The 144,179-nt window shown below is 43.6% G+C and overlaps 1 protein-coding gene across 1 annotated transcript; it reads left to right on the forward strand.

Annotated features, from left to right (window-relative positions):
- Nucleotides 1-10,167: 10,167 nt before the first annotated feature.
- On the forward strand, nucleotides 10,168-96,760 carry LOC147458360 (pentatricopeptide (PPR) repeat-containing protein). The gene is made up of 10 exons (XM_086513019.1): nucleotides 10,168-11,117; nucleotides 53,168-53,295; nucleotides 53,499-53,639; nucleotides 63,805-63,891; nucleotides 64,030-64,183; nucleotides 64,311-64,370; nucleotides 79,354-79,782; nucleotides 79,870-80,165; nucleotides 80,313-80,442; nucleotides 96,163-96,760. The coding sequence occupies exons 1-10, from the start codon at nucleotides 10,239-10,241 to the stop codon at nucleotides 96,583-96,585; spliced, it is 2,727 nt and encodes a 908-aa protein (XP_086369145.1). The 5' UTR covers nucleotides 10,168-10,238; the 3' UTR covers nucleotides 96,586-96,760.
- Nucleotides 96,761-144,179: the final 47,419 nt, after the last annotated feature.

Genomic DNA, 144,179 nt, shown 5'->3' on the forward strand with positions numbered 1-144,179 from the left:
AATATACATTTGATTGCCTTATCATCAAGCTTCCCACGTAACTGCTGAGGGATGTGAGCATAAGCAAGACAACCAAAAACACGAAGATAACTGACTGAAGGTTTTTTGTCATACCAAGCTTCATATGCAGTAATGGTCTTCAAGGCACGAGTAGGACACCTGTTTAAAACATGTGCTGCACAAGCAACTGCCTCCATCCATAGTTTATGAGGCAAACTCTTAGCCTTGAGCATACATCTAGCCGTCTCCATTAAAGACCTGTTCTTCCTTTCTGCAACACCATTCTGTTGTGGTGTGTATGGCATAGTGCATTGGTGTTTAATGCCTTTCTTTCCCAAAAAATCCTTAAATGCACCTGACATGTATTCACCTCCTCGATCGGTACGAAGAGTCTGTACTTTGCAACCTGTTTCATTTTCAACCATGGCGACATAATGTTGAAAAACTACAAACACATCTGACTTTGCTTTGAGTGGATACACCCAACAAAACCTGGAAAAGTCATCAATGAAGGTCACAAAATAAAGGCTGTTTCCTATAGATGGCGTCCTCATAGGACCACATACATCACTGTGTACAAGCTGCAACTTTCGTGTCGCTCTAACTGAACCATCCTGCGAAAATGCAAATCTGTGCATCTTTCCAAGAACGCAACCTTCACATACATGTCTTGGTGGCATCTCCAATAAAGACAAATCATGCACCATATTATGACGTTGTAAAGTCATCAAACTGCCATAACCAACATGCCCAAATCTAGCATGCCACAACTCAGCATCCTGCATGGCCTGAGTCTTTGTTTCTGCAATACATACCTGAATCTGCTTTTCATAACGATCTAGCACAAATAGTCCATTTTCCAGCGTAACTGTAGTGATAAGAGAATAACCATTCTCTCGATCTCGTACAACACATCTGTCATCCTCAAAAATGACCCGAAGACCATTTTTTGCAAGAGAGGATACAGACAACAAATTCTTCTTGATCCCTGGAACATATAAGACATCTGGCAAGCATAAATCTGAACCATCTGAAATGGTAATCAAAATCTTACCAACGCCTTTGATTGGATAAGAAGCATTATTTGCACATGTCACCTTCTTTCCTGCTGGAGCTGCATCCAATGAACAAAACAAATCCTTCCTTGAAGTAATATGCCTGGATGCACCACTATCAAAGTACCAAATCATTTGTGTCTTGTCAACACTGTAAGCAGAAAAATTTGAACATACTACAAAAGCATAAGAATCCTGCACAAAGTTTGCAGACTCTTCTTTAGCTGTAGAAGAATCACCAGAAGCTGAAACAACCAAACTTGACTCTTTCTTCTTTTCTTTAGCAATTCGCTTTTTACACTCACTAATGTAGTGACCAGGTTTCTTGCAGTAGTGACATTTACCTTTCTTCTTGGACTTGTCGGAATCACCTTTAGACTTCTCTGAAGATTGTCCTGCACTAGACTTGGAGTAATGAGCACTCTCTTTACCCCTGTTTTTGTTTTGTACAACAAGAGCATGATCCATACCATCCACCTGTAAAGACTTGTTCTTACGTGATTGATCCTCCTGCAATAGCAAAGCCACTAACTCTTCAAAATGAAGAGGGTCAGGATTAGCTCGCAAAGACAGAGTCAAAGAAGTCTGAAAAGTCAAATAAGATGGTGGTAGTGAATTGAGTGTTTTGGAAACCAAGTCCTTCTCTGGAATCACTTCATCAATGCTAAGCAATTGCTCTTTAAGATCCCTGATTTTTGTAAGATGCTCGACAATATTGTCACCTTCGTCCATCTGTATTTTGTCAAGTTGTTTCTTCAAAAACTCTATTCTGGCAGCGTTTCTTCCTCCAAACATAGCTTGCAGAGTGTTCCAAGCATCCTCAGAAGTTCTGCAAGATCTGATATGTGGTGTGATTGTCCTCTTTATGGTTAAGGCAATCACAGCCATAGCCTGTGCATCTTTAGTATCCCATCTCTTTTGCTCTGGAGTGACTTGTGAGGGTCCTGCACCAACAGCTGCACCACGACCAGGCGTGGCAGGTGCAATGCTACCTGGACGAACTTCATCTCCAGATACATAATCCCACAATCCTTTACCAACCAAAACATTTTTGGCCATAAAAGACCAAAGAGAATAGTTGGTACCATCCAATTTGTCTTCGGATGTAAACGCACCAAAAATCTCTTTCTCCGTAGATTGAGCCATACTGTAGATGCACACAAGAGAGCAAAAGAACCTCCAAGAGATTCACAAATTTCCTCTCCAATCCAAGCAAAACTCTACACAAAATCTCAGCACAAAGCTAAGACAAGCTGCTTCCCAAAAGAACTGTTTACCTGAAGAAAATCTGTCAAAAAGCACACCCTCTTGATCTAAACGCCTCCGAAAAGTAACTTCTGCTACGCTGCTCAGAACAAAATTCTGAGGGCTCGAACGGCTTCGAAAGGGGGGTAAAACACCAGGTCGCCTGATCAGAATACTCCCGGAACGTCGAGGATGCTCCCGCGAACAAATTTTCTGAAAACTGTCTGAAAACTGCGATTGCGCGCGCGGACGCGAAAACGCAAGTAGAAGCTCTGGAAATCACCTTGCTCTGATACCAATTGTTGAAGATGATGAAACAGGAAACAGAAGGAAGACAGCAACTCAGAGTAGGAAGAAGATGGAGAAGGAGAAGACACAGAGCTTGTGTACGAGATCTCTGTAGTCTCTCTCTCTGTATTGTAATAATAATTGTTATACAAACTCAGAGCTACAAAGCTTATATGAAACCCTAAGAGATAAGGTGTCCTTTCACACCAGATGTCCAGGGGGAAAAACCCAGTGGGAGAAAAGTGCCCCTGGTGAAGCGCGTATACACCCTAACACTACTACATGTCTACAAGAAAAAGTCAGTACACTTTACTTGTGTACTGTTAGCACGCAACCTTCAGCTTGTGCAGCAACTACAGAAGTTGACAGTGCGGTGTGGCACTACCGACTTGGGCATATGAGTGCCAAAGGAATGCAAATCCTTCAAACAAAGAAGCTTCTACCAGGTTTGAAAGAAGTGGACTTAGAGTTCTGTGAAGATTGTGTTTATGGTAAACAAAAGAGGGTAAAATTTCAAAAATCAGGAAATGAAAGAAAAAATAAAAAACTTGAGTTGGTTCATTCTGATGTTTGGGGTCTTGCAAGTACACCATCACTTGGTGGCTCATTGTACTATGTAACATTCATAGACGATGCGACTAGAAAAACATGGGTTTATGTCATGAAGAATAAATCCGATGTATTTTCCATATTTCAAAGGTGGAAAGCCTTTGTGGAGAATGAAACAGGTACCAAGGTTAAATGCCTCAGATCTGACAAGAAGGCGAATATTATAGCCAAGCTTTTGAAAGCTTTTGTGCTAGCAATGGCATTCGGAGGCAAAGGACAACCCCAAGGACACCTCAGCAAAATGGTATTTCGGAAAGGATGAACAGGACAATCATGGAGCGAGAACAAAGCATGCGGCTACATGCAGGCCTACGGCTTGAGCTTTGGGCGGAAGCTATAAGTACGTCTGTGTACTTAATCAATCGGTCACCCTCAACGGCATTGGATGGGGGAGTTCCAGAAGAGGCATGGACAGGTAAACCGGTGAATTATGCATTTCTCAAAGTGTTTGGGTGTGAGGCTTTCATGCACATAGATAGAAGCCTAAGATCAAAGCTAGATGCAAAGTCCAAAAAGTGTTTCTTCATTGGCTATGGAGAAGGTGACTTTGGGTATCGCCTATGGAATCCTGAAGATGGTAAAATCTTAAGGAGTAGGGATGTAATTTTTAACGAGCAAAATATGTACAAAGATTACTTGGAAAGAAAACAAACAAAAGAAACAGGTGATGAGTACATGGAGCTTGAGGACGGTCAAGACTCAAGGACTGCAAACGGTGACAATGTGCAACAACGTCAACCAAATGAGGAGCCTCAATCTATTCCTCGAAGATCTATAAGAGCAAGTAGACCTCCAGAAAGGTTTGTTCCTTCCTTCAACCATCTCTTGATCTCAGATTCTGGAGAGCCGGAATCATACGAAGAAGCTATGCAACATGAATCCAAAGAAGAATGGACAAAGAGCATGCAAGTGGAGATGGACTCACTACATCGCAACCAAACATGGGAGTTGGTTGAGTTGCCTAAAGGTAAGCGGGCACTTCAAAACAAATGGGTGTACAAGCTGAAGGAAGAAGAAGGTGGGAAGAAAAGGTACAAGTCTAGGCTTGTGGTAAAAGGGTTTTCTCAAAAGAAAGGTATTGACTTCAATGAAATATTTTCTCCTGTTGTAAAAATGAACTCAATTAGGCTTGTCTTAAGCCTTGTGGCTGCTCATGATCTAAATCTCGAGCAAATGGATGTAAATACGGCATTCCCTCACGGTGACTTAGAGGAGGAAATCTACATGCTTCAACCAAAGGGGTATGAAGTAAAAGGTAAGGAGAAAATGGTTTGCAGATTAAAGAAGAGCTTGTATGGTTTAGAACAAGCATCAAGACTATGGTACTTGAAGTTTGATCGATGGATGTTGGCTCATGGATTCACAAGATGCAACTCGGATCACTGCGTCTACACGAAGAATTTGGGAGATGGGAAATTCATCATCCTAATGTTGTATGTTGATGACATGTTGATTGCAAGTGCTAACATGCAGGACATCAAAGACCTAAAAGAGGAGCTGTCTAAATCTTTTTCAATGAAAGATTTAGGTGCTGCAAAGAGGATACTTGGTATGAAAATATCAAGGGACAGGACGAAGAAGACAATAAAACTATCTCAAGCAGATTACATCAAGAAGGTACTAGAAAGGTTTGCAATGCAAAATGCAAAACCAATTTCTACACCTTTGGCTGGTCATTTTAAACTAACGAAGGATATGTGTCCAAAGACACAAGAGGAGATAGCCTATATGTCTAAAGTTCCATATGCTACAACAGTAGGTTCTCTAATGTATGCTATGGTCTGGACAAGGCCAGACATTGCACATGCAGTGGGAGTTATGAGTAGGTTCATGGACAACCCAGGTAAAGAGCATTGTCAAGCTGTGAAGTGGATACTTAGGTATCTAAAAGGGACAACAACAAATGCTTTGTGTTTTGGAGGAACTGATATTTTTCTAGAAGGGTATGTTGATGCAAATATGGCAGGTGACAAAGATACTCGAAGGAGCACTATTGGCTATGTGTTCACGGTTGGAGGCACAACAGTAAGCTGGGCTTCAAAGCTGCAGAAAGTGGTTTCACTTTCTACCACGGAAGCAGAGTATGTAGCAATGACGGAGGCAAGCAAAGAAATTTTGTGGCTTCACAGATTCTTAGAAGATCTTGGATTCAAACAAGACAATTGTGTCTTGTACAGTGATAGCCAAAGCGCTATCCATCTTGCGAAGAACTCAGCCTTTCATTCAAGGACAAAGCACATTGAGGTGAGATATCACTTCATACGCACTCTTTTGGAAGAGGGACATCTAAAGCTAGGAAAGGTGCATACAAGTGAAAATCCTGCAGACATGTTTACAAAGGTGGTCAACAAGGAGAAGTTGAGCTTTTGCTCATCTTCAATCGGCATTCAAGGATAAGAAGCCAGGATGGAAAGCAGTCACAGGTTTGGTTTGGAGATCAGTCTCCAAGTGGGAGATTGTTAAGTATGGAGCCTGATTTACCCTTGTAATTTTGTGTGGTAAAGCGCACATTTGTAAGGCCCCCATTATGAGGAGAAGCCATTGTGTGTAAAGGAAAATCACTCGTCGAAAACCAAAATTTTCACGGCCAAAAATCAGGGGCAACTTTAGGGGCCTCGGGGGCGGAAGCCCCCGAGACTTTTTTTCCCTCACCGGAATATTCCTTTTCGTCGGAATATTATGGCCGGCCGGCGGCCGGAAAGTGGTCGGAAAACAACCGTTGGTTGGCCGGTGGCCGGTGGCCGGTGGTCCGAAGTCAATGGCCGGTGGCCGAATTCAAAAGAGGACTTGTCTTCTCAAGGGCGGCCACACATGGGCGGATTGGAGGGTCCGATTTGGACTTATCTACACAAGGGCGGCTACACATGGCTGCCTCTCATGAGAGAGGGCAGCCCTTTTGGCCTATAAAAGGAGGCCATTTCTACACACATTTTATAGTGTGAAGTTGATGCAACAAGGTGAGTGTGAGGTGGTGAGAGTAAAGCAAGGCGGGAGCTCCATTAAGGGTATAATCCCTTTGTAAACTACTTCTTGTTTTGAAGTACTAAAGCCATTGAGTGGCTGCTTTCCCGTGGACGTAGCCCACATTGGGTGAACCACGTATATCGTGTGTACTCTCTCTCTCTCTCTCTACTCTATAATCTCGTGTATGTAAATCTGTCTCTCTCCATTAAGTAATCTACTCAATTATCTATTTAGCTACGTCTTATTTCCTAACACTTTTCTTCTCATAACTAGAACACAACTTATCCCATACATCTCTAGCAGTCCTTTCTCCAACTATAGTAAAGTACACAAATTCGGCCAAATGCTAACGGAGGGTAGATTTGGCCTTAGCATCAAGTCTCTCCCACTCAACATCTGTATAATCACCCTCTGGGCGCTTCATGATAGGATCCAGCTGGCCTTTTTGTATAAGAACATCTTGAATCTGCTCTTTCGAGATGGCAAAATTCGTCCCATCAAATTTCCAAATATGTAAATATCCTTTTCACCACTAGATGACATGGCTGTAAGCTAAAGATAATATGGCGATAAATACTGGTAATTTGAAAAAATTCGACTGAGTTTCCCCAGAAAAACTGACAGAATCTCAATCCAAAACCGTCACAAGAGATCAGTACCGCATCAAAAGTAATGCTCTCAAAGCATAAGACAGGCGCATCAACCACTAATTGTGTATATAAAGTCAAAAGCTGACCCAAGACTACCAACACGGCGTCAAATGCACCTAGCCCTCTCTATACATGTCCTATGGCGAGGCCACGAAAAAAGGGGTACTCCTGCAACCTGTATCACCGAAAGGATCTCAACATTCGAGAATCCCCCAACTCAAGAAAACCTCACGCTATCGACCCTCACAAAAGGTTATGCACAAGAAACTAGCCCAATCTCAGAAAGGGCCTCCGAACCGAGTCTCAGAAACGGTCGAGACTGCCAGAAACAAGCCAAATCGGCTCCACAAAAGGTACATATGGCAGTTTTTGCAACTCAATGTACATGCAGTGTCAAAAATACTGCAAGGTGTAGTATACGCGCTCAAACAGGCGCCAAACAAAATGTGCAAGCAGTAAACAAATCTCTGCGGGGAGTAAAACCGCTCTTAAAAGAGCTCAAGCACTATCAAAAGTGCCAAAACAATGCATATGCGCATCAAGTAGTCCCACTGAAATTTGTTCTGATGCTAAACACTACAACTTGCAAGAAACCTGTCCTGTATGTATGCAAGAACCTGTGAGGAGATGGATGCCTGAAAAACCCGAGACAATGTTGATGTCGAAAAGTGCTCCTAATCAACCCATAAACACCGTCTCAATAGCACATAATAGCCATAAAACTGCTATATACAATCCCAAAATAGTCTCTGAACAACCTGCACCTATGTCCTATACCTGTACCTGTACCTCTAGCAAAAGTGGAGTGGAGCATAGCTGGGATGAAGCTTTCGACTGCATGAACAACTTTGAAAGGGGGGTAAAACCCAAGAACGCCTACTGGAAACGCTCTCGGAACGCTGAATTTGCCGATGCCGAAATCGAAAACCTGTTTCACTTTTGAAAGTGCGCGCGCGCAGACGCGAAAACGTCAAGCACAAACCTCGCTCTGATACCAGTTGAAAGTGCCACAAGAAGCGTGTGTTAGTGCAAGTGCGAGAGTAGAGAGAGAGAGAGAGACCTGCTTTGGGTGGAGCGCACAACAACCTTATGATAAACACTGGCTGACGACTGGTTGTTGATGTTGTCTTACTTCAAGACACCGCATCTTTGAACTATCCCATTCCCATCCAGAGATACTAGCAGGATGAGCGACCTCGTCCCATTACGGGTGCTATAGAACTCGTGGCTTCGTTGTGCTCAATTTGATGATGATACATTTTGTGGTAGCATCCTTGTACATGTTGATTCGCTTTCCTCTAAAGCGGCTCTTTAATACAGTCCTTCGGTTCCCAATCCATGAGGGTGGAGTACTCCCCGCACGCCCTGCATCCAAAGCACAAACTGATGTTCTGATTTCACATGGGGGCTTCCTCGGTGAGCTCCACTTAGCTCAACTATTATGATGACCAAGGTTCCCAGGCCTAGGCCGATGAATTGCTTTGCTTCTCTTTCCTACCAGTGAATTCTTGAGCTGATGATGCCGTCCAAGCTTGTTTTCCATTCGGGTTCCCAAGCCCTCCTGGACAATCTGCACTTGCCGTCGATGTTTGTGTCAAGGATCACACTCCCTGTACATTCTTCATTGCATATACCATTTATGCTCTTGATGCTTTGATTGCATTTTCTAAAGGAGGGATAGCGTGTCACGCTGCCCGTGACCTTGCCACAGGGGTCTATGTGCATATGCTTTGCATTCTGATGATGAGCCACTATCACTATGACTCGTAGCCTGTGACACAGGTTTGAAGTGCCAATGCTAAATTCACCTCGTCATCCATGCTGTCTGCAGAGGCTGTATCTTTGATTGAGTCGGCCCCTTACCTTGAACCGCTTTGCCAAGCCATACCAATATGAGGTTGAAGCTCAATGGATGATGGTCACATTTGACTCCAGGTCCGCTTACCTCGTCACAAGGTACTTGACAACTCCTGACGAGCCTGATTGATGAGAAAGAGGGCCGATCCAATTGGTTCGCATGTTTGAAGGTGATCGATGAGGGGGACACTTAGCATTGTGCCTCCGATGATTGCCCGATGATTGGACGCTGATTTGCTTTCTTGATTCATGCTTGCTGATCATGGAGGGACTTTTCACCTAGAGCCCTTGCCGAAGAAAATTGGAGCCGACGTCTCTTGCCGACTGAGATACCCTTGTTGGGCATGTCTTCAATGTATTCCTTGAGCCACGAATGAGCATCTGCCGCCAGGCTTCCCACATTCCATTGAAGTCGTGTCACTTTGCAACCCTGGTCACATTCTTGGTGACCCAGTGCGTTTGCACTGCCAGCTCGTACCTTTCATAATTCATCTTGGCAGTAGATCTTGCGTACTTTGCTTATGATGTCCCGCCGTTGGCTGACGGGGATTTAGCTTTGATACCAAGTGTTACGGGTGTGCCCGGGACACTCAAGGTGACACCTTCACCAAGAGGCCGAGGGTCCGCAACTTAGAGTACGTGGGCTGGGAGGCTCGTGTGTAGCTGACTTGAGTCCCCTTTGGCAGCTCGTTGATGGGCTCATCCAGAAAACGGCTCGAGATCACGTATAGCTCGATGCGCGTGGGTGCCTTCTTGGCACCGTGCGTTTGAAGTTTAGTTTGAGAGCGAAAGTGTCTTTAGGATCATGTTGAGGGAACGAGGCTATTTGGGTCTTGACCGCATATCTAAGAGGTCCCTTAGGAACTCTCTCAAGCCACTTTGGGTGAACTTGAAAAATAGCCGAAAATGCCCTGGATCGCCTCGGGCCGCGGGCCAGGTTGAATCTGCCGACAGCTGTCAGTCATGAACGAGGAGCTTCTTGGACATGTATTCGTGAATGTGCATGGCTGATCTCGAAGAGGAAGTCAAGGCCTCTGCGTGGAGTACCTAAATGTCCAAAACGGACAACTCGTCCGCGTGTAGTGCCGAGCCGACGCTTACTGATTGAGACTCGCCGACGAAGAGCTGACAGCCCGAAAACGGGTCTATGGAGTCCCCAAGTGAGGCGGACTCCCCCGATACCTTCACTTTATGAAATGAAGGGGGACACTCGTGTTACCGGGCGCTCTCATACCCAATCACCGGTCCGTAGTAGCCAAACGGTGAGTTGAGGAGAAAATGAAGGTCAGGACTATGCCCTATCGTTCGTCGTCCCCATTTCGGATACATTTGTGTGCCCCCCGGCCCCGAGCTGTGGTTTGCCAAGATCGGGTTGGGTGGTCACGTCCCACCGTCACCCCGCACGAGCGGAGCTCAACAGTTGTATGTAGCCCCTGCAAGCGGTGTGTGGGACGGGGCTCTAAGAAAGCGACCCAAATGAAATTGGTTTTTCGAGATTTTTGCACAGCACGGTGGCAGCGTGCGACACTGCGACTCTTTTCTGCGAGCTCGTTGCCCTGTAACGGCGGCGATGCACGCACCTTTTTTATCTATTTCGGTCGGTCCTTCTCCTGCGTTGGACCCAACATTACTCTGCAATCTGCCCACAAGACTTGCTGCCCCCCTTTGTGCCGTGCTCGCTTCTGCAGATGGCGTCTCTTCTACCCCTATCAAAAACCCCCTCTCCTTCGTCACCACTGCCTCTCCAAACACGAAACAATGCAAGGACCAATGGCCTTCAGACAATGAAAGTGCCTTCGATTCTCCTCGCCGTCCAGAGCTCTTTGTAGATGTACCCGCACTGCGGCGCAAGAGAATTCCTTGCAGCTCACAAGCACAAACTCATGGCGGTGTTACTGCAGCACAAAGACTTATTTCTAAGTTTGATGATGAGGATAGTGACATAGAGGCGCCTCAAGCCTATATAGCTGATGCTCACAGCAGCATTTTAGAGACTGATGATGATACACCCTTGGAGCCAGAGCCTGGTAAGCTTTTTGTTGGAAACTTACCACCTCGCATACAAAGAAGTGTTATCGCAGAGTTTTTTCGCCAGTTTGGCCCTGTTAAGGATGTCATTTTGATAAAAAGCCAGACTGATCCCCAGAGGAACAAGGGTTACTGTTTCGTAATCTATGGGGGTCCCACTGCTGTGTCTGCGGCTTTAAAGGCTGCAGAGCTTGATGGGGTTGAGTTCCATAGCAAAAATCTGGTTGTGAAGCTGGATGATGGAAGGAGATTAAAACAGAGAAACGCCCTCAGAAAGCAATGGCTTGCAGATGGAAAAGAAAGTTACCCCTCCCAATGGCACGAGGAGCGGGAGGAGGCATCAAGAAGTTTCAGAAGATTGCTGGAAAGTAATCCATCTAATTGGCAGCATGTTTTAGTTGCCTTTGAAAACATTGATAAGGTAAAGATAAGGGCTTGTCTCTCTGACTTGCTATCTGTTTAATGTGCTTTTGTATAGACCCCTGCATGTGCCTGTTAAGCGGAAAAGAGAAAGTTGATATAAGTGAAACTTCAGGTGACTTTTGTCAAAGTGGCAGTGGAAGATGTGTGGGAAATGAAAACTGCTGGCCTAAACTGGTAATGTCTTTAATGGGAAGTCAGCACATAAAGCACACAAATATTAGGCCAGGCAGCCATCAACTGTTGCTGATGTCTAAGTGCAGTGGAAGGTGTGGTTATACTGAGCACGGTGGACGAAATGAAATGAAATGTTATATTAACGTCTTCAAAAGGCCAAAGTGACCTATGAGACCAGAAAGTTACAATGTGGTGGATCTGATACAAAGTCAGAGTAACAAGATGACAAAAATGAAATGACAAATGTCACAATAAAATACTATGGAATCCTAAACTGCTAGGTGTGAACTAAGCAGCTAGCTGGGATAGCTAGATCACAAGAGATCCAGCATCGGTCGCTGGCGGATCTCATCAATCTCCTCCATGGTGAGTAGTCTGATCGGGCGTCGTGCATGTCGAGCCAAAGTGATCCGAATCGTCTGATGCAGCCTCCGTCGATGCTGTGTAGTCCTCCACAATCGTGGGTGTCTGGATCTCCCCAGCTCAGTCGCTCGGTCGATCAGTGTGCCTCTGGTGTGAGGCGACGAGCTCTGTTGTGGTAGTAACTCCTCCGGGTGTCCAGTGGCAGCTCTAAAGAAATCTGTGATCTGTCTCTGAGATTGGCTAGCCTCTCCTCTCATCAGGTTCTCTCTGTGTCTGCGTAGCTCGAGCAAAACCCAAGCATCTCTGATCCTCGTACTGCATGACTCTAGAGAATGGTCCAAAGCCTTTCTGAACAAGCAATGGAAGCGGCCTCGTATCTCGTAGTAGACGGGGCAATGGCATGTCCTGGCCTCTGCTGGTACTCCGCTATAGAGAGAGAGAGAGAGAGAGAGAGAGAGAGAGAGAGAGAGAGAGAGAGAGAGAGAGAGAGAGAGAGAGAGAGAGGCCTTGCTAGGCAATCTCTATACTCGAGAGGATACGAGGCTCCACAAACTCTCCCAAAGTGGGGGTGCCCCCCCCCCCTCCCCGCCACCCCCCACCCCCCACTTAGGGGACCATACAAAATGCTGGACTCACCTACATAGATCCCGCGTCCCATTCAAAGAGGCTTACAATTGGCCAGACCGCATTAATTTTGAAAATCCGTGGTTCTGTCTAGAACCTAGAAAATCCTCACAAGACTTAGCACAACCACAAAAAGCTCCTTTTTGGAAACCTTAGGGGAGATGACCTCCAAAAGTCTTAACACCGTGGGTACACAACAAGATCACGGCTTTGGGTCCAAGAGTGAAGAAGGAATATAAAAAGTCCAATCCACTACTCCAGCAAGCACACCATCTCTCTACAGAAACATTGAAGGGCCTCAAGATAGACAATCGTGTCCATGAGGGACCACAAACCACCATCAGTCTGCCAGGCTCCGAAAGTATGTGCCATCTGTACATACTAGTAGTTGACCGCTCGTACACCATGCCGTGTGGGGCCTGGGCATGCTATCAATGGCTACAAGTTGTAGAAAAAGGTATAAAGGAGGCCGATCGAAACACTACTGGGGATGGGTTGAGCAAACATATTCCATAAGAAACATGCTCACAATGCCGGAAGCCAAAATTAGACAAATGTCTTGTGATCGAGGAGCACCAAGATCAACAATCCTTTGCCTTGTCCGCTTGCATCCACAGAGAGTTGAATAGGACCTTTAGCTTTGCCAATGAAGTTGAAGTGACTCTCAAGCTTGCTGAAAAGAGAAAACGAGAGGTCTATGTGCTAGAGTTTGTTACCTCTGTTGACCGGTCTTGGTTGAGCTGCAAGTGCCCAAGTACCTCCTAGGGGTTGATCATAGGGAGTGAGGTCTATTTTGTGGCTGTGTCACGTGCACATCTACTCCTATGTGCATGTGGACAAGCTGTAACTCCTATTTCTAGGGTTTAGGACAGCCTAGGAAGTGTTCTGGCAACCTTGTGAGCTTTTACGGAGGACATGCATGTCCAGGCACTCAGGGTAGCTGCATACCCTCTGATTGCGCAACCCATTATCACTAGCATGATAGCATCAGTACCCAGTACCCAACATAAGCATTTTTCACCGCATGAACCCTTTTCTGCTTATGAACCACCTCTTATAGTCAATTTATTAATTTTCAGTTCCAAGTTCGTGGGGGCACTCATGGACTGCTCGACCCAGCTGTCTGCACCTATATAAGGAGCCCATTGGGTGCTTGGAGAAGGCAGAAGACACAGAGGATCAGAAGCACCGGCAGCAGACTTGCAACACCCATCCTCTCTAGCGTTTTCTCACAGGACTAGCGTTTTTTGGCATCTGGGTTTTCAGCCAGCAACAGTGCTTGTCATTTCCAGTGTATTGCCGCAGGACCTCATCAGATCAGCCTTGCCTTGTGGCAGTCAATCTTCCCATCGCGGCCAAGGCAGTGTTTTCAGATTTCAGCTGTTAGGTGCAGCGGAATGATTGTTTGCGCTTTGCTCAAGATGAGTGCTCCGAACTGTGCTCAAGGTTCCTTTTGTTCTTATGGAAGGGAGAGCCTTCTGTTCTTAATGGAAAGTGCTATGATCACAAACAAAGTGAATGGACACTGTGCGTGCAAGTGTATGAGACTGAGAGATAGAGAGAGAAGAGAGATACGACCCCAGAGACGTTGCAAACCCTCCTCCGAAGGCCCCACTCTCGTCGGCGAGAGTGGTCTACTTATGATTGCACAATCTGGTACAAATGGAATGCATGCGACTGATGCAAGTCTAGGCTATGTCGACGATGGCGACGGTGATGACGAAGTCGACCTAAGGGCTGAAATCTGCAATCTTTCTACTGCTGTCCAAAAATGCTATGGGCTGAAATCTGCAAATCTTCTATCTGCTGAATTTTGACTCTATGTCGATGACGATGTCGATGGCGACGATGACGCGCTGAAAACGCAGATGCTGAAATCTGCGTTTTCCGGGCTGAAACTGTTAACCTTGCGGAAACTGACCGTGCGGCGAGGAACTGCTGCGGGAAGGTGAGATCTGCGAGGTTCGGGACTTGATTTGCGAAGTCTAACTGCTGAAAACTGAAAACGCTGGTCCTAGGGCTGATCTGTCGCGATAGATATGCAAAACGTTGAGGTTGCTGACAGATGCAAAAACGCTAGGGCTGAAAATGGTGTTTCTGTCGCCGGGATTCTGCAGATGCAAAAACACTAAGCTGATCTGCTGTGGTCTTGTCCAAAAACGCTAGCCAAGCTGCTGTAGAGCAAAAACGCTAGAAGTCCTGCTGAGAAGGTGCCTGTTGAGGGGTGCTCCTGCTGCCTCTTCTGCCATTGAGTGCTAACTTGGGTTTGCTTATACACAAACTTAGCAAAATTGCCCTACCTACTTTTGTTGGAAAGTCACTTAAAAATAATAAGTGAAAAATACCAAAAATAGGGTAAATAGGCTAAATGCATTGGGAAATTCCCCTAACTGATTCTAATGGATTCTGATGGGAATTTTGATGATCATGCTGTGTGCAACCAGAGGATATGCATCTACACTAAGTGACTGGGCATGCACGGTCTACGAATAGACTCACAAAAGTGCCAGATCACTTCTAATCTAGATTGACTGGATTGACTGAACCCTGATCATGCTGTAGCTTGTCCACGAACACATAGGGTTGGATGTGTCACGTGACATCAGCCGTCAGTTCAGCCAGCGTTTTTCAGCTTTCAGCCGTTGTTGTCGTCAACTACGTCAATTCAGCCTGGTAGCTTAGTCGCATGTGCAAGAACCCATTAGCATCCGTAGCGTTTTCAGATTTCAGCCCTTAGTCTCGACCTCGTCGTCGACATCATCATCGTTGTTGTCGAGTACCACAACATCTAGAACCATTGTACCAGACTTTGTGCAATCTAAAGCAAATACCTCTCTAGCAATAGAGAGGGGGGCCCTTGGAGGGGGGTTTGGGACCCCATATGGTGTCGTCTCCTCTCTCTCTCTCTCTCTCTCTCTCTCTCTCTATAGGACTCTCAACACTATTCTCTCATAGTCTCCACTCACTTTTGTTTTGGTCATTGCACATTCTCTCATTAAGCTAACGAAGGCTCTCCCTTCCTCTTAAGTAAAAGGAACCTTGAGCACTCATTGATCACTCATCCTGAGATACACCATCATTCACTTTCTTGCACATTACACTATGCCTAGCCTATTTGAGGTAATTTTCTCATTTTTAGACTCTTTTAGCTATTGTTTTGCCCACACTGTAACATTAGCGGCATAGTCACAAGAAACGTTGTTTCCTTCTTGAAGAAATGGACCAGCCATTTCCCACTGTTTTGTTTTTGGAGAAACGACTTCTGACCTTTTTTTTTTGGGAGTAAAAAATCTACATGTCACTTTTGATCCTCAAATCAATTATCTTCTAGCCTTAGTATTAGTTTTATGCACTTGAATTTCTTTGTACGTAGTCTCTGTGCTCTATGTATAAGGCTTTCCCTCTCTCCCCAAAGTTAACTGGGTGAGAGTGAGTCTTGTGGCTTCTTTACACACTTATTGTGGCTTGTAGGCATTTTGGGTGGCTTTGTGGATGGGTGTGCGTATGTTTAAGTCCTATGATAGTTTGGACACTACGTCAATATTTTAATTAAAATAAACGCCGTTTTTTGACGGCTTTGACCTCGGCCAAAACGCCAAAACTTTGGTTTTTTGTTTTTGTTTCTACTGTTTCCGTTTCTTGTTGTCACCATGGTTAGCTGTATCATATAGTTTACCTCTCAGTGACCTCAAGTCTCAAAGTACAACTCTTGAGGGTTCAACTCTCTCTGAGACTCTGTGTTCAAATGCTCTACAGAAGAGTGGCCTTGTGGGCACTTATAAACTTACAAGGGATGCCCAAAAGTAGAGCCTTCAAAGCATCAGATCCAAAAGCACTTATACCCAAAAGCATGTGCTCCAAAAGCTCCATGCAAAACTACCAACAGGTTTTTCGAAAATCTGCACAGACTGCCACACCAGCACTGTCGGTGCAAATCCGTACAATCTGCCATGTCAGCAATAAGCGTGTTTTACGGAAATCAGTCGAGACGTCAAGCTTTTGGTATTTAGGTTCTAGGCCCCTTGGTCGGTGCTCATAAGTTGGAGAGTTCATGGGGTAGGATTTTTATAAACCCTAACCCCTTTTTAGGCCCTCGGTTACTCTTGCAAGACAGTCAAAGGGCAGAAACTTTCTTCAGTAGACACTGACTCTATGCTCTATGTACCTATGCACTAGACTCCACCAATCCAGCACTACGACAAAGTCATCCGTCACTGATCAATCACATTTTTGTCGAGGGTCTCGAATACATCATTGTATTCTATTTAGCAATCACATCCACATTGTGCTGATCTTTTCACGGAACTAAATCTTGTTACTATCAGATGCATATCCTTTCTTTTCACATATCAATCAAGCAAACCATGCCCATAACCATCCCCACAAGACATTATATCCACATAGCATGGAGTTCACAAAATCACACACTAAGTTCACACTGAACACCGTGTTTCAATCGTTCAATCTAGCCATCTCATCTTGTCCAGAACTCTCGTGCAACTAGATTATTGTGCAACCATCTCATCCTTCCGGAACTCTTGATGCACTCACGACAATATCCATTCATCTCATCCAAATAGAAATCATGCACTAGAATCTCATTGAGTTCTCATTCATTTAGCCATTGAGATCTTGCTGATTTGTAACAAATGTCTAGATGCACTAAGTTCAAATCATTTATTAGACAAAATGCTGCAGACATTTCGTCTTCAACAATCCACGCATGAAAGAGCACACATCTTTATTTCAATCAAGGAAATTTCCAATTCAATGTACATATTTTCATAGTCATTCTGCAAAGTATTGTCAACCTGTCAGTATCCTAAAATCTCAAAGAGAAACTAGTGACTTTATTCAATCTAGGCAATCTCTTACGAAGGATTGGAGTGGCTCCTCTCTTGTGCAGTCCACCCGCACCAGATTCAACCTGCAAATTCATCGGTAACTTTTGGCATAAACAGTGCTAATAATCCAAAAGCTTCAAGGTACCGCTCTCTCTGAAGAGAATTTGCGATGTTTTCCTCCATCCACTTGCATCGAGGGCCAAAGAGTATCCTTGACCAAATTATCCGGTGGACCTAGCTTTACCTTTCTATTCTTCTTGTGCCGTGTGACTTTTTGGTAGCCCTGCATGGCCTCCCCTGTCCACTGGCACGTCAATCGTCAGAATTCTTTGATGAACCATTAGTAGATTCCCTTGCTTCGTCAGAATGCTTGGATGCACTATCATTTGATTTCCTTACCACTAGTCTTGTAATGGGCCACAAAAGTGGCTCTTGCCACTCTAGTGGTTCCTACCTAGATTCTAGTATTTTAAGCATAACTTTTGTATGTGACATAAAAACCTCATGAAACTTCGTGAGCATCTTGTTATGGTGGGCCTAAGACTCTGAGAGTTATTACATGGTAGTCCGTACGGATAATGATGTGGCAGGACAATACGGATTTTCCGCGTTTGCTGATGGTGCCATGTGTTAGGCTGTATGAATTTTCGCAAATTACGCTGGTTGCTTTTGGAGAGCCCAACGCTAGCTTTTGAGAGCAGAGGCTTTTGGGTTAATGTGCTTTTAGTACTGAAGCTTTTCAGGGCTCTGCTTATGGGCATCCCTTGTAAGTTAAAAAGAGCCCTTGGGCCTCACTCTGGAGAGCATGTGGATGCAGAGTCTGAGAGTAGAGGACCCTTGGGAGTTGTACTTTGTTGTGAGCAATAATAAAGAAATACTAAAAGGGGTACCAGCCTCTGGCGCGAGTGCTTCTGGGCGCGGAACTCTGCCGTGTTGTGCCAACTCTCTCTCTCTCTAGTCAAAGTTCAATGATTTTGTAGCTTCTGTTCGTGTGTTACTATTGATTTCTTGTTTGGAGTGTCCAAGCTTATAACAATGGTATCAGAGCTCAGAAAGATTCTTCTTCTACGGAGGATCCGATCCCTTCTGTAGCACACAGAAGTTTTGAGGAGAATTTGGTAGAGTAGTCAAGATTTTATTTGTGAAAGAATCCTTGTGTCCCTGCCCTTGACTTATTAGCCACTCCCACCCTTAGTCCATCGCACATCGGGCGCGCTCTCGTCTTCATCGCTCTGTCTTAAGGGGCATTAGCCATAAAGAACCCAAGAGCACACATGGGTTTTGGTGGAGAATCTGACAAGGATAACACCTCTCAGCGGGAAGGTGAAGAAAAGTTGAAATCTGGCGCGGGATTTGAAGGAAAGAATGAAAAATTGGGCAAATTTTGGGCAGGGAAGTGTCACAACTCAACACACACACACACACCCTCTGGCAAGGACTCCCGACTGCAAGTGATGACATGGCTGCCTTGTACTGATGTTGAAATGCTGACGTGGCAAGGCTGTACGGCAACCCTCGGGAAATGCGGAACTGTTGACACGTGGCAGGCTGTACGGACGTCTGCGATTTACGATGCTGCTCTTGGGCAGTTTTGTGTGGATTGCTTTTCTATGCAAAAGAGGGGAGAGAGAGAGAGAGTGTCACCAGCGTGTGACTACTATCTATCCTTTTTGTTGATTTCTTTCTTATTATCTATTTACTTTCACTTTTTGGAAACACCCCTCGGGAAATCTAACTGCCCTGCATTGCATAGTTAGTGTGGAACTGTCCAGAGGGAGTCCAGGCCTGAGGGCAAGAGAGCACTAAGGTTGGACAAGGACTATGGTTAGCCAAAGTGGGGTCATTGACTAGCCAAAGTGGAATCCTTTGCTACAGAGGCTACATTTCAATTCTCGGTGTGGCTGCAGTGTACAAAGGGGGTCAGATGACCTAGAAAGATATAATGGCAGCATCTCCTAAAATTTAGGGAACTGCTATTTTGGGACCTGAAAAAGTGTTTGCGTCATTACCTCCGGAATGACAAGGGGAACATTTCCTTACTCTGCCGTGAAGTCAACTGGGCAACCGGTTGGGAGATTTTTAGGCGGCAACCCCGAAACGGGAAAATGCTTGTAAATGCGCCAAGTGGCACATTCTAGTGCACTTTCCAATGCAAGGAGGAGTTGGCGCTGAATTTAGAGAAAAAAGGCTGAGTTTTCGGCTTCTGTCACAGAGGTTAAGAGCTATGGAGTGCTTCCTTTCCCTCCTATGTACAGTGCGGTGCCAGGAGTGATGCCCTGCACGCTACGCACTGCCCTCTCTCTCTCCCCTATGTCAGTATGTTATGCCCCTCTAGTTGGATTTTCATTTGACCAATGTACAGTTGTGTGGGTTCATGCGCGATTGCCGAGGCAAGAGCCTCTTGCACAGGTACTGGATTAGCTAGCGGCTAATCCCCCGCAGGTACAGGTGAATTCGGAGAGGTTTCACGCCAGAAATCTCCTCCGATTCAGAGGGCAAGTAACCCTACAGGTGCGGGAGCTCGAGGACTTGCTACGGATGCGAGTGGCACGCGAAACGGAGCTTGAAACAGTAAATTACAGCCTGCTGTGTATTTTTGCAGGTTTAGGGTTTTGGCCCTAAACGGTCCCTAATACCCCCAGGAGGTTCGGGGACGCGAGGGGACCGCTGTACAGATGATCTGGCGCATTTTCGGGGCTGAAAACAGAGAATTCAGCGTGCTGTAGATTCTCGCCAGGTTTTGCAAAGTGCCCGTATGCGTCGGGAAAGTCATTCGATGCGTGGGAATACTGATTGTGAAGTGTCCTAGTACAGTTATGTTGCCGAAATCGGGCCGGAACAGTTGAAATTCAGCCGAGTTTGTGCGGGGCAGCTTGTAGGGAACCACAACGCTTTTAAACAATAAAGAAATACCGAAAGGGGCGCCTAAGTTAGGGGCCAATCTGGTGTCGGTGTCGGTCTTCTCATACAGGTGCATTCTAGCAGCCTGCATCCCTCTTCCCTTCATTGTGTCTTGAAAGTACAGGTAAAGTGGGCGACAAATTAAATGGGTGTAAGCAAATAAGTTTTAAGTCTAAAGTTTACCGTTTGAAAGTACAGGCCGGTTTCATGGTTTCATTGCCGGGATTAAATCACTTTTTCCCATAGAAGTGAGCCTTGGTCAGTTTGGGCTTAGAGACACAGAGGATCATAGACTAGACACAGGAAATAGCAATTATGGCTGACAGACCAAATGATGTGACTGAAGAGGTTTCCTCTTCACAGGGTCAACAAACACATGAAGTGGGTGAGTCCTAAAGACCACCACAGACGGATGATGATATATTCAGGACCCAGTTGGCTACTGCTGTTCACACAAGTAATGCAGAACCCGAGGTTTTTAGCCTTTCTGCCACCTCCTCTTGCGTCTCAGCAAGTTGGGTCACTGGATCATATTCAAAAGCCTGTTAAGGCAGAGTCAATGGAAACACTTGTGCACTTAACGAAGAATATGCAGTCTCCACAACCTGTGCCTAAGGTGCAAGAACAGGTGGCTGAGATGCCAGTCTTTCAAGCTGTACCAGTTCAGCTAGCCACTTTTCAGCAGCCTATAGCTGGTTCTAATGGGTAGGGAAGCAACCTACAGGCTATGCAACAGGTCTTCCCACCACCTTCAGTACACCTTGGCTATTTTGGAGGTGGATCGGTATTCCAGAGCATGGCCGGTCATGCACCTGGAAATCAGTTTTACAGGCCAGGAACAGTGTTTGGGGGTGCTCAAACGATGATGCCTAACCCCATGTATGGTGTCACGGGCATGCTACAAGGGTTTCAGAGCACTCATGGCCAATTTGGGATGCCACAGGCAAATTTGGGTATGGTTGGAATTACAAATCAGCAGCCAAATATGGCATTTCCAGGTCAACTTAATTGCGGACAGGGAACACAAATGAACCCTAACAGTGTTCCCATGTTTTAGTCACTTCCATATGACAATTTAACGCCTCTGGAGAGGCCAACTCCATACAAAGAAGGTGGCAAAGGTGTGACTTTCACGACCTTTATAGGGTTTGATGACGGGAAGAAGGCTCTCTCATTCCTCCAGTAGTTTGACAAGGCCTATGCAGGGGGAAACTTTACAGAGGCTTCAAAGGTCCGCAAGGTAGCCACTTTCTTGACAGGGAATGCGGGACAATGGTGGACAACTTTATTGCTCCAAGGGCAAGCTTCGTCCACATGGATTTATTTCAAGCAGATTTTTGCAGCAGCATGGTTATCTGATGACTATGAAGCAAATGTCATGACAGAATGGCACCAGCTTAATGCTGCCACTTGCAAGATTCTGGATGACTACAATCGGAAGTTTTGGAAAGCTCTACTTCCAGTAACTTCCTATAGGTTTGTGCCATTGACAGAACAGATTGAAAAATACTGTTGTGGCCTACCCAAAGGATTGAGAAAGTACTGCACGAAGACAAAAGTCACTACTTTGACGCAGCTCATCGAGGTAGCAAACACTGGCAATGGTTTGCTCAAGGGAGAAGATTGTGAATTTAACACTGGCATCAAGGCAAGATCAAGCAAGAAAAATTCAGCGAAGAAGTATGTTCCCAATGAGGCTCCGAAAGGGACTCAGGAGTCAGCCAACGCAGGGAAAGACAAAGCTACGGCTGAATCAGAAAAAGGACCAGCGAAGAAATGGAAAAGACGTTTTCCTCGCAAGTCGAAAGACAAAGCTACGGCTGAATCAGAAAAGGGACCAGCGAAGAAATGGAAAAGACGTTTTCCTCGCAAGTCGGAAGAGCAAAAGAAGGTCCTGAGGTCAGAGAACAAATGCTTCATCTGTGAGCAGCCTGGCCACATTGCTTACAGCTGTCCTACAAAGAAAAGGCCAGCTGATTCTGAAGACAAGGAGGACAAGAAAGGAAAGAAGCCCATGGCTGGTCTAGTGCCAGATATGGTGGGCGACAAGCGAAATTCAGATGCAAGTGAGCTTTGTAGAGCATGGGGAAAGGTCAGGGATCAAACAGTGCTTATCTTCTTTGATCCAGGTGCCAAAGCCAACTTTATTTCCCCAGAATTGGCTTCAAAGTTGGGAATCAGACCTGAAGAGATGGGGTATACAGCAGAGGCAGGTTTGGCATGTCCTGGCCATACAGAGGCTGTGACACCCATCATTGGAAAGTTGCGTCTACATATCCAGTCCTATGTAGATGCTGAAGAATTTTACATCATGCCACTGGACGGATGTGATGTGTTGTTAGGTATTCCTTGGTTGTTTCGTGTACAGGGAATCATGGATGCCTACAACAAAAAGATCACTGTACAGAGCAAGGGAAAGACTCATATTCTGAATGTAAAGCTTAAAGGGGAGTCTATTCCTACTGTATCAGCTTCTGCTATTACTTCTGTAATGAAAAAGCATCTTTCTGCGTACTTGGTTTTTGCACGTGAAGTGTCAGATTGTGATGAATCAAATTTATCTATGCTAGATAAAGAAAGGTCAATGTTTTTACAACAGTATAATGACTGCTTTTCTGATTCATTACCGTCTCAATTACCGCCAGAGAGACCCGAGGACCATGCGATAGATTTGGTGCCAGGCAGTAGCCCACCAAATAAGCCTCCGTACAGGGTTAGTGCGGCTCAACAGAAAGAGATAATGGGCCAAGTACAGGAGCTGTTAGAAAAGGGGCTGATTCAGCCCAATTCATCTCCATTCTGTTCTCCATTGTTGTTGGTGCAGAAAAAGGATGGCTCATGGCGTATGTGCATCGACTACCGTGCACTGAACAAGAATACCATCAAGAATAGGTTCCCTATACCTAGAGTTGATGATATTATGGACAAATTAGAAGGAGCAGCTATGTTTAGCAGGATAGATCTAAAGAGTGGGTACCATCAGATCCGCATTAGATCAGAGGATGTGCACAAGACTGCTTTTACAACAACGTTTGGCCTTTACGAATTTTTAGTGATGCCCTTTGGTCTCTCAAATGCTCCTGCTACGTTCAATAGGATGATGGACAGAATTTTCCGTCCACACCAGCAGTTTGTTGGTACATTCTTTGATGACATGATAGTCTACTCAAAGAATGAAGAGGAGCATAGGCATCACTTGGCCATTGTGTTCAAAGAGCTACGCAGTCATAGGTTGCTCATCAATGCAAAGAAAAGTGAATTTTTTCTGGAAGAGATCCACTTTCTGGGACACATTGTCTCAAAGGATGGTGTCAGAATGGATCCTGCAAAAGTTGAAGCGATCAAGTCATGGCCAGATTTGAAGACGGTGCATGATGTTTGAAGCTTCTTGGGACTATGCTCTTATTACAAAAGGTTTATCCGAAATTTCGCTGAGATTGCTTCACCTTTACATGCTCTTCAGAAGAAGGCAGTCACCTTTAGATTGACACAGAAAGAGATTTCAGCTTTTAATCTCTTAAAGGAAAAGATGACTTCAGATCCAGTCATTGTGTTGCCAGATCTTAGGAAGTCATTTGTGGTCTAGTGTGATGCCTGTGGTAGTAGCATTGGTGCAGTGCTAATGCAAGATGGCAGGGTAGTAGCCTATGAGAGCAGAATTTTGCAAGGGCCAGAGATGACCATGCAAGTCCATGAGAAAGAGTTACTGGCTGTGATTCATGCGCTCTTAAGTTGGAAAAACTACCTGCTAGGTGTAGATTTCGTTGTCCAAACGGACCATCAGACCTTGCGATACTTCTTGACACAGACAAAGTTATCTGAGAAGCATATGCGATGGGCAAATATCTTGTCCATGTTCCATTTTCAGATTGTGCATGTGGAAGGCAAGAAGAACGTTGTGGCTGATGCCTTGTCAAGGAAGCCACAAATTTCAGCTGTGTCAATTCCTAATCATCATGAACTTGATGATATGAGGGAACAATATGAAAATGATGAAGATTTTGCAAGGGTCTTCGAACAACTAATGCATGGACAACGTCATGAACACTATCTTCTCAAAGATGGGTTCATGATGATGCATGGCAGATTGTGTGTCACAAAGCCATTGCGACGCAAAGTTATAGAAGAGAGTCATGTCCCACCGTATGCAGGGCATCGTGGTATCGATGCTACAATTAAAGCGGTTGAGACATTCTTCTATTGGCCTACATTGAGAAGGGATGTGGATGCCTTTGTGCGAGAATGCCTAGTTTGCCAGAAGGTCAAGTTTGACAGGCAAAAGGCACTAGGATTATTGCAACCACTACCTATTCCAGACAAACCATGGGAAAGTATTGCTATGGATTTTATCTTTGATCTTCCGAGAACGCAGACAAGAAACGATGGTATTTGGACCACTATTTGCAGATTCAGCAAGTAGGCTCATTTTATTCCTGTCAGGAAGAAGATAAAGCCAGATCAGATGGCATGCTTGTTTATGAGCAATATTTTCAAGTATCATGGCATGCCACAGTCGATTGTTAGCGACCGTGATCCACGCATGACAAGTTTGTTCTGGAGAGGCTTGTTTGAGAATATGGGCACAACGCTCAAATTCTCTTCGTCATTTCATCCTCAAACAAATGGGCAGTCAGAAGAGGCAAATTCTACTATCCTAGATCTGCTGAAGTGCTTTGTGTCAGAGCATAAAGGAAAGTGGGAGCAATATTTGCCATTGGTGGAGTATGCATACAATAATACAGTGCATTCATCAACTGGCAAGGCACCTTTTGAGATAGTTGAAGGTGGCAAGAAAGTTCCTCCCATACTGCATACAAAGGACAAGATATTTGAAGCAGATAAGTATGTTCATGACATGGATGAAATGTCCTAGAAGGTCAAAGTGGCCTTAGAAAAGACTCAAGCAAAGCAAAAGAAAGGAGCTGATCGTCACCGTCGTGAGGTGGTATATTCACTTGGTGATTGGGTGCTTTTGCTCTTTGAAAAGGCAAGGTTAAAGAAGATGAAGGGCAAGGAAAGACTGTTTCCAAAGCTCAACATGCGTTACTATGGGCCTTTTCAAGTCTGTGACATAATCAGTGATGTTGCATATAGGCTGAAATTGCCTGACAGTTGGAAGATTCACAATGCGTTTCATGTGAGTCTTCTCAGACCCTATGTGGGTGATGTGCCAGAAGATATGCCCGCTGAAGATCAGCCGGAAGTCGAGTCGAGGAACTTGAGGAGATCTTGGTCCCCGAACAGATTTTGGCACACAAAGAAAGGAAAGTGAAAGGCAAGGTTGCTAGGCGTTACTTGGTAAAGTTCACAAACTATCCACCAATGGATGCTAAGTGGATGGAAGAAGGTGAACTTGCAGAGTCACCAACTGTGTTATCACTTTACCTGGAAGCCTTCGAGTTGCAACCTACCTTGACCCCTTGAGTTTCAAAGCTACATGGATTGTCAGTGTGACAGTGGCTTATGAAACAAATGATGTACATGGTATTTAAAGTGAGCTCAAATGAAATACCTGTTACATGAATGTTAGAGCTGTACAGATTGTCAGTTTGGCAATTGCTCTTATGGAATGTCCAAAAGTTTGATTAGTGCTATAGAAGTGAGTATTTCTTGTCAGTTTGTCAAGGATACAGTAATTGCTTCTATTAAAGGGTACATGTGTAACTGCATTCTGAAACTGTCGATTTGGGTATGCTCGAAAGTGTTACGGGATCCAACGTGTACTATCAGACAGTGGCAAAATGTGGCTACCATTTTGTCATTGGAAAATTAGTGACTCAAAGCAATGGCAGAGTGCGAAGCTAGCACTATGTCATTGGGACAGGGTTCACACGCAGACAATACATGTGTCGACGAGGTGTTGAATACACCAGGGTTGACAATGAGCATGTATGTGTCGTACATGTGTCGACAGGTGTTGAATACATCAGTGTTGACTGTAAGCATGTACGACATAGATGCAAACGAGGACGTTTGATATTTCAAGAGGGGGGTATGTCACCAGCATGTGACTACTATCTATCCTTTTTGTTGATTTCTTTCTTATTATCTATTTACTTTCACTTTTTGGAAACACCCCTCGGGAAATCTAACTGCCCTGCATTGCATAGCTAGTGTGGAACTGTCCAGAGGGAGTCCAGGCCTGAGGGCAAGAGAGCACTAAGGTTGCACAAGGACTATGGTTAGCCAAAGTGGGGTCATTGACTAGCCAAAGTGGAATCCTTTGCTACAAAGGCTACATTTCAGTTCTCGGTGTGGCTGCAGTGTACAAAGGGGGTCAGATGACCTAGAAAGATATAATGGCAGCATCTCCTAAAATTTAGGGAACTGCTATTTTGGGACCTAAAAAAGTGTTTGCATCATTACCTCCGGATTGACAAGGGGAACATTTTCTTACTCTGCCGTGAAGTCAACTGGGCAACCGGTTGGGAGATTTTTAGGCGGCAACCCCGAAATGGGAAAATGCTTGTAAATGCGCCAAGTGGCACATTCTGGTGCACTTTCCAATGCAAGGAGGAGTTGGCGCTCAATTTAGAGAAAAAAGGCTGAGTTTTCAGCTTCTGTCACACAGGTTAAGAGCTATGGAGTGCTTCCTTTCCCTCCTATGTACAGTGCGGTGCCAGGAGTGATGCCCTGCACGCTACACACTGCCCTCTCTCTCCCCTATGGCAGTATGTTATGCCCCTCTAGTGGGATTTTCATTTGACCAATGTACAATTGTGTGGGTTCATGCGCGATTGCCGAGGCAAGAGCCTCTTGCACACGTACTGGATTAGCTAGCGGCTAATCCCCCGCAGGTACAGGTGAATTCGGAGAGGTTTCACGCCAGAAATCTCCTCCGATTCAGAGGGCAAGTAACCCTACAGGTGCGGGAGCTCGAGGACTTGCTACGGATGCGAGTGGCACGCGAAACGGAGCTTGAAACAGTAAATTACAGCCTGCTGTGTATTTTTGCAGGTTTAGGGTTTTGGCCCTAAACGGTCCCTAATACCCCCAGGAGGTTCGGGGACGCGAGGGGACCGCTGTACAGGTGATCTGGCGCATTTTCGGGGCTGAAAACAGAGAATTCAGCGTGCTGTAGATTCTCGCCAGGTTTTGCAAAGTGCCCGTATGCGTCGGGAAAGTCATTCAATGCATGGGAATATTGACTGTGAAGTGTCCTAGTACAGTTATGTTGCCGAAATCAGGCCGGAACAATTGAAATTCAGCTGAGTTTGTGCACGGCAGCTTGTAGGGAACCACAACGTTTATTCCCTCTTTTAAACAATAAAGAAATACCGAAAGGGGCGCCTAAGTTAGGGGCCAATCTGGTGTCGGTCTTCTCATACAGGTGCATTCTAGCAGCGTGTATCCCTCTCCCCTTTATTGTGTCTTGAAAGTACAGGTAAAGTGGGCGACAAATTAAATGGGTGAAAGCAAATAAGTTTTAAGTCTAAAGTCTACCGCCCTTTTTGAAAGTACAGGCCGGTTTCACAGGGGGGGGGGGGGGGGGGGAGAGAGAGAGAGAGAGAGAGAGAGAGAGAGAGAGAGAGAGAGAGAGAGAGAGAGAGAGCGAAAAGCTCTGCTTTATTTATTAAGAAAAGGGGGAGAGCTTGTGAGAGACAGAGAGCTTTTGCTTTATTTGGCAAGGCTTTTGATTTTTATCTTTTGGGGCTCTGCTATTGGCATCCCTTGTAAACCTTTAAATAAGTGGGCAGGCCTCCCACTTCTTAGAGTAGCTGGACGCAGTGTGTGAGAGTGAGAGCCTCTGACTCGCTTGTACTTTTGCAATAGATTAATACAGAAAGAAATACCGAAAAGGGCGCCAGTCTTTGGGGCCAACATCTCTAGCCACGGAACTCCGCTGGGCCAGTGTCGAATCAATCGTGAACTGTGAACTGTCTTGAAGTGATTTCTTGTGGTGTCGTGGTAGATTCTTGACTTGGAGTGTCCAAGTCTGTTACAGTGGTATCAGAGCACGGCCGATTTCTCTTCTACGGGAAATCCGATCCTTTTTACGCGGCACTTATGGCTTCAGACAGAGATCAGTCGACTTCCTCTGCACCCGGAGATGCGGGGGGAGACCACAACGAAGATTCACGCGAGGAGTACAGCCCGCCTTGGCCTACTCGTGCAAAAATCGAAGAGATGAAGCATCGACGATTGGTTGTCGATGCAACAAAGATGATGCTAAATTTTGCGAAGGACCGAAAATTTGTAAAATTTATGAGCCAGACCTCCTTTAACGAGGTGCATGCACAGTGGCGGTAGACCACAGAACCGACCCTCAAACCGGCACTGAAGAAACCTCCTACTCCAAGGATATACACAGAGCAAGAATTAGAAGAGGTGGTTGATGCACGAATTGCTCAACTTTTTGACACGCCGAACAAAGCAGAAAAGCACGACAAAAAGCAGAAGAAAGGTGCTGACTTCCCGAGGTATTTGGATCGTCAGTCTACATTTGCATCGGCAAGAAAACAAAAGAAGCGTGTTCGATTTGAAGGAGTACCCAATTCTTCTTCTTCTTCTGAGAGTTCTTCTAGCTTCTCTGACTCAAGCGAAGAGGACAGAAAGGGCAAAAAGCGAAGCAAAAAGCAACACTTCGGAAAGGGCAAGAAAAAGGCAAAGAAGCCTAAATCTTGGCCAGTTATTGACAGTTCTACAGAGGACTCGTCTTCGGATAGTTCGGACTCTGACGACAACAGCTTTTATGCTAAAAAGAAGAATTTTTATAAAGCCAACCAGTATGACTTTCTGGAAGATAAAAGCAAGAAAGTCGGAGAGTTTAAGGAAGGTGGACAGTCAATTAAATTTGACACGTTTTTTGGTTATAGAGATGCTTTGAAGACTTTGTCTTTTATACAGCAGTTTGAGATAGCTTTCTCAGGAGGGCGTTACTCAGAGCACTCCAAGATTCGGAGAGGTGCATCTTACTTCAAGGGTAATGCTCGAACTTGGTGGTCCACGCTTCTATTAAACAAGACAGGGCGAGTTAAATGACTGAAATTCGAAAGGCTTTTTATTTCTTCTTGGCTGACTCGAGAGTATGAACGTGACATACGAATTGCTTGGAACCATCTTCGGATAACCAAGAAGGATACAGTGGACGCTTATTGCGAGAGATTCTGGAGCTCTTTTCTACCCGCCTCTTCATTTAAGAAGATCTCGTTCAAAGAATAGATGAACGGTTTACCTTGGGTCTTCCTATAGAGATCCAAGATCACTGCTTAGAACTAAAGTCAGCTTCTATTTAGGAGTTGATGAGTCATGCGAAACGGGGTTTTTCCATTCACTCAGGCAGTTTGACCTACCCCATAGATGAAATCATGACACAAAGGGCCGAACAGACTTCGAAAAATGGAAGTAGAAAGAGGAAGAGCAACCCAGAAAAGAAAGAAAAGGATGCACGACCCAAACTCACTCCTCAACTCTGCATAAAGAAGGGGAAGTCCTTTGGATGCGGGGAAACTGTGCATATCTCCGCGAAGTGCCCTAATAAGGCACCGAAAGAACAGAACGACAAGGATGATGAAAGGTTTGAGAGTTCGAGAGTAGCTGAGGAACGTGGACGAAAAGGCAAGGCGAAAATAGGACTGGTTCCAGATTTCGTGGGTACTGACCCCAGCACGATGGACGAGAGTACAGAACTTTGCCGAGCTTGGGGCAAAGTAAAAGACCAAGAAGCCCTGATCTTCTTTGATGGAGGAGCCAAGGCCAATTTCATTTCACTTGAATTGGCGGCGCGGCTCGAGATCACACCCGATTGGATGGGACCACTAGTGAGGCAGTTCTAGCGGCACCCAGCACAGACGTAGCCATTACACCTATCATTGGCAAACTTCGGCTGCACTGTCAGGGGAATTTGGGCATGAGGACTTCTACATAATGTCTTTGGAAGGTTGTGATGTCCTTTTGGGAATTTCCTGGTACCACGAACAACGCCATGGTTGACTATCGGGCGAGAAAAGCGACTTTGACCACAGAGAAGGGCAGAACCATTGTACTAGATGTAAAAGTTAAGGGCGAGTCTATCCCTATTGTATCGGCTTCGGCCATTTCAAATTTAATGAAATCCAGTCTGATTGTTTACTTGATCTTCTTGAGACAGATGAATGATGAGAATAGGACAAATATGTTTGAACTTGATAAAGAACGCCAAGATTTTCTCCACACTCATGCCGATTGCTTCTTAGAGGGCCTGCCAAGCGAGTTACCACCCGCTCGTCTTGAAGATCATACTATTGATCTGATACCTGGAAGCACACCACCGAACCCGCCACCTTAAAGTGTGAGCCGAGCCAAGAAGGAAGAGATTATGAATGAAACCGGCCCCTGGGGCAGTAGGCTTTGGCTTTCATCCGAAATTCTTTATCTTACTCTAGACACATAGAGAAACTTCATGAGTAAGCGTGTGACTGGAATTCAACATTGCAAGACAAACCACGGCCTGGCAGCTACAGTGCTACCAAGTAAACAACGACACCCTGTTTGAAACCGGCCTGTTCAATCCAAAAAGGGCGGTAGACTTTACTTCAAACCTTGATTTAGCTTTCACCCATTATTAGTCGTCTATTTTACCTGTACTGTCAAGACACAACAAAGGGGAGAGGGATACAGGCTGCTAGATTGCACTTGTATGAGTAGACGGACACCAGATTGGCCCCTAACTTAGGCGCCCCTTTTGGTATTTCTTTATTGTTCAAAAGAGGGAATAAACGCTGTGGTTCCTACAAGCTGCCCCGCACAAACTCGGCTGAATTTCCACTGTTCCAGCTCGATTTCGGCAGCATAACTGTACTAGAACCCTTCACAGTCAGTATTCCCACGCATTGGCCGACTTTCCCGACGCATACGGGCACTTTGCAAAACCTGGCGAGAATCTGCAGCACGCTGAATTCTCTGTTTTCAGCCCTGAAAATGCTCCAGATCACCTGTACAGCGGTCCCCTTGCATCCCCGAACCTCCTGGGGGTATTAGGGTCCGTTTAGGGCCAAAACCCTAAACCTGCAAAAATACACAGCAGGCTGTAATTTACTGTTTCGGGCTCCGTTTCGCATGCCGGTCGCATCCGTAGCAAGTCCTCGAGCTCCCGCACCTGTAGGGCTACTTGCCCTTTGAATCGGACGAGATTTCTGGCGTGAAACCTCTCCGAATTCACCTGTACCTGCGGGGGATTAGCCGCTAGTTAATCCAATACCTGTGCAAGAGGCTCTTGCCTCGGCAATCGCGCATGAACCCACACAACTGTACATTGGTCAAATGAAGAGCCCACTAGAGGGGCATAACATACTGCCAAAGGGGAGAGAGAGGGCAGTGCGTAGTGTGCAGGGCATCACTCCTGGCACCGCACTGTGCATAAGAGGGAAAGCAAGCACTCCATAGCTCTTAACCTGTGACAAAAGCTGCAAATGAGCCTCTCCCAGCTTAAAATTCAGCGCCACTTCTTGTTGCATGAGGCAAGTGCACCAGAAGGTGCCACTTGGCACATTTATAAGCATTTTCCCGTTTCGGGGTTGCCGCCTAAAAATCTCCCAACCGGTTGCCTAGTTGACTTCACGGCAGAGTAAGAAAATGTTCCCCTTGTCATTCCGGAGGTAATGACGTCAACACATTTTCAGGTCCCAAAATAGCAGTTCCCTAAATTTTAGGAGATGCTGCCATTGTATCTTTCTAGGTCATCCGACCCTCTTTGTACACTGCGGCCACATCCATAACTAAAATGTAGCCTCTGTAGCAAAGGATTCCACTTTGGCTAGTCAATGACCCCACTTGGCTAACCATAGTCCTTGTCCAACCTTAGTGCTCTCTTGCCCTCAGGCCTGGACTCCCTTTGGACAGTTCCACACTAGCTATGCAATGCAGGGCAGTTAGATTTCCCGAGGGGTGTTTCCAAAAAGTGAAAGTAAATAGATAATAAGAAAGAAATCAACAAAAAGGATAGATAGAAGTCACACGCTGGTGACATACCCGATCCCTCCTGCTAAACATAGCTGCTCCTTCTAATTTGTCCATAATATCATCAATTCTAGGTATAGGAAACCTATTCTTGATGGTATTCTTGTTCAGTGCACGGTAGTCGATGCACATACGCCATGAGCCATCCTTTTTCTGCACCAACAACACTGGAGAACAGAATGGAGATGAACTGGGCTGAATCAGCCCCTTTTCTAACAGCTCCTGTACTTGGCCCATTATCTCTTTCTGCTGAGCTGCACTAACCCTGTACGGAGGCTTATTTGGTGGGCTACTGCCTGGCACCAAATCTATCGCATGGTCCTCGGGTCTCTCTGGCGGTAATTGAGACGGTAATGAATCAGAAAAGCAGTCATTATACTGTTGTAAAAACATTGACCTTTCTTTATCTAGCATAGATAAATTTGATTCATCACAATCTGACACTTCACGTGCAAAAACCAAGTACGCAGAAAGATGCTTTTTCATTACAGAAGTAATAGCAGAAGCTGATACAGTAGGAATAGACTCCCCTTTAAGCTTTACATTCAGAATATGAGTCTTTCCCTTGCTCTGTACAGTGATCTTTTTGTTGTAGGCATCCATGATTCCCTGTACACGAAACAACCAAGGAATACCTAACAACACATCACATCCGTCCAGTGGCATGATGTAAAATTCTTCAGCATCTACATAGGACTGGATATGTAGACGCAACTTTCCAATGATGGGTGTCACAGCCTCTGTATGGCCAGGACATGCCAAACCTGCCTCTGCTGTATACCCCATCTCTTCAGGTCTGATTCCCAACTTTGAAGCCAATTCTGGGGAAATAAAGTTGGCTTTGGCACCTGGATCAAAGAAGATAAGCACTGTTTGATCCCTGACCTTTCCCCATGCTCTGCAAAGCTCACTTGCATCTGAATTTGGCTTGTCGCCCACCATATCTGGCACTAGACCAGCCATGGGCTTCTTTCCTTTCCTGTCCTCCTTGTCTTCAGAATCAGCTGGCCTTTTCTTTGTAGGACAGCTGTAAGCAATGTGGCCAGGCTGCTCACATATAAAGCATTTGTTCTCTGACCTCAGGACCTTCTTTTGCTCTTCTGACTTGCGAGGAAAACGTCTTTTCCATTTCTTCGCTGGTCCTTTTTCTGATTCAGCCGTAGCTTTGTCTTTCCCTGCGTTGGCTGACTCCTGAGTCCCTTTAGGAGCCTCATTGGGAACGTGCTTCTTGGCTGAATTTTTCTTGCTTGATCTTGCCTTGACGCCAGTGTTAAATTCACAATCTTCTCCCTTGAGCAAACCATTGCCAGTGTTTGCTACCTCGATGAGCTGCGTCAAAGTAGTGACTTTTGTCTTCGTGCAGTACTTTCTCAATCCTTTAGGTAGGCCACAACAGTATTTTTCAGTCTGTTCTGTCAATGGCACAAACCTATAGGAAGTTACTGGAAGTAGAGCTTTCCAAAACTTTCGATTGTAATCATCCAGATTCTTTCAAGTGGCAGCATTTAGCTGGTGCCATTCTGTCATGACATCTGCTTCAAAGTCATCAGATAACCATGTTGCTGCAAAAATCTGCTTAAAGTAAATCCATGTGGATGGAGCTTGCCCTTGAAGCAATAAAGTTGTCCACCATTGTCCCGCATTCCCTGTCTAGAAAGTGGCTGCCTTGCGGACCTTTGAAGCCTCTGTAAAGTTTCCCCCTGCATAGGCCTTGTCAAATTGCTGGAGGAATGAGAGAGCCTTCTTCCTGTCATCAAACCCTGTAAAGGTCGTGAATGACACACCTTTGCCACCTTCATTGTATGGAGTTGGCCTCTCCAGCGGCGTTAAATTGTCATATGGAAGTGACTGAAACATGGGAACACTATTAGGGTTCATCTGTGTTCCTGGGCCGCTATTAACTTGACCTGGAAATGCCATATTTGGCTGCTGATTTGTAATTCCAGCCATACCAAAATTTGCCTGTGGCATCCCAAATTGGCCCTGAGTGCTCTGAAACCCTGGTTGCATACCCATGACATTGTACATGGGGTTGGGCATCATCGTTTGAGCACCCCCAAACACTGTTCTTGGCGTGTAAAACTGATTTCCAGGTGCATGACCAGCCATGCTCTGAAATACCGATCCACCTCCAAAATAGCCAGGGTGTACTGAAGGTGGTGGGAAGACCTGTTGCATAGCCTGTAGGTTGCTTCCCTGCCCATTAGAACCAGCTATAGGCTGCTGAAAGGTGGCGGGCTGAACTGGTACAATTTGAAAGACTGGCATCTCAGCCACCTGTTCTTGCACCTTAGGCACAGGTTGTGGAGACTGCATGTTCTTCGTCAAGTGTACATGTGTTTCCATTGACTGTGCGGTATGAATCACCTGTGCTCGAGCCTTAACAGGCTTTTGAATATGATCCAGTGACCCAACTTGCTGAGACGGAACAGGAGGTTGCAGAAAGGCTAAAAACCTCGGGTTCTGCATTACTTGTGTGAACATGGCCACAGCAGTAGCCAACTGGGTCTTGAATATATCGTCATCTGTCTGTGGTGGTCTTGAGGACTCACCCACTTCATGTATCTGTTGACCCTGTGAAGACGAAACCTCTTCAGTCACATCATCTGGTCTGTCAGCCATAATTAGAATTCCCTGTATCTGGTCTATGATCCCCTGTGTCTTCAAGCCCAAAACTGACCAAGGCTCACTTCTATGGGAAAAAGTGATTTAATCCCGTCGATGGAACCATGAAACCGGCCTGTTCAATCCAAAAAGGGCGGTAGACTTTACTTCAAACCTTGATTTAGCTTTCACCCATTATTAGTCGTCTATTTTACCTGTACTGTCAAGACACAACAAAGGGGAGAGGGATACAGGCTGCTAGATTGCACTTGTATGAGTAGACGGACACCAGATTGGCCCCTAACTTAGGCGCCCCTTTTGGTATTTCTTTATTGTTCAAAAGAGGGAATAAACGCTGTGGTTCCTACAAGCTGCCCCGCACAAACTCGGCTGAATTTCCACTGTTCCAGCTCGATTTCGGCAGCATAACTGTACTAGAACCCTTCACAGTCAGTATTCCCACGCATTGGCCGACTTTCCCGACGCATACGGGCACACTGCAAAACCTGGCGAGAATCTGCAGCATGCTGAATTCTCTGTTTTCAGCCCTGAAAATGCGCCAGATCACCTGTACAGCGGTCTCCTTGCATCCCCGAACCTCCTGGGGGTATTAGGGTCCGTTTAGGGCCAAAACCCTAAACCTGCAAAAATACACAGCAGGCTGTAATTTACTGTTTCGGGCTCCGTTTCGCATGCCGGTCGCATCCGTAGCAAGTCCTCGAGCTCCCGCACCTGTAGGGCTACTTGCCCTTTGAATCGGACGAGATTTCTGGCGTGAAACCTCTCCGAATTCACCTGTACCTGCGGGGGATTAGCCGCTAGCTAATCCAGTACCTGTGCAAGAGGCTCTTGCCTCGGCAATCGCGCATGAACCCACACAACTGTACATTGGTCAAATGAAGAGCCCACTAGAGGGGCATAACATACTGCCAAAGGGGAGAGAGAGGGCAGTGCGTAGTGTGCAGGGCATCACTGCTGGCACCGCACTGTGCATAAGAGGGAAAGCAAGCACTCCATAGCTCTTAACCTGTGACAAAAGCTGCAAATGAGCCTCTCCCAACTTAAAATTCAGCGCCACTTCTTGTTGCATGAGGCAAGTGCACCAGAAGGTGCCACTTGGCACATTTATAAGCATTTTCCCGTTTCGGGGTTGCCGCCTAAAAATCTCCCAACCGGTTGCCTAGTTGACTTCACGGCAGAGTAAGAAAATGTTCCCCTTGTCATTCCGGAGGTAATGACGTCAACACATTTTCAGGTCCCAAAATAGCAGTTCCCTAAATTTTAGGAGATGCTGCCATTGTATCTTTCTAGGTCATCCGACCCTCTTTGTACACTGCGGCCACATCCAGAACTGAAATGTAGCCTCTGTAGCAAAGGATTCCACTTTGGCTTGTCAATGACCCCACTTGGCTAACCATAGTCCTTGTCCAACCTTAGTGCTCTCTTGCCCTCAGGCCTGGACTCCCTTTGGACAGTTCCACACTAGCTATGCAATGCAGGGAAGTTAGATTTCCCGAGGGGTGTTTCCAAAAAGTGAAAGTAAATAGATAATAAGAAAGAAATCAACAAAAAGGATAGATAGTAGTCACACGCTGGTGAGACTGTTGGCCCCAAAGACTAGCGCCCCTTTCGGTATTTCTTTATTCTTATTATACTTGAGAAAAACTTGTAAACTTCCACAAGATGTCCCACTTTTATCGGGTTGAAATTCCTCTACTCCAACCCGATTTCGGCAACATAACCATAGTAGTAGTTGCCATGGACAAAATCCCAAGCAAACATAGACTTTCCACGCACTCTAGAGCGCTTTGCAAAACCTGGCGAAAAATTGCAGCTCGCTGAGTTCTCTATTTTGTGCTGCGATCCGCGTGCCGATCACTTTTCTGGGTAGCCCTCGAGCTCTCGCACCTTAGCGTCACTTGCCCCTTGAATTAGACGAGATTCCTCGTGGGATATCTCTCTAAATTGTCCTGTACAAGCACCCAATGCTTTCCCGAGGCTCCCTTGGCAAGTAAATGATCCGAACCCTTGCACTAGCCCTCACTAAGCTGTCCAAACCTATCCATAGCTGTGATTGTAGGTTTTTGACCCAATTTCATGAGCATAAGGGCGCAAATATCCGTGCAGGTCAAAAGTACACGTCAGGGACACTTACCCTTGCGGTATCGAAGCTTTCCAATGAGCTGCAGATCAATTTCAGCATGCTGTAATTTTCTATTTTGTCACTTTTAGGTGCCTACTACCCTGTACACGCATCCCAAGGCCTTTCCAAGGCTCCTGTGGCGATTTCCTGCAGTTTAGATGCAAAACCCTAAACCTGCAGAAAAACATAGCAGGCTGTAATTCTCTGTTTTGGACCGTTTCGAGCGGAGCGAGCATGCCTATGGGTGTCTCAGGTGCTCCCGTACGCAATGGGACAGCTCCCCTATAAATCGGACGAGTTTTCACGCGAGAAAACTCTTCGTTTTCGCATTCCTTCGTGATGGAATTGTGTGTACCTGAAGGGGATTAGCAATTAGCTAATCCGGTTCCTGTATAGAAGGCTCTTGCCTTGACAAACGCGCATAGAACCTTAGAACTGTACATTGTTATCTAAGAAGCCCAACTAGTGACGCATTACCATATGTGCAAAGGGGAGAGAGAGATGTGCGAGAGCAAATCATCGCGCTACATAGAGCAAGGGAGAAGGCAAGCTTTCCATGAAAGTTGTGATCACCTGCACCCACTACTCACACACACTACTCACACACACTGTAGCAGATAATGAAGAAAATCAGCCTCCTCTCTCAATTTGTGCGCCCCCTCTTCATGCAGACCTGGCAGATCAGCCTGGAGCCGCCATGTGTCCAGTTTGCCTCTTTTGAGTTAATTCCCTAGTACTCACCAACTTATAAGTATCGCGAGGGGCCGAAATGATTTTGAACTGAGTCTAGACACCCTTTTACTGCTCGGATTTCAGTGCCGATTAGCCCGACCAACTCGTGGTGACCTGCTCTTCCCAACTGCGGGTGAAACTCTCGGCTGTCGGTCGTTTCACACTGGTCACGCATATCCGGTCATTTGCAACTTCAAAAAAAGGGTCCCAAAAATTAAACAAAAATCATCGGAAAAAAATCAACAACTCAAGTTAGCAATTGCCGCGTCCTCGTGACATACCACCCTCTTAAAATCGCAAACGTCCTCGATTGCGTGCCATATATACATGCTGTAGATAATCTTGTGTGGTAAGCACCCTTTTATCATCGCATGTATCCGAAAGAAAGACTGTCAAAACATGTACAAATGACTTAATGAGACCTTTATACTTTTGTCAAACTATACATTGCTATTGCATTGAATCCATGAGTACATTTGATGTGCTAGCTCTATCATTTCCCCTCCTTTGCAGACGTTGGGTTGGGGCATACACAAGCTGTAACCCAAAGGCCTCAAGGTAAAGCTGCAATACATCTGGTGACTCTGACAGTTCATGCTCTTCCATCCACTTTCTATCCATAGGTGTATAGTTCTTGAACTTCACCACATAGCATCTTGCAACCTGTCCCTTAACTTTTTACCTGTGCAAGAGGCTCTTGCCTCTACAAACGAGCATAATTACACAACACTGTGACATACCACCCACGACCAAGTAAGCTCAAATTTCAAGATGATTTACTGATGCGTCAAAGAATCCAAGCAATCGCCTCAGAGAATCGGCGAGCAGCGTGTCACCTGGTAGACCCACATCACTCCCGCAGGAGATCTAGTGGACAATCTACCACCGTGAGACCTCTCCCTATCCCATCTTGGTTCATACTTGCAAACCCTAAAAACGCAGCAGAAAATCAGCCCTAATTTGACCACTTTTTGGTAGGGCAAACATGCGGAATTTCCTGTTTGTCGTGTGTAAAGAAACACTCTTCCTTGGTGTCATTCATCCTGTTAGTCATAGTGTAATTCCAAGTTCTTGTACACTGTGTCTTTACCCAAAACAACCTAGGTTCACTTCTTGAGGAAAAACTGATTGATATCCCGGCAATGGAACGATGAAACCGGCCCGTGGGGCAGTAGACTTTGGCGTTCACTTACTTTACTTTAGACCCACAGAGAAACTTCACGATTAAGCCTCTGGCTGGAATTCAACACTTCAAGACAAACCACAGCTTGGCAGCTAGAGTGCTACCAAGCAGACAACGACACCTTGTTGGCCCCAAAGACTGGCGCCCCTTTCGGTATTTCTTTATTCTTATTATACTTGAGATCAACCTGTAAACTTCCACAAGATGTCCCACTTTTATCGGGCTGAAATTTCTCTACTCCAACCCAATTTCGACAACATAACCACAGTAAAGGCCTCCACGGACAAAATCCCAAGCAAACATAGACTTTCCATGCACTTTAGAGCGCTTTGCAAAACCTGGCGAGAATTTGCAACTCGCTAAATTCTCTGTTTTGCGCTCCGATCCGCGTGGCGATCACTTTTCTGGGTAGCCCTTGAGCTCTCGCACCTGTAGGGTCACTTGCCCCTTGAATTAGACGAGATTCCTCCCGGGAAATCTCTCTAAATTGTCCTGTACAAGCACTCAATGCTTTCCCGAGGCTCCGCTGGCAAATAAACGATCCGAACCCTTGCACCTAGCCCCCACCACGTTGTCCAAACCTGTCCATAGCTGTAATTGTAGGTTTTTGACCCAATTTTGCCAGCACAACGGCGCAAATATCCCTCTAGGTCAAAAGTACACGTCAAGTACACTTGCCCTCGCGGTATGGAAGCTTTCCAGTGAGCTGCAGGTCAATTTCAGCATGCTGTAATTTTTTGTTTTGCCGCTTTTAGGTGCCTACTGCCTTGTACACGCATCCCAAGGCCTTTTCGAGGCTCTTGTGGCGATTCCCTGCAGTTTAGGTGCAAAACCCTAAACCTGCAGAAAAACACAGCAGGCTGTAACTCTCTGTTTTGGACCGTTTCGAGCGGAGCGAGCACGCCTACGCGTGGCTCAGGTGCTCCCGCATGCAATGGGACAGTTCCCCTGTAAATTGGACGAGTTTTCACGCGAGAAAACTCTCCGTTTTTGCATTCCCCCGTGATGGAGTTGTGCGTACCTGAAGGGGATTAGCAATTAGCTATTCCGGTTCCTGCACAGAAGTCTCTTGCCTTGGCAAACGTGCATAGAACCCCCAGAACTGTACATTTTCATCTGAGAAGCCCAACTAGTGGGGCATTACCATATGTGCGAAGGGGAGAGAGAGATGCGCGAGAGCAAATCATCGTGCTACATAGAGCAAGGGAGAAGGCAAGCTTTCCATTAAAGCTGTGATCACCTGCACCTACTACTCACACACACTGTAGCACTTAATGAAGAAAATCAGCCTTCTCTCTCAATTTGGGCGCCCCCTCTTTAGGCAGATCTGACAGATCAGCCTGGAGCCGCCATTTGTCCAGTTTGCCTCTTTTGAGTTAATTCCCTAGTACCCACCAACTTTATAAGTGTCGCGAGGGGCCTAAATGACTTTGAACTGAGCCTAGACACCCTTTTACTGCTCGGATTTCAGTGCCGATTAGCCCGCCAACTCGTTGTGACTTGCTCTTCCCAACTGCGGCTGAAACTCTCGGCCGTCGACCGGTTTCACACTAGCCACGCAATGTCCAGTCATTTGCAACTTCAAAAAGAGGGTCCCAAAAATTAAACCAAAATCATCGGAAAAAAACCACTAACTCAAGTTAGCAATTTCCAGGTCCTCGTGACAATGAACCAAGTGAAAGACCTCTTTGAAAAGGGTCTTGTCCAGCCTAGTACTTCACCGTATTGCTCTCCAGTGTTGTTGGTTTTGAAGAAAGACGGATCTTGGAGAATGTGCATCGATTATAGAGCTCTCAACAAAATCACCATCAAGGACAGATTTCCGATTCCTAGAATCGATGATAAACTTCAGGGATCCTCGTGCTTCAGCAGGATCGACTTGAAAATTGGATATCATCAGATCTGAATCGTGCCGGGAGATGTCTACAAGACAGCCTTTCGGATGACCTTTGGGTTATTTGAGTTTTTGGTGATGCCTTTTGACCTAGGTCCTAACCAATGCTTCTGCGACATTTAACCGGATGATGAACATGATTTTTCGAGAGTACAGACTATTCGTTGGCACTTTCTTTGACGACATCATTGTTTTCTCCAAAGATGAGGCAGAACATAGAGAACATTTGCTCCAGGTCTTTCAGGCATTACGAGATCACAAGTTGGTGATTAATGCAAAGAAAAGTGAATTTTTCCTACCAGAGATACACTCTTTCGGACACATTATCTCAGCAGCAGTAGGAGTGCAGATCGACCCGGCCAAGATAGAGACTATTTGTGATTGGCCCGATTAGAAGAGTGTCCATGAAGTTAGAAGCTTCTTGGGATTGTGTTCGTACTATAGCCGGTTCATTAGAAAGTTTGCAGAGGTTGCTTATAACTGGCTTGTACAACGTAGAGGGCGGTACTATTTCAATTACCTGTTAACTTTACACAGAGCACTGAGAAGGAAAGAGAACACAATTACGTCCTGCGACTAGAATGTCACTGCGCACACAAGACTGACACCCTGTAGGCCCCAAAGACTGGCGCCCCTTTCGGTATTTCTTTATCAATTTAAGGTAGACGTTTCGACCACTTAGCACAAGCTTTCACAAAGCTATCCAAACCTGGCGAGGGCTGAATCGACTTGATTTCGGCAGCATAACGGCGCAAAAACCCTGTAGGTCAAAAGAACCTTTCTAGGGCGGATTCCCTCGCTATATAGAAGCTTTCTGGCGAGCTGTCATAGAAATTCAGCGAGCTGTAATTCTCTGTTTTTCTCTGCCGGGTGCTCAAAAGCCTGTACATGCATCCCAAGGCTCTCACGAGGCTCCCCTGGTGTTCCCTTGCAGTTTAGGTGCGAAACCCTAAACCTGCAGAAAAACACAGCAGGCTGTAATTCCCTGTTTCGGATCGTTTTTAGCAGAGGGAGCACGCCGACGCGTGCCCCAAGGGCTCCCGCACACAATGGGACAGTTCCCTTGTGAATTGGACGAGTGTTCACGTGAGAAAACTCTCCAAACTCGCAATCTTTCGTGATGGAACTGTGCGTACCTGTGGGGGGTTAGCAATTAGCTAATCCGGTTCCTGTTTAGATGGCTCTTGCCTTAGCAAACGCGCATAAACCCCCAGAACTGTACATGTTCATCTGAGTAGCCCAACTAGTGGGGCATTACCATATGTGCCAAAGGGGGGAGAGAGATGCACAAGAGCAAATCATCGTGCTACATGAGACAGAGGTGTGAGCACTCTAATTGAGTGTGTGTATGCCTAATTTTAGGTGTGTGTGTACTATTTTTCCCTTGTGTGTTCACCCAAAAATCAATGCGTGCATAATGATTTTGCAAATGTGATGATTCATTTGTGATATGGTCATACCCAATTAGAGATTTTTGCGTTCAGTTTGCAATTTCGACATGATTAACACGTGTGTGCACACCTAGAAATTGGTAAAAACTGCCAATCATTAGTATGTGTATAGTTTGATTGAAAATTTTATGTGTGTAGTGGTTAATTGCTACATTTTTTAGCTCAAAACAAGGATTTACACCCTCCGATTGCGTCAAATTTTGACCTAATTTTACCGGTTTGATTGCCTAGTTTTGGTTCTTATCGGCAAAATTAAGGGTGTGGCCACATGCATCACATTTAACCACAAAATGTCTCGAAAGATTTGGCAAAATTTTTTACCGGATCCGAAGTCAGCTTTTCTTTCAAGTGTTTTGAAGGCTAGAATTTCCTTGGTTGTCCACTTGAAAGTAACACATAAGCCTAGAAAGCTTCAAATGTCATGCACGGACGTCAAATTTGGCCATGACATGATTGCTTCCACTTTAGGAGGATCCATGCGTACCCCATCCTTTGAAACAATGCCCAAGGAAGTGAGAATTCACTCGTATTCGCAATAATGAGTAGCGCTTGTTCTTACATAGCTCATTGAAAACTGCGGTCAAGTTATCCCTATGCTTCTCTTTAGACTTTGAATAGACAATCATGTCGTCAAAGAATGTACCCTTGAAGTTTCTATGCGGTCTAAATATTCTGTTCATCATTCTATTAAACGTGGCAGGAGCAATTGTGAGACCGAATGGCATGACAAGAAACTCTCAAGAGACTGAATATTGTCTAGAACGCAGTCTTATGGACATCTTCTAGCCTAACGCGTATTTGATGGTACCCACTTTCAAGGTTTATCTTGGTAAACAATGACGCTCCCTCAACCCGATCAAGAATGTCATCTATCCTCGGCATGGGGAACCTTTTCTCGATAGTATTCTTATTCAAAGCGCAATAGTCAATGCACATACGCCATGAATCATCCTTCTTATGCACTAGGAGTACAGGCGAACAAACAGGGGATGAACTAGGTTGAATGTCAGGTGCAGCGAAAGGGTTTAAGGATTTAGCTCGGATCTAGTACTCTGCACAAACACAAGGTTACTTAACTTCACTTGAAAAGAGAAATTGAACTGAACGAGAGAGATGCAAAGAGAGAGAGAGAAGAGACCACCGAATGTTGGGTCCCAAACCCTCAAGGGCCCCCTTGCTCTGTTGCGAGAGCAAGTACTTTCTTTATTTTTTGCAATGATTTTTATTTAATTTTTGGGACCCTCCTTTTGAAATCACAAATGGTCGGACATTGTGTGGCCAGTGTGAAAAGGCCGATGGCCACGAGTTTCAGCCCTAGTCGGGAAGGCAGGTTGCCACGAGCTGGTCGGGCCAGTCGGCACTAAAATCCGCGCAGTAAAAGGGTGTCTCAGATCAAAGTCATTTAGGCCCCTCGTGACACTTATAAGTTGGTGGGTACTAGGAAATTAACTCAAAAGAGGCATAAGGGACACATGGCAGTTGCAGGCGAATTTGCCAGTCTCATCCCAGCTGGGGGCGCCCAATTTGAGAGTGGAGGCTAATTTTTGTTCATTGTAAGTGCTACAGTGTGTGTGTGTGTGTGTGTGTGTGTGAGTAGTGGGTGCAGGTGGGTGCAGGTGATCACAACTTTAATGGAAAGCTTGCCTTCTCCCTTGCTCTATGTAGCGCGACGATTTGCTCTTGTGCATCTCCTCTCCCCTTTGCACATACGATAATGCCCCGCTAGTTGGGCTTCTCAGATGACCATGTACAAATATGGGGGTTTTATGCGCGTTTGCCAGGGCAAGAGCCTTCTGTACAGGAACCGGATTAGCTAATTGCTAATCCCCTTCAGGTACGTAGAGTTCCGTCGCGAAGGAATGCGAAAACGGAGAGTTTTCTCTTGTGAAAACTCGTCCGATTTACAGGGGAACTGTCCCATTGCGTGCGGGAGCATGTGACACACGTGTAGATGTGTTCGCTCCGGCCAAAACAATCCAAAACAGAGAATTACAGCTTGCTGTGTTTTTCTGCAGGTTTAGGGTTTCGCACCTAAACTGTAGGACATCGTCAAGGGAGCCTCGGGAAAGCCGTGCAATGCTTAAACAGGGCTTTGGGCACTTGGCATTGACAAAACAGGGAATTACAGCATGCTGAAATTGACCTGCAGCTCACTGGAAGCTTCCATACCGCAAGGGAAAGTGTCCTTGACGTGTACTTTTGACCTACAGGGATTTTTGTGCCGTTATGTTGGCGAAATTGGGTCGAAAACCTGCAATTACAGCCATGGAGAGGTTTCGATAGCTTGGTGAGGGTTAGGTGAAAGCGTTCGGATCGTTTATTTGCCAGGGGAGCCTCGGGAAAGCATTGGGTGCTTGTACAGGACAATTTAGAGAGATTTCCCGCGGGGAATCTCGTTTAATTCAAGGGGCAAGTGACCCTACAAGTGCGGAAGCTTGAGGGCTATCCACATTAGTGATTGGCAGGCGAATTGGAGCGCAAAACAGAGAATTCAGCGTGTTGTAATTTTTTCGCCAGGTTTTGTAAAGTATTCTAAAGTGTGTGGAAAGTCATCGTGTACTTGGGATTTTGTCCGTGGAGACTTCTGCTGTGGTTATGTTGCCGAAATCGGGTTAGAGTAGAGGAATTTCAGCCCGATAAAAGTGGGACAGCTTGTAGAGGTTTACAGGTTTTTCTCAAGTTTGATAAGAATAAAGAAATACCGAAAGGGGCGCCAGTCTTTGGGGCCTAGAGGGTGTCGTTGTTTGCTTGGTAGCGCTCTAGCTACCAAGTCGTGAAATGTCTTTAAGTGTTGAATTCCAGTCACAGGTTTGTTCGTGAAGTTTCTCTGTCCCCTAAAGTCTAAAGTAAAAATTCGAGTGAAAGCCAAAGTCTACTGCCCTCCGGGCCGGTTTCAATTGATACAATGGGTGCTCAATACAAGAGGGTGATATAGGGAGAGGATGTGTAAACGTTCGTATGATGAGTGTAAAATGAATCACGGGGGTAGGTGCATAATGCCTACACATTGTTACCTCGCTTTTGTACTTCCTCTCGATGACAAGCCATAGAGCATCTCCGAAGGTCTCTTTTGTACTCAAAATACAACCCTTTTTCTCGCCCAGCCAGAGAGAGAGAGAGAGAGAGAGAGAGAGAGAGAGAGAGAGAGAGAGAGAGAGAGAGAGAGAAAGAGAGAGAGGATTTTGACTATTCAGCAGGCTTTGCATCTTCAGCAAGTGTCCCAGTTTCTGAGATCTTACCTGCTCAGTTCTTACCGGTTGGTCCTTGGAGATCTTCAGATGTCTTTTTGAGGAGTGGGCCACTATATGTAGACATGTTTTTCCTACAGCTGTCGGGAGGACGACACATTTTCCTCACTCCAGAGAGAGCTTCCATGATCAGATTTAGAATGCAAGTTTTACATGATGACTTCTTTTGGACGAGGGAGGCTGTCTATGATATCATTTAGGAGAAAACAGTGGTTGAGGCCAGCTACTCAATGGAAATTAGACAGTTTGCACATTTGTTTGAGAGTCAATTTAGAGAAGCCTTAGGGAAGCTAGTTTAGTTAGAGAGATGTGCATCTTGGTACCTCCCCTTGACTTTTGAGGTGGGCAGCGAGGTGTACATGGCCGGACCTGCATGTCCGGACGAGTCCATTAGATTAGGTTTTCCAGTTTTGGAACCCTCTTGCATAAATAGATTGTATAAACGTTTTGACGGATGTTGTTACACTACAGTGGGCATCTGGCATGACAATCATGTAGGTCTCGGTTAGAGGAATGTGTCGGTCCAGTCTGTTCGTCAAATGGGTCACAGAACAGTGAGTTATCGCCTGAAACTCCCGTGTGCGCACATTTGCACATTTTCCCGACCTGACGATTTCCCAAGTTGGCACTAAACAATCCACTAGAAAGGAAACGCATCAGCCTAGTATTTTCCATGAGATGAGCCAATGCCAGCTCTAGCTCCAATGTTTTGCATACCTTGGCGCTTTTGCTCCCATATGGAGATCAGCCCAATGTTTCTAGTTAGTAGTCGATCAGCCTAGCGTTTTCAGTTTTCAGTCCTTTCCCTCACCGTAACCGGCCCGGATTTGCTAACGCTAGGGTCTCTGTTGCAATCCGGTACTTCGGCAGCCCATTGAGCCTCTTCTCGGCCATTCCCTCGTCGCATCGAGTGCTCCCATTGCTTTCCATCATCGACAACATCATCATCTGCGTTTTCAGCCATGCTTTACGCGACGGATCGGTTGCGTTTTTGCAGCCAGATCTGCGTTTTTGCAGCCAGCTTTCAGCCCATGTTTCCTCTCACTCCCGAACGCAAATCAACCCCAAATCTTCTCTTGGTGGACATCAGCAACCCCTTATCGAGACGGATCCAAAGGTGCATCAAATCAGCCTTGGCTGTGCTTCATCTTAAAGAGTCACCACCGTCTGCATTGAGGTATTGCATGTGTGTACATTCCATTTACACAATCAAAAGCAAATACCACATCGGCAACGGTGTTTTGGGGCCCTTGAGAGGGTTGGTTGGGACCCCATGTGGTGCCATTCTCCTTCTCTCTCTTTCTCTACACATCATAGTAACAGGGAATGGCCGATTTCAGGTCTCCGTTCCCCGTTCCCATTCTAAGTCCCCGTTCCGAATCCCCGTTCCATGTTTCAAACGTGAGTATCCGTAACAGGGAATGGCATTTTGTGGCAGTTGCCGTTCCGCGTTCCTCGTTCCGGTTTCCCGTTCCTGGTAACTATGCTACACATCTCTACCTCTCTCTCATTCTCTCTTTACAAGGAAATCAAAGGAACCATCTCTCGTGCTAAGTAGCACACATTCAAGCAAGGAAAGAAGTAAAGATTTGTGGCAATGTAAAGTCTAGATCTTGTCACCATTTCAATTCAGTTGCTCCGGACATTTGTGTAATGCAAAGGGTCAAAGCCTCACTTCTATGTGTGTGTGTGTGTGTGTGTGTGTGTGTGAGAGAGAGAGAGAGAGAGAGAGAGAGAGAGAGAGAGAGAGAGAGAGAGAGAGAGAGAGAGAGAGAGAGAGAGAGAGAGAGAGAGATGAAATGAAATGAAATGTTATATTAACGTCTTCAAAAAGGCCAAAATGACCTATGAGACCAAAAAGTTACAATTGGTGAATCTGATACCATGTCTGAGTACTGAAATTACCAAGTTCAAAGTTACCGAGTTACAGAGGACTAACACTAAAACACTAAGGCACTAAGGAGAAAGGAAATAAAGGGGGGGGGGGGGGGGGGGGGTTTGTGGGTTCAGATGAAATCTCTCATCGGTCGCTGTCAGATCTCATCGACCTCCTCCATGGTCAGAACTCTGGTTGGGTGTCTTGCATGTCGAGCTAGAGTGATCTGTATCTTCTGTTGCAACCTTCGTCGGTAGTGGGAGACCCCCCGAGGTCGTGGACATCTGGATCTGCCAAGTTCAGTGGCTTTGTCAAGCAGTGTACCTCTGGTATGAGTAGGCTGTAATGACTGCTCCGTTTGCTCTCCTCTGTCTGGTGTAAAGAACTCTGTGATTCGTCTCTGAGACTGTCTTTCCCTTGATGTCCTCAGCAAGCTCTCCCTAAGTCTGCGTAGCTCTAGCAGGAACAATCCGAGACACTTCTGATCCTTGTATCTCATGACTCTAGAAAAAGGTCCGAACCCTTCTCTGAACAAGCAGTGGAAGCGTCCGCGTATCTCATAGTATGCCGGGCAGTGGCATGTGTAGTGCAGTTCTGTCTCTGGCTCTAAGTTACATAGGTGACATATCCTGGCTCCTGCCAGCACCCCTCGGAATCGGCCAGTCTCGATCTGGAGTTGATGTGAGGATGTGCGTATCTGTCCAATAGGGCATCTTATCCCATGAGATAAGTGTGTATCCATGTATGGTGGCCTAATCACAAAGCCGTCCTCCGTGAGTTGGAGAAGATGCTCTCTGTAGAAGGCCATCTTCGTGCCCAACTCCTGTGTCGGCTGTATCCATGTGCTCCTAGTATTTAGCTGAATCAGATCCTGACGTATGAGCTTGGTGATCTCTGTCTGTGTGAGAGACAAGGAGGGTGCATCCAAGGAGTATTGAAGCGGAGGTAATCTATCCATATTGAGACCATGCGACTGGAACCATGATGCCATCTGTCCATACCAACATGCTGTATCGCCTTGTAGAGCTAGTTGTCGAGATGACTCCAAGGCAAGCCGAGCGTATTTGTCTCTGGGGAGATCCCATAAACCGTGCATAAAGGAAACTGATCTCGTCAGTGCCTCCACCACGGGGGGGGGGGGGGCGGCTAGCTCGGCTCGGATAATCTCATGTGGTACTGAGGCCTTAGCCCAAATCATCCGAGCGATCATAGAGACCAGAGGCCTCTCCATACATCTCCATCCATCTGTGTTACCAGATCTCCCATGGTGGTCTACTGAGGGTCCCCATACCTGAACTCCATAGAGCATAGCTGGAGTCACTAGAGTGTCAAAGAGCCATAGCTTTGTTCGCGGTTCCTGAAACTGAACCTGCGAACACATCCTCTCCAGTCCTCCCAAAGCTGCATATGCTCTCGTCAGTCTAGTCTCTGATGCTCTCCTTAGTGAAAACACCGGTCCACTGAATACTACCCCAAGATAGGTATATGCATCTGTGTACTCCACAATCTCCTGGCCATACATAAATGTGGGTGCCGACCCATTGACCCACTGTGGTGTGGTGTTGAACACCATAACCTTGGTTTTTCCCCGATTTACCGATAATCCACTGTCACGAGCAAATGTATGCAGAGCATCCAAATGACGCTGCATTCCCTCTGGGGAGTCTGAAATCAGCACAATATCATCAGCATATAGTAACAGCGGAATCCATGTCCCTGCTAGCTGAGCCCCCCTGTCTCCTTGCTGCTCTACATAGTCTGAAAACTCATCCACATACATCCCAAAAAGAGTCGGGGATAGTGGGCATCCCTGCTTTACTCCAATAGTGGAGTGGACCATGTCAGACATTCCCTCAGTGGTGCGTACCCGTCCCATCATTGTCTTGTATAGAGCCAGAATACCCCATATCAGCTCTGTAGGCACACCCATGTCCTGTAGTCTGTGTAAGTCTGGCTCTCGGCACTGTGTCAAAAGCTTTGCGGAAATCCACAAAGCTACAATAGATTCTCTTGCCATGGTGTCTACCCTCCTCAATAATAGCTCTGAGTGTTAGAATCTGGTCAAGAGTGGAGAAACCTCTCCTGAAACCTGCTTGCCCTGGTGCTCTTGTTCCCTCTCGCTCTGCCCATCTACTTAGCTCCTGCTGAAGGACGGATGCATACAACCTAGCTAATGTGTGGCCAACCATGATGGTGCGATAATTCGCGGGAATCATGGGATCTCCTGACTTGAAAATAGGCACAATCGTAGACATACTCCAGGTCTCCGGGAAGCCTTCATACATGGATCGATTAAACATCATAGCCAGGAGCTCTGCAAGCATATCCCTGGCATGGATGAAGTGCTCTGCTACCAGACCATCATGATCATGCGCTCTCCTTGTATTCATCCTGTCAATGGCTTTCCTTACCCTCTCGGCAGTAAAGAAAGAACATGTCTCTGGGCATGTCTCTAGTGGGTCCGGCAGAGGTGGTTGCCCTGATGCCGTGTAGAGAGATGAGGCATATTCCCCCCATGTCTCAGTGGAGGTGACCGCGGGTGGTGGTGAATGCTCGTGGAATCGCCTCCATGCTTCGCCTGAGTCCTGACTTATAAATAGCTGATATAGATCCCATCCCGCTCTAGCTGAGATAGATAGGCCCTTTTCTTTCGTCGCACTAGGCGGCGAAAGATAATCCGTGACTATCGATGTATGGTAATACCCGTGAGCACTTCCCTTTGTAGTTCGATCCTCGTCTCTTTGCACTCCTCATCATACCAACTGTTTTGGGGCATGTTCCCAGATCGTCTCCGTGTGGGCTGACTATGGGGGTATGCCTTTGATGCTGCATCATGGAGCGTCTCTGTCAAAATCTGAGTGAGTTCATCTAGTGGCCGTCCCGGCTCCTGGGTGCATAGCTGCTTGTATATCTCATCCATATATACAGAATCCGTCTCCCTCATGAAGGTATACCGAGTGTGTATGGGGACCCCACCTAATGGAGCTGTGCTGAACTGAAAGGTCAGGGTGAAAGACACGATAGCATGATCAACTGCTACTCCAACTGGCCTAGTGCCCACCATGAAATCCTGAAAGAATGGGACGAGACTTGGCTGGGCCATAACGTAATCCACTGTGCTTGCACCATGTCGGTGTGGAAAGCAAGTAAAACCTCCTGCTGTCGAAAATCTTTGTAGGCCGTTCACAATGGCCAATTTGTGTGCGGTTCCCATATCTATCAAGTATCTACCATACTCAGTGTATTCCTCATCTTGTGATAGTTTGGATAGACCCATCTCTGTGACATCCAGCTCCCTGAGCATCTATTCGGAAGTATCATAAAATATTGTCTGGTGGTGGGCAGTCCTAGCATTGAAATCCCCTACTATGATAATGTCACCATCCTTGGAAAACTCCCATATGTCATTATCCAAAATAGCAAAGGGAGATTGTCCCCTAGGTGATGCATATACTGACGTACTAGGAGGAAAGTAACAGATAGCAATGTAGAGGTATCTGCCCGTCTTGCCATGAGCCTCACCCACATGTACCTAGCATGCTCATCCCTGCGTGCTATATATAACAATGGCTGCAACTCCTCCCTAAATAAAACTGCCACTCCCCCTGAGCCTCGTCCTCGATGCTCCGATCTGGTCTCTTGTCTGCAGGCTATCTCCCATCTATATCTGCTCACCTGTGGCATGGATTGCCCAGGGGCTTGATGCGTCTCTGAGTAGAAGATGATGTCTCTCCCTGTGAAGCTATCCTCAAAGGCCCCTACATCAAGACGAAGTGAACCGTTACAATTCCAGGTTGCCATCTTTAGTGTGGTCCCATGGGTCTCGCACCGTCATGCGGGACGTCGCTCCAATATCACCACCTCTCCATCTCTGTAAAAAGCAATCTTCCCCTTTTCCCTTGCTGCTCTAATTTCCGGCATTACTTCTTGCATATGAGCAATCTGCGAGAGGGTGAGGTCATCTCCAAGAAAGATGCCAGTCTTTTTTAGAGTCGGTCTCTTCCATCTTCGCTTCCATGGATGGGAAGCGGAGAATGAGTGCCCTTTCCTTCGAGGTTTCTCCGCTGCTTCCGCTTTTCTTTGTGCCCACTCTCCAGGCCCTCGTATGCGTCTGTTCGTTGACCCCCGTCAGAGTCCTGAGTTCTTTCACCTCTTTCTCCACATTATCCTGGTCTTTGAGGCCACATGCGTCTCCTTTGCTCCTCTTCTGGTGTGGGGGTGGGGGTTATTTCCTTGCCTTTCCCTTTCTTGACAATCTCGATCCATTTTTCGGCCTTTTGTGCTCATACAATTGGATTTTTAATGAGGGAGATAGAGAGAGTGAGAGAGCAATATATTAAGAACTCTTGAGAATGCTCATACAATTGGATTTTTAATGAGGGGCAGAGGGTCACTTATAAAGCAATATATGTGACCTAGAGACCTGAAAAGAGGAGGTCCCTTGTTTAGGGCTGATCTAGCTCTAATTTATCTGCCACATCGTTAAACAAATGAAAAGTGGTATATAAGGCTAATAAATAAGGTATCTGAATTAAAGATATGCCACGTTGGATAAAAAGTAATAAGTAGGCAAGAATGGGCTGAAATGCATATGTAGGGCCATTTTAGGCATACAACCATGGTGCGCAACCTAGGATGCCACCATCTGGTGATGACACATCTCCATGCCTTTGTACATACTAATACATTGTCACATGCAGATGGGCTCCCACAACCATGTGCCGATTGGACATGTTACTACAACTCCGAGTCAAACCTTAGAGTAGAATTTTTTCGGAATTTTGTCCTAGCGCCTTTTGGAGCATGCATGCCAGGCAGCCCCATTAAATCAACTAGAACCCATCATAATCATCCGCTCACCTTTTCCGCCGCACCTTTGACAGCCTCAACCTCAACCTCAACCTAGACTGAATTATCTTCTTCAGCGATGTGGGATTGGACCGCCCATCTGGTGCTAAAAAGGAGGTGTAGTGGGAGAAGTACGCTGTTTTTCTCAAGCAAGTCGTTGATTTGAAAAGTTGTTAATTTAACTGGCAAGTTGGGTTGCTTTGTTTACTTGTAGAGTCAAGTGGCAAGTGAGTAGCTTAACAAGAATAAGTGTGTATTGTAGCAATTTAATAGTTTTGAGTAATTTTACAAACTGGAATATGGTAATAAAATAAAACCAGTTTTCAAGCTCATATGATTATTAGTCTCGGAGCTTTTAAAATGAGGCACGCATTGCTATTTTGTTTTTTGTATATGATCTTTATCGTGCTATCTTAGTGATTTTAGTTTGTCTACCATGGATCTAGACCTTCCTCCATGGTATTAATCCTATCATGTTCTAGTGAGATCCTGATGTATTTTCAGATCACGACCACAAGTGCCCAATCAAGACATTCAAGTGGGAGTGTGTTGTAGTATATTCCAATCCATTGCTGGGCTCCCCCATCCCTTGTGGCTACTCACCAGTAGCCTCACTCATATCACTATACCAATCCCAATTCCATGGATTATTTCACTTACCATAACCTATCATGGAAGAAAACATGAACAAGAATAATAAAATGCAATGCAAAGAAAAGGGTGTAAGAGAATTTTCATGAGGTCGTGACAATAAGGGAAAAGAAACATTGTCAAGGAACAACAAAAGGATTGTGATTGTTTTAAATTCGATTCTATCTTATCTACCCTCCTTACGTTGCGTTTTATAACATTCTGTTTTGCTTTTAAGGAGAAAGTAGGTCAGTACAAGTGATCTGGCAAAGAATGAAATCACAGAAGAAACAGCCTTCATTTGTTTCATTTTATGTTGGATGGAGAGAGATGAACCTGCTTCACTTCTACACGGTCCTGAGTTTAATCTGGTTCTTGTAGCAATCTCGTTGTTTGCTTGCTCTCGTGCTTTGTCTTTTGAGCAACTGTTTATGTTTTTTTAGCTCAATCTTAGCAATATGTCCTATCTTATTTTTCTCCTCAGTGTACGCTTCAAGGTTTTGATCGCCTTTTATCTTCAGCTGCTTAATGCTTATTCAAAGTGTATTCTTATGAGGATTTATAACATGAACTGATCTACATTGACTTCTTGTCAGCCTAAGCGGAGAGACTTTTGTTTGCTTGTTGGTTATTATGCGAGACGAGGTGACAAGCACAATGCACGCGCAACTTTTGAGCGGATGAGGGGACTGGGAATTGAGCCCACTACTTATGCCTTCACCAGGTATGGCTCTCTTATATTAATCCTGTTACACATAGCTCTACCTTTGTCGACTCTCTAACTCCATCTTTAGAATGTTTTGGGGGTTACCTTTTGTGTGTACATATATGAAAGGTTTTTTTTTGGGGGGGGGGGGGGGTTTGTCGACTACTTCGGTAGTGCTCAGCACGTCTTTCTCATTTGTCATGAATTTAACATTTGTGCAGTTTATTACATGCATACACAATTGCAAGGGACATGAAAGGGGCTGTGGCATGCTTCAATCAGATGGTGGAGGAGCATGTTGAACCAACGGTCGCAACATATTGTATTCTTATATCGGGATTCGCAAAGATTCGGGATACAGAGTAAGTTGTTTGCTCTAACTTTTAATCGTTGTTTAACTTTGGGCTTCAATGCTTCCATCTTGCACGTTATAAAGATCAGAGTTTTGCTTTGATCTATCTAGATTCTGAATTTTCAGCAATAAATTTGCGCTGATGAATGCTAGGATTTTGATTCTAATTTTATAACTGCCATAGTGCAAGAGCTTTATGATTTCCAAAAGGGACTGATGCCACTGATGCACGAGTATTTATATTGCAAATCCAAAAACTTCTTGTCATTGATTGAATCTATACCAAAGTTATGCTTTATATTATTAGAAAATCTCTTTTCTGGACTTTCATTGCGTGCCATAGATTAAAGGCTTGTTATGATTAGGAAGGCATAGATGTTGTGGTGGACTATGGGGCAAAGAAGATTCAGTTAAAGAAAAATAAGGGTAGGGAAGTGTTTATTGATGTAAACTCAAAGGCGAGTCAATTCCCCTTGTATCGGCTTCAGCCATTTCGAATTAATGAAATCAAGCCTTTTTGTTTACTCGATCTTTCTCAGAATTGTGGAGGAAGATAAGGATTTCAATTTGTTAGAGCGGTAAAAGTTTCCCACAAGCTCACGTAGATTATTTCTTAGAGGGTTTGCCTGGTGAGTTACCGCCGGAAAGACCAGAGGATCACACCATAGAACTATCCGTGGCAATACTCTGAACCAGCCCCCTTATTGAGTGAGCCGTGCTCAATAGGAAGAAATCATCAATTTAGTATAGGATCTTTTGAAAAAGGGTTTGATCCAACACAATGCCTCACCTTTTTGTTCTCCGGTCTTAGCAATCCATCACAGAAGTGCGCACACAGTGGCAGAAAGTCACAGAACCACCCATCAAACCGGCAATCAAGAAACCTCCTTTTCCGAGGATGTTTATCGAGCAAGAATTACAAGAGGTGGTTCAAACACAGATTAGTCAGCTTTTGGACGCAAACAACAAATCCAAAAAGCCAGAGAAAAAGCACAAGAAGGGGACTGACTTCCCGGGTTATTTGGGTCGTCAATCTTCTTTTGCATTGACAAGAAAGCAAAAGAAGCGTGTACGATTTGAAGGACTACCCAGTTCTTCTTCTTCTTCTTCTGACAATTCTTCCAGCTCTTCTGACTCGAGTGAGGAAGACATAAAAGGTAAAAAGCGAAGCAAAAAGCAAAGCTTTAGAAAGGGCAAGAAAAAGGCAAAGAAGCCTAGATTTCGCCCAGTTTCTGACAGTTCTACAGAGGACTCATCCTTAGACAGTTCGGACTCCGAAGATCACATGTTTTATGCAAAGAAGAAGCAATTTCATAGAGCCAACCAATATGACTTTATCAAAGATAAAAGCAAGAAAAGAAAAGAATTCAAAGAAGGTGGCCAATTAATTAAGTTTGAACTCTTTTCTGGGTTTCGAGATGCTCCGAGAGCTTTGGTCTTCATTCAGCAGTTTGACATAGCTTTCTCTGGAGGGCATTACTCAGAGCACTCCAAGATTAGGAGGGCTACATCTTTCTTCAAGGGAAACTCGAACATGGTGGTCCACTCTTCTTTTGAGGAAGGAAGCTCCAATTAAATGGTTGAAATTCAAAAGGCTCTTTATTTCTTCTTGGCTGACTTGGGAGTACGATCGAGATATACGAACCTCTTGGAATCATCTTCGGATGACCAAGGGGATTCTTTGGACGCTTATTGTGAGAAATTTTGGAACTCTTTTCTACCAACCTCTTTATTTAAGAAGGTCTCGCTTAAGGAACTGATTGAGCGGTTTTGTTGCGGACTCCCTACAGAGATCCGAGATTACTGCCTAGAACAAAAGTCTAATTCTATTCAAGAAGTGATGGGTCATGCAAAACGGGGTTTTGCGATACATTCAGGAAATTTGACCTACCCCACGGATGAGATCTTGACTTAGAGAACCCAACAGACCTCTCACAATGAAAGTAGAAAGAAAAAGAGTTTTTAAGAAAAGAAAGACAAGGATACACGACCCCGGCTCACTTTTCGAGAGAGGGCCATTTACATCAAAGAAGGGAAGTGTTTTGGATGCGTGGAACATGGGCACGTCTCTGCAAAGTGCCCCAAAAAGGCACAACAAGAACACCATGAAGACATGCCAGAAAGTTCGAGAGCAGCAGAGAAACGTGGCAGAAAAGGCAAGATGAAAGCAAGACTGGTTCCAGATTGCATGGGTATTGATTCAAGCATGATTGATGAAAGTACAGAACTTTGCCTAGGTTGGGGCAAAGTGAAAGATCAAGAAGCCCTGATTTTTTTGATGGAGGAGCCAAGGCTAATTTCATTTCACTTGAATTGGCGGCACGACTCGAGATTACACCCGATCGGATGGGACCACCAGCAGAGGTAGTTCTAGCGGCACTCGGATGGGACATAGCCATTACATGTGTCATTGGCAAACTTCGGTTGCATTGTTAGGGGTATTTGGGACACGAGGACTTTTACATAATGCCCTTGGAAGGTTGTGACATCCTCCTAGGAGTCCCTTGGTACCATAAGAACAACGCCGTGGTCAATTATCGGGCGAAGAAAGCGAGTTTGACAAATGAAAAGGGTTGAAAAATTGTACTTGATATAAAACTGAAGGGCGAGTCTGTCCCTATTGTATCGGCTTCGGCCGTTTCCAAATTAATGAAATCCAGTCTGTTTGTTTACTCGATCTATTTGAAAGAGTTAAATGATGAACACAGAACGAACATGTTTGAACTTGATAAAGAACGCCAAGATTTTCTCCACACTCATGTCGATTGCTTTTTTGAGGGCCTGCTAGCAGGCGAGTTGCCACCATCTCGTCCCGAGGATCACACTATTGATCGGATACTTGGAAGCACACCACCGAAATGGCCACCTTACCGTGTTAGTCGAGCCGAGAATGAAGAGATTATCAACCAAGTGAAAGACTTTTTGGAAAAGGGTCTTATCGAGCCGAATTCTTCACCCTATTACTCTCCGGTGTTGTTGGTTTTAAAGAAAGACGGATCTTGGAGAATGTGCATTGATTACAAAGCTCTCAATAAAATCACCATCAAGAACAGATTTCTGAGTCCGAGGATCGATGTGATATTCTTGACCGACAACAGGGATCCTCTTGTTTTAGCAGGATTGATTTGAATTTGAAAAGGGGATATCATCATATCAGAATCGCGCTAGGAGATGTCTACAAGGCAGCTTTTTGGACGAGCTTCTATTTATATGAGTTTTTGGTGATGCCTTTTGGCCTTACCAATGGTCCAACCGAATGATGGATAGGATTTTCAGAGAGTATAGATCTTTTGTCGGCACTTTCTTTGATGACATTATAGTCTTCTCCAAGGATAAGGTAGAACATAGACACCATCTCCTACAGGTCTTTCAGGCATTGCGAGATCACAAGTTAGTTATCAATGCCAAGAAGAGTGAATTTTTCTTGCGGGGGATACACTTTTTTGGGACACATTATCTTAGCAGCAGGAGTACAGATGGACCCGGCCAAGACTGACATTATACGTGATTGGCCCGATTTGAAGAATGTTCATGAAGTTAGAAGCTTCTTGGGCTAATGTTCTTACTACCGGCGGTTCATTCGAAAGTTTGCAGAGGTTCCTTCCCCTTTGCACATTTCGATACAGAAAGGAGTCCCTTTGTTGCGGGACCCCTAGAGGTGACTGCCTTTTAGACATTGAAAGAGAAATTGACTACTAGATCAGTATTGACTTTGCAAGATTTGCAAAAGTCATTTGAAGTATATTGTGACGCTTGTGGTCGTAGTCTGGGTGCGGTCTTAATGCAAGAAGGCCATGCCATTGCCTATGAGAGCCGATTGTTTGCAAGGTAAGAATTGACAGCACAGATTTTTGAGAAAGAGCTTTTGGTGGTTATCCATGCTCTTACTCAATGGCGACATTACCTACTTGGAGCCGATTTTACGGTCTTCATTGATCATCAAAGTTTAGGCTACTTCTTGTCACAGAAGCAACTTGCGGAAAAGCAGATGCGATGGGCTAACATCTTGGCACAGTTTCACTTCTAGATTGTCCATGTTCAGGGAGATAGGAACTTGGTGGCAGATGCTTTGTCCCAGAACGGCCCGAAGTGGAGCAAAGCGAGGAGACACTCGTTCCAGATCAGATATTGGCACACAAGGATAGAAAGATTAAAGGTAAAGTGATTAGGCGGTTGTTGGTTAAATTCAAGAACTATCCTGCATTGGATGCGAAGTTGGATGGAGGAGGAGGACCTAGCAGATACTCCTTAGATTTTGGAACTTTACCTTAAAGCATTTGGTATAGCATAGTCTACTCCGATAGAATCCCGATTTCAGCATGGGTGAATCTAGTGCAGCGGGCTTGCACAAGAGGGGAGTCACTACGTTCCTTTGTCAACGGATTACCCCGATTTTTGATATAAATTCACTGATGTCCCTTTGGGTTTCAGGGATACTGCTGGGCTGACAGTATTCTGCTGTATGACTTTATGAACTGGAATTCCTGAAAAATGAAACTGATTGATTTGTACTTGACTTGCTCAAGTGCAGGAACTGAAAGACGAAATGATTGCAGCATTTCGGTCTCATAAATCTCTATAGACATGATTGCAATGAGGATTAGTTAATCGGGCGTCTGCGAGGTTTCGATTGGATCTAGATGCGATTACTAAATACATGGCCGATTAATCATGGTCTGAGATTTGGAATGAATTTGAATGTGGTTTGTCATGTGATGTCCTGTGATGTCAAGTGATGTCCAGTGATGTGATTGTCGATTTGTATAAGTGCTAGATGTCACAAACCTTTGACGTGGCGTGCCCACAACACACACATACACTCTGCTGCAGGCTGACGTGGCAAGCTGAAGTGATGACGTGGCTGCATCGTACTGACTGGCCCGCATTTTGCGAAAATAATGCCACGTGGCAGCTTATACAGATCTCCGTGTTTTACGGTGCTGATTGCGGAAATCTTTGGCAGCTCTTGGGTGATGCTTTTCCTACGCAAGGAGATAGAGAGAGAACTCCTTTGCTTTATTTTGTGCCAATTATGGCTTGAGAGAGAAAAGGGAAAGCTCTTGCTTTATTTTTAAAAGGGCTTTTGAATTACCAGCTTTTGGGGCTCTGCTTTTGGCATCCCTCGTATTCTTTAAATAAGTGGGTAGGCCACTCACAACTCAGAGCATCTGGACGCAGAGTCTGAGTGTGAGCGCCTGCCCGCACTCTTGTACTTTGAACACAGATTAATACAAAAAGAAATACCGAAAGGGGCGCCAGTCTTTGGGGCCAATAACTCTAGGCACGGAACTCTGCCGAGCCAGTGTCGAATCAATTGTGAACTGTGAACTGTTTTGAAGTGGTTATTTGTGTTGTCGCAATAGATTCTCGACGGGGAAGGCACCATTTGAGATTATTGAAGGTGTTGCGAAGGTTCCACCCTTCCTGAGCACGAAAGATAAGATTTTTGAAGCTGACAAGTATATGCGCGACTTAGACATGGCTTTTGCCAAGGTCCGCGAGGCTTTGCAGAAATCTTAAGAACGACAGAAAAAGGCAGCTGATCGCCATTGTCGCGATTTGAAATTGAAGGAGGATGATTGGGTGCTCTTACGTTTTGAGAAGGCATGCCTGAGAAAGAAAAAGGAAAAGGAAAAGGAGAGGCTTTTTCCAAAGCTTAGTATGAGATACTATGGACCTTTCCAGATCTCCGAAAAGATCAATGATGTCTCCTTCCGACTGAAACTGCCTGACACTTGGAGGATTCACAATGCATTTCATGTGAGTCTCTTGAAACCTTTCATAGGTGATGTGCCTGATGATGGGGAGCCCGATGAGCAACCCGAAGTGGAGGAAAACGAGGATATCCTTGTTCCTGAACATATTTTGGCACATAAGGACACAAAGACTAAGGGTAAAGTACGAAGGCGGTTCTTGGTTAAATTCAAGAACTATCCTGCATTTGATGCGAAGTGGATGGAGGAGGAGGACCTAGCAGATACTCCTCAGATTGTGAACCTTTACCTTGACGCTTTTGATTTAGCATAGTCTATTCCAAATGGAACCTAGAATTCAGCTTGGCCGCATCTGGAGCAGTGGGATGCACAAGAGGGGAGTTACTCCGCTCCTTTGTCAACAGATGCCTTGATTTTTTTTTTAGAATACTAGAGTCACTGATGTCTCTTTGAGCTTCAAAGATACTGGGAGCTGACAGTATTGTGCTGTATGAATTTATGAAATGGAATTCCGGAATATAAAACTGTTTTGTTCTTGACTTGTTTTTAAGTGCAGGAAATGATAGACGACATGACTGTAGCATTTTGGTCTGATTGATCTCGAATAGACATGGTTGCAATAGGGGTTAGTCAATCAGGCATCTATAAGGTCCTGACTGGATCTAGATGCGATTGCTAACTGCATTGCCGATAAATCACGGTCTAAGCTCTGAATGAATGTTGAATGTCATGTGATGTCCTGAGATATCAAGTGATGTCCTGTGATGTCGTGTGATGTGACTGTAGATTGGTACATGTGCTAGATGTCTGTTCCTAGTGTGTAGGTACTAACAGTCAGTGTTTGCTAAGATAGTTTATGGCCTCTATATGTTTTGCAGGCGTAATTGAGGGCGATTACAATGCTTTCAAGAGAGGGGTATGTCACAAACCTGTGACGTGGCGTGCCCACAACAGACACATACACTCTCTGTTGTAGGCTGACTTGGCAAGCTGAGTGATGACGTGGCTGCACCGTATGGACAGGCTCGCATTTTGCAGAAATAATGCCACGTGGTAGGCTGTACGGATCTCCGTGTTTTACGGCGCTGATTGCGGAAATCTTTGGCAGCTTTTGGGCGATGCTTTTCCTACGCAAGGAGATAGATAGAGAACTCCTTTGCTTTATTTTGTGCCAATTATGGCTTGAGAGAGAAAAGGGAAAGCTCCTGCTTTATTTTTAAAAGGGTTTTTGAGTTTACCAGCTCTTGGGGCTCTGCTTTTGGCATCCCTTGTATTCTTTAAATAAGTGGGTAGGCCACTCACAATTGAGTGCTTCTGGACGCGGAGTCTGAGTGTGAGCGCCTGCCCGCACTCTTGTACTTTGAACACAAATTAATACAAAAAGAAATACCGAGAGGGATGCCAGTCTTTGTGGCCAATAACTCTAGGCATGGAACTCTGTCGAGCCAGTGTCGAATCAATTGTAAACTGTGAACTGTTCTGAAGTGGTTATTTGTGTTGTCGCGGTAGATTCTCGACTTGGAGTGTCCAAGTCTGTTACACTAGATGTGTTGTGCCTAGTGCGTCGGTACTAACAGTTAGTGTCTACTAAGACAGTTCATGGCCTTTGTCTGTTTTGCAGGCGTAATCGAGGGCGATTACAATTCTTTCAAGAGGGGGGTATGTCACAAACTGGTGACGTGGCTGGCCCTCGGACACGCACTCACACCCTACTTCCCGGATATCGCATTGATAGGTTGACGTGGCTGACTGTACGGACAGTTCCATGAAACACGCTGACAGCTGCTGACGTGGCAGAATTGTAGGGATTTCCGTAAACTGCGTTGGCTGCTTTTTGGCAGCTTTAGGAGCCAATTGCTTTATGGGGATTATTGTTTTTAGCATTAAAACTTTTGGAGACTATTGCTTTTGAGTTTGAGAAGCTTTTGGGGGCTCTGCTTTTAGCAACCCCATGTAACCTTTATAGGTGGCCTTCGAGGCTCATTACTCAGAGCATCTGGACGAAGAGTCTGAGAGTGAGACCCGTAGGCCCTCTTTGTACTTTGAACACAGATAAAATACCGAAAGGGGCGCCAGTCTTTGGGGCCAATACCTCTGGGCACGGAACTATGCCGCGCGTGTCGTCTTTGTGGACTGTTTTGAAGTGAATCTCTGTTGTATCACGGTAGAATCTTGACTTGGGGTGTCCAAGTTTGTTACAGAGAGTACTGTGCTGGCGATTTATCCTTGTCTTGATGCTGTGATCACCCATCTTGTGGCGCATCAGTAATACTCATATTGCGGCATTTTTTTGTCTAGACTTTCAGAATATTTTCTTTCGTAGTGTTTGTTCTAATAATGCATTTTGTGACACATCCAAAATACCCTTTTTGGATAACATAAAATTATTTGCATAGTTGTGCTCTATTTATTCATCAAATGGCCTGCAAGAATTATGTGTTTGTTTATGGACTTTAACTATTTCTCTCTAAATGATGCTCTAATCGTCTACAAAATGACACACTGAGGACATTTGCTCAAAATTCTCATTTGAATCGATTTGTAAATCTAGCTAATAACACTAATGTGCACATAAGAGAATCGTATCTCCATCAAACAAAAAGCTACACGAAATAGCTGATCTAGTAACAAATGCTGCATGGAGGGACCACTTTTGGGGCCACTTATCTCCAGGAAATACTCAAGTCACTTGTCACCGTTTGTGCCTTGAGCCTTTTTATGTGTGTGGTGGTCATGTTTGTTTTCCTATTGCCTCTTGTTCAGCTGGTTTCACCAAAGACCTTTTAAGGACGGATTGACAAGTGGTCATCATTAGTCCCAATTCCATGAGATATGCAAATAGAGCATCTCTCATGAGTACTTCCACATGGTGAGACATAAGCTTCTGAAGTTTTGCATACATGGGAAAAAAGTGTCAAGAGGGACCATTGCCCATGATCCTTATGTGTATCTCTAATTGGTATTCGCATCATACTTCTTGTCCTTGAAAGCTTGAAAGTTCTTACCACCATGAAACTGAGCATACTCCCTCTGCTTTAAAATCCTTGATTCATGTCCATTTGAGGCATTTGAGTCCATACTAGAGAAGAGACAATGGACTCATTAACTCGATCAAAGCCAATGGGTGCATCCTCAACCAGAAACGTATCCAGGACCCAACACATCGAATCTTAGTTTTATAGGTTGTGAAAACATAACCATTTTTGTCATTTCAAATTTGTTTCTCCCTGATGGTCCTTCACAGATGCCAATGCTCAAGCCTTGCAAGTTCGTGGTTGCCAAGTAAGGCAAGCTATGTGGGACAGATTGAAGTCTATTGCAGCTGAAAGTAGAAGTGGCCGCTTTGTGAAGAGTAAAGAAATTGGAAAGGATCTGATCTGCTCTTTTAGGTTTTTACTGGAGCGTGCTCTGCATCACACAATATCTAAGTGCAAAAGCATATCTTTGTTGGCTAAAGGTTACCAGGACAGCTGAAAATAGAAGTGGACGCTTTGTGAAGAGAAAAGAAATTGGAAAGGATCTGATCTGCTCTTTTAGGTTTCCAATGGAGCTTTCTCTGCATCACACAATATCTAAGTGCAAAAGCATATCTTTGTTGGCTAAAGGTTACCAGGACATTTTGTTTGTGGCAGAGCAGGAAATATGGTAGCTGGATGCACTAGAAGGATAGAGCGTCTTGAGCATAGAGAGTAAACAGTGTTGCCGGAGGGAGATGAGAGGTAGACAGAGGCGCCTTCAGTCAAACAGGTTTACAAATCCGGGGATCCATCACGGGACCCACCTCTACAGGCTTCATCTTCTTCGGCAGAGATACCACTGGGATCTCCGGAACCCATTACGGTTCTAGGGATACTATTGTGGCTTCTTCTTTGACAGAGATACCACTTGCATCTTTTTGACCCATTAGGGTACCTGGGGATACTATGCCTTCATGCAGTTTTTGATATTTCTCCTGCTGTGCATATGGCACAGGTTGAGGAGAATTTTCCCCCTCTTGGATCGCAGAAGAATGTATATGTAAGGTGATTTGAAATTTTTTCTTTGAAAACCAAGAAATAGTCTTGGGCATTCATTGTATGTTTATGAACATTTTTGGGATCACACCTCTGCAGTGATCGGCTTTTGTACATTTTATCTTGAGGCTGTCCTTATTTTTAATAGGAGATTTTGTCTTGGACTAAATAGCTCTACTGGCCCAAAGGTTACACTCTTCTATCAATAATTTTAAGTGTGAGTGACCTGGTGGGTAAGTAGAAAGATCTGTTGGGGTAGAAAGTGCTTAGATTAAGAGATGCTTTAATATCTGGTACTGAAAGAGAGCAGAATGAAGAAACTCGAAGTGCGAACAAACCGTCAGCTAAATGAAGACAACCCTTGCAATATTATATTGTTAGACCTTTTTATTGCTGTGACAGAGCAGATTATGCATGTGTAGTAAACTGAGTGTCCATTTTTGTGAAGATGTGCAGAATACTGGTTTCAAGAATTGAAGAATAAGGGACTTCGCTTGAATGTGATTGTCTACAATGCCATTCTTCATGCTCATTGGTAAGTTGATGATAATGTGGTCTAATGACGTAGTATTTGATATGGGCACAAGTTTTGATATTATAAGACAATGATTGATGACTAGGGATTTTTTGTGAAGATGCTCTTTTTCATTGGGTGTTTGTTCTCAACTATCAGTAAAGCTGGCAGCATGAATCGAGCTGAAGCATTGCTGGCTGAAATGGAAAATGAGGGTATTTCATTGAGAGTCGAAACATTTGAGACAATGCTTGATGGATATGCAACTACACGTGATGAGACCAAGTGCCTTGATTTGTTTCAGAAAATGAAGGTAAGAGGATGCTTTGTGCTCCCAGTGTCCTTTATATATTGGAGTGAGCCAAAGGCATCACCTTCTTTTTGTAGTGGTGTAGAAGGCATGTTCCTGAATGTAACCTCTTGTGTAATGTATGCATCAGGAAGCTGCACTGAAGCCAACAATGTATGGATATGGATCTTTGATCAATCTATATACAAAGGTATAAGCTCATCTAACTCTGAAAGTAAGGGCCCATACGCATTTTCTAAGTTTGTTTTTGGCATGCTAAAGGTGTAGGTATTGTTCAAGCAACCCTTTGGGAATGATCTGGTTTGTTTTCAAAAGCTTTCACGTCTTGTACATCATCATTTGAAGCAATCTGTTATCTCAACCACTCTTTATTCTTAATTCTAGGGCAAGTTTATTGTGAATTTAAATCTCTCTCTCTCTGTGTGTGTGTGTGTGTGTGTGTGTGTGGGAGACTTCAATGCCAGGACACCAGTGTGAGACATACGACACAGAGGACCCAGTGGCACGACACAGAGGACCCGGTGGCACTACACGCCACACAGGAGGAGGTTACCATGAGAGATTCAGCAGACACAGCCCGCATCACAGAGTACGGCCATCATTTTCTTAGATTAGGCTCTCAGCATTGTCTCCTTATTTATAATGGGATGGCCAAGTGGCCCACTTTAGGAGGGCTGACATGCATACCACAGGGAGTTACAGCCCGAGGAGGGAGTACATGTGGATCACGTCATGGGATCCAGAGAGGCCACCAACCTGCTTAGCTCTTTCCATCCCACCCATACCTATTGGAGCTGACCACACCTACCTTGCACTCTCCCTCATTGGAGACGCCACACCCTCCACATCCATGACACGCCTCCCACACACCACGATCCATTTCACACATGAGCTAGTCCCCCTTATACTCAGCAGAGGTTGAGAAGGGACTCCTTTTACTCCACCCCTCTTCGCCACTACCCATGCTCACCTCCCATATCACATCTGTGCTTCACATCGGCTATTAGCTCTTTCCCGCACTCCACCCACACAGCCCCCCCCCCCCCCAAAAGGAACTATGCCACAAAACAGCTGGTATGATGATGAGTGCATAGACCTTTATCGCTCGCTGCGTGCGCAACGGACCCTTGTGGAGATAATTGATTGAGAAGCCAGATGCAAGACAAAGATACTCGGCGAGCTTTCGAGGAGGCACAGGAGTTAGAGCTATACCGCTTATTCATGAGCATGGACAGTGCCACAACATGACGCACCCTTCAAGAGCCACGCCCGACTACTCCTATTGAGGACCCATAGGTATGGCACGATTATGCAGAGAGATTCTATGAGGTACCAAACCAGCCTCTGATTCCAAGCCACACGGACCTCGACCCATGAGCTCTTCTTTCTTCATAGTAGAGATGATCAAGAAGGCCATCCACCGCCTACAACACTGCCGGTCTTCATATCATATAGGATTATATAGTGAACACCTCATTTATGCAGCCATCAGCTATAGGCCTGTAATTCCATGGGTGCAAGGTGTCCCTAGATTTGTGGATTGGCCATACAATGACCAAACTATATGGGGCAGTACTTGAGGCTGAGCTTAGTTCTTATAGAGAAATTGAGGGCCTACGCGCTCTTGACCAGGTAGGGTTCAGGCAGACCTTCTCCACCATCGACCACATCTTCGTTCTGCGTTGCCTCATTGATGGGGCAAAGGTGCATAAGAAGAAGCTTTATTGCTGCTTTGTGGACTTCGGCAAAGCGTTTGACATAGTCCCATCGGAGAGGCCCTTTTGGCGACTTCAAAGTCTGGGGATGCCATCGGAGATGATATGCGCCATCTATGCTCTCTATGAGAGAGTGATTGGGAGAGCTCGTTGTCCAGGTGGCCTCTGTCACAGTCCATTGCTAGCACCGTTGGTGTTAAGCAAGGATGCCCCCTCTCCCCGACCCTCTTTGGATTCTACATCAACGAGATCTCCGACTACATCTTACGAGTGGGAGGGGAAGGAGTTGACCTAGCAGGTACTCCAGTCCACATTATGCTGTATGTTGATTGCATCGTTTTGATTTCAGAGTCACCGGAGGTTCTACACTGTACAGAGCCATTTGAGCGCCTTGGATGAGTTCTGTACACACAGAGGAGTAAGGTCATGATCTTCCACACCTGTAGGTCAGTTCGGCGAGCAACCACATTTACAGTAGCAGAAGGTACAGTCGAGGTGGTCACCTCCTATGTCTATTTGGGAGTCACCTTTACTAGCAAACAAGGGCCCTTCTCCTACGGCTCAAGCCGCCACTGACAGACTTACCCGCGGATAGGCAGCTTTGGCCATGTTAGAGCGGAGATTTCATCAGGCACACTTTCAGGAGTCCCGTATGAAGGGGTGGCTATTTGATACATTAGTCACCCTAGCCCTGATGTACGCAGCATCAGTGTGGACACCTGGGTTGACAGATAGCCAGTGGGCATGGATCGAGAGACCATAGGTCTGTATGATCTCCTGCTTGTTTTGAGGCAAGCACACAGTGCCACAGGACATCACTAGGGCAAAGCTTGCTACCCCCCATGGTAGTGGAGGCACTCTTTTAGACGGTCTGCTTTATCCAGAGAGTGAGAAAGCTCTCGGCTGACAAACTGATATGGCGAGCATGAGTCAACATATAGATAGCAAAGTTTGGATATGACAGTATGGCCCCGCCGACTTACCCCAGGTTCATCTTTCACGTAGTGAGAGAAACATAGTGCTCCGACAGGATCTCTGTCAGCTATGTATCAGACAGACTTGGATCACATCTCCCCTTCAACGGAAGATGTCACACTTCAAAGATCATTTCCTTACCATACTTGAGGACGGGTTCGTACAACGACCACACTATATGGACATCTACATGCCACACAATTCAGGAGTGGCGATTGGTCAGCTTAGAGTATCATCACATAGACTAGAGATAGAGGTGGGGCGAGCTCATGACATTCCTAGGGAGGAGAGAGTCTGCTGAGTATGCAGAGAGGAGGTGGAGAGTGAGGAGCATTTTGTTTGCAGATGCAGAGCTTATGATGATATGAGAGGCAGATACGAGTCATTTTATTTAGAGGAAACCTACCCTCTGCGAGATCATGCACTCTCGTGATCAGAGACAATTGGGGTGCTACCTGCTAGAGATACAGAGACACAAAGATACTCTTTTGCAGCCACATATAGAGACATAGGTTGGGGGGGGGGACAATCACAGCTCACAGATTTTTTCTAGAGGACCACACCTCCATTCCCACATCCACTGAGGGGAGTGACTCTCCAGCAGGCTGAGATGAGCCGGGGGCCAGACGACGTCCGCGTGTTACCGGATGTCGGGCCCCACGACTCCAGACTCGAGAGCGTTGAGCTGCTGAGGAGATGATGGCTCACCTAGCTGCGTTCATCCCAGCAGCCCTTGCTCCCGATCCTCCCATGTACCACATTCTACACCCCCCTATTAGCACAAGATGGAGCTAGCTAGCTTGATGCATCTGCATGGTTGTACTATCCTGAGCATATAGACATCCACACATCCCTAGTACTAGGGCTCCATCCCCCCCCCCATAGATCCCATCATACACCAATGTTTTCTCTTTATTTTGTACCAGTTTGGATTGTTGTCTTTTCCGATAGATGGAAGACATACACATAGACGGTAAGATCTCTCTCTCTCTCTCTCTCTCTCTCTCTCTCTCTCTCTCTCTCTCAAAAGTGTTGGGTGTAAAACCCTTTTACTTATGTATAAACTGGTGTGAACACACCCTTATAGTACCCTAAAAGCATATAAAATACATTCTTTAATTCTTTAGTTGTACTATCGAAATAGTTCATTCTATCTCTGCAATGTTCTCTCTCTCTCTCTCTCTGCCATAAGCTGTACGACAGACTCCCAACACCTGCAACCTCTTGCGCCTCATCAAACTGGCATTAGAGCTTGGTTTCATGCACATAGCAAGCAGCGAATCCAAGAAGCAGCGTGCACAAGTAGCTTGCAGAGCTGAGGCAACCCGAGTCTTCTCACACAAGTCAAGCCAGACCTCAATACACGCGGGAAATTAGAGCCTCCGTGCTGCTCTTCCACAATAGCAACATCTGTGTCAAAAATCAGAGATTTTGTGCATAGAAGCTTCAAAATTTTTGGGGCTTTTCCTGTATAAGTGAAATTTCACGCGGCTGAGTCGATTTTATTGACATTTGTGCACATTAGAACCTGGAAAATTTGGGGCTTTTGCAAAATTTGTCGAAATTTTGTAGTATTTGCCTGTATTTTGCTCTTGGGGTCATGTATTAATGCAGTTGGGGCAGATTTGTTAGTAAAATTTTGGGGCTTTTGCTGAAATTGTGGATTTCGGCAAAATTGTCGCGAGAAATTTTGGGGCTTTTGTTGAAATTTGTGGATTTTGGCAAAATTGATGCGTGTAGTATACGTTGTGGACATTATTGATGCCAAATTTGTACTGTAAACTGTGGCTTTACCTCCCACTTCAAACCTTTATTTATGCAGTACAGTGTCGAGTAACTCTCATTGAGTTAAATGTGTTGCAAATGCATTTTTGGTGATATTACTGAAGCGGGAGTCAGTCGACGGTGATGTATGCGTGTTATGTATGCTGAAAATTTCAGCCCCTCTGCTGAAAATCATCACATTTACTGTTGTATATGCATTTGGGGCATATTGGTGGTGATTCTTGCTCTTAATCTTGCTGTGACATTGGCTCTGTATTTGGCTGAATATTCGGTTATTTACTGTCGTAAATTGCAGCATTTGTATCTATAGTGCATGCTAAAATATGGCTACTAATGCTTCTAGTAGCAGTGATACTAAGTCCCTTCTTTTAAATCAAGAGGTTTGATGGCACTGGCTTTGATCTGTGGAAGGACAGAATGGAAGGCATTTTGTTTCTCTAGGATTGTGATGATGTGCTTTTAGAAACTAAGCCCAAGATGAGGATTGGGCTAGACTCAATAAAAGGCCATTGCTTACATTAAAATGGTTGTGTCTGATGATGTACTTACAAACATTAAGTGTCTTGATACGGCTTATGCTATATGCAATAAGTTAAAGGACACTTATGAAAATACAGCTCACCTTATGCGTAAACTTGTGAACATGGAGTTGGATGAGTCAAGCCAACATCTGAGCATTTGAGTGCTTTCATAGGGATTTTGAGTCAGTTGTAGGACTCTGGTCTACCAACCTTTGATGTTAAATTGAAGACTATTTTCTTCTTGATGACTTCGCCTGATAGATGGGAATTCTTGGTTGTTTCACGAAGTAAGAACCTTGCTTTAACCTTTGATGGTGTTAGGGGTTCTATCCTGAATTAAGAAATGAGAAGGAAGTCTAGTGGTGAAAGCAGTGGCTTAGCTTATGAAGCTAGAGGCAGATCCGAAAAGAAGGGTAATGCAGCCAGTAAAGGCAAAAGCTGAAATAGCAGCAAGGGCAAACAACAGGATGTTACTTGCTATCGATGTGGGCGTAAAGGACATAAAAAGCCCGATTGCCAATAATACAAGAAAGAGCAAGAAAGAAAGAAACAGCAGGGAAACGAATCGTGCTTTGAAGAATGGCATTCCTGAAGAGGTTTGGTCTAGCAAACCTGCTTCATATGACCATTTGTGTGTCTTTGGCCATGATGCCTTTGTGCATGTACGTGAAAAACCGCGGACCAAACTTGATATGAAATCCAACAAGGGCATCTTCATGGGATATGGAGATGAGGGAGAGATGGGTTATAGAATTTGATTACCTCAGAAGAGGAAAATTGGACGCAGCCGAGATATAGTGTTTAATGAGGCAAAGTTGCTGAATAATGCTATAAAGGGTGATCTTGATAAAAAGAAGGTCAATTTCAGCATGAACAACTAGGCATTAATCAACCATTAGTTGAAGATTTTGTTCCTATTGATGCTGAATATGAGCAGCGACCCATTGTGCTACAGCCAAGAGATAATGGACAACAAATAGATGCACAAGATGGGATAGGACAAGACTAAGAACATGATGAAAACAGATTATAGCAGCAAGGAAATGCTGAAAATCAGCCACCTAATGATGGTGTGCACATTCGTGATGATATAGGCCCATTGCCTCAAAATTTAGATCATTGGGTAAGAAGGTCTACACGTGTCAGAAGGCAGTCACAGAGGTTTCAACTGTCTTTGGATTGCATTTTGATGGTAGATGAAAATGAGCTTCTGACATATAAAAAGGCACAATCATGTGAAAACAAGAGTATGTGGGAGCTTGCTATGCAAAAGGAGATGAATTCTCTGTATGCAAATGATACATGGGAACTTGTACCTTTGCCTAAGGGTAGGAAAGCTATCTCTAACAAATGGATTTACAAAGTGAAATGCGTTGAGGGGAAGCCTAAGTATAAAGCACGATTGGTTGCCAAAGGTTATAAACAGAAGGAAGGCATACTCTCGTTGCTCTCTTTGATTTAGAGTTGGATCAAATGGATGTAAACACTGCTTTTCTTCATGGTGACTTGGATGAGGAGTTGTACAGGGAGCATCCATAAGGTTTTGTCATTCCAAGAAAAGAGCGTTTGGTACGCAGACTAAAACGCAGCTAATATGGACTCAGACAAGCCCTAAGACATAGGTATAAAAAGTTTGACACCTCTATGCTCAACCGTGGATTCAAACTCAGTCATTCTGATCAATGCCTGTACACGAAAAGGTTGATGATCGAAGTCTTATTTTGCTAGTCTTATAAGGTGATGATATGTTGATTGCAGGCAAGCATAAGAGTACTATCAATGCTCTTAAAAGGCAGCTGAGTGTTCAGTCTTCTGAATGAAAGATTTGGGGGCATCTGAACACATTTTGAGCATGCGGATTAGAAGAGATAGAGAGAAACACTTGTTATTTCTCTCTCAAGACAAATACATTGTCAAAGTACTTGAAAGGTTTAATATGGCTGATGCTAAGCCTCTTGGTGTGCCTTTACCGCCACATACAAAGCTTAGCAAAGCTGATTGTCCAAAAGATGATGTAGCTGCAAAGGCTATGAAGGATATACCTTATGCATCAGCTTGCGGATCTTTGTATGCCATAGGCACCACACTGTCTGACATTTCTCATGCAGTGGGAGTTGTCAGTAGATTTATGGCTAATCCTGGCATACCACATTGGGAAGCAGTAAAGTGCATCTTTCTATACTTAAAAAGTACACAAGAAATGTATATGCTATGGAAAGGGTACACCGGATTTGCGGGGTTTGTGTGATTCAGACATGGCAGAAGATCTTGACACTCAGAAATCCACCAGTGGGTATGTATTTACTCTAGCTGGTGGGGCTGTCATCTTGGTGCTCGAGACTACTGAAAATTGTGGCACTGAGTGTCACAAAGTGATGACGTGGCGGACAGCAGAAACCCTAATTTTTGCCAGAAACCCTAAAATTCCTGCAAACCCTAATTTTTGCCAAAAACCCTAAATTTCGAAAATCGCGGAGGCGGATTATTATTATTACTATTATTATTTTTTATTTTTTTTTGGAAAATGATGAGCGACGCGAATTTTGCTTTTGCTTTAAAAAAAAAAAAAAAAGAGAAAAGACTCTAAGAGAGAGAGAGAACTGATGCTTTTGATTTTAAAAGCTTTTGGGGCTCTGCTTTTGGGCATCCCTTGTAACCTTTAAATTAATGGTGAGGGCCTCACTTCTCAGAGCATCTGGACGCAGAGTTTGAGAGTGAAACCCTAACCGCTCTCTTGTACTTTGATGATTGATTAATATAAAAAGAAATACCGAAAGGGGCGCCAGTCTTTGGGGCCAATATCTCTAGGCACGGAACTCCGCCGGGCCAGTGCAAATCTATTGTGATCTGTGAATTGCTTTGAAGTGGTTATTTGGTGCTGTCGCGGTTGATTCTTGACTTGGAGTGTCCAAGTCTGTTACAGTGGTATCAGAGCATGGCCGATTTCTCTTCTACGGGAAATCCGATCTCCGAATTTTTTTTCCGCGGCACCTATGGCTTCAGGCAATGATCAGTCGACTCCCTCTGCATCTGGAGATGCGGGCTGGGATCACAACGAAGATTCAGGCAGAGAGTATGGCCCGCCTTGGCCTACTTAGGCGGAGCGGCGAGAGATAGAGTGTCGCCAGTTGATCAGCGATGCAACAAAGATGATGCTCAATTTTGCCAAGGACCCGAAGATGGCAAAATATATGAACCAGACCTCTTTGGAAGAGGTACAGATGGAGTGGCAGAGAACCGCAGAGAACCACAACACCACTCCCGAAACCCGCTCTCAAGAAACCTTGTGCCTCCAAGAAATATACGGAGAAGGAACTGGAGAACGTGGTTGATGCACGGATTGCTCAGCTTTTTGACACGCAAAAGAAAGCCAAAAAGCACGGCAAAAAGCAAAAGAAAGGCACTGACTTTCCGGGATATTTAGGTCGTCGGTCGACATTTGACAAGGCAAAGAAATTGAAGAAGCGCGTCAAGTTTGAAGACCTACCCAGTTCTTCTTCTTCTTCTTCTGACAGTTCTTCTAGCTCCTCGGATTCGAGCGAAGAAGAGAGAAAAGGTAAAAAGCGAAGCAAGAAGCAACGCTTTGGAAAGGGCAAGGCAAAGAAGGCTAAATCTCGCCCAGAGACTGACAGTTCTACTGAGGACTCGTCTACAGACAACTCAGATTCCGATGACGGAAAGTTTTATGCGAACAAGAAGAATTTTTACAAAGCCAACCAGTATGACTTTCTCGAAGATAAAAGCAAGAAAGTCCGAGAGTTTAAGGAAGGTGGCCACTCGATCAAGTTTGATACTTTTCAGGAGACTTAGATGCTTCGAAGGCTGTGTCTTTGACATCACTTTCGCGGGAGGACGCTATTCAGAGCACTCCAAGATTCGGAGAGCTGCCTCTTACTTTAAGGGGAATGCTCGTACTTGGTGGTCCACGCTTCTATTAAGCAAGACTGTGCCAGTTACATGGTTGAAATTCAAGAGGCTTTTTATTTCTTCTTGGTTGACTCAAGAGTTTGAGCGAGATATACGAGCTGCTTGGAACCATCTCCGGATGACCAAGAGCGATACAGTGAATTCTTATTGTGAAAGATTCTGGAGCTCTTTTCTACCCGCCTCTTCATTCAAGAAGATCTCATTCAGAGAACAGATTGAGCGGTTTACCTTGGGTCTACCTACAGAGATCCGAGATCACTGCTTGGAACAGAAGTCAGCTTCTATTCAGGAGTTGATGAGTCATGCGAAGCGGGGCTTTGCCATTCACTCTGGCAGTCTGACCTACCCCACAGATGAGGCCATGACACAACGAGCCGAACAGACTTCTGGGAATGAAAGTAGAATGAAAAAGAGCAACCGATGCACGACCCAAGCTTACTCTTGAGGAGAGAGCTCGCTTCATCAGAGAGGGGAAGTGCTTTGGATGCGGGGAACATGGACATATTTCCGCGAAGTGCCGTGATAAGTCACAGAAAGAACAGAATGATAAAGACGACGGCAGGTCTGAGAGTTCGAGAGCAGCTGAGGAATGTGGCAGAAAAGGCAGATAGAAAAGTAGAACTGGTATCACATGGCGTGGGACTTGCACCGAATCAAATGAATGAAAGTACAAACTTTGCCGCTTTTTTTTGGGGCAAAGTGAAGGATCAGGAAGCTCTTTTGAAGGAGCCAAGGCCAACTTCTTTTCACTTGGAATTGGCGGCTCGATTTGGAACTACGCCCGACAGACTGACGCCACAGGCGGAGGTAGTTCGACTGGTACCCGGATGGGATGTTGCCATTACACCGAGCATTGGCAAACTTCGTTTGCAATGACAGGGGTGTTCAGGGCACGTGAGTGACGTTCTACTCGGGATCCCTTGGTACCACAAGAACTACGCCGTGGTTGACTACCGGGCCGAGAAAGTGACTTTGATAAATGAAGGGCTTAGAGATTGTACTTGATGAACTTCAGTTTTCTTACTCATTCTTTTGGGAGAACTGAACGATGGATAAAGGTTGAATATGTTTTGACCTGAAGAAAAGAACGCCAAGATTTTTTTTTCTCCACGCTCATGCCGATTGCTTTTGAGAGGGCCTGAAGATCATATCATTGATCTGATATCTGGAAGCACGCCACCGAATCGGCCACCTTATCGTGTGAGCCGAGTACAGAATGAAAAGATTATGAACTCAGTGAAAGACCTCTTGGAAAAGGGTCTTGTCCAGCCTAGTACTTCACCGTATTGCTCTCCAGTGTTGTTGGTTTTGAAGAAAGAAGGATCTTGGAGAATGTGCATCGATTATAGAGCTCTCAACAAAATCACCATCAAGAACAGATTTCCGATTCCTAGGATCGATGATATACTCGACAGGTTACAGGGATCTTTATGCTTTAGCAGGATTGACTTGAAGAGTGGATATCATCAGATCAGAATAGCACCGAGAGACGTCTACAAGACAGCTTTTCGGACGATTTTTGGGTTATTTGAGTTTTTGGTGATGCCTTTTGGCTTAACCAATGCTCCTGCGACATTTAAACCGGATGATGGATAGTATTTTTCGAGAGTACAGGCCATTTGTTGGCACTTTCTTTGACGACATCATTGTTTTCTCCAAGAGTGAGGCAGAACACAGAGATCATCTGCTTCAGGTCTTTCAGGCATTACGAGATCACAAGTTAGTGATTAATGCAAAGAAAAGTGAATTTTTCCTACCAGAGATACACTTTTTGGGACACATTGTGTCAGCCGCAAGAGTGCAAATGAATCCGGCCAAGATAGAGACTATCCGTGATTGGCCCGATTTGAGGAATGTCCATGAAACTAGAAGCTTCTTGGGACTGTGTTCGTACTACAGGCGGTTCATACGTAAGTTTGCAGAGGTTGCTTCCCCTTTGCATACCTTGACACAGAAAGGAGTACCTTTTTCGTGGGGACCCACAGAGGTGACTGCCTTTCGGACATTGAAAGATAAATTGACTACAGGACCAGATTTGACTTTGTCGGACTTGCAGAAGTCATTTGAAGTATATTGTGATGCTTGTGGTCGTAGTCTGGGTGTGGTCTTGATGCAAGAAGGCCATGTCATAGCTTACGAGAGCCGTTTGTTCTCTAGGCCGGAGATGACAGCACAGATCTATGGGAAAGAGCTTTTGGCGGTTATCCACGCTCTTACTCAGTGGCAGCATTACCTACTCGGAGCGGATTTTACTGTCTTTACAGACCATCAGAGTTTGCGCTACTTCTTGTCACAGAAGCAGCTTTCGGAAAAGCAGATGCGGTGGGTGAACATCTTGTCACAGTTCCACTTCCAGATTGTCCATGTGTAGGGTCAGAAGAATGTGGTGGCAGATGCTTTGTCTCGAAAACCGTTGGTTCTGGCTATTTCCGCGATACATCATAGGAGCTTCGAGGATATGGTCGATCAGTGTGCCACAGATACAGATTTTGCAGATATTTTCACGGATGGGGAGACAGTAGCTCGATACTCCCTTCGGGAAGGCTACTTGATGAAAAAGACTATGTTGTGCGTTACACAGCCGTTGACGGAAAAGGTTATGACTGATTGCCACTGTCCACCTTTTACGGGTCACCGCGGCATTGCTACCACCATGAAAGGGGTAGATAGAGATTTCTTTTGGCGGAGACTGAAGAAGGATGTGGAAGAGTTTGTGCGCAACTGCTTGGTATGCCAGAAGGTCAAGTTTGACAGGCATAAGGCACAGGGATTGTTACAGCCTTTACCCATACCCACCCGCCCCTGGGAAAATATTGAAATGGATTTCATTTTTTTTGATCTCCCGAGAATACAGAATGATCACGATGATTTTCCGATTACATGGCACGCCTGAGACGATTGTCTCCGACAGAGACCCCAGATTTATGAGTTTGTTTTGGAAGACAATTTGGGAGAACATTGGCACGCGGTTGTAGTTTCTCGTCATCGTTCCACTTGCAGACTGACGGGCAATTTGAGATTGCCAATTTAGTGATTTTAGATTTATTGAAGTCTTGTATCTCGCATCAGAAGACTCAATGGGAAAAGAACTTACCTTTGGTGGAATTTGCCTACAATAACACGATACACTCTTCGACGGGGAAGACGCCATGAGAGATTGTTGAAACTGCTGCGAAGGTTCCATCCTTCCTGAGCACGAAAGGTTAGAAATTTGAAGCGGATGAATATTCGCGAGATTTGGATACGGCTTTTGCCAAGGTTCGCGAGACTTTGCAGAAGTCTCAAGAACGACAGAAAAAGGCAGCGGATCGCCATCGTCGCGACATGAAATTGAAGGAGGATGATTGGGTGCTCTTACGTTTTGAGAAGGTACGCCTACGAAAGAACAAGGGAAAGGAGAGGCTTTTTCCAAAGCTTAGTATGCGATACTACGGCCCTTTCCAGATTACTGAAAAGATAAATGAAGTCTCCTTCCGACTGAAACTGCCAGATACTTGGAGGATTCACAATGCATTGCATGTGAGTCTCTTGAAACCTGTTAAGGGTGATGTGCCTGATGATGGGGAGCCTGATGAGCAACCCAAAGTGGAAGAAAACGAGGAGATCCTTGTTCCTGAACAGATTTTGGCACAAAATGATACGAAGAAAGGTAAAGTCCGAAGGCGGTTCTTGGTTAAGTTCAAGAACTTTCCTGCATTTGATACGAAGTGGATGGAGGAGGAGGACCTAGTAGATACTCCTCGGATTGTGAAACTTTACCTTGATGTTTTGGTTTGGCATAGTCTACTCCAAACGGAACCCAGAAACTCAGCTTGGCCGAAGATCTGCTGCAGTGGGATGCACAAGAGGGGAGTTACTCCGCTCCTTTGTCAACAGATGCCTCGATTTTGATACTAAAGTCACTGATGTCTCTTTGAGCTTCAGGGATACTGAGAGCTGACAGTATTCTGCTTGATGACTTTATGAAATGGAATTCCTGATTATGATACTGATTTGTTCTTGACTTGTTGTGAGTGCAGGAACTGATAGCCGAAATGACTGCAGCATTTTGGTCAGATTGATCTCGAATAGACATGGTTGCAATAGGGGTTAGTCAATCGGACATCGATGAGGTCCCGATTGGACCTAGATGTGATTGCTAGCTACATTGCCGATAAATCATGGTCTAAGATCGGAATGAATGTTGAATGTCATGTGATGTCCTGTGATGTCTGGTGATGTCCTGTGATGTCGTGTGATGTGACTGTCGATTTTGTACATGTGCTAGATGTGCGTTCCTAGTACGTAGGTACTAACAATCAGTGTCTGCTAAGACGGTTTATGGCTTTTATCGGTTTTGCAGGCGTAATCGCGGTCGATTACAATGCTTTCAAGAGGGGGGTATGTCACAAAGTGATGACGTGGCGGACAACAGAATCCCTAATTTCTGCCAGAAACCCTAAAATTCCTGCAAACCCTAATTTTTGCCAAAAACCCTAAATTCCGGAAATTGCGGAGGCGGATTATTATTATTATTATTTTTTTTTTGGAAAATGATGAGCGACGTGAATTTTGCTTTTGCTTTTTAAAAAAAAAAAAAGAGAAAAGACTCTCTAAGAGAGAGAGAGAACTGATGCTTTTGATTTTAAAAGCTTTTGGGGCTCTGCTTTTGGGCATCCCTTGTAACCTTTGAATTAGTGGTGAGGGCCTCACTTCTTTGAGCATCTGGACGCAGAGTCTGAGAGTGAAACCCTAACCGCTCTCTTGTACTTTGATGATTGATTAATATAAAAAGAAATACCGAAAGGGGCGCCAGTCTTTGGGGCCAATATCTCTAGGCACGGAACTCCGCCGGGCCAGTGCAAATCTATTGTGATCTGTGAATTGCTTTGAAGTGGTTATTTGGTGCTGTCGCGGTTGATTCTTGACTTGGAGTGTCCAAGTCTGTTACACTGAGTACTATAGAGGCTGGATATATGTCAGCCATAGAGGCCTCTAAAGAAGATGTTTGGCTTGGTCTTCTGGTCAGAGATTTAGACTTTTGGCACGTGCTCCTATGCTTGGTTGTGATAGCGAGAGTGGAGTATGTCTGGCTAAGAATGCCATGTTCCATGCTCGTACCAAACACATAGATGTTCAGTACCATTTCATACGACAAGTCTTGGATGATGGTGTTGTCTCAATGACTAATATCAAACCCAAGATAACCCTACAGATGTTCTCACTAAAAGTCTTGCAGATGCTCAGCATGATCATTGCATACAGTTAGTGGGAGTTGGTTAGCTTAAAGGTACCACTTTGGGCCTTTAAGTGGGAGGTTGTTGGGTGTAAAGGCCCTTCACTTATGTATAAATTCACACAGGATGTGAACACGTTACACACCCTTATAGTACCCTAAAAGCATATAAAATACATTTTTTATTTCTTTAGCGTGTACTATCGAAATAGTACACGCTATCTCTGCAACGTGCGTTCTCTCTCTAGCGCTCGTTCCTTGTTCTCTGCCGTAAAAGTGGGGCTTGTGACCTTTGCAACCAAAGGTCCATATACAAGAAATATGGGAATAACCTTGAAAGATTTACAATGAGATCTTTGGGGAAAATATTCAGAACCTTTTTTTGATCTTAGATAAATCATTTACTTTAGTCCTAATGTAAGGGGAACCATTTACATGACAATTTCCTTTAGCCTTGCACTTCTTCCCTTTATAAGGCGATACTTTTTGGAAAAGTGGTTAGTCCGTTCACTTCAAAATCCAACAAAATTTGGGTATAACATGAAACGATATTGGTTCTTACTTGACGCTTCTTATGTTTTGCCATTTTGGCCAAGCACTACATGTGAATTTATATAAAAAACGTGAATCCCATCTTGGAAATTGTTCCATTCATCCCCTTTTTAGCTGCCATGGTACTACGTCCCTCACCTTAAGGAAAACCTTGGCTTGGCTTCTTTGGGGATCTCATGCTTGCAGGAAGCTCATTTTTATGTTTTTGTGTGGCATGGTTTGTGGGGCATATATGAGTTGCACGCCGTATGAAAAGAATCTCCTTCAAAGTGAAGGGTGACATGGTTTGTGTACCGTATAGAAGCTGCAAGTGGTAGGCAAATCAGCTCCTTAACAGTGGAGTATGACACCCTACATGTTCACAGGCAATCGATCGCTTCAGATATTTTTCTAGTTAGGAATCATGATCTAGATATGGGCTGGATAAACTTCGTTTTAAGGAATCGATTCTGCTGTTTAACTATTGTTTATGTTTGCATGCAGACTGGAAAGATGACCAAGGCTTTGGAAATCACCACCATGATGGAGGCTGCTGGTGTACCTCAAAATAAGTTGACATACACTATGTTAATCAAAGGCTATGTTCAAAAAGATGACTGTGCAAGCGGATTTGCTGTGTTTGAAGACATGTTAAAGGCGGGGTTGAAGCCGGATGTGATTACATATAATGTTCTTATTGCTGCCTTCTGCAAAACTAAGCAATTGGAACGTGCAATTGGTATTCTCAGGCGAATGCATAAGGAAGGGGTGAACTATACGCCTGAAAGTTTTACGATTATCATGGATGCCTTTGTCAAAGCTGATCAATTGAATATGGCCACGAAGATGCTTGATGATATGAGAAAGGCAGGATGCCCACCTAGCCGAGTGACATATAATGTGTTAATTGGTGGACTTGTGCAGAAGGGTCAGGTGACTTTGTGGTTTCTCAAGGCTCTAGAACAATGGTTGTGTCTGTGGCTAACCTTTATGGTCTCATTACTTTTATACTTTTTCCAGGTAGACAAAGCTTCTGCCATGATTGATCAAATGGTGTTGGCAGGCATCCCTCCCGATGAACGCACATACACAGTTATCATGGAAGGTTATGCACATAAAGGGGAGGTTGGAACTGCCTTTGAATACTTTAAGAAACTAAAGCAGGATGGGTTGAAAGCAGATACTTTAACATATGGGGCCCTGCTCAAAGGTTGCTGTAAAGCTGGTCGTATGCAAAGTGCATTGGCTGTCACCAAAGAGATGGCGTCTGCTGGGTTGTCAAGGAACATTTACATCTATAGCATTCTACTAGATGGGTAAGTCTGTCTTGTATGGTATTGCTAATCCATGAATGCATTGGTTATTACGTGGTTGCATTTCTAGTCACCAGCTTCAAGAGGTTCACCGCATGCTTTCTATTCAGATTTTTTTATTACTTTCTTTTGTGCTGATTCTTTAATCAGGTGGGCTCAAAGAGGTGATGTGTGGGAAGCAAGTGATGTCATGCAGCAAATGCGAGATGATGACATCATGCCTGATGTACATGCCTACACTACATTCATAAATGCTTGCTGCAAATCTGGAAACATGGAGGTATTGACTCTTTTTCAATGTGTCTTTTATTTTATGCTTATTCTCATACGTCATAAAATGCTTTGGGGAAGCTCAATTAGCAATACTCACAAGCTATAATGTTAAAATCTCGCGCTTGACACAGGATAATACCAGGTACCCAACCGCTTCAAATGTCCTGCCATGGGAACATAGTAGACCACAGTCCATGGTAGAAAAACACATGCATGGGTGCATGCACATGCGCACACGCAAAAGCCATCACCTCCCCCAAATACCCCCTCCCTGCTTTTTTTCCTTCTTTCCTGGAGTTCCCCAGTCCTGCTTTACTACGAGGAAGGACCAGGGACCTCAATTCTTGCAAGAAGAAATATGTATGAGTCAACATAAAGACTTTAAAATGCAGTCACTGATATAGGCCTCATTATGTAGAACTACTTGCCACTGTTGTGAATTTGATATGGTAGCTGAGTTGGTGTGAATTGGTTGTGAGCAGGTGTATTGTAAGAGGTGTAGTGTATGCACACATGCAGATTACGAGCCCTTTAGTTAATAAGGAGAATGTAAGTGATGGGAGTAGTGATGTACATTGTAACCACTTTTGGCGAGTGGTTGGAAAGAAATCGATGAACTACTGATCATTGCATGCTCGAATCAAACTTTTAACACTTCAAAGCAGCTTGGATGACTTGACAGAATTGACAATATAAAGTGAATGGAGATGGAGAAGAAGACATTCCCCATATAGGAGTGGTGAGCTGAGACTGGGCAACTGTAGTATATATATCAGTAGCAAAGTACAGCTTGAACTGAGACTGATACTGGAATGTATTTTGGAATTGAGAGACAAACTTACTGAGATTGAGAGATACAATTGAGACTGAGCTGGCCATCAGACTCAATTACATACACTAATGCTGACTACGAACTGGTAACACTAGCCACAAATGTACACTGATGCTGACTACGAACTGGTAACACTAGCCACAAATGGCTACACCGCCAGCTAATTAGTTTAGAGAGAGAGAGAGAGAGAGAGAGAGAGAGAGAGAGAGAGAGAGAGAGAGAGAGAGAGAGAGAGAGAGAGAGAGAGAGAGAGAGAGATGAAATGAAATATTAACGTCTTCAGAAGGCCAGAATGACCTATGAGACCAGAGCATAATGCAAGGGAACCAATTGTAGCATTTGGATATGAAGGCCATAGACCATTCAACAAGATGAACATGCATCCCGAGAGAGAGAAATGAAATGAAATGAAATGTTATATTAACGTCTTCAAAAGGCCAAAATGACCTATGAGACCAATCAGTTACAAAATAGTGAATCTAATACCATGTCTGGGTACAAAAGAACTAGAAGTGGAACAAAATACTACTACTACTACTACAATCTAAAACTACGTGGGTGTAGCAGCTGATACAATAGGTACCCGGTAAACTGGATGTAACAGTGTGTGAAACAAAGATGGAAGAAATGGTGAGGATCCATCCTCATCTGCACTCTGGATGTCGAGAGAGTATGGCTCGAATCTTTTGTTGTAGTCTCCGTTGATGCTGTGTAGCTCCTCTCCTCAGTCACGGTCGTCTGTATCTCTGTAGCTCCAATGCTCGGTCGATGAGAGTGCCAGTAGTGGTTGAATGAGTGTGGGACGAGCTCTGCAGTGGTGGCTGCTCCTCTGGCTGTCCCATATCTAGTGAAAAGAAATCTGTAGCTCTCCCCAGTAAAGTGTCTCTATACCTGTGTAACTCAAGTAGATATAGTCCAAGACATCTCTGATCCTCATAACTCATGACCCTAGATAGAGGACCAAAACCCTCTCTGAATAAGCAGTGGAAACGCCCCCGTATCTCATAGAACACTGTGCAATGACATATGTAGTGCAACTCTGTCTCTGGCTCTCTCTGGCATAATCGGCATATCTTGCTGTCTGCTGGTATCCCTCTGAATCTACCAGTCTCAATCTCGAGCTGATGTGAGGATGTGCGTATCTGACCAATGGCACAACGCAAACCATGAGACATATGCGTGTCCATGTAGCTGGGTCGAATCACAAACCCATCTCCTGCGAGGTGGAGAAGATGCTCTCTATAGAAAGCCATCTTCGTGCTCAACTCCTGAGGTGGCTCTATCCATGTCCTCCTGGTGTCGAGCTGGATCAGGTCCTGACGAATGAGTCTAGTGATCTCCACCCGTGTAAGAGACAGCGAGGGTGCCTGAAGAGAATACTGGAAAGGGGGCAACCTGTCCATGGTGAAGCCATGCGTCTGAAACCATGAAGTCATCTGTGCATACCAGCATGAAGTGTCCCCCTGTAGAGCTAACTGTCTGGAAGACTCAAGGGCCAGTCTAGCATATCTGTCTCTAGTAGTATCCCATAGGCTGTGCACAAAGGACACTGATCTGGTAAGCGCCTCAATCTCCATGGGGGGGGCAGCTAGCTCTGCTCGAATGATCGCGTGAGGTACGGAGGCCTTGGCTCTAATCAATCGGGAGATCATAGATACCAAGGGCCTCTCCATACGTCTCCAACCATCCTGGCCTACAGAAGGTCCCCATACTTGTACCCCATACATCATAGCTGAGGCTACTAAAGTATCAAAGAGCCATAACTTTGTCCGAGGTTCCTGGAACTGAACCTGCGAACACATCCTCTCCAAGCCTCCCAAGGCCGCATAAGCTCTGGTCAGTCTAGTCTCTGCTGCTCTCCCCAAAGAAAACCTCGGCCCAGTGAAGACTATCCCAAGGTAAGTGTATGCATCTGTATACTCCACAATCTCTTGACCATACGTGAAGGTCGGTGCCGATCTCCTGATCCACTGCGGTGTGGTGTTAAACACCATGACCTTGGTTTTACCAAGGTTTACAGACAATCCACTATCCTCTGCAAAACTGTGTAATGCATCCAGCGTTCACTGCATACCCTCTGGTGAGTCAGAGATCAAGACAATATCATCAACATATAACAACAATGGGATCCACGTCCCTGCCAGCTGGGCACCTCTATCACCCTCTCTGTCAATGTAATCAGACACCTCATCAACATACATACCAAATAGAGTAGGAGACAATGGGCAACCCTGTTTCACCCCGATAGTGGAGTGAACTAAGTCAGATATCCCCTCTGGGGTGCGTACATGTCCCATCATTGATCTGTATAAAGCCATAATCCCCCAAATCAACACTGTGGGCACCCCCATCTCCTGCAGTCTGCGCATCAGTCGAGCTCTCGGTACCATGTCAAATGCTTTGCGGAAATCCACAAAGCTACAATAAATCCGTCTCCCATGTGACCTGCCCTCCTCAATGATAGCTCTGAGTGTCAGAATATGGTCAAGAGTGGAGAAACCCCTCCTGAAACCTGCCTGTCCCTTTGCCTGTACACCCTCACCCTCTGCCCAGTTACTCAACTGCTGCTCAATAATGGATGCATACAATCGTGCCAGTGTGTGTCCAACCATAATAGTGCGGTAATTTCCAGGCTCTGTAGGATCACCTGCCTTGAATATAGGCACAATAGTAGACAACCTCCAAGTCTCAGGTAATCCCTCACACATGGCACGATTGAACAACACTGCAAGAACCTCCATCAGCATATCCCTAGCATGTATAAAGTGCTCTGCTACTAGACCGTCATAATCGTAAGCCCTCCTGGTCCTCATCCTGTCAATGGCTCTCTTTACCATCTCAGTGGTAAAGAAGGTGCTCGTAGGTGGACATGGCTCTGTAGGATCTGGAAGGGGATCCTGCCCAGGAACCGTATATAACGATGTCGCATACTGGCCCCACACATCAGGAGAAGTAATCACTGGGGGAGGGGAGTGCTCATGGAAGAGTCGCCATGCCTCGCGTGAGTCTCTACTCAAGAACAACTGATACAAGTCTCGCTCCATCTGGGCCAGGTAAGCTCGTTTCTTCTTTCGCACAAGGCGCCGGAAAGCAATCCGCGACTGTCTGTAGGTGATGACTCCTAAATGAAGATCCCTCTGAAGCTGGGCTCTCATCTCTCTGCACTCCTCATCATACCAACTATTCTGGGGCATGCTCCCAGAATGTCGCCTCCGATCCGGTTGAGTGTGTGGGTATGCCTCTGATGCTGCATCATGTAGTGTCTCAGTCAGTAAAGTAGTGCACTCCTCTACTGAGAGGCCTGGAGCAACTGTGCATAGACGATCCCAGATCGCCTCTGTATAAACCGAGTCAGTCTCTGGTGTAAATGTATAACGGGTGTGTGACCTGCCTCTTGATTTCTGGGCTGTACTAAACTGAAAAGATACGGACAGTGTCAAGAGAGCATGATCCATTGCTACGCCCACTGGTCTGGCTCCCACTGTGAAATCCTGAATACAAGGAATAAAGCTCCGCTGTGTCATAACATAGTCCACTGTACTGGCCCCATGTCTGTGTGGAAAGCATGTGAAGCCTGCTGCTCCAGGAAACCGCTGTAAGCCATTAAGTATGGCTAGCCCATGTGTAGTCGTCATCTCCGTGAGGTATCTCCCATACTCAGTCTGCTCTCTGTCATGTGAGCATCTGTGAAACCCCAGCTCACCCACTTCCAACTCTCTAAGCATCTCATCTGAAGTGTCGTAGAAGACTGTCTGACAGTTGCCCGTTCGAGCATTGAAGTCTCCTAGGAGGATGATATCACTATCCCTAGAAAACTCCCATATATCATCATCTAGAATTGAGAAAGGCGACTGCCCTCTGGATACAGCATATACTGACGTACTGGGGGGGAAGTAACATATAGCAATATATAGAAATCGACCTGTGTCAGCTCTCAGCCTCACCCACATGTATCTAGCTTGATCCTCTCTCCGTACAATATGTAGTAGTGGCTGTAGCTCCTCCCTAAACAACACCGCTACTCCTCCTGAACCTCTACTCCCATGCTCAGATCTCGTGACTGTTCTGTGGGCTGTCTCCCATTTGTATCCCACCACATGTGGCAACAGTTGGCCAGGGGCCTGGTGAGTCTCTGAAAAGAAAACAATGTCCTTGTCTCTGAAACTGTCCTCAAAGGCACCAACATCCAACCTCATAGACCCATTACAATTCCAAGTCGCCATCCTCAATGTGGTCCCATAGGTCTCGCACCGTCATGTAGAGCGCCGCTCTACAATCACCACCCGACCATCTCTGTAAAAGGCCATCTTCCCCTTCTCCCTTGCCGCTTGAATCTCGGGCATTACTTCTCTCATATGCGCAAGTTGTGAGAGAGTGAGGTCATCACCTAAGAAAATACCTGTCTTCTTGAGAGTAGGTCTCTTCCTCAAGAATTCCTTCTTCTCTTCCAATGAAGGGAAGCGTAGTATGAGAGCTCTTTCCTTTGAAGATTCTCCGGGGCCCTCACTCTTCTTGCCCACTCTCCATGCCTTTGTGTGTGAAGGCTTCTCCACCCCCATCATTGATGTGAGGCTTGTGACCTCTTTTTCCACATTGTTTATGTCCTTGAGGCCGGTTACCCTCACATGTAGAGCCCGCATCCTCCTTCTTTGTTCCTCTTCGAGGGTCATGTTGATAAGAGTGGGTGTACAAGGAGCTTCCTTACCTTTCCCTTTCTTGGCAACCTCAATCCATTTTTCGGCCTCCTCTACTTTCTTTTGCGTTTCGGATATGACCGCGGCCCATGACTTCTTCTCCTCATTGATGTTGTCAATTTCTTCCCTCAAAGAGGGCTGAAATTCCCCCTCTTCAAGCCCATTTTTTGACCGTGTTTCCAACACTTCTTTGTGGAGGTCCAAAATGCTATTCTCCAACGTGGCGATCTTGTTGAGAAGATGATCCTTCTCGTCCTTCCACCTCTTCTCCTTTTCTTCATTTTCTCGGAGGAAAACGGTCTTCGCGTTCCTCCAATCTTCCATCTCTTTTCTCCATGCTTTCATTTCCAATTCAATGATGGAAATTCGTTTGGAGTGAAGCATATATTTGAGTTTGCTTGTTGCCATAGGTGAGGTTGGGGATGACATGAGAGAGAGAGAGAGAGAGAGAAGAGAGGATTGATGTTTCTAAAGTGCAGAAAATGCAGCAAACCCTAAAACGCAGATCTGTCCAACAACCCCAAAAAAAAAATAAAAAAAATCGTGAACCCTAAAATACAGGTCGTGAGCCCTAAAAACAGGTCACGAACCCTAAAATACAGCAGCAAACCCTAAACGAAAGCATGGTAAAGAGAGAGAGAGAGAGAGAGAGAGAGAGAGAGAGAGAGAGAGAGAGAGAGAGAGAGAGAGAGAGAGAGAGAGGAAATGAAATATTAACGTCTTTAGAAGGCCAGAATGACCTATGAGACCAAAAAGTTACAATGTGGTGGATCTGATACAAAGTCAGAGTAACAAAAATGACAATGACAAAATAAAATGACGGAATAAAATGCTATGGAATCTGAAACAGCTAGGTGTGATCTAAGCAGATAGGTGGGATAGCTAAATCATAGATCACAAAAGATCCAGCTAGGTGGGATAGCTAAATCACAGATCACAAAAGATCCAGCATTGGTCGCTGGCGGATCTCATCAATCTCCTCCATGGTCAATAGCTTGACCGGGCGTCGTGCATGTTGGGCCAAAGTGATCCGAATCCTTTGATGCAACCTCCGTCGATGCTATGTAGTCCTCCGCAGTCGTGGGCGTCTGGATCTCCCTAGCTCGGTCGCTCAGTCGATCAGTGTGCCTCCGGTGTGAGGCGGCGAGCTCTCCTGTGGTAGTAGCTCCTCCGGGTGTCTAGTGTCTGCTCTAAAGAAGTCTGTGATCTGTCTTTGAGACTGGCTGGCCTCTCCTCCCATCAGGCTCTCTCTGTGTCTGCGCAACTCGAGCAAAAACAGACCCAAGCATCTCTGATCCTCGTACCGCATGACTCTGGAGAGTGGTCCGAAGCCCTCTCTGAAAAAGCAGTGGAAGCGGCTGCGTATCTCGTAGTAGACGGGGCAGTGGCATGTGTAGTGCAACTCTGTCTCAGGCTCCAGGTCACATAGGAGGCATGTCCTGGCCTCTGTTGGTACTCTGCTATATCTCCCAGTCTCGATCCGCAGCTGGTGTGAAGATGTGCATATCTGGCCAATAGCACACCATATCCCATGAGACAAGTGGGTGTCCATGTATCTAGGTCTCGTCACAAAACCGTCCTTCGTAAGCTGGAGAAGATGCTCTTTGTAGAAAGCCATCTTCGTGCCCAGCTCCTGTGCTAGCTGTATCCATGTCTTCCTGATGTCTAGCTGAGTCAGGTCCTTGTAGATGAGCCTGGTGATCTCGGACTGTGTGAGAGCCAGAGAGGGTGCATCCAGTGAGTACCGGAAGGGGGGCAGTGTGTCTATACTGAACCCATGCGCCTGAAACCATGATGTCATCTCCCCATACCAGCATGTTGTATCTCCCTGCATGGCTAACTGTCGAGAGGACTCAAGGTGCAAGGCGGGCATATCTATTTTTGGGAAGTTCCCAAATGCGGTGTATGAAGAAGACAGATCTGGTGAGCGCCTCAACCACTAGCGGGGGGGCAGCTAGCTCTTCTCGTAAAATGGCACGTGGTACTGAAGCCTTGGCTCTAAGGAGCTGTGAGATCATAGAGACTAGTGGCTTCTCCATGCCCCCCCATCCATTAGTGCAACCTGTCCTCCCATGATGGTCCAATGAATGTCCCCAAATCTCAGCTCCATAGAGCAATGCAGAAGCCACCAGGTTGTCAGAGAGCGAGAGCTTCGTCCGAGGCTCTTGAAACTGAACATGTGAACACATCCTCTCCAATCTACCCAATGCTGCATGGGCTCTGGTCAATGTAGTCTCTGCTGCTCTTCTCAATGAAAATGCTGGTCCACTAAAAACCACTCCAAGGTAGGTGTAAGCATCTGTGTACTCCACTGTCTCCTGGTCGTATGTGAATCCGGGCGCTGACCTCCTGATCCACTGTGGGGTCGTATTAAATACCATGACCTTGGTTTTACCAAGGTTGACAGACAAGCCACTTTCATGGGCAAAGCTATGCAAAGCATCCAAGTGACGTTGCATCCCCTCTGGAGAGTCGGAGATCAACACAATATCATCAGCATATAACAATAGTGGGATCCATGTTTCTGCCAGTTGTGCACCTCTATCACCATCTCTCTCAATGTAGTTAGAAACCTCATTCACATACATACCAAACAGAATAGGAGAGAGCGGGCAACCTTGCTTCACCCCAATAGTGGAATGAACCGCTGTAGATAGGCCCTCTGACCCCACTACTGACCTGTACAGTGCCATGACCCCCCAAATGAGCTCTGTGGGTAATCCCATCTCCTGTAATCTGCGCATCAATCTAGCTTTGGGTACGGTGTCAAATGCTTTGCGGAAGTCCACAAACCTGCAATAGATCTGTCTCCCATGTGATCTGCCCTCCTCAATGATGGCTCTGAGTGTCAAGATATGGTCAAGAGTAGAAAAACCTCTCCTGAATCCTGCCTGCCCGGCTGCGCGTATCCCTTCCTTCTCTGCCCGTCTACTCAGCTGCTGCTCAAGAATGGATGTGTACAACCGTGCCAATGTGTGTCCGATCATGATAGTGCGATAATTCCTAGGCTCCCTAGGGTCTCTTGACTTGAAGATAGGTACAATAGTAGATAGGCTCCAAGTATCAGGCAAGCCCTTACACATGGCACGGTTAAACATGACTGATAGGAGCTCTGCTAGTAGATCTCTGGCATGCATGAAGTGCTCAGCCACTAAGCCATCATGATCATATGCTCTCCCAGTCCTCATCCTGTCAATGGCCTTCCTCACCATCTCAGGGGTGAAAAAAGCACATGTATGGGGGCATGGATCGGGGGGGTCAGGAAGGGACGGCTGTCCAGGAATTGTGTATAGAGATGACGCGTACTGGCCCCAAGCCTCTGTGGAGGTAATGGCAGGGGGATGGGAGTGCTCATGAAAGAGCCGCCATGCCTCACGTGAGTCCTAAATCAAGAATAGCTGGTATAGATCCTGCTCTAGGCGAGCCAAAAATGCCCTCTTCTTCCGTCGCACTAGGCGTCGGAAGTCAATCTGTGACTGTCTGTGAGTGATGTCCTCCCAAAAGCACCTCTCTCTGAAGTCTAGCTCTGGTCTCTCGGCATTCCTCGTCATGCCAGCTGTTCTGGGGCATGCTCCCAGAACGACGTCTCTGCTCGGGCTGCGTGTGTGGGTATGCCTTTGCTGCTGCATCATGTAACGTCTACGTCAGTATAGTAGTAAGCTCCTCCAAAGGTCGCCCTGACTCTTCTGTACACAAGCGTCTGTAGATCCCATCTATGTATACAGAGTCTGTCTCCCGCGTGAAGGTGTAGCGAGTAGGAGCTGCTGCATGTGGCTTGTGTGCTACACTAAACTCGAAAGAGATGGTCAGCGACACAAGAGCATGGTCCACTGCCACACCAATAGGTCTGGGTCCAATTGTGAGGTCCTGGATACTAGAGATGAGACTCGGCTGTGCCATGACATAATCCACTGTGCTAGCTCCATGTCTGTGTGGAAAGCATGTAAACCCCCCCGCAGCGGGAAATCTCTGTAGGCCATTCAAGATGACCAATCCATGTGCAGTCCCCATGTCTATCAAGTGTCGTCCATACTCAGTATGCTCCCCATCTTGTGATAGTCTGGATAGGCCTGTCTCTACCACATCCAGCTCTCTCAGCATCTCTTCTGAAGTATCATAAAAAATTGTCTGATGATGAGCAGTCCTAGCATTGAAATCCCCTAGAACGATGATGTCACCATCTCTAGAGAACTCCCAGATGTCATCCTCCAAAATAGAAAAGGGGGACTGTCCTCTCGGTGGTGCATACACTGACGTACTCGAGGGAAAGTAGCAAATAGCAATGTAAAGATATCTGCCTGTCTCTGCTCTCAATCTCACCCACATGTACCTAGCTTATGAAGTTAGGGTGGGAGTGCCTAATAAGTCCAGGTCAGGGCACGAAGATTCTTTAATAAAATAATTTCGTGTAAACTTTGGAAGCGCCAACTTGCTTTGTTTGCTCTTTGGTAGGACAGGTATGCTTTGAGAAAAGCACATGCTTGAAGCTTTGGTACCACTGTCACGGGACGGACACGAGGTGCCATAGGAAAAGAACATACTGACAACTTTAAGCACTTCAAATAACAACTGAACTAAAAGAGATGCATGACACAAGACAGGGAGTGGCGGAATTCCACCCCAAGAGAGCATTGGCCCCAAACCGTGGTGCCCCTTTCGGTATTTCTTTATATTGCTTGAACTCAGTACAATGTTGGTACTCCACCTTCTGCACCTTCGTGTTGAAGCGTGCCAGAGAATGAGCTCTCTGCACATATTTAAAGGCCCTTGGCCCATGAAAAGCAGTTACATGAAAAGCTTCAAACTCAAAAGCATCTAGTCCAAAAAGCATCTTGCCAAAAAGCAGCCAGTGCAAAAGAGGGAATTCCGTACATTGCCACGTCAGCACATGTCAATGCAAAATGCGGAAATCCGTACAGTGCCACGTCAACACATGTCAGCGCGAAATCCGGGCGAATGTACACATGCCACGTCAGCATGCTAGCGTAAAATGCGAGATTCCGTACAACTTTGCCACTCATCAGTCTTTGCGCAATTCTGTGTGGGTGTATGTGTAGTGGTGAAACTTCTTCTGCTGCTTCTTCTAGGGTTTAGGTCCTTGGCCGGGATCTGCAAGTTGGCTCCGTTCGTCAGTGGCTTGACACGTCAGCGGTTTGTGACATGGACCAAGATGCAGCACCCAAGATGCAGCACCCAAGATGCAGCACCCCAAGTGTACTGGCTAGTTGTTGAAAGTGCTTGCATTCCAGAGAAAAATAGGAATTTCACAAGAGAAGCCTACAAATATGTAAACTATCACTCTATATGGCTAAATGAAAAGACCTACTTGCATTAAACATCGATAAAGTGACCTACCATGGTCCATGATACAAGCATGGGACACAATACCAGATTTCAATGGTAGCATGACAGATTGTTTACATGTACGATGATCTCAATTTTCATTGTTCGATACCATAAACTTAGAAGCAACATATCATTGTAAGGTAAGAGACAATGTACATCATACATGAGTGAAGATTTAAAGTTTGACTAATGATTGTCAAAATACTGCAAATACAAAACTCAACATTACAATCATCTCGGCATGAGAAGTCCATATCAATCATGACCAATGTTTGATGCATCATGCCAACCAAGCATAGTTACCCGGGACGGGAAATCGGAACGGGGAACGGGGAATGGCAACATGCATGAAATGCCATTCTGTGTTACGGATACTCACGTTTGAAACACGGAACGGAGAGCCGGAACGGGAAATTGGGATGGGAACGGGGAATGGGGACCTGAAAATGGCCATTCCCTGTAACTATGCAACCAAGTCCTCAAGGCTCAGTCAAGAGACTCAAGTCTCAGTCTCTCCCAAGACAACTAGCCTAGGCCTTGAACTCATCATCGGATGAAGATGAGCTCTCTGCTTAGGAGGGAATGTCTCCATGTGTCAAAACATTGCCCTTGTCGTCGTACTTTGGCTCCACCATTGTAGACACCCGTGGTTGCTCTGCAACATCCTCGAGATCCTCCTCCTCTCTAGCATGAATGAGACGAATAGCCCCGTACTTTGCGGACAGGAAGCTTTCCTTTCTGAATGCTCTCATGTCATGCACTATCTGGAGTTGAAACTCGCTCTTGGAGTAGAATGTTGTATGCTTGTGCTTGTGATCAGGTCATACACCGATCCACACTCTCTAACTCTCTATGAAGGAGCCAAAGAATCTCCTCCTGCTTCTCTCTTGTCTGCTGCTCAATGTCCAATGTGGTGGGAGCAGACACCATCTTCACCTGTGTGGGATTTGCCTGCTCATAGAAAAAAACCAAACGTATATTACAAAGAGTTCGCTCGTCCCCTTGATCTTCGCCCGTCTTTCCTATGCCATCGAATTCATTAAGCTCAGCCTTCTTGAAGGCTTGTTTGATTGCTGCTTCTTCCGCATTATCGTCATCGTTTCTCTTCCGCTTCTTCTTTGTTGACCCTTCTCCTTGTGGAGGCGGTGATGGACCTTTTCCGCCGCCTGACAACTCCGCGCAAATCCCATCTCCACCTTCTCCTCCACTTCCACTCTGTGCATTAGGTATTCCCTTTCCTTTGTCAGCTTTCTCGTGTTTTTCAAGACCTTCTGTGAGTTGCCGGATAAGTTCAGCTTGTTCCTTCAATCTTTGTTCGTAAAATCTCTGGTGCAAAATCAAAACTGCTTCGATACCACTTGTAAAATAATTAAAGGAGCATAGCTCGTGTCATAGCCTCCGGACCGCCCCCGAGCTATCTCACTCTCAATCACGATCACTCGCAATCACAATCACGATCGCACTCTCAATCACAATCACAATTGCGCAACTTCTCTTGATGATAGAGACAGTCTCCCAAAATAGCTAGCCAAACGGAATCCGGAGCGGTCTGCGGAGCTTTACGCTCCGAGTGCAGACGAAAAAGGAATTGAGAGCTTGCCTCTCAAAATTTCCCTCACGGGAAGGAAACGACTATTGAGTCTAAGATCTAGAACAAAGGGGTTTTCTCCGGTTCTCTTTTTTCCTTGAATAGAGATTCTCTATAGGGGGGGGACCAACCCATCTTGTAGTCCCCAATATTGTGTCGATCTTCTTCCTGGTCTCTTTTGGTCAATATTCTATTTATTTTCAGCTTATTGATTACATGTGTCCAATCCTTTGTGACAGTAGCATGAGACTGACACTATGTTGTCTATCTGACAAAGTAAGAATCACTGGCTCATGATCTAGAAAGTAGTCCCTACCAAAATGCATAGTTGGCTGTCCATGTCATAGATGATCTGTCCACAACTCTGAATACCGCTCTCACAAAGGCGATGCTCCTGAAGCATAAGAATATCTTTTGTGCCATCCACAAGGCATCTCTAAAGCTCCTATCTGAATCGACCCCTTTGGCGTAAAAATTGAGGTTCACCAAGCCTGCGCACATTTCATGAGACAATCCTCATGGAGTCAATGAGAGAAAACCGATGTTGCCGCAGCAGTCAACCTCACAATGTTCGAGGCCGGCGTGGATGGGGACTAAACCGCACTCAAACGACCCCGAAATAGATGTGCCTGAAGTGACTTTCCAACTCATGGCCAAGATGAGTGTGCAGTCCATAGGGCTATCTCCTTTGTCCAGGTATCTTCATGTACATATACATAGCAAGGCGCACTCTGGATGTAAAAATGTATACCACAATATATTGACAACCTTCTGCATCAGGCAGTGCCATAGAGAACTTAGCCATCAGCCCTCAAGGGTCTGTATCAAGTCTGTCACTCCCATGTCCCGTGTGTGGTGAGAGAACTCAAGAGCTTGGACATGGAGCCAATTTCGCACTGTATGCATAGTCCACTTTGTGTGATCCTTGCCATACAGCGGAAAAGAGAAACCAACCGTTGTGTCCAAGGCCTTTGCCCTTGTGGCTGCTGGAAAAAGAACATGTACTCTCAAACGAGGTGCCTCGAGATCTCGAGATGGGTCGCCAAGAAAGCACGTGAAGTTGTAGTGGAAAAAATCCTATCGTCGGCCGACGTCAAAGCTGGTCAGTCTGCAAGGGACCGATGCAAAAGAAGAAGCTTACACCAAAAGTGGCAAGATTGAGGTGGAAGGAGACTCCTCAGCACATCTTGCTGTAGAGGGTCAAAACGGCTCCCTCTAGGAACCCAATGCTGTTGGCCTGCCATTGGTTGGCCACCCGAGGGGCGTGTATGGCGAGCTTGTCCCTGACAGTGATGGCCACATATCTGTTGCTAGTCATCAGCTGGCTGGCCACCCATCTCAGAGGAAGTGCCCGCTTGTGCACTCTGGGTCTCTATCTAGTGTGCTCGGGAGGCTGAGTCTGTGGCACGGGGTGGGTTCTCCTGCGAGGATAGGCCTTCGCAAGATGGCCCATCTGTCTACATAGGAAGCATTGGTTCAGAGTGTTGAGTACTCCACGCTCTGGAGGATTCAACCACTACTCACCCTATGTAGAAGGACTAGCTTTGGGAGAGAGTGGGTGTCTTGAACCAAAACGTGTACTATAGGTATACTTGGTGCCTTGGTAGCAATTGAAGCTACCGTATGAGGGGTCTCCTAGAATGTCTCTCCTCAAGCCGGGGAAGCAGAGCGAAATGGGAAAATCTGTTTTCTCAACTAGAACATTAGAAAACAATGGCGTGACTGTTGAAAATAAGCCGTGGCTGCTCCGATGGCCAATGGGCTCATTGAAATGACCTTTGGAAGCCATCTCAGGAGTCTCAAACTCGATCTCGTAGTAGCCACGTTCGAGGAGCTATACGTCGATGATCTTTACCACCTCCTTGAGAAGGTGGGTTTGGAGGAGATCGTGCACCTTGCCTCTACTAGGCCAGGTGCCCATAATCTTGGAGATGATAGAGGTGGCGTGAAGGCGATCCACCTCTGTTGTAAGGCTTGCTTGCTCCATCGGCGATGAAGCAAGTCGGATGGTGGACTCTGTAGGGTTGGGTGGGGGGGCTTTGTCTTAGTCCCTTTGGGGCGTAACTAGAGCCTCCATCAATGTGTTGCTGCTGTGGAAGAAAGGACGGGTCAAAGGCGAAGGAGGCGAGTCGAAGGCGAAACCACCCAAACGGACGGTCAATAGAAGGGCGGGGGAGGAAGGCCTCATGAGAATCCTCTCTTCTTACTGTTAGAGTGAGCTTTGTAACACGCACGCGCTCGTGCGCGCGCACGCACGCACATGCGCATGCTTCGGTAATTGCACATGGACTGCGTGTTAATTATGGCTTACTATTGACCTATTGGTTTAAAATCTAGCAGCTTTTGTAATGCAGTGATCTTCAATACTAATTTGACTAACATATATGTAACTACTAACCCAATACTCAGCTCTAGACATTATGTACCCAACAACTTCATGAAACTTATCTGTTTCTTCTTGGCATCTTCAAAACGCTACTTGTTGAAACATTGAAATGACAAAACACGTGAAACGTTCGATGCGACTGTGCTCAAGGATTGAGAAGTGAGCAATATCATAACTAGCCTACATGGAGGGGCACATGGCCAACGAAAAGCCCGAATGACAGGGTATGTTATCTTACAGCTCACAAGAGATCAAAATTGATTCTATCTATTGTCCTGAGGAGAAGATGGACATGGTTTTCAAGAAGCATTCAACTACCCCCTGCTCTAGGTTGCGCTGTCAGCTGGGTGCAGCACTAGAAGTGTTTTTCCTCAAAGCATCTTTTCTCCTTCTTTCCCACATAGCCTTGGTAGCAATACACCTTCTCTCTGCTATCTAGGGAGTGTTGTGTTTCTGTTAAAACTTTTCCTTCCCCTTTCTCAAGAGGACTGCTTCACTTGCACCGGAAGTACCATTGTTTTCTTACATGATTGGGTTGAAGCTCCATGCTTTCACAGAATTGGTGAGTTCACTATGTCACCATAGGTTTGGTTTTAGTATTTGAATGGCCACACCAGAAGACCCCTATAATGCTTTACAAAATTAATGAGGATTTTATCAAGGCTTGTTTCTTAGGATATCTAAATCAATGCATTGTGCTCAATATTATCAAAGAGGAGGTGGAGCTTTTAGTCTGTCTTATTGATGAGACTGGTTGTCGTGCGTTGTTTGTTTTTGGTGTTTTATTCCTCTTCTTTATCAATTTAATAGTCTGTGGAGCTTTTAAGTTTGTCTTGTTGATGAAACTGGTTTTCTTAGCTTGTTTGTTTTGGGTGTTGCAGAAAGCAAGAGAAACAATCGAAGAAATGGAAAAAGTCGGTATCAAGCCAAATTTGTTGACATACACTACCATGATAAAAGGCTGGGCTTCGGCATCCTTTCCGGAACAAGCATTTGAGTGCTTTGAGCAGATGAAACGTGAAGGATTGGAACCAGATTACGTACTATATTCTTGCTTATTGCATTGTTTACTTTCAAGAGCTTCAGTTGCTAAGGACACGGTGAAGTCATATATCCTGACGGTGGCTGAAGAGATGAGCTCCAAGGGCCTATGTGTCGACCTGGATACCGCAGTAAGGTGGGAGAAGTTTTTGCATCGTGCAGAGCTCTATCCTGGTGAGCTAACGAAGGCAGTGGGAAAAGTGTTTCCACCAGCCTGGATCAGCAAATCTCAAAGGAAGGAAAGTGCTCTTCAGGCTGCCTAGTTGAATGAATATAGATGATGGGGATCTTGTGTATACATATGTCTTTGTACAATCATTTCTGTACAGATTCCATTAATTGCACGTGTATTTCTCCCTCCATTAATGCCTGACTAAGTTTGTGTACATAGTTGAAGATGATGGGACCCATTGCTAATGTGCTGTTGTCTTCATATTATCGTCATATTAGGCAGTGTAACTACTTAATTGTTTCACTATGCGACCTTTATTGTGGTTAGGCGTGTTTTATAAACAATATTTTCTTCACGTGATGTTTCGCAATATAAATGATCCCTTTTTCTTTGTGAAACCTGTAATAGAATGTTTTAACTCTGTTCAGCACTCTATCTCCGCTCCATTGTAGTCAGCTATGCAGTCCACAATGTTAAGCTCTCATTGTAATGGGCACCATTGTATCAATGATCACACATACCCCACATAGTTCCAACTAGTAGCACTCCTAGATTCATTCTAGTATCTCTTATTTTGTACTCCGACACAGTTCCAGATTCACAAGTTTGTAATGGATTGGTCTCATAGGTTATTTTGGCATTTTGAAGACGTTAATATATCATTTCATTTCATCTCTCTCTCTCTCTCTCTCTCTCTCTCTCTCTCTCTCAATAGGCCTTTTTTGTCTTCTATAGAGGTTAATATTTATTACCATGCATATGGTAGTGATGTGTGTGAATACACTTAGGATTGTTGGAACACTTTTTTCCTCTCACTGAGGTTGAGGTTTTTTTCCAGTGCTTTGTATATTTGCCTTTCACTCTATCTTGTATTTTCACACTTACAATACATTCTCCATTTTGTGCCTTCGTTTCTTCTCCATCTCCAAGTTATGTGCGCATTCTTGCAACCCTAACTCCCAACAATTGGTATTAGAGTATGTTGCACCATCTCAAGCATAGTCTCCAACGTCGCTAGCACTTTTTGCTCATTTTTTCTTTATTTTGGTAAGCATCAGCAAGTCCATAAATGCTTTGGAAAAGCTTGTAGAGCTTGATGTGTTCAAAACTTTGATTTGGATTCATTTTGGCCTCTGTTTCTACTATTGCAAGTATCACCCAAGTGATTTTATCTTTCTATCTATGAATTTTTTCTAGAGCTAATTTTTGGTAAACACGTCTCTGATAGTCTTACTTTAGGTTCATCCTTTACTATGACAAAGAGCAATGATGCTTTCAAGATGTTTGCTGAAGACATTGATAGAGACAACTATCCATTGTGGGCTTACGTGATGCGGCATGTACTTGTTTTCAAGGATGTGCGGAACATTGTTTAAAGTTTTTATGTACGTTAAAGTTTTGTGGATTCAAATTCCATGGAGGATGTTATAGGTTCTAGCAGTTATGCTTCTATTGTTCATGCAGTTTTACCTACAATTGAACAAGCTCATTGGGATAATAAAAATTTGTAGAGGTATTTATTAATTGCGTTGTCTATCAAGCACACGATTATTTCACATTCGTTCAGTCGAAACAGTAAAACATGGGCTTGAGACACTCTGGTTGGATTGTATGTAAGTCGTAATGAGGCAAAAATACTATATTTGCATAAATAGCTAGAATAACAGTAAAACATGGGCTTGAGACACTCTAGTTGGATTGTATGTAAGTCGTAATGAGGCAAAAATAGTATATTTGCGTAAATAGCTAGAATAAAAATTATGCATGAAAAATATGAAATGGCATTCTTCTTGCTAAAATAAAAAAATTTAAATGAGCAGCTTATTGTTGGAAGTGAAGTCATTTTGAACCATTCACTTGTTCATACCGTCTTGGATGCATGATCAAATTGTATTGAACTTTTGTTTCTACTTTGAGGCCTCTTATACAAAGCGATGATAATGTTGTTGAGTTTGATCGGTTGGTCACTTTGTTGTCCAACACATGGGTCCAAATCATTTACATGGAGCTCTATTTCCTTCACTCTTGTTTCTGTCACGTGTGCCATGCCGATCTCCATGGTAAAAACTCTACCTTTGCCATCTTCATGAAGCTTTCCTTTGCCTTTGCCTATTTTCGACAATGCGGAAGTGTACAATGGAAAGGGAAGATTATGAGAGAGAGAGAGAGAGAGAGAGAGAGAGAGAGAGAGAGAGAGAGAGATTTTCTGATGAACCAACCAACTTGGCAATGAATTAGCGATTATGCAATGGGCGCTTGGGTGTTTCTTATATTCTAGCATGGGGCTTTAAGTACCCCTTCAGAGAATGGCCCTACTACCCAAAACTTTGACAAATAAGTATACCAAACACCTAAAGCCAAAATAATTATTACAGTGGGCTATTCATTCGAGTTGCTATAACTGTAACAAGATGCACTATTGTAGTTACACTGTTCACAATCTTACTTCAGGTGATACTATTGTGGATGCTAGATACACTGTTCAAAACCTTACTTCGGTGATTGTGTGAAAAAAATTGCATATGTAGTTACGGATTATAAAGCTGTGCTAGATGCTAAACTATAGCATGCGCATTTGAGCATTTGAATTTTGTCAATTTAATGTGGTTCCAGAAATATAATATGGTTGCCTCATTGCCCTTTTTGGAGGCAACACTTAAGCATGTTTGTGAAGATTGTATTCCAGAAATATGATATGGTTGCCTCATTGTCCCTTCTGGAGGCACCATTTAAGCATGTTTGTGAAGACTATATTTTGAAAAAAAAAAAGCGTTCTACGTTTTCAAAAAATGGTTCAGTGCAGGCTATTCGTAAGCTATAGCTTATTCATAGTGATGTTTACGGCGTGATGCACACTCTTTCTTTTAAGAATATTTTGTACTTCATGACTTTCAATGATGATTATTCACAGCTTACATGGGTATATCCGCTTAAGGCTAATAGAATGCGCATTTGAGCATTTGAATTTTGTCAATTTAATGTGTTTCCAGAAATATAATATGGTTGCCTCATTGCCCTTTTTGGGGGCAACATTTAAGCATGTTTGTGAAGATCGTATTCTAGAAATATGATATGGTTGCCTCATTGCCCCTTTTGGAGGCACCATTTAAGCATGTTTGTGAAGACTATATTTTGAAAAAAAAAAGCGTTCTACGTTTTCAAAAATGGTTCAGTGCAAGCTATTCGCAAGTTATAGCTTATTCACAGTGATGTTTACGGCGTGATGCACACTCTTTCTTTTAAGAATATTTTGTACTTCATGACTTTCAATGATGATTATTCACAGCTTACATGGGTATATCCGCTTAAGGCTAAAGTGTTTATGTGCCTTGTTTAAGTCGCACCCGTTTGGGTTCTCTTCATTCTTCTTGTGCATCAAATTGTTATTCTTAGGAGGAACCTTTTACGTTTGGATGAAGCACAAAATTCAAAAACTTGGATGGTTGCTATGGAAGATGAATATGATGTGATTTAAGAAACATACTTGGTCTTTATGTGCCTTGTCTCATGGTACAAAGGCCATTGCTAGAAAGTGGACTTATAAGATAAACCCTAAGCAGAATGGTAGTATTGATCGCTACAAGATGAGGCTTGTTGCAAAAGGTTATGCTCAGCAAAGGGACATTGATTATGAAGAAAATTTTGCTCACACTTATTGTATGACTATTGTTCGTTTTATTTGTGCATTGGCATTATTTTACATAGGATATACATCAATTGAACATTAAAACTATTTTTTTGAATGGTAACTTGTATGAGGAAGTGTATGTAATGCAACCTTGTGGGCTTGTCAAGAAAGAACAAGAAAATAAAGTGTATAGATGTAATAATGAAAGGTAGACAATCATTTGATTGCATGTGGCTTTCAAAATAGTCCAATTGAGAGAAATTTGTATCCAAAACGTGCAAATGATTCCTACTCATTAGTTCGAATGAGATATATATTGCCAAATTTAAAGCTGATTTGATTGCCATATTTGAGATGTCAATTTTGGGCTTTTGCATCATTATTTGGCTATTCAGTTTAAGCAGTGTGATGAGGGTATTGCATTATGTCATTCAAAGTATGTGAAAACTTTGCTGAGAAGATTTTGACTTTATGATTGTAAATCGATTTCCACTCCATAGAAATAGGTTTGAAGTTAAGTCTACATGATATTGGAGATCCTGTAAATGTTACCTTCTACCAGAAAGTTGTTGGTTGCCTCATATATGTATGCATTACAAGTTTATATAATTAATTTGCACTCTCACAAGTTAGTAGATTCATGTATAGCCCATGGTCTAAGCATAGGCAAGTAGTTAAGAAGATCTTTCAATACTTGAGTGGCACTATGCATCTTGGATTGTTAGGGGAGATCATTGCTACCAGATTTACATGGTTTTTTTTAAATCGTATTGGATTGGTTGCTATGACACACGAGTGTTCACAAGTGTTTTTTGTTTTATGCTCAAGAACTCATGCATACCATGGTTGGGAAACAAGCAACCTATCGTGGCCACCTCTAGTTGTTAGAGGGTTGCTATGACATACGAGTGTCCATGAGTGGTTTTTGCTTTATGCACAATAGTTTATGCATATCATGATTGAGCAAGAAGAAACCTACTGTGGCCACCTCACAACCACGATTAAATGTATGTGGATATCACATCTCGTGCCTTCTTTGGGAGTTTGTTGGCACTCTCATCTACAATGATACTCAAAGTGCATTGGTAGTTTCAAGGAACCTAGCCTTTTATGCTTGCACAAAGCATATTGAGGTACATTATCATTATGCCAAAGAAAGAGAGAGACACTCAGCTAGAGAGATCAACTTGGCTTATGTATTGACATAGGACAACCTTCTAAATCTGTTCAAAAAAGCATTGCCTCATGAGAAGTTCAATGTTTTTTGCAAAGCTTTGGGATTGTTTCCCTCTGTGGATTGATCATGTCTATAGAGTACAATTTCCTATACTCTATGTGCTAGCTCTCGTTCATCGCATCACTCTCGGGGGAAATTCATTACCATGTATATGGTAGTGATGTGTGTGAACACAATTAGGGCCGCCAAGGCACTTTTTTCTTCACCATGAGGTTTTTCCCCATGCCTGTATATACGCCCATCACTCTTAGGCTATCTTATCTTATATTCACACACCTAGTAACACATTCTCCATTGTGTACCTTGAGCTTCTTCTACATCTCCAAGCTCTGTGTATATTCATGCAATAATAACTCCAATAATAGTACATTTCATGCATTAGCATTTGTAGATAGCCAGAGCTAAGCGAAACGAATGGAGAACTAAGAGGACCGCCAAGGCACTTTTTTCCTCACCACGAGGTTTTTCCCCATGCCTGTATATACGCCCATCACTCTTAGGCTCTCTTATCTTATATTCACACTCTTAGTAACACATTCTCCATTGTGTGCCTTGAGTTTCTTCTACATCTCCAAGCTCTGTGTATATTTGTGCAATAATAACTCAATAATAGTACATTTCATGCATTAGCATTTGTAGATAGCCAAAGCTAAGAGAAACCAATGGAAACAAATCAAAATGGCGTTTGAAACAAACATAAATAGAAAGATACAAACGAGTTGAAGCTTGAGATTGTTATGCATTAGATTAACTCAAGACTCAAGATTTTCACATCTACAACAATATCTATGCTCATATCCAAATGAAAAATTCACATACAAATATGTGATAGGTATTCAATTCTTCTTGGCTTCCAACCATTGAAGTATCAAACGGCAGTCTTGAAATTGCATGCACTAGCCACCTCAAATGTGACATTGGACCTTGTTTTTCTCTTAGAATTTTGCAATAATCACCTTGTTGTTTCCCATGAAACATCAAAGCGCATTTTGATTATAGTGGGAACCAATTAAATTTCAGGTAGTGATTAAGGATTTTTAAGATAGAATGTGTCATAAAATTTAATATCTAATATCTAACCAACCCAAATGATTTTCTCATATTAAATTGATCACTTAATGTGGGAGAATAAACTGGAACAAGTGTTAAGATATAGACATGTGCTTATAGATCTATCTCAACACGGGGCCAATGGTAAAGGGGCCCAAATGAGAGATGGTCTATCAAAGAGCAAGGCTAACAAATGGAGCATAAGACCTTAGGGTTAGCTTCATTGAAGACCTCCAATAATGTGTGTAAAAGTCCTTTGACCTTAGGTAAGATAGGGCTGAGCTTGAGGCTCGGGAACCCGACCTAGCTCGAGGTGCTTGTCCTGCTTCTCATGCTTGATGACTAAGGTGCTTGATAATTGAGGTGCTTGAGATGCTTGAGGTACTTAATGATTGAGATTCTTGAGGTGCTTGACATGCTTGAGATACTAGGGTTGCACTTGAGGTGAGAACCCAACCCAAGCTTAAAGTGCTTAAGAGCCAAGCTTGTGGTAGGGGCTTGAGGTGTCAAAAAGTCAAATATTCAATCCCTACAAGGAGGGGGCGAGCCCTACATGAGGGGGGATGAGAGAGAACAACACTCACACAAGGCATGCATGGTACAAAGAAAGCAAAAGGGACACTTGTCAAGTTTCTCCTCATGTTGCCCTCATGGTGTGCCTGAAGCCTATTGGTTGGCTACCCAAGGGGTCCAATGATAATTTAGGAGATTTAATTAATTGATTTTGCATTTATCTAGCCCTCTCTCTCAAAGGGGAAAGGGGGACACTTGTCTCAAGGCTATCGTTGCTGCTTGTAATGCCTCCTGCTTATGATTGGCTAGGCCTGGAGGGGTCCAATGAGCTTCAAGCATGAGCTACAAGGGGGGGTCGACCCAAGCAAGCTAGGGGGTTGCTTAGGAGGTATACTCACCCACACACACTCACAAACACTCTTATTGTGTGCTATGCAAAGTGCAAGAGCTCCCTCTCCTTCTCCAAGTAAATAGAGGTTGAGAGCCTACACCAACACTATTGGATATGGAGTGCAAATCCAACCAAGAGCCATGCTTCAATGCTTAAGCTTGCCATCTCCTTCTTCTTCATTACTATGCTATTATGTATGCTAGCAACAAGAGTTATGATAAGTGAGGAACTAATTCTTTCTCCTATGAAATGTTTCTTCTTCCTCTTCCCTACCCTCATTCCTTGCTAGCTCTCTCCACCTTTGAAGGTGTTTGAGGTCTTGGGACTGAGGATTGGGATAGTTAAATATTTCGTTAAGTTTATGTTATGTTTGTGATTCTTGAAGCTGTCCATATTCATCGCATCACCTAGGTCACAAGGAACACAAAGATTGTATTGTAACAAGTCTCTCTTATTGGGAGAAATCATAATACAAATGTCTAATGAGGGGGGACCGGCTCCACATAAATCCGGTCCTCATCTGTTGTCATGTTCTCTAAATTCTCTCTCTTGCAAAAGTATTGTTCATGCCAAGTTAATTAATTGCTTGATTATGTTGCTATCTTCAATTATGTTCACCGACTATGCTCACAAAGTCATTTTTCAAAAGACTCTCATTGATTTCCGCTACTCTCAAATTAAATAGGCCAATTCCATTACATTGGTATCAGAGCTTTGGGTTTCTCTTTTCTTGCTTAAGAAGAGAGGTCCTTAAGTAGCCTATAAATGGTTGATGTTGTTAATTATATTAGGGTGAGTGGAACTGGGATCTATTATCGGTTTTGTTGAGCCCACTATGTGGGGGATGGTGCACACCTCGGGAGCTTTGGACTTAATAATGGAGTCTTTTTAGACTTGTCTACGACTTTACCATTATTGAGCCATAAGAAGTCCGAAAGGAGCTAGCCCTTGGAAACTTTGCTATGTTAGACCTACTCCTCTACTCTCTATAATTAACCACTTCGAGCTGTGGGTGTAGATACTTAAGAGCCGATTTTCAAAGGCTAAGAGGAGTGGCAACTGAGGTTTTGAATTGCCAAAGCATACACTAAGTACATACATAAATTTGGTTAACATGACTGGCAATAATAAAGAGAGTAGAATGAACATTGATAGCTTTGATTTTGCACATGAAGGTGCTAACGATGATGATCCCATGTTTGTGAATTATCTCATCACTAGGTTGCAGCAAGATATGGGCAACCCTGCTTTGCAAGCCGAAGTTACTCAACAACTTCGTGCTTATGGAATTTCCCTTCCTCCTCAAGAGGAGAGAGAGCTTAGGAGGCCTCTTGAAGAGACCTCCAAAAGAAGACTTTCTCCCATTCGAGAGGAGGAATCCAAAGAGCAATAAAGCAATGAAAGCTTAAGTTCCTCTGAAGATGTGGCTCCACGAAGACGACGGTCTAGACGATCTTCCACTCCTCCCAAGAGGAAAAGATCAACACATAGTCCTTCTCCTCATCACTCTGAAAGGCAAGAGAGGAAACAAAGGAAGAAAAGGGCTAGAAAGAGGTCACCCTCTTCTCCTTCTTCTTCACCTTCCTCCTCTTCTGACGAAAGCTATGCCTATTCTCCTAGAGAATACAAGAGGGGAGGACATCGCAAATCATTTCCTGCATGGCGAAGGTCACAAAAGCTAAAGAAGTTCAAGGAGGGAGGAAAGAGTATTTGTTTTCTCACGATGGCACCTTTGGTGCTACCGACAAAGTGTTGGCCTTCATCCAACAATTTGATGTGGCCTTTGGAGACGAGGGCTTCACAGATTCCTCCAAGCTATGCCATGTATCTATGCACTTCCAAAAATCAGCTCGTCAATGGTGGGCTAGCCTTCGTGGCAATGGTGAAGCCCCAAAGACATGGAAAACTCTACAAGTTTCCATCATGAAGCAATTCCTTGCAAGCGATGCAAAGGACAAAGTGCTTACCGAATGGCGTAGCTTGAAGCTTCTCTCTCATGAGTCTATCCACAAGTATGAGACAAGTTTTGGGATTTACATCTCAAGGCTACTGTCTTTCAAAAGATAAACTTTGCCGAGCAAAGGCAACAATTTTATGTGGAATTACCTGAAGAGATGGTGGAATACATCAACTCTCAACGGCCTGGTACTATTAGCGAAGTAATCCATCACACCATGGTTGCTTCACACATCAATTCCATCAAGGGGCTAGACGTAATGTCAAGCCCATGGAAAACAAAGACAAAAATGATGCAAAGGGGAAAACCAATGTTCAAAATACTTCCCAAGTCACTTCCAACAACAACAACAATCGCTCCAAGGAGAAGGGAGTTTACAAAGGTAAAAACAAACTCTCTCCTGAAGAGCTTGAATCTTTTCGCAAGGACCATAAGTGATTCAAGTGTGGGGAGCAAGGACATGGCTATCGTTCTTGCCCCAAGAAGAATACTCGTAATGAGACTCCTAGGGATTCCACCATCGAAGCTCCAAAAGAGGATGCTTATTGCAAAGGATCATCACTTTCCTATGCTTGGGGAAAGGTAAGAGAGCATGATGCCTTCATCTTGTTTAACCCTGGCTCTACTCTAAACTTCATATCAATGGAGTTGGCCACCAAGTTGGGCATTCAAGATTTTGAGATGGGAGATATGGTAATGGCTGACGCAGCTTTCAAGGGACAGCAAGCCTCCGTTACTCCCTTGATTGGGAAGTTGAGGCTTCATGTCCAAAACTATGTCGACAAAGAAGACTTCTTCATCTCTCCTCTCCAACATGAGGATTGTATCCTAGGGGCGCCATGGTTTGATCGCATGGCTGCCAACATGAAGTTCCCTGAAAGGAGAATCTACTTCACCTACAGGGGAAAGAACATGTATGTAGATGCTAGTGAGCGTGGTGGCACTATTCCACTTGTAAATCCTCTTGCTTTTGATAAGTCAATGAAGAGCTCTATTTCTACGTACACGATTTTTGTCAAAGAGTCTCTAAAAGATACTAATGTTTCATCAAATGTAAATGGTAGGAATCAAGAAGAGTTAGACTTGTCTAATTTACTAAAAGAATTCCAAGATGTGTTCATCGATGATATCCCTATGGACTTACCTCCAACACGAGGGGATGATGACCATCACATTGAGCTCCTTCTAGGAAGCTCACCACCTAACAAACCTCCTTATCGAGTCTCACAAGCTCAACAAGAGGAGATCATGAGGCAAGTTTACGAATTGGTAGACAAAGGGATGGTGAGGCCTAGTTATTCTCCCTTTTGTTCTCCAGTCCTTTTAGTGCAAAAGAAAGATGGTACATACCGTATGTGTGTGTATCGAGCACTAAATCATATCACTATCAAAAACAGATTTCCCGTGCCTCGGGTAGAAGATCTGTTTGATAAGCTACAAGGCTCTACCTACTTCAGTAGGATTGACCTTAAAAGTGGCCATCATCAAATAAGGATAGTGGATGAAGATATCCTAAAGACCGCGTTTCGCACAACATTTGGTCTTTATGAATATCTAATCATGCCTTTTGGCTTGACTAATGCACCACCTATGTTCAATCGTCTGATGGAGAAATGTTTTAGACCATACCGCAAATTCACTGGAATGTTCTTTGATGATATCATCATGTACTCCAAGTATTTGGAGGAACATAAGCAACATCTCGAAGTGATTTTTCAAGCATTGAGGGAGAACAAGTTTTTTCTCAACCAAAAGAAAAGCGAATTCTTCCTTCAAGAGATTCAATACCTAGGTCATATTATCTCTCATGATGGTATCCGTATGGATCCATCAAAGTTAGAGGTAATAAAATCATGGCCTAGCGAGCTAAGAAGCTTTATTGTTATGTGTGCATACTATAGACGCTTCATAGCAAAATTCTCTCAAGTAGTAGGACCACTACACGACTTAACTAAGAAGAACGTTAAGTATGTATGGAGTGCTAAGGAGCAAAATGCTTTCGAGAAGCTTACTTCCCAACCATTCCTCATGCTTCCGGCTCTCTCAAAGCCATTTGAGTCCAATGTGATGCTTGTGGCGATTGCCTTGGAGCAGTTTTGCTTCAAGAAGGGCATGCCATAGCATATGAGAGCCGAAGGCTCAATACTGATGAACGAGTCTTGGGCATTTATGAGAAAGAGCTTTTAGCTGTTCTACATGTCCTAGACACATGGAAGCATTACCTATTGGGGACTCCATTTATCCTACGAACCGACCACCAAAGTCTCAAGTATTTCACGACGCAAACCAAGATTTCTGACAAACAAATGAGGTGGACAAATTTTCTTTCGCAATTTAATTTCAGATTGCTCACATAGCTGGTAAGCACAATCAAGTGGCCGATGCACTTTCACGACGACCAAAGGTTAATACGGTGTCTATAGCTACTCACAATGATCTATCCTCTATGATAGATGAGTATGCTACTGACCCTGACTTTAGAGACATAATGTCAGCCCTTGCTTGGGGAAGAAAGAGGAACCATTCACCTTTCAGGATGGTTATCTTCTCCACAGCAATAGGCTATGTGTTACCCATTCCCTTCGTGAGAAAGTTATGTATGAATCCCATGCTCCTCCATATGCGGGGCATAGAGGTATTCAACCTACTCTCGGAGGAGTAGAGACATACTTCTATTGGCCTACCATGAAAGTGGACATACAAGAGTATGTTTCAAAATGTGTAGTATGCCAAAAGACCAAGTATGATAGAGGGAAGCAACCTGGATTACTCCAGCCATTGCCTATCCCAAATTCACCATGGGAGAATATACCCATGGATTTCATCTTTGGATTACCCAAGTCTATCCATGGGAATACAGGAATATGGACAATAGTCGACAGGTTTAGTAAGCAAGCACATTTTATTCCTTTCAAAAAGAATATTAAGGTACATCAAATGGCAACTATCTTCATATCTTAGATTTTCAAGCACCATGGATTACCCACATCCATCGTGTCACATAGAGATCCTAGAATGACCAGTAATTTCTGGAAAGGTCTCTTTGAAAATCCAGGAACAAGATTGAATTTCTCTTCGGCCTATCACCCACAAACGGATGGCCAAAGTGAGATAGCCAATCTTACGATACTCGATCTACTCAAGACTTATGTTACCAAAGTAGATCAATGCTCACAATGGGAAAAGTACTTACCTCTTGTAGAGTATGCCTACAATAATACTGTACATACTTCTACGGGAAAAGCACCTTTTGAGATCATTGAGGGAAGACCTAAAAGTCCCTTGCTACTCAAAGTACATGGGAAGATCTTCGCCGCCGATGAGTATAGCCGTGACCTACAAGAATCTTTTCAGAAGATTAAGGAGGCTATATCCATCTCTCAACAAAGGCAAAAAGATGCTGCTGATAAGCACAGAACAGCCTTAATGTTCAAAGAAAATGATTGGGTCTTACTCAAGTTTCCTAAGGCTCGATTAAGGCAAACGACGGGCAAAAATCCTATGGGCCATCAAAAGTTTTATGCTAAACTAGCAAAAAGATACTATGGTCCTTTCCAAACCTTGAAGCCCATCAATGAGACGGCTTATCAACTCAAGTTGCCCAACCATTGGCTCATACACAATGCCTTTCATGTAAGCCTACTTAAGCCCTACAAAGGAGAGCCACCAATTGAACCAATTATTGAAGACCCTCCCAAAGTTGAAGACTAAGAAGAGGTGCTACAACCCGAAGCTATCCTTCGGCATGAAGACAAGGTACTATGACATGGTAAGATTATCTGACGGTATCTTATTAAGTTAAAAAATTATCCTTTTGAAGATGCTAGATGGATGTAAGGAATACAACTTAAGGATAGTATGAACCTTGTCAATGCTTACAATGCTACGTTAGAGTAAGCAAACGTACAAATTTCTTTAAAATGACTCATGTTTTTGTCTTATAAGACTAATCCTCTTTTTAATTGTGCACAAATTTAACTAGTATGCATGCTTAGAATCATGTTTGCGATGACGACGTCTCTCAAATACCAAGTAGAATTTGTCACTCTACTTTGGGAGAATGAAATGGACTAAAGAGCAGACATGCTTGCGGCAGCTATGTCTCCTAAGCACCAAATGGATTAGTCATCCATTTTGGAAAGATGTCATAGCATAAAAAGGGATCCTCTACCCGCTAAGTAAAATTGACTAATGACTAAGGCTTTATCTCTTCTACCTCATAGTCGTAAGAGAGAGGTAATGTCATAAAATCTAATATCTAATATCTAACAAACCCAAATGATTTTCTCATATTAAATTGATCACTTAATGTGGGAGAATAAACGGGAACAAGTGTTAAGATATAGACATGTGCTTATAGATCTATCTCAACACGGGGCCAATGGTAAAGGGGCCCAAATGAGAGATGGTCTATCAAAGAGCAAGGCTAACAAATGGAGCATAAGACCTTAGGGTTAGCTTCATTGAAGACATCAATAATGTGTGTAAAAGCCCTTTGACCTTAGGTAAGCTAGGGCTGAGCTTGAGACGCGGGAACCCGACCTAACTCGAGGTGCTTGTCCTGCTTGATGACTAAGGTGCTTGATGAATGAGGTGATTGAAATGCTTGAGGTGCTTAATGATTGAGATTCTTGAGGTGCTTGACATGCTTGAGATGATAGGGTTGCACTTGAGGTGAGAACCCAGTCCAAGCTTAAAGTGCTTAAGAGCCAAGCTTGTGGTGGGAACTGGGCCTATGCATGAGGGCTTGAGGTGTCAAAAAGTCAAATATTCAATCCCTACAAGGAGGGGGCGAGCCCTACATGAGGGGGATGAGAGACAACAACACTCACACAAGGCATGCATGGTACAAGGAAAGCAAAAGGGACACTTGTCAAGTTCCTACTCATGTTTCCCTCATGGTGTGCCTGAAGCCTATTGGTTGACCACCCAAGGGGTCCAATGATAATTTAGGAGATTTAATTAATTGATTTTGCATTTATCTAGCCCTCTCTATCAAAGGGGAAAGGGGGACACTTGTCTCAAGGCTACCCTTGCTGCTTGTAATGCCTCATGCTTATGATTGGCTAGGCTTGGAGGGGTCCAATGAGCTTCAAGCATGAGCTACAAGGGGGGGTTGACCCAAGCAAGCTAGGGGGTTGCTTAGGGGGTATACTCACTCACACACCCACACCCACAAACACTCTTATTGTGTGCTATGCAAAGTGCAAGAGCTCCCTCTCCTTCTCCAAGCAAGTAGAGGTTGAGAGCCTACACCAACACTCTTGGATATGGAGTGCAAATCCAACCAAGAGCCATGCTTCAATGCTTAAGCTTGCCATCTCCTTCTTCTTCATTACTATGCTATTATGTATGCTGGCAGCAAGAGTTATGATAAGTGATGAACTGATTCTTTCTCCTATGAAATGTTTCTTCTTCCTCTTCCCTACCCTCATTCCCTGCTAGCTCTCTCACCTTCAAAGGTGTTTGAGGTCTTGGGACTGAGGCTTGGGATAGTTAAAGCTTTCTTCAAGTTTATGTTATGTTTGTGATGCATGAAGCTTTCCATCTTCATTGCATCACCTAGGTCACAAGGAACACAAAGATTGTATTGTAACAAGTCTCTCTTAATGGGAGAAATCATAATACAAATGCCTATTGGGCTCCACATAAATCCGGTCCTCAACTATTGTCATGTTCTCTAAATTCTCGCTCTTGCAAAATTATTGTTCATGCCAAGTTAACTAATTGCTATGATTATGTTGCTATCTTCAATTATGTTCACTGGCTATGCTCACAAAGTCATTTCTCAAAAGTACTCTCATTAATTTCCGCTACTCTCAAATTAAATAGGCCAATTCCATTACAGAATGCATGGCTTTAATTGTTTGAAAACACTTTTATATTGTACAACTCTCCACATATTCAATTATGAATCTGTGTCCTTAATTGTTTGAAAACACATTTATACTGTACAAGTCTCCACAATTACAATTATGAAAAATACATTACGTGCACCTCAATGATGAATTTTCAGAAATAAATTTGGCATCCATAGATGAAGTTTTTGGTGCTTTCTAGCTTGCAAACTCACAAATGATGCTTCTGATATTGATGTTGTTGATTGCACCATGGGCCATGAAGATAAAATTGCACCCTCTAGTGTTCCCATAGTCCCTTGTTTTGCTGATTTGTGCAAGCATCCAATAGCTATTGCATGCCAAACTTCAATGCCCCTCTAGGTTACAATCTTTTTCCATCATCATCCTTGATGTCTTCAATCAAAAGAAAGTTCTTTCAGTTCATGACAACATATTTAACTTCACTCGAATGAATCTCAGCCCCAACATCATAGATCCCAACTCCAACTTCAATTGGTCTACTTGCTCATCAATACAACCCACACTCATTGTTGGAGAAATTTTATTGCATGATTACCACTATCTTTGTAGAGTGATCCCAATCCCAATCCATTGGCATAGCCATGCTGAGGTGTTCCTATTTCGAAGGTGCTCAAGAAATACATATCAAAGAGAAGTTTGACTAGCACATGGGGGACAACAACTAGACTAGCTAATCTATGTTTTTCTTGAACGTGTGATAGTAGAAAGTAAGCTACAAGAACAAACAGAGATAATCATAAAATTAACATGAATGCTATTGGGTGTTGATAGATTGGTAGAGATTCTAGAGTTGAGATATAACTCTAGTACCTAGTACAATTAGTCAATGCCAATAGATGATGCAAATAGCAAGTTTTAGCTCAAACTCATTTTGTGCTTATGTCAAATCTAGTAGCCAATACAATTAGTTAATGTCAATATATGATGCAAATAGTAAGTTTTAGCTCACATTAAGCTTGGATATTATGTTCAAGATATACACAAAATTGTTAATTCTTTGTTTGTTAACACAATTATGCTTTCCAATTCTCTTAGACATAAGATAGTCATTCAAAAAATAATAGAACCATTGTATAATTATATATACATTTCATAATTTGTGTGTTAATCTTCAAACGGCTTCCAAATATTGTTCCCTTCCCTTCCTTGTGCATAGCTTTTTAAATACCGTTGTTTAAGGAAGGGCTGCTTGTGCAACTTGCTGTCAATTTTTTTTTTCCATACATATGTAGGGTACTTCTAAAAGAAATGTGGGAAAATTTGCAATTTGGACCCTAACTCCCATTAAAGGGGGAATCTAAAATTCTATGGCCACTATGATTTTTCAATCTTAATGGACAAGAGTGATATGTATGTATCGGTGAAAGCATAGGTTGGTGATAGAAATAGAAGTGTCGGTGACACTTCTTTGGGGCACTTATGGATGGTGTTTAAGCACACTAAGGATCTTCTTGCAAAGAAATATTTCCACAAACATTACAAAAGTGTTTTCAATTTCTTTAATGGGTTCTTGATTTGGTATTTGGGTGACTCTTTGTCTGCATTTCACCAAGATCACTCTCTCTCTCTCTCTCTCTCTCTCTCTCTCTCTCTCTCTCTCTCTCTCTCTCTCTCCGCCGTTTTTTGACCTAGTAGACAACAATTCACTCTTTTGATCATAACTTCTTCATTTGAACTCCGATTTAGGTGATCTATAGCCTCAATCGAAGAGCACAAAGCCCTCTACGCATTGATGTAAAGACATAATTTTTTTGAGCAATGGAAGGCTTTGCTGTAACAACATCTCAGAACTGAAAAAACTGTCAAAACTTTGCGTTTTTATTACTGCCTTGAAGGCAATGTTAGAAAAAACTCGCAAGGGTGGAAAATCCACACTCGCCATGGAGAATGATGCAAAATCTCTAAGGAATTTGGATGCTAATCCAACCACATCATCTACAACAACGGAAGCAATGATCATGGCTTACTTGATCTCATTACAAGAAACTGTCAACAAGCAAGGTGAAGAGTTGCGCGCACTTGCAATGGAGAATGGTACTTTAAGAGTTCTTGTTGTGGAGATTGAGCACCTCAAGAAGGTTCTTGAAATGCAAATAACACGCTTGTTGTATCTTGAGAATGAAGTTCAAGAATGTAAGCGCTCTCTTGTGGACATGAATGTAATGAAAGAGCGCTTGAGCAAAGTTGAGAGTGATCATGTATTGAAAGAGGAAACGATAGACACAATACGACATGATGTATGTGAGATGAGAAATGCATCCAAATCATGGGCTGATATATGTAAGGATAATGTGGTTTCCACATCTCCTATCATACAAGCCATTATCCAAGCAAAGAATGTAGAGAATGTGGACACTCAAGAATTGCAAGAACATAAAAAACGCTCAAACAATATAGTCATTCATGGAATCGAGGAGGAAAGCATGGAAACACCCCAATCTCTTGCAGTTTCTATTGAAGAGTTTTTTGCTACACACTTTGGCATGTCTGGAATCATGGGTTATAGTGCACATCGAGTTGGAAATCAAGGAGTCCCTCGCTCGGGAGAAAGACCTATTGTATGTACCATGGCTGATGAGGTAAAGAGAAAGATCATCCTTGACAATAGTTGGATCTACCTCAAAGGAACGGGTTGTAATGTATATGAGGATCGCACTCTTATGCAACAAAATGTACGTCGTAAAGCATATGAGGAAAAAACCAAGAAGGTCAAGGTGTCATCTCAAGAAGAAAAGTCACTTGAGGAGGATGCCAAGTCCACCCAACAAATAGGGACACATGATCTATGAGACCAATTCACGCTTGCGAATAAGCTTTTGGAATTGTAACGGCTTTCCATGGAATGCGGGAATTGGCATTGATGAGCTTACCAATGACCCCGTTGTGATACTTCTTGTTGAAACATAGGAGCATGATGCGCAACGAATTCTTGGATTTGACAAATATGATGTGCATTCTTTGACGTGGACCAAAAATGCAAAGCAACATAGAGGCCAAGGAGGCGTAGCATGTATAATCAAAAATGGTTTGAAAGATGTTTCCATTGTCAAAGAAGATAAGTATAAACGCTACTTAGGCTGAAAATCAGCCCACCCAATGGTCAAGTTATGTTTGTGGTTGGTTGCTACATTCCTCACTATGACTCCAACTTTTATGCTCGCTTGGATATGGATAGAGATCAGCCCTTTCTTGAACTAGAGGAAGATTGCTCATTACAAGGACCAAGGTGAAGTCATTGTCTTTGGAGACATGAATGCTCGCACAAATACGTTACAATGCGACACACAACAAGTTGACATGCCGCATGTTTCAAGAAGAATGGATGACTCATACATGTATGATCGAAGTTCTAATGATGCAAAAGGATTGGACCACTATGGAAAGTCACTTCTACATATGTGCAATAGTACCGGAATGCTCATTGCAAATGGTGTATCTTTATGTCAAGGCACCAATGACTTTACATGTAGAAAACACAATGGTGATAGTGTGATCGACTATATGTTGTTTTCGGAAGCCACTCTAAAATGCATACAAAGCTTTACACTTGGTGAATGGAATCTGGAATCGGATCATAAGATGCTATGTATTGACCTCACGTGTGGTAAAAGAGCCGAGCATGTAGCCTCCAATCATGATGTGAATCATTTGTACCTACGTCTAGACTTCAAATGAGCACTTATATATGTTGATATGGTGGACCAAATGTTAAGCCGGATAGAGCATTAAGAGAGACCAACATTAGAATGCAAGTGGAAAGTTTTCAAAGAAGTAATTTTCTCTTGTGCGAGGGAATGCTTTTCGGTGAAACACATGTCTTGCAAAAGATCTAAGAAGGGTAGCACCAAGAAGAAATGGTTCGACATGGAATGTAGTCAAGCCCGAAAACACTTGCTAAGGTTGGGTGCAAGCAAAGACAAGGAAAGTTACTTGGAACATTCACACACATACAAAGCACTTATTCAAAAAAAGAGGAGAAGGTGGGAAGTCAAAAAACAACTTCTTTTAGTGCAAGAGAAAGCACATGCATGTGGCAAGTTTTGGCAAAATCTAAAAGGCAAGCGTGTTGAGAGCTTTGGTGACTTGACTCTTGAGGATATGTATACACATTGTAAGAACCTCTATGAGAAACTCAATGTTGATAAGATGGAGTGTTGTAGCTCCCTTCCGTTTATGTCTCCCTTCTTTACCATTGAAGATGTCTGTTGCGCGCTTGACAAACTTGCTACCCGCAAGGCAGGGGACCTTCAAGGTGTCAAGGCTGAAATGATTAAATGGACAAGCAAGAAAACACGATATTGGATATACAATATGTTTAACCTTGCACTTCAACATGACATGCTGTCATAAGAGCCCTTGTTAGAGTGCCATACCTAGCAAAAAAGTAAAAAGGCCTCCTGGATTTGAATTGAGAGGCCGCGCCATCCAACCACACCCAATGTTCTTGGACTGCTATGCCAAGTTGTTGCAACCATTGGTGATGTAGCATGAAACAATGCTGAACAAAAAGAGTATCATGAGTCTTGTTATCTGATATGTAGAAGTGATAATATTTTTGGACCACTCCTGCAACGTGGATATAGGTGATGTGGACAAATATTGTGACCTGATCAGAGTACCAGTGCACTGTTTGAATCTCGTTCTGCTCTTTGAACGTGTAGTTCTCTGCAAAGTCCACTACAAACAATACCACCGTTTTTGGAAAAACTAGAAGACACTCTTTGAATTGCTCAGCGTGCCATCTATACACAGAATTATGCTGGATATACTTCTTCAAGTGATCCCTAAACAAAACCAGAAGCTCTTTGCTGTTCATCTTCTTGAATGAAAGGACTTTCCTCTTCTTCTTTTTCCCGACATCTGTTTGTCCAACTTCGACATCCTCGAATAGCTTGACTGTCACGATGCATCCTGTCTGTGATTCTTCCCTTGGGTATGCAAGCATTTTTTCTGGTCCACAAATAGAGCATTCTCCCATTAAACATATTTTATTGTGATGGCTGGCACTTTCAGACTTTGGACACAAAATAGATTCCCATAGTACTGTCATACTGCTATAGGTTTGAGCACATGCATTGCACTTGTCAGTGGCCCCACAAATTTTACATTGGCAAGTACAGCTGACGGAATTCAAGCCAAGAGAACCTTGCCTTATCTGGTTTAAGGCATCTCTCAAAAAAGACATCTGGACATGTGTTATGTAGATGCACGTGTACCTATCCTTAAGTTTGCGGACAAAGTATGGCTTCAGTTTCTTGAAAGTTCATTGCCCAATCTTCACATCTGGATGGGCTCTTTGAAATTGAAGGAAGAATTCTACCTGTAAACATGCAACCTTTGGACTTCGCATCCATATGAGCACGATTTAAGTAGCAAGTACAAAAAAATTGTTGACCTATTTCTATTATGCACTTGATTGTACCTACTTATGGCCTAGTCAGCTTAAGTATATTTGATGGAAACCATGTACTTCAAAATACCTTCCCTAATACAGGAAGCTAGCAGGTGTCATGCACTCTATAGCCAACCGTCACCAGACTAGCCTCCTTGATGAGCTCTTTTTCAGGTTGCCACCACCTAGGGGGTAGCTACCTGTATGATGAGCTCTTTTTCAGGTTGCCACCACCTAGGGGGGTAGCTACCTGTATGATCTGTTAGTGTACCAGTTTCATGCACCTACCACCACATAGCACCCAACCAAAAATGAAGGTAGAGTGGTAGCTACCCGACTATAATCTTCAACCATTAGCAAGTTGAATCCTAGGGGATAGTTACCATGTATGGAAGGTAGCAAGGGATTGGTCACACCCTACCTTGGGAGGCTGCAAACCAAATGGGTAGCTACCTAGACCATAATTGTGGTGCTGTCAAGAAAGACTGAAATCCATGTCATTGTAGCCACCTCATGAGCACACCCCACCACAAATAATGGGATAGCTACCAAACAAGGTACTTACAAAAGGTAGCTACCAAGGACATACTAGTCATGTGAAAAGGGAAAATAGCCACCTCTTGATCTGAATTGCTACATTGTGCTCAACACCACCACATGGGAAAACCTAGCTACCACACCAACAATTGTTTTACTACAACCCCACTAGCTGGGAAAACCTAGCTACCAGACCAACAAAAGTCTACTACAAGCAACACTATAATTACCATCCTGGATGCCTACTAGTAAGTAGATACACTCAATATGTCTTATAGATTGGGTAGACACCAAGACAATGACTTCTGAAGATACTAATGTATATAGTAGGTGGACATCCCAGGTTATAAGCTGCATGCTGATTGACAGGGCATCATATCAGTGACTTCTTCCTTAAAAATGATAGCTACCACCCTTACCTCACACAATCTGGTGACTATGAAAACCATTCCTGTAGATATGCAGCGAGAACTAAGCTTGTATCAGCACTGACGGCCTGCCGCATATCACTCCAATGGTAGGACTCATGAAAACCAGAGGGTGGCTGCCTCCCACCATAGGGCTGATTACTGTATTTATCCCACCTAATCTTACAGCTATGAAAAAACTTACAATACACCAACAAGAAAGATAGGAATGAAGCTAATGTAATCTCAGTTGCTTTTCAAAGTGCAGAAAAACATGAGAATGCAGAAAAACATCACTTGGGGTTGCTCTAGATGATGCACAGGTTGCTTTTGCCACTATTTTCTCTTGATTATTCTTTGGCACACATCCTTCTTGTTCGGTGAGACACGTGCATTCTCTGTCCAGAAGGAGAGCACCAATTCCTTGACCTCATCAAAGATTGCATCCTTTGAGCGTGCCTGTCGCTCACATAAATGCAATGGCAAGGATTCATTTTTTAATTTCTCTGTTGCTGCGTAGAAGTTTCTATGGTGTGTCCCTAGAAGTTTTGAAGCTGCATAAATGTTTGGGACCGGTGCTCTCATGGCCATCATGATAGTCACCCTCTTAAGAAACAATTCTTTCTTGCTCCTCGGTTTCTTGATGGTTTAAAGAGTGTCCCTGAAACCCACCAGCACTGGATTCTCTCGCGTCTCAATTTTGAGCCCACGCATGCAACCATCATTCAGCACATCCTTCATGATGGATTCCTTTGTCTCGTTGTCAAGGCCTCTTGTGTGCTGTTTGAAACATGTGACGATACGCTTTGTGATAGCTTGGCGTTTCACAATAATCGGACGAGATGGATATTGGTTCTGACTTTCCTTGAGCTTGTGACAATACTCTCTCCTTTTGTGAGCTTCATAACTTCTGACAGCAAGCCTTCTACATTTTGCACTCACAAATGCCGGCATGGTTTGTACATGCTCCAAAACTTGAGGGAGATTCAACACATGCTGTTCCATCTATTATCCCTGCTCCAAAACTTGTCGATGCCCCAATCAATGTTGTTTCTATAGATGGGCCATAGATTCATTCTTGTTTCTTTCTCCAATAAACCCATCACCCAAGGGTGCTGGAACAATGCTGATCTAATGCTCGAGGCTACTCCGCTCGATGCGGGTGCCATGTAGACCAAAGTTAAAGTCCTACCACTTGTAAGTCAAGACGTGGCTGTCTTCCCACCATGGCCTTCTTGATATGTGGCAAAGAGTGCACGCTGACCACTCAACCTGCAATGTATAAGTTGTAGTTGTAGTTGTAGCTGTAGTTATTGCTTGAAACCTCTTGCTTCACTACCAACACCCTCTATGCTTAGCTCAAAAAGCTGCTCTAGCTGCTTGCCGATTGGAAAACAAAAGCAAAACGTCTTATCTGCAAAACCTCCTGCAAAACTCCCCTTCTGTGTTTGTCTTTGCCTGGAAAAGAAGATTATGTGCAAATGCTCCTACAAGACTACCAACTTTGTAAGAAACTCCCCTTCTGTGTTTGGTTTGTAGAGAAGCTTCTGTGCAAATGTTTCTGCAAGACTATCAATGCTCACTCTCATATGCTTGGTTTCTGTGCATGTAGAGAGAGAGAGAGAGAGAGAGAGAGAGAGAGAGAGAGAGAGAGAGAGAGAGAGAGAGAGAGAGAGAGAGAGAGAGACATCCAACTAATTTTGTTTGAAAGTTCTCCAGGGGCGTGGAGGGAACTATGGAACTACAAAACTGCCAAAGGTCATGGGAATATTTTAATCATAAATGTCCACGCTTTGAATCTTTAAAGTTTTATTTAGAACTCTTCTCTTGGTTCCTCCTTTGATATGCAAGAAGCTACCTCTCCACCACCAATGTCCGGGACATAGGTATTTAGTCCACTTAACCATGCACACACCCTATTAGCTTTTCTACTTGTTGGGAATTGTTGAAACGAGTCTGACAACCATATTTGGTGATTTTCACTCAAGATCTCTTTCATTAACTTTGGGATCTCCGAAGAAGAAAACTATGAAGGCAAAGTTGGTCGAGCTTCCCCCGTACCAGATAGAAGAAGACTCTCTAAAGGAAGCCAATGTTACATGGCTGGCCAAAGAATAGCTAGAAAGCTAGCATGCCATAGTTTATCATGGCATTCAAAGGTGCACAAGGGTCCAGAGTCAACATGAAAATGTTGCCCAAAGAAGCTCAAGATCTAGCAAGAGAAGATGCAGTTACACTATGGGAGAAGATTGGCCTCATAGACTACATGCAATTGGAACCATGCAATGTGGACTACATAAGAGATTATGAGTTGCTAAAAATTATGACGATGGTCAGACCACTAATCTATATTTGAACAACACTCCCATAGAAGTGAACATCAAAGAAGGCTAGATAGTGGATGTCCTAAGACTGCCCAAGGGACAAAGACCAATGGCAGACCGCTAGTTGACTACCACACGCATATTATTTGGCAAATCCACATCATTCATGGATCTCAAATAGAAAGAGATAGAGCAAGCACTCATGATATACCAACAACACTTCCATTTCACTATAAAGAGTCCACCACGGTATAATGTTCCTAATCATGCCGTGGCTTCTACTTTCACTGAGGCATAAAAGAGAGAAGGAACCATTGAGTTCAACCATGCCCACTATATCCATATCACTTTAACACATGAAAAGAAGCCTCGAGAACATATCCTTCTTGAGGGCTCTAGAAGTTCTCATAAGGATAACATATCATGCTATCTGCTGATATGCTATCGGCCAGGCAGAACACCTACCACCAGCCCCGGAACAAAACTTATGGCTAATAGGCAAAAGGAGAGAAGAAGAAGTACAAACCAAGGCACTACCAGTGGCCACAAGTTTGAGAAGAAGATTGGTCAATGTATCAAAAAAATAGGCAAACAAGGAAATTGTTGCAGCATCAAAGGCACTTGAAAGCGACAAGGAAGAAGAAGAGGAAGATGGCCCACCTCTAGAAACTAAAACAAGAAGAAAAGGGAAAAGGCTAAATTGGATGAGGAAGTGCCCAAGAAAAGACCGTGCTTCACCGCACCAATAGAAGGGCCAACTCAAAGAGCAGCAAGGATAGAAAGAAAATCCGTTGCATTCAAGCTCAAAAGAGATTTTGAATGAAAGTGGAAGCCCTCACCCAAGCGAATCAAAATTTGAACCAAGAATCCCATGTACTATCCGCATGATGATCCTATGGCAAGACTGGAATATCTTCACAAAAGAGAAGAGCGTCTGTAAGGTCCCTCCCTAAACCCTAGAGCCATTCAGAAATTTTTCGCCCTAGAAAATAATTTAGAAAAAGTAAGAGCGACAAACAAGTGATACGAACAACGAGACTTTACTCCAGAATGAAAAGACAAGGATATTTTAGATAAGAAATTACGTCATCCCTATATTTTTCCTTTAAGATTAAGTTTATTTTTATACTTCTTTATCAAAAGCCGCGTGGGAACTGATCTAGATTGAAAACTAGGAAAAAGGGACTAACTTAATTGAAAGGTAAAGTTAAGAAATAAGAACTAAGAAGAAAATTGGGGTCCAATAGCATTTGAGAAGAGAAATGGGGTCCAATTGCATTTGAGAAGAGAATTTGGGGTCCAATAGGAATTGAGAAGAGAATTGGGATGCAATAGGAATTGAGAAGAGAATTCCACTCACCATTTCCTATATAAACACCCCCTCTCCTTTGTATTTTTAGACACATATATTGCTAAGCTACTTGCATACTTGCCATGCTCAAGACTATGCTTAAGTAAATCAAGGTTTCCATTAAACCTTGCTCTTGCTCTCTTCCACTCTTGAAGACCAAACCCTTGAGGGTTTTGTGAAGAAGCTCCTCTCTCCTTCCTCTTCATCCTAAATCCCTTTCCTTCCTCCTTGAGCCTCACATCTCTTCAAGAAGGACTTCAACCCCACTTCCCTCCTGTTTGGAAGAGGTAATCTTCATTTCTAGTAGGAATAATTAATCCATGTGTTTTAATACTAAGAAGGTTTATGTGCATCATTTTAGGTTTAAGCTTTAATGGTAACCTTGGAATTAGGGTTAAGTATTAATGGTAGCTATGCATCATAAAGTTAAGCTTTAAAGGTAGATTTACTCTCGTAAGCTAAGCTTTAATGGTAACTTCGCACTTAGGTGTAAGCCTTAGTGACTACCTTGTATTTTTAGGTTTTAAGCTTTAATGGAAACCTTGCAATTAGGGTCAAGTGATAAGAGTATCTATGCATCATAAAGTTAAGCTTCAAAGGTAGATCTACTCTCATAAGCTAAGATTTAATGGTAACTTTGCACTTAGATGTAAGCTTTAGTGATTACTTTGCATTTTTAGGCTTTAAGCTTGAATGGAAACCTTGCAATTAGGGTCAAGTGATAAGAGTATCTATGCATCATAAAGTTAAGCTTCAAAGGTAGATTTACTGTCATAAGCTAAGCTTTAATGGTAACTTTGCACTTAGATGTAAGCTTTAGTGATTACCGTGTAATTTTAGGTTTTAAGCTTTAATGGAAACCTTGCAATTAGGGTCAAGTGATAAGAGTATCTATGCATCATAAAGTTAAGCTTCAAAGGTAGTTTTGCATTCGTAAGCTAAGCTTTAATGGTAACTTTGAACTTAGATGTAAGCTTTAGTGATTACCTTGCATTTTTAGGTTTAAGCTTTAATGGAAACCTAGCAAAAAGGTTAAGTTCTAAGAGTATCTATACATCATTAAGTTAAGTTTCAAAGGTAGATTTGTACTCTTAAGCTAAACATTAATGGTAACTTTGCACTTAGGTGTAAGCTTTAGTGACTACCTTGTATTTTTAGGTTTTAAGCTTTAATGGAAACCTCAAAAACTCATAAATTATAGGATGACCTTCTAGCTTCCTGAAATGGAAAGCTAGGTACTATAAGAAAAGAGTAGTTGTCTAAGCTCAATAGAAGTAGTTCAATTTTTGGTATTGAAGAGTATTTATAAAGTTTTCAATTTTAAGTTTGTTTGCATATACGGGATGGGGGAGATAGGAGATAACTTCGTGGAATTGATCTCCGTGTTGTTTGAACCGAAAACTCTACAAGCTTCCATGGAGATGCCGCATGGATGGCAAAGGATTGTAAAAACCTGGGAATCGTACAAAACGGGGATTGAACTTAAAAAAAGTTGGCATTTCCGAAGAGACATTAACCATCAAATGCCTATGGCAAAAAATTACTCGCTTTTTTTTTAAAAATAAACTTGGCTGGTAGATAATTAATGAAAGTAGGAATTAAGGTTGATAAACGAATGAACCTGGAAATTACCAACTAGGAACCAAAAAAAAAAGAAAAGGAATCTCGAGAGGTGATAGGGATAGCCCATTGCAAAACATAGATTTAACTAGGAGTTTTGAAGATTGTCTGGAAATGACCGGGAACCAAGATGGATCTTCTTGGGGTCAATTTGATTGAAAGGCCGGCCTATTGAGAGGATTCTCTTGGGGAACTTGTCGGAGATTGACCCTTTTCGGCTAGGGCAATGTAACCGGAAAGTTGTTATACCTAGGTCATTCATGCCCGAGGGATAAGGGATGAATGGGTTTGTTTTATTTTTTCCCGGCCGGGTGAAGTACCTGCGGTATCTTATTGGAAATCGGCCATAATCCGGGTATGGCCTGATTCCAATAGTTGGTTGAGAAGGTTATACTCAGGGAGGATGATGTGAATTTTAATTAAGAAAATTTGTTCGACTTGGTTGTGCTTGAAAAGGAACTGGAAAGGCTAGGAATATAGGGGCTATCCTGTGCATCTGCCACTAGATGGTGCTATACCTCTCGAAATAAAATCCTTAGGAAGGAATGATTAAATTACTTGATGAGCCTTTCCCAAACACTTAATTCTGGGAAATATTGTGAAGGTGATGCCATTTTGATGGCTTGTAACCGATTATCTTGGCCTGAATGGAGAGTAAGATGAATTGGTTGAAACTAAATGTGTTGCATGATTAGTTAGGAAACTAGTTACAAGATAATTATAGCAGATAAAGGAAAGGAAATGAATTAAAAGTTTCAAAATAAAGATCTGGTGGGAACAACCAGATGAATTTCCCTGAAGGTGGGTATGCAACAGATTGCATGCTGCTTGTTGTTTGATGATGTCTGATAGACTGTTGTCTTCCTGATTTTGTAGTAGTTAAGTACTACCTCGGGAAGGGATTTTCATGAAATGGTTCGGTGGGTGGGCGGATCGGTAGGGTCAGATGGCCGGATGTTGATTTTAAAATTTTTATGTTAAACGCTGTGAGCGGGATGAAAACACACACAGCGCCTCTATAACGACCCGACACACACTCTTGGGAAGATACACACACACACTATGGGGCACCACTCTGCTTAGACAACACACCTGGCCGAGATAGGGAACACACCTCTGGAGTGAGAGGAGAGAGACTATCCACTTGCCCACTCCACACAGACACACACACACATACACACACACACAAAATCAGCTCAAAAGAGGAGAACTTCTGATGTTTAGATACAAATGAGCTTGGGCCAACACCAATGGGGCAAACAGCTCACACAATATGGGTAAAAGATACCAGATACAATCACAAATTGGAGAAGAAGCTTCACTCACCGGAGAAGATTACACAGAAAAATAGCAGAAAAAGAGGGAGGAATTTGGCAAAATGGACAGCGCCATCGCGTCCGGAACGGCCCAAAACCCCAGTCTACAATGTCAAAGTGCTCAAATCCGACCTCGGATGAGCAGTTTACGGCCAAAACAGGCTCCAAAAACCCAAAAAACACACCTACGGCTGTTCCTCCTCTCTTCTCCACGTTTTTTCTGGTCTTCTCTCTCTTTTTTCAGTTCCCACACTTTGATTTATTAGTTGGGCACCCTTGGCCTTTTAGATGACCTCAAACGGACCCCGAACAGGCCAAAAAATGACCTCGCAGTGCATAGTTGTCACCTTTTTGCATCATTCGCACACCTGGCACTCAGCTTTTTTCCAATAATGCATCTCGCCACCACGTGAAGTGGCCCCAAAAAGTGGTTCTAATGATGACCTTTCTGCATAATTCTCACAAGAAAACACCCACGTTGTGTCCGTCCTCATCCGCGTGCAAGTATTGACCCCATTCGCCCTCCTGACGCCACTAGATTCCATCTGACGCACCTGCTTACCTCATGTCGTCGGCCCGCGGATAGCTTCCTCGAGAAGTTTTACACGCTACCAACTCCTCATTATTATAGAAAAAACACACTGGTACTAGTAATAGTGAAAATCGCTGCACTATGTACATGCTGTCCTACCTGTACACATGTGGGCCCCACGTAACCACCTGGCTATGGAAATTGGGCAATCCTTTATTCGATGCACCATGCATGGATATGTACATATGCACAATCCCTTGCTCCAAAAAACTCCTGACATAATTTGCCCACCCCCTAGCCTGCTAGAGCATTCATGCTCAGCAGCAGCACTAGTAGATGCTCATTCCACTTGGATCAAAAGGCCAAAGGCATATCGCCTGATTCACAAGAAGCATCATAATACCACACCTACATTTGTCAACAATCAACCAAAATGCACCATAGGCATATCCAACTAACACATCCACCCTGTCTGGAGTTCCAAAAGCATAAATATTGCATGCCACATTCAACCCAACCGCCGATAGAGACAACTCAAGTGACTCATCACCTGGCATCTTGGCTTCACCAGCCATAGCAACAACCTGCAAATCATGCACCCAAGTAGCTAAAAGCATTGTGTGAAGGTAAAGTTGCTGATATCCAAAGCACAAAAGTATCCCCGCAGCACACATATCCCTAGCATAGGCATCCACATAGCTGAGATTGGACTCATATATGCCAAACCCCTTCTCATCATCATAAGCATACTCATCATCACACATAACTTTATCCACATCATAATCATGGCTATCACCACTATCCATAGCTTCTAGCATGGGTTCATCAGTCTCCAAGAATACAGATCCCTGCTCTAAACCACAATCATGCTCACAAATCGGTTCAATCAGTGCACATACATCAAAATATGGCTTCAAAACAGGCTCCACATCCAACCAATCCACAAAATGGCTCTCAACCTTGCCCTGTTCCCTAATTTCCAAGGAACTAGTATCCAAAGATACATGCTCATCATCAATAACCTCAACCTCACACTCACACCCAGAATCACAAGGTACACAAGTAGCCAATGCATCCTCTTCAAGACTTTTCAATCCTGTATCCAAAGCATTACTCACCTCTTTAGGCTCTTCCATAAATCTATCAACCTACAAGACCTCTCTACGCTTCACAATAGACCTTGGGAAGAAACGAGAAACATCATAGGATAGGCTACTTTTCACCTGCTTAGGCTTAACTTCATCTTCCATGTCAAATCCATCTTGCACATGCATACCTGTACTGATACCATGTTCCTCAAGACGCTTAAACTTCCATTCCTTGTGCTTTGCAATGCATACTGCATCTTCAAAAGACTCGGGCGTCTTCAACTTAACCTCGAACCGCAACCAAGGTGACAAACCATCAACAAAAGAACTTTTCTTCAATGAACAAGGGGGGGTCTCATCCTTAAGAGTAACACACCAACGAGTCCATAAATCTGTAAAACCTTGTACATAGGCATCAACACCTTGACAAGAACCTTGCTTGAGAGCATTGAGCTCATTCCATACTGCATTTGCATCTTCAAAAACCTGGAAACGCTCTAAAAAAGATTCTATAAACTTGTCAAGACTCAAACCATAAGAAGAAGCCACAGCTTCTTTAGCTTCCAAATCCATGAACCAAACACGGGCCTCATCTTTCAAAAGCAATCCAAATAGCCTCAAAATCTTCTCCTCATCACACATATTGTTGCTTATGCATGCCACCTCGACTTGCTTCAGAAAGTCTTCCGCATCTTCACCACTTCTTCCATGAAATTCCGGATAAGAGAAATCCATGGTTACCCAAGTTACAATGCTTTGAGAATCCCTTTGAACACACATGCAAGAACCCAAAACTTTTCACTTCCCAATCCCCAGAAACTTCAATGGAGCTCAGCTTTAGATGAGAACAAACACATGCACATCAAATGAGTTTTCATAGTTAATCATCGGAATGACAACAGGCAAAGGACATTCCAGGATCTCTCTTAATCTTCTTGGCCCGAACATAAAGACTATGCGCTATTGGAAAAAAATCTTCCTGGACACATGAACATTTATCTGGATTCTCTGAGTTAAATGAAAAGGAGTGAATTGAGGGCCATTTTGATCATCCATTAAAGCCAACCATGAAGCTCCCAAGAAGGCACACCTGACTTATCCTCTGATTTTTTGCCCAAATTTCAGTAGCATAACAGCATAAATGGCTCAAAATACCAAAAAACCAGCCATCATAACTTGGGAAAATTTCGACAGAGTTTCCCCAGAAGTAGAGCAGTAGGAACCCAAAATATAGACTATCTATGTATGCATAAACTGCCAACAATAGAACCCGAGCATCAATGGAATCACTAGTACATAGCCTATGGCAAGGTCACAAAAAGGGTGCTCCAACTACCTGTATCACCGAAAGGATCTCCACATTTGAGAATCCCCCAGCTCAATAAAAACCTCACGCTATCGACCCTCACACGAAGGCTAATGCAAATCGCATATAGTCAAGTCTCAGAAATGACTATCTTCCAGACCAAGTCTCAGAAATGGCTGGGACTGCCAAATACAACCAAGTATGGCTCCACAAATGCGTACAATGGCAGTTTCCACAAGTAACGTACAATCCAGCAGACAATGCGCTCAAATAGGCGCCAAGTGATGCATTCCCACAACAACTGCAAGTGACATCACTGCTAGTATATCACTGTACTCCAGCTACCTGTACCTGTGTGAATCACCTGTACCTATACCTGTACCTGTACCTCTCTCTGTAACCTGTAACCTGTAATCTGTAATCTGCAACCTGCAACCTATAATTCCGAATCTCGAAGTTTGAAGCTCGAAGCAGAAGGTACTCGAAGAAGATCCTCCGTGGGGGCACCAAAAGAATGTGAGCGGGATGAAAACACACACATCGCCTCTATAACGACCCGACACACACTCTTGGGATGATACACACACACACACTATGGGGCACCACTCGGCTTACACAACACACCTGGCCGAGACAGGGAACACACCTCTGGAGTGAGAGGAGAGAGACTATCCACTTGCCCACTCCACACAAAGACACACACACACACACACACACACACACACACACACACACACACACACACAAACTCAGCTCAAAAGAGGAGAACTTCTGATGTTTAGATACAAATGAGCTTGGGCCAACACCAATGGGGCAAACAGCTCACACAATATGGGTAAAAGATACCAGATACAATCACAAATTGGAGAAGAAGCTTCACTCACCGGAGAAGATTACACAGAAAAACAGCAGAAAAAGAGGGAGGAATTTGGCAAAATGGACAGCGCCATCGCGTCCGGAACGGCCCAAAACCCCAGTCTACAATGTCAAAGTGCTCAAATCCGACCTCGGATGAGCAGTTTACGGCCAAAACAGGCTCCAAAAACCCAAAAAACACACCTGCGGCTGTTCCTCCTCTCTTCTCCACGTTTTTTCTGGTCTTCTCTCTCTTTTTTCAGTTCCCACACTTTGATTTATTAGTTGGGCACCCTTGGCCTTTTAGATGACCTCAAACGGACCCCGAACAGGCCAAAAAATGACCTCGCAGTGCATAGTTGTCACCTTTTTGCATCATTCGCACACCTGGCACTCAGCTTTTTTCCAATAATGCATCTCGCCACCACGTGAAGTGGCCCCAAAAAGTGGTCCTAATGATGACCTTTCTGCATAATTCTCACAAGAAAACACCCACGTTGTGTCCGTCCTCATCCGCGTGCAAGTATTGACCCCATTCGCCCTCCTGACGCCACTAGATTCCATCTGACGCACCTGCTTACCTCATGTCGTCGGCCCGCGGATAGCTTCCTCGAGAAGTTTTACACGCTACCAACTCCTCATTATTATAGAAAAAACACAATGGTACTAGTAATAGTGAAAATCGCTGCACTATGTACATGCTGTCCTACCTGTACACATGTGGGCCCCACGTAACCACTTGGCTATGGAAATTGGGCAATCCTTTATTCGATGCACCATGCATGGATATGTACATATGCACAATCCCTTGCTCCAAAAAACTCCTGACAACGCTAGGACTACGTGGGATAAAAATGGGTAATCGAGGACGAGCGAGACCAGGTAGGATTGCAAGTTCCCTCTTCTTAGGGGAAAGTGATAATTGTTGTGCCTGCTTGTGGGGTTATCGCCATGAACCAAGGGAGAACAAGAAAGCAAGAGAAGATACTCAAGTTAAAGATCCAGAGAATCAAGACTAAGGACCACGATTTTGCGTGCGGAAAGCTGTCAAAGACAGATTGATTATGAGAAGCGGATAGAATCATTGAATGAAGGGATGTACCCCCTTGGGTTGGCATTCGAGATAGGTTGGAGTCCTGTCTGAGTGTTCGTCCCAAGTGGGAGGGATACCTGCAGATAGATCTACGTCATTCCCTCGAACTACTGAGGGAGGTGAGTAGGGTCGAGTCTAGGTATGGCCCTCACAACATCAAAGAGAACAAGCAAAGACACAGGAAGAAGAATCAACTCCACCAAGAGAGGAACAACTCAAACAAGAGCAAGGCTACACTACGAAGCATGGATGAGGCTTATAAAGCACTTGAATAGTGGGTCAAAGACTATGAGATGGAAATAAAGCTAGAACAAATGCAGCACAACAAACTTTTCATAGGGTTCATGCAAAAAGAATAGAGCTATCATAAAGAAATTGCATAGCTTAAGGAGGATCTTAGCAAAGCTCAAGTGGGCGATAAGTCACAAGCTTCCACATCAGGGGAAGATCATCCACAACAACAATGGGATATATCGATACTTTTAAATTTATGAATTATGAAGAAGCCAAGTTCCAACACTCAAGAAGGAAATTTCACAAAGCTTGTAAATACCCAAGAGGAAGCGGACCAATAGCATTTGAGAAGAGAATTTGTGATCCAATAGCATTTGAGAAGAGAATTTGGGGTCCAATAGGAATTGAGAAGAGAATTGGTATCCAATAGGAATTGAGAAGAGAATTCCACTCACCATTTCCTATATAAACACCCCCTCTCCTTTGTATTTTTAGACACATATATTGCTAAGCTACTTGCATACTTGCCATGCTCAAGACAATGCTTAAGTAAATCAAGGTTTCCATTAAACCTTGCTCTTGCTCTCTTCCTCTCTTGAAGACCAAACCCTTGAGGGTTTTGTGAAGAAGCTCCTCTCTCCTTCCTCTTCATCCTAAATCCCTTTCCTTCCTCCTTGAGCCTCACATCTCTTCAAGAAGGACTTCAACCCCACTTCCCTTTTGTATGGAGAAGGTAATCTTCATTTCTAGTAGGATTAATTAATCCACGCGTTTTAATACTAGGAAGGTTTATGTGCATCATTTTAGGTTTAAGCTTTAATGGTAACCTTGGAATTAGGGTTAAGTATTAATGGTAGCTATGCATCATAAAGTTAAGCTTTAAAGGTAGATTTACTCTCGTAAGCTAAGCTTTAATGGTAACTTCGCACTTAGGTGTAAGCATTAGTGACTACCTTGTATTTTTAGGTTTTAAGCTTTAATGGAAACCTTGCAATTAGGGTCAAGTGATAAGAGTATCTATGCATCATAAAGTTAAGCTTCAAAGGTAGATTTACTCTCGTAAGCTAAGCTTTAATGGTAACTTTGCACTTAGATGGAAGCTTTAGTGATTACCTTGCAATTTTAGGTTTTAAGCTTGAATGGAAACCTTGCAATTAGGGTCAAGTGATAAGAGTATCTATGCATCATAAAGTTAAGCTTCAAAGGTAGATTTACTGTCATAAGCTAAGCTTTAATGGTAACTTTGCACTTAGATGTAAGCTTTAGTGATTACCTTGTATTTTTAGGTTTTAAGCTTTAATGGAAACCTTGCAATTAGGATCAAGTGATAAGAGTATCTATGCATCATAAAGTTAAGGTTCAAAGGTAGTTTTGCACTCGTAAGCTAAGCTTTAATGGTAACTTTGCACTTAAATGTAAGCTTTAGTGATTACCTTGCATTTTTAGGTTTAAGCTTTAATGGAAACTTCGCAAATAGGTTAAGTGCTAAGAGTATCTATACATCATTAAGTTAAGTTTCAAAGGTAGATTTGTACTCTTAAGCTAAGCATTAATGGTAACTTTGCACTTAGGTGTAAGATTTAGTGACTACCTTGTATTTTAGGTTTTAAGCTTTAATGGAAACCTCAAAAACTCATAAATTATAGGATGACCTTCTAGCTTACTAAAATGGAAAGCTAGGTACCATAAGAAAAGAGTAGTTGTCTAAGCTCGATAGAAGTAGTTCAATTTTTGGTATTGAAGAGTATTTCTAAAGTTTTCAATTTCAAGTTTGTTTGCATATAAGGGATGGGGGAGATAGGGGATAACTTCTTGGAATTGATCTCCGTGTTGTTTGAACCGAAAACTCTACAAGCTTTCATGGAGATGCCCCATGGATGGCAAAGGATTGCAAAAACCTGGGAATCGTACAAAACGGGGATTGAACTTAAAAAAAGTTGGCATTTCCGAAGAGACATTAACCATCAAATGCCTATGGCAAAAAATTACTCGCTTGTATTTTCTAAATAAACTTGGCTGGTAGATAATTAATGAAAGTAGGAATTAAGGTTGATAAACGAATGAACCTGGAAATTACCAACTAGGAACTAAAAAAAAAAGAAAAGGAATCTCGAGAGGTGATAGGGATAGCCCATTGCAAAACATAGATTTAACTAGGAGTTTTGAAGATTGTCTGGAAATGACCGGGAACCAAGATGGATCTTCTTGGGGTCAATTTGATTGAAAGGCCGGCCCATTGAGAGGATTCTCTTGGGGAACTTGTCGGAGATTGGCCCTTTTCCGCTAGGGCAGTGTAACCGGAAAGTTGTTATACCTAGGTCATTCATGCCCGAGGGATAAGGGATGAATGGGTTTGTTTTATTTTTTCCCGGTCGGGTGAAGTACCTGCGGTATCTTATTGGAAATCGGCCATAATCCGGGTATGGCCTGATGCCAATAGTTGGATGAGAAGGTTATACTCAGGGAGGATGATGTGAATTTTAATTAAGGAAATTTGTTCGACTTGGTTGTGCTTGAAAAGGAACTGGAAAGGCTAGGAATATAGGGGCTATCCTGTGCATCTGTCACCAGATGGTGCTATACCTCTCGAAATAAAATCCTTAGGAAGGAATGATTAAATTACTTGATGAGCCTTTCCCAAACACTTAATTCTAGGAAATATTGTGAAGGTGATGCCATTTTGATGGCTTGTAACCGATTATCTTGGCCTGAATGGAGAGTAAGATGAATTGGTTGAAACTAAATGTGTTGCATGATTAGTTAGGAAACTAGTTACAAGATAATTATAGCAGATAAAGGAAAGCAAATGAATCAAAAGTTTCAAAATAAAGATCTGGTGGGAACAACCAGATGAATTTCTCTGAAGGTGGGTATGCAACAGATTGCATGCTGCTTGTTGTTTGATGATGTCTGATAGACTGTTGTCTTCCTGATTTTGTAGTAGTTAAGTACTACCTCGGGAAGGGATTTTCATGAAATGGTTCGGTGGGTGGGTGGATCCGGAGGGTCAGATGTTCGGATGTTGATTTTAAAAATTTTATGTTAAACGCTAGGACTACGTGGGATAAAAATGGGTAATCGGGGACGAGCGAGACCAGGTAGGATTGCAAGATCCCTCTTCTTAGGGGAAAGTGATAAGTGGTGTGCCTGCTTGTCGGGAAAAAAGGGGTTATCACCATGAACCAAGGGAGAACAAGAAAGCAAGAGAAGATCCTCAAGTTAAAGATCAAGAGAATCAAGACTAAGGACCACGATTTTGGGTGCGGAAATCTGTCAAAGACAGATTGATTATGAGAAGCAGATAGAATCATTGAATGAAGGGATGTACCCCCTTGGGTTAGCATTCGAGATAGGTTGGAGTCCTGTCTGAGTGTCGGTCCCAAGTGGGAGGGATACCTGCAGATAGATCTACGTCATTCCCTGGATCTGTCTGGAGGACTGAGGGAGGTGAGTAGGGTCGAGTCTGGGTATGGCTCTCACATCGTCAAAGAGAAAAAGCAAAGACACAGGAAGAAAAATCAACTCCACCAAGAGAGGAACAACTCAAACAAGAGCAAGGATACACTACAAAGCATGGATGAGGCTTATAAAGCACTTGAATAGTGGGTTAAAGACTATGAGATGGAAATAAAGCTAGAACAAATGCAGCACAACAAACTTTTCATAGGGTTCATGCAAAAAGAATAGAGCTATCATAAAGAAATTGCATAGCTTAAGGAGGATCTTAGCAAAGCTCAAGTAGGCGCTAAGTCACAAGCTTCCACATCAGGGGAAGATCAACCAAAACAACAATGGGAGATATCGATACCTTTAAATTTATGAATTATGAAGAATCCAAGTTCCAACACTCAAGAAGGAAATCTCACAAAGCTTGTGAATACCCAAGAGGAAGCCGGACCTTCCGCTCCACCCAAGAGCTTAACTGCAGATGAAGAGGTAGCACTAAAGAAGCAAGTAGAAGAGAAAATAGAGCAAATATGGAAGAGGCAATGCAATGGGAGGAGAGAATCTTGCATTCTATCAATGTCAATCCCATCACGTCGACAAATTTCAATGAAGAATAACATCATCAAGCACTTCCCTTTTCACTAATCAAATTTGAAGTGCTACAAATCAAGGAAAGATTGCTCAAGGATATAACTCCCAATTCTACAATGGAACATCCAAAGTGGCAAGAAATCTTGTTGAACTACACCCAAGGTATCTCATACTATATACAAATGCACCAACAAATATCAAACAAGATCCTATGCAGTGTCCGGTTCCAAGAGTTTGTAGCTAGAAACAACACTCTATCATCCAACAGAAGAGGCCAACATGGCTAAACTACCCAAAATTTCCACCACCACAAAATGGCAACCCTATTGAAGACTACATGGTGGAGAATCTCTCTTGAACAATGCAACTATTTTGTGGAATATCGGACTCGGCCTTCATTATGCAGCCCAAGATCTCAAACAAGATCCTATGTAGTGTCCGGTTCCAAGAGATTTTAGCTAGCAACATCACTCTATCATCCAACAGAAGAGGCCAACATGGCTAAACTACCCAAGATTTTCACCACCACAAAATGGCAACCCTATTGAGGACTACATGGTGGATAATATCCCTTGAACAATACAACTATTTTGTGGAATATCAGACTTGGCCTACATTATGCTGCCCAAGATCTCCAAGATGCTACTTACATGCTTACAGACCCTCCATCGTGGAAAGCAGACAGATTTTGCATGGATGTTCTTCCTCAAAGGCAATAAAGGACCATGCTATGATTTTTTAGGGCAACCTTCGGAGAGATTACTCCATGGCTTCTATGCCAGAGTTATGTTCTTACCATCTTACTTCATGAAGAAGCATTTTATACGGGATTCTTCACCTACAAAAGAAATTTTTTTGGCCCAATCATCATAAACTTGCACACCCAATTTATTAGCTATTCATCAATTGAGAAGAAGAACAAGATCACCATGCAATTCATGTCTACAAAAGACAAGGAACTTTGCCTCAAGTATCACCAAGGATTGAAACAACACACCAAGAGGATTGCAGCCAAAAAACCCGACCACTACTTGGCACCCTAAGTAGCTGTGTTGCGGACAACATAGTCAAGGAGGGGCGGAATGTTAGCTGCTTAGTTGACCAAAGCATCAAAAGGACATCATCCCTATCTTCTTATCCCTACTGATTGTATCAAAACCTCATCATTAATGAGAAATCCCATAAAAGTCTAAAGCTGTTGTATTACTATTGATCATCAAAGAGTGTAAAGGGGACGAGGGCTTCCAAAGTTGTAATTAAATGCAGTTTTTAACCCTTATTATTGAGCCTAATTATCTAGGAAACCATTTCTTAAACAATACACGCATCTAAATTGATTTTTGACCATAGGAATAGATAGAGTATGTCTTAATGAAGCTATAGAGTGCTTCAAAGGCTGAAATAGACTTGCTCAAAATAGGTTGATTATCTTAGGTGAAATTTTTTCCAAGTGTCAAAAATAACTTTTGAGCATATGGGGATGTTGAGGATACTCTATATACTCTAGGTAGTAAATTTCATTGTATTCGAAGTATCGTAGCTTTACAAATTCATTGGGGTAAGCTTGCAGTAAGGAAAGTGGCTTTTGATGTTTGATACATAGATGAGACTGATCTAAGTAAGAGCACATTGGACTTGGATTTTTTATGAGATTAGCTATCTCTTGTAGCCTCCATTCACTAGTCAGGTCAGCTACGTCCCACGAATAATTTTATGTTTGTGATTCTTGCTTTGCTAGCAGCAATATGGTGAGGCTTCGCAGCTAATCTCTCAAAAAATCCATTCACTTGGATTTTTTGAGAGATTAGCTATCTCTTGTAGCCTCCATTCACTAGTCGGGTCAGCTACGTCCCACTAATAATTTTATGTTTGTGATTCTTGCTCTGCTAGCAACAATATGGTGAGGTTTCGTAGATGGCCAACACTCTTAATACCACAACATTGTGAGTTTTATTGAAGTTTTGAGGTGATAATCATATGTTGACGTGCTCAAAAATAACCTTTGTCAAGCATCCATTATTTTGTTAGACCCTATTTTGTCACAGATTTGAAAGTCAATCATAGCGTCTACTTTTACTTAAACACAAATTTCAATCCAAAGAAAGATGGCACTTTTATCAAGGAGGATGCAAAAAAAAGGACTGTGTAATACCCTTTATCTACCATAAATTCTAATGCCAAGCATGCTCTTGTTGTAAGTTTACCATAAAATTTGATACAAAATTATATGATTACTCCAAAAGAGAGGATATCTTTCAATGAAGCTTGGCACTTTTTCATAATTATTAATAATTTAAAAGTATACAACTTGACTCTTGAAATCATTTTTATATCATGTATTGTACAAAAATGACACTTGAATGTGTCCACGTTTCTAAATGATTCTTTCTAAAGGGTTAAAATTACAATATAATAATGGTGTTAATGCATAATGGATAAATCAAAGTAGTCAAATTATTGAGGATTGCAAGTTTCATTTAATAAAAATGGGACTTGAATAAGTCCCCAAATTCCTAAATGGGTGTTATATGGAGAGACACCCTCGCCTTGCATCCACTAGCAATAGCCTAGAGCTTCAAGATGCAAGCATATGTGATTGCATCCGGAGAGACACCTTCACTTTGTGTCCCACAATCAATGCATTTCAAGAGATAGCATCCCAGATAAGAAGCTCCTTAATCACTTTTTGTGCTTTATGAACTACACCACCTTTGGCATAGATATCGACCAAGGGAGTGCCAAGCACAACGTTTTCTTGCAACAACATATGACTACTGATATCATCGTGAATTATTTTTGTCACATTATCATCTTGTGTGTGCCACATGCCTTCAAGGTGCAAGCATACACGATTGCATTTGGAGAGATGCCCACTCTCTACATCTTCTAAAAACAACACAGAGCTTCATGACCCTGACCCTTGCCTTCAAGATGCAAGCATATGTGATTACATTTGGAGAGACACCCTTGCTTTGCATCTATAAAAAACAACCCATAGCTTCTTGTCCCTGCCTAACTTGAGCATATCCCACAATGACTGCATTCCAAGCAATCACATTGGGGGCAGAAATCTCCTCAAGCACTTTTTGTGCTTCATGAAGTGCACCACATTCGGCATACATGTCGACTATGGCAGTGCCAAGCATGATGTTTTCTTTCAACAATTCATGAATGAGTAACAATATCATCATAATTTCTTTTGGCCATATCAGCATCTTGTGTAATTCCACATGCCTTCAAGGTGCAAGCGCACTGTGCAATTGCATTTGGAGAGATTTCCTCTCTCTACATTTGTTGAGAATAGCCCATAGCTTCCTTACCCTAACCCTTGCCTTCAAGATGCAAGCATATGTGATTGCATCTAGAGAGGCCCCCTCTTAGTTTGCATCCTCCAAAAACATTAGAGAGCTTCTTGTCCAAACTTATAGAAAATAGCCCATATCTTCAAGATGCAAGCGTATGTGATTTCATATAGAGACACCCCACTTTTTGCATCCACCAAAAATAGCCCAGAGCTTCTTGGCAAAGTTGGGCATATCTCACAATATGTACATTCCAAGAGACGACATCCCAAACAAGAGACTTCTCAATCACTTTTTGTGCTTTACAAAGTGGACAACATTTGGCATACATGTCAACCAAGGTAATGCCAAGCACTATGTTTTCTTTCAATACCCCTTGACTCATAATATCATCATGAACTCTTTTGACCATATTAGCATCTTTTGTAATTCCACATGCCTTCAAGGTACAAGCATATGTGATTGCATTTCGAGAGATGCCCTCACTCTACATCTACTAAAAACAAACGTAGAGATTCCTAACCCAGACCCTTACATTCAAGATGCAAGAATATGTTATTGCATCTGGAGAGACATCCTTGATTTGTATCCATCAAAAATAACATATAGCTTCTTGTCTAAGAGTATGGAGAGACACCCTTGCATTGCATCGGCTAAAAAAATCATAGAGCTTCAAGATGCAAGCATATGTGATTGCATCTAGAGAGACCTTCTCGCTTTGCATCCGCCGAAAACAGCCCACTGATTCTTGACTAAGGTGGCAATCAATGCATTCCAAGAGGATGTTGGTGCAACCAAAGTTGGTATGTGCAAGGAAGTGCTATGTGCCAAGCAAAGGGTGCTAGCAGGTGCAGGACAAAGTGCAAAAGTCAATGTGGAAGACATGGGCAAGTAGGTGTTAGTGGAATTGCTTGCTTGATGCGGCTTTTTAGGCCAAAAAGTCTTCATAGTGATCCATTTGGGATGGCATGTAAAGGTATCCAAAGTGCTGAGTCAATGCTCTAGAATGTAGAGTTCGAGATGCTATGCAAGCTGGTCTAGACAACTCGTCAAACGAAGCCCCAGGGTGAAAGTTATGCCAGTTCAAAGTTGGAAGGTCTAGCAAGGTCTGAGACGGAAAGGGCAACTGGGGACAAGTGGCCAGAGTGGATGTCATTTGCATAGTGCTTAAATTATGGAGCATGCATGTCTTTTGGATTGCTAATCAGAGCTCCAGAGGGCAAGCTATGGCCATCAAAAGATTTTTCGGGGGCCAGTTATGAGCTTGGTTGACCTCATTGAGGGAGGTGTCATCGAGCATCTTTTGGGCCTCGACAGGGTTCTAGAGGGTAGTATGAATCGAGTGGAGTCAATGGGGGCTGATAGCACCTCAATTGGAGTCCTGACCAGATGAATATTGCAAGTTGAAATTGGTGTTTGTTCCCAAGGTCATAGTATAAAAAAATTTCAATTTGCTATGGTGAGATACTATACAATGCGAGAAGTAGATTAGTGAGGAAACCTTATATTTGTTATGAAATTGGATGAGGTTTAAATTCAAAAATGTCAAAAAATGGAAAGAGTATGTATATCCGTAATGAATAGGGCATTGAATTATAGCCAGGGTAAGCTAGATTCCCTATACCACAAAACTCAATAAAAAATGGAGCAATGGTGGATTGGATCAGCTCAAATACCAATAGAAAACCACGATATATTGAAATGGCTCTTTTTGTAGACCGACATTCTTTTGTTATAAAGGACCAAAATGCAGGTGAACAACTCCATGTAGATGCATGGGTGACTTCATTGTAGAATGGCACTTGAGTGACAACCTTAAGGCATTGAAGTGCATGTTTGGTGTATATGGAGGTGCCAATACCAAGTACCCATGTCTGTATTGCATGGCAAGCACTAGAACAAAGGATGGCTTGCAAAACAAGAGGTTGAGAAATATTTTGAACGTTATCAATTACTCATCGTCTTTTGGGATCTAATTCTAACAATAGATTTAAGAAATGTACATATATGTTCAATGCATACAGAGATTAGAATCTTGAAAAGTTGCTTCGACTCCATCTTGATTATGCATATTCTATTAATCCAAGTATACTTTGCAAACGAGTGCATAGAAAAATGTGATGCTTTGCTCTCTTAAATGGGTTTCCATGGTGATCAAGTGCATCTAAAAAAAGATCCTAATCTTTCAAAAGGGACGAGTGATGTTTTGCAAGATGTTTCAATGGGTGGATCAAAAGCCAGAAGATTTTTGAGCAACCATGACAACAAACAAGCCGACGCTTATGTGGAACTGTTGGAAGGATCTCTGTGTAATAACAACCAATGTCAAAAGTAGACCAGATGTAGCTAATAAATGCATGGAAGTGTGGAGGAAGCTCGACAATTTTATGAAAGTCTTGAGACAACAAGTTATCTCTACTACTTTTGCAGATGACTTTAAGAAGGTAATAAATCTTTTAATAACTACTATCAAAGATGCTTGGGGAGAAAAAGACATCATGTCATATTACTTGGTGAGTATTCAATTGCTTCTTAACGTCTGGATAGTTTTTTACATTGCATCCTATGAATTCACTAACATTTTTAAAATTTTTTTAGTATATTCTCTACAAAAGGAAGTAATGGTTAGAAAAGGTATCACTCTACCCAGTGTTCACTCTAACAATGAGGCTGAGTATGCTTCTCTAATCCTTGGGTTAGAAGAATGCAAAGAATTAGGCATACAAAGACTTATTATAAAAGGTGATTCTTTGCTAGTGGTCAGGCAAATCCAAGGGACTTGGAGGTGCAAGAATCGTACATTGTTTGAGTGGCTTAGTAGTGTAAGAGCTTTGATGAAGGGTTTTAAAGAAACACAGGTACAACACATTGTGAGAACTCATAACAAGGAAGCAGACTTACTCGCAAATGAAAAGCTTCAAATGGCGGTAAGAGGTGTGAAACTATATGAACCCAAATATCAAGGTCAAGAGTAGCTAAAAGACATTATCTTCTTTCTACAAGCAAGTGAGTGTCCCAAACACTTAGACAAGGTGCAAAGACATAGACTAGTTAAGAAGGCCACACCTTACCAGTTGATCGGGGATGATTTATATCACAAAGGGAAAGATTTGGTCTTGAGGAGAGTACCAGGTGTGCAAGAGATAGAGAAAATTCTTCTTTCATGTCATGATGATGTCTGTGGTGGTCACTTTTCTCAAGATATTACAAGTAGGAAGATTTTACAAGCAGGGTTTATTTGGCCGAGCTTACATCGTGATGTCCAATATTGGTGTAAGGCATGTAAGCCATGCCAAATTGCTGGGGATAGATGACTAACATATGAGCCTCGAGTCCCAATAATATCTTATGGCCCTTTTGAACAGTGGGGTGTGGATGCAATAGGTCCCCTACCTCGTACTTCTACAGGGAAGGTTTTCATCATCATGGGTGTTGACTACATGACACGATGGGCGGAAGCAACAAGCACAACCCGAATCACAGCTGAAGAGGTATCAAAGTTTATTTTTGATCATATTTGTAGTAGGTTTGGAACACCCCTAGAAATCTTATCAGATCGAGGCCCGGGTTTTAGGGCTGACCTTCTGAATGATCTCTTGAGGAGGTTAAAAGTGAAACACCTGCATTCCACACCCTACTATCCTCAATGCAATGGATTGGTGGAAAAAGTGAATGGAATGATATGTAAGATCATTTCTAAGCAGGTTGTGGACCGTCCTAATGATTGGGATCGCCATTTGACGGCTGCTCTTTGGGCGTATAGGACATCTTTCAAGGTATCTACCCAATTCATCCCTTTTCATCTAGTTTATGGACAGGAGGCACTTCTCCCCATTGAGGTAGAGCTCTCAAGCTTGCACGTTCTTGCAAGAGTGGCAAAAAAACCAAAAGAGGTTCTACATGAAAGGATCTTAGATCTCCAACGACTTGAGCTAGATAGAGAAGAGTCCATTGATCACTACATCACCAAAGCGACAAGCCAACGGGATAAAATCAACAAGAAGCTCAAGGGGAAAGGATTGAAGGAAGGTATGTTGGTTCTTCGCTATGATAACCGACTTGATACTCGACTTGACAAAAAGTTTTTGCAAAGATGGGAGGGACCTTTCATGATAAAAACAAAGTTTGGGAATGGTAGTTACAGATTAGCAGATTTATCAGGAAAACTCTACAAGACCAGAGTCAATGGATGGAGATTAAAGCCCTACTTTCAACGTATCAATCCGTTTATAGGCAGTCATCTGTCTACATCGTCTAAGCTCCAAATTGACATGGCTCCCTTCGGCTTGGCAAATGCTCCACCTATTTTTAAAGCTTTGATGTGCAAAGAAGAACCAGCCTTGGAATCTGAACATACCCAAGGCAACCCTTCCATCTCCGATTTATGGGATTGAGGTAATGAAAAGCAGGTCTAATGGAGTAAAAGAGTGCATGACACTCCTCCTATCGGGAAAAAAAAAAAGTGAAAAAGGAAAAATGACAAAAAAAGAGAAAAAAAAAGAAGAAAAGAAGCAACACCGTCCTCCTAAAGATATGAATATCTCTAGGCTTGGGGGAGGGCTAATATGAGTGGCATAAATTGGTAACCATCTTTTTGCAACATTTGTCAGCCTACTCAACGTCCTCTTCCTCATATGTGTATATATTTTTCTACGCTATTAAGTTATCTAAAGTAAATTCCCCCTCTTCGGTTAACCTTTGTGGCGACACATACATTATACTCTTCTCAAAAATGTCACCTTAGTCATATATTTATATTACCACCCTTTTCTTTTTTGCTTTGTAAATAGAATAAGCATACAATAACCAACTATATACCCCCAAACTTTCTTACCTCTTTTGAATTAGTAGTAGAAAAATAATATATCCATCTTCCACCCCATATAGATAAATTCCCATGGAAATCAACTCTCCACTTGTCTTTACCAAAGATTATGGTCCCTCTCTACAAGTCTTCTATGCCCCCTACATAGGTGGCCCATATATCTCTTAAGAATATACATATAATTTTTCTCCTTTAAAAAAGACTCCAATTGTATATTCTTTTCACAAGAAAATAATATTGGGCCCTCCTCTATTTGTTTAAGCATCATAGCCTTTTGAAAAAGCATGATTCCCCTTGGATGCATACAAGCAAAGGGCCCATACAAGAAGACTTGGAAGCAAAAGGTTCCCTAGCCTAGTGTGGACCTCCCAAACCGAATTCCTTGGTGCATGGGCGTGAAGAATAGTCCAAATTCATATCAAACATGTTGAGAAGGTCAATTTTGCCTTTTGAAGCATGTCATTCCGAGCTACAGGTAAAAAGTTATGGTCAAAATAGTGTAAATTTGTCAGATTCGCAGCAAAAGGGAACTGTAAATCAAGTAAATCAAGAGGGTGAGATCTTATTTTTCCCCTACTCATCTTCTAGAAGAGCAATGAGTGTTCAAGGTCACTTGCATGTGATGGGACCAACCTAAAGATGCTTTCTAAATGCCAAGACAGACAAGTTGAGATACCCCGCAGGAGCCACCCGTAGGGCCTCATGGTGGGGCCACCTATATTATGCACCCCTATGGAGCCTTCACGGTCTAAAATGATATTTTTGGTGAATAAATAGTCCCTTTTATGTCCAATATTCAATGAGTGGTCAAAGGACACTTAATTAGGTCTAATCACTTACTCTAATTAAGTGTAGCATAATCCCACTCCTACACAACTATAAATAGCCCCCCTTGGAGAGACTCAAGGACACACACCTATATTTTCAACTTCATGTTGTTTCTTGATCAATAGTAGAGAAAACCCCAACTCTCCCTCTTTCACATCCTCCCTCCTAACCTTCCTCTTTGGAGGAAGTGCAAACTCTATTCTCCACTCTTTCCATTCTACAATCTCTTACTCCATCAACCCAATAAATCATTTGTAGCACCTCAATAACTTGTAAATACATCATGATCTCTCTCATGGTTATGTTAATGATCATGAAATCATCTTCAAAACTTTCAAGTGTCGCAATTCGTGATGGTTAGCCAGCGTCTGTCCTCCCCTTAAAAGGTGTGCGAGAAATCAAGTAAGTGTTCTATTCTCAATTTACCATTGGTTTGTTTCTCCACACTTATTCAATTGGTCTAAAGAAATTTCTCACTCCAACTCTCTTTTTCTTCATTACATATGCATGTGGCTACCTCTCATGGTGATTTTATTTGTGTCACAGCATTGCATAGATGGAGATGAGCTCTCTATACAAAGTGTGTTAGTTTGATGTAAGTGATTCTCTTGTGTGTTTGAGAGGCAAGTCTTGTGCGCATGATTTTTTGATGAGTGCTTGAGAGAGGAAGAGTTTGGATGTATTATGGGTATTCTTATGGGGAGAAGGTGAATGCTATTCCACAAATTGCATATTTCATTTTGATGCATGGCATTGGGTTGCATAATCGTTGATGGTGTTCAAGTGTCCAAAGTGTATATAGAGTAAAGGGGTTTTCAAAGTGTGTTGCTTGAGTGGGTGAGTGCAAGTGTTATTTTGATTGGTTTCCTTCTCCACTCCCAAAAGAAGGTGGTGCCCCAAGTAGTGTGCGTACCTCTTTACGAACATTTTGTGAGGGTAGGCCCATTGGTTTGGGTTTAGAGGCCCCATTTCAAAAAGCTCGCCCTCATAAAGTGGTGCCCCCACTGAGGAACATATTTCCAAGTTACCTTCAAATTTTTTAGTGATGAACAATGGAGTTCCCATCTATCCATTTCATTTTGCACAACACATTAGAGTAAATGTTCACATAGATAGAAAAGTCTTTTCCAGCAACTCATTGTTTTTATGCTTGGTGCAGAAAGACTTAGAGAAATACTGGCATCACCCAATCCAATTATACTGCCAATCATCAATTATGAAACTTCTTTTGATGTTCACGTTTTCATTTTGTTTTAAAGGCAGGAATAAGGAGTGGTGAAGGGGTGCTCAATGGCCATATGAAGGAACGAGGTCTTCAAACCAACAACGAGGAGTAGCACATGAATCACGATCAAAACAATGAACCTTTTAGGCCTATTGCTCGGCAATCCATTCATATAATCATTGCAACTAAGTTTAGGTTTCAATCTATCATAAGGAGGATATTTGGATCCACTCGCCTCAATGAAATCAATGCTTCAATTAATCCATTTATTCTACCTATGATAAAGTACGAATTAACAATGGATGTGTACATCTTCATTTTAATGTAATCAGATTTATAGTGTCAATAATCTTGTGCGGCCCGTAAGAGAAAAGTTTCTTTTAAAAAAAGAGATTTCAAAAAGTCTAAACAAAATGTCAAGTTCTTTTCCCACGTTCTATGCAAGAAGTGGGGAAGATGCGCAAGAGTTTCTTGACAACTTGGAGATGGCACATCTCATATCCGGGAGAGATGAAGAGGAAGTAAAGCTACGAGCCTTCCCGTTGGTTCTAAAAGCAGAAGCTAAAGCATGGTATGAGACCTTGCAACCCCAAATCAAGTCCAATTGGGAGAGATTGCGAGCAAGCTTCCTCTCCAAGTTCGGGCAAGGTGATACTTCTGAAGGACTATGGAAATGTCTTATTGGACATAAGCAGGTATCACTTGAAGATTATCCCTCTTATGAAGCAACCTTTGTCAATCTATGGGGTAGGTG

The sequence above is a fragment of the Adiantum capillus-veneris genome, chromosome 5, assembly GCF_014529385.1.
Source record: "Adiantum capillus-veneris isolate H3 chromosome 5, ASM1452938v2, whole genome shotgun sequence".
In the NCBI taxonomy this organism is placed as follows: domain Eukaryota; kingdom Viridiplantae; phylum Streptophyta; class Polypodiopsida; order Polypodiales; family Pteridaceae; genus Adiantum; species Adiantum capillus-veneris.

Coding starts and splice junctions, on each gene's coding strand:
- LOC147458360 (XM_086513019.1), top strand. CDS start 10,239: ATGCACGCACCTTTTTTATCTATTTCGGTCGGTCCTTCTCCTGCGTTG. Junction 53,296..53,498: donor ACTACTTATGCCTTCACCAG/GTATGGCTCTCT, acceptor ACATTTGTGCAG/TTTATTACATGCATACACAA. Junction 53,640..63,804: donor GCAAAGATTCGGGATACAGA/GTAAGTTGTTTG, acceptor ATTTTTGTGAAG/ATGTGCAGAATACTGGTTTC.